The sequence below is a fragment of the Phoxinus phoxinus genome (genome assembly GCF_949152265.1).
Source record: "Phoxinus phoxinus genome assembly, chromosome: 18".
Lineage (NCBI taxonomy): Eukaryota > Metazoa > Chordata > Actinopteri > Cypriniformes > Leuciscidae > Phoxinus > Phoxinus phoxinus.
In genome coordinates this window covers 6,289,682-6,433,860 of record NC_136893.1, presented here as the reverse complement: position 1 = coordinate 6,433,860, position 144,179 = coordinate 6,289,682, and the positions used below count along the sequence as shown (strand labels likewise).

At 38.5% G+C, this 144,179-nt stretch overlaps 3 protein-coding genes and 3 long non-coding RNA genes across 13 annotated transcripts in view; 2 read left to right on the top strand and 4 right to left on the bottom strand.

The window, feature by feature from the left end:
• dnajc16 (DnaJ (Hsp40) homolog, subfamily C, member 16) overlaps positions 1 to 52,434 on the bottom strand; it is a 68,505-nt gene extending 16,071 nt beyond the window's left edge. The window contains exons 1-2 of the mRNA XM_079588036.1: positions 52,332 to 52,434; positions 26,884 to 27,006 (exon numbers count right to left, since the gene is read on the bottom strand). Coding sequence (XP_079444162.1) covers positions 26,884 to 27,006; positions 52,332 to 52,368 — 160 coding nt within the window. The 5' untranslated portion in view covers positions 52,369 to 52,434. The remainder of the gene's footprint in view (positions 1 to 26,883; positions 27,007 to 52,331) is intronic.
• LOC306986079 lies at positions 29,013 to 30,444 on the bottom strand. The gene is made up of 3 exons (XR_013794903.1): positions 30,338 to 30,444; positions 30,152 to 30,244; positions 29,013 to 29,099 (listed from the first exon to the last, which is right to left on the bottom strand). It is a non-coding gene; the product is annotated as an uncharacterized lncRNA (long non-coding RNA).
• Positions 39,183 to 41,522, bottom strand: LOC306986219. The gene is made up of 2 exons (XR_013794940.1): positions 40,098 to 41,522; positions 39,183 to 39,599 (listed from the first exon to the last, which is right to left on the bottom strand). It is a non-coding gene; the product is annotated as an uncharacterized lncRNA (long non-coding RNA).
• A 15,087-nt stretch (positions 52,435 to 67,521) lies between the features above and the next one.
• Positions 67,522 to 70,711, top strand: LOC306985613. The gene is made up of 4 exons (XR_013794834.1): positions 67,522 to 67,663; positions 68,550 to 68,908; positions 69,017 to 69,127; positions 69,517 to 70,711. It is a non-coding gene; the product is annotated as an uncharacterized lncRNA (long non-coding RNA).
• LOC306985605 (torsin-1A-like) lies at positions 68,015 to 72,019 on the bottom strand. 2 transcript variants are annotated; one of them, XM_079588042.1, is made up of 5 exons: positions 71,507 to 72,019; positions 70,649 to 70,914; positions 69,656 to 69,831; positions 69,425 to 69,558; positions 68,015 to 69,190 (listed from the first exon to the last, which is right to left on the bottom strand). In XM_079588042.1, exons 1-5 carry the CDS (start codon positions 71,655 to 71,657, stop codon positions 68,940 to 68,942), a joined length of 978 nt encoding a protein of 325 aa, XP_079444168.1. In that variant the 5' UTR covers positions 71,658 to 72,019; the 3' UTR covers positions 68,015 to 68,939. The 2 variants fall into 2 exon arrangements, with proteins under 2 accessions (XP_079444168.1, XP_079444169.1); XM_079588043.1 differs by lacking the exons at positions 70,649 to 70,914; positions 71,507 to 72,019 and adding an exon at positions 69,931 to 70,064 and having other exon boundaries at positions 68,903 to 69,190.
• A 2,058-nt stretch (positions 72,020 to 74,077) lies between these two features.
• On the top strand, positions 74,078 to 143,678 carry plekhg5b (pleckstrin homology domain containing, family G (with RhoGef domain) member 5b; the record flags this gene model as incomplete). Of its 7 annotated transcripts, XM_079589626.1 has the most annotated exons (22): positions 74,078 to 74,359; positions 75,386 to 75,559; positions 92,754 to 92,830; positions 117,571 to 117,712; positions 118,431 to 118,530; positions 119,665 to 119,734; positions 119,980 to 120,071; positions 120,334 to 120,470; positions 121,489 to 121,655; positions 133,829 to 134,041; positions 135,586 to 135,756; positions 136,013 to 136,108; positions 136,388 to 136,588; positions 136,697 to 136,807; positions 137,683 to 137,832; positions 137,922 to 138,059; positions 138,249 to 138,368; positions 138,522 to 138,654; positions 138,908 to 139,023; positions 139,144 to 139,289; positions 140,176 to 141,123; positions 142,256 to 143,678. In XM_079589626.1, the coding sequence occupies exons 2-22, from the start codon at positions 75,478 to 75,480 to the stop codon at positions 142,263 to 142,265; spliced, it is 3,420 nt and encodes a 1,139-aa protein (XP_079445752.1). In that variant the 5' UTR covers positions 74,078 to 74,359; positions 75,386 to 75,477. The 7 variants fall into 7 exon arrangements, with proteins under 7 accessions (XP_079445752.1, XP_079445753.1, XP_079445750.1 ...); XM_079589627.1 differs by lacking the exon at positions 142,256 to 143,678 and having other exon boundaries at positions 140,176 to 141,127; XM_079589624.1 differs by lacking the exons at positions 74,078 to 74,359; positions 75,386 to 75,559 and adding an exon at positions 82,270 to 83,054.
• Positions 143,679 to 144,179: the final 501 nt, after the last annotated feature.

Here is a 144,179-nt window from a genome sequence, read left to right as displayed (position 1 = left end):
ATCCTGTGATTTAAAAGAGCGTCCAATACAACAAACAGTAAAAGTACTGTTCCATGGCATTTGTTATTGGTCAACGGGTTGATATGGTCAGATTCAAATTTGTCTCTGGCAAAAGGCCCTTAAATTGATGTATTTAGAAACATGGTCAAGGGAGGACAAAAGAAGATCAAGTTCTTACACTGTTTCAAGAAACACTCAAATAAATTTCATCACAACAAAACAACAAATGCTGGTTTATAACCCCATTTCATGTAGAGTATCTGTAAAACATTTAGTGTAACCCAAACGCAGAGATTCAATTTAATCAATGTCCAAAAACATTGTTGTAGGTCAAATGGTCAAAATACAAATATGCAAGGTATATGCAACAATATTTAATGTAATATCAATAATAATATTCAATCAAAAATCATAAAGAAATACATATATAATAATCATTGTTTGTTCAGTAATCTTCCAATGCAAGCCACCTATTCCGAGTGGCTTTGGCATAATACAAGAATGGAGATCGTTCATTCCTTGTAACAGTGTGTGTGTGTGTTTAGTCATTCAACAGTTTGGTGTTTGTGTGTGTGGTTTTGTGTGTGTGTGTGTGTTTTTGTGTGTGTGTGTGTGTGTGTGTTTTTGTGTGTGTGTGTGGCTGGCTAAGTCACAGTCGATGACAGGGTTGAATTGTAATTTTTTTGTAATTGATTGAAGCTTTCACACTTCAGATCTAGTTTTTTTTATAATGTGTCTGTTATTAGAGGCATTGTTGAGAAATCATGGGCCCTATGATTTTCCAACCACACCAATAACAGTCAGTTAAACATTTTTGCATTTTAATAGCAGGTCTGCCTCTGCTTTAGAATTTGTATTATCAATTTGTGACTGTAGCCATGCATGTGTACGTTACAGTGTTTTCCCATGAGTTGGTAGTGTGTACTGTCATCATGGGATCAGCTTTGCCATCCTATGTGTGTGAAGCTGTCTGGATCTGTTAATGTGATGATGGACAATAGATCATTAGTGAAGTGTCACTTTTGGGCTCTGTGCCATCTTTATCTTCCAATGTGTAGTGTTCAGCGGTAAATGGAGGTGTGTGTTCAGTGTTCATGCCTAAGAGATGGGTGGAATCAAATATGACAATTGTGTTGTAAATTTAGATCTAGTTCTAACTGGGAGGCCATAGTTATGCAGTAGTGTGTTACTGTGATGTGTGAGTGGCCTCTTGAGTTGTCTTTTCACCCATCTCTCGACTCTCAGGTTATATTCTACAATCCCGCTGTCCTGCTTTGGTGCAGGTGGAGTCCGGCCCCTAAGGAATTTCAGTGTTAAAACCTGAGACAGAAACAAATGCAGAGAGAACCACAGTTAATTCAGATTTTTAATTCCTGTTTTCACATGAAACCGAGTTTCATTGACCGGGTCTAAATTGTTGCTGTTGTTTCAGGACAGTGTGTGACACCTAAAACTGCTCTTGCTCTTGCCTTCAGTCTGCTTGTGTCATGAGCATTAGAGATCCCAGTTCTGCTGGGGAAATCTTCTGGATTCATCTGAGTTTTTATCACTCATATTGTCATTTTAAGTTGCTCATTACAATCAGATCTGTGGGCAGAAATTTGTTCACCTGGATCGGTGTTGCCTGTTTTATGGTGTCATTCACACATTCGGTTAGTGCAGATATTTTTTTACCTGCAAGAAACTGTGGTATCGGTCTGCTGTTTAGCATTTCACACCCACCTCGTAAATGTACTTCTCTGATCAGATTCAGTTTTATTTGGCTGTTACCTGTGCCACACTTATTTGCAAACGTAAAAGCACATCCTCTGCCCTTTTGGCACTGGTTAACAGGCCAATAGAATCTAATTATAAGACTGATGTCACACTTTTCCAATTAATGCCCTGCTTGGCGATTATAACACAATGTATATTAGAATTCGAGTTATAATACAATTATGTTATATTTAAAAGAATATAAGGTAAATAATATTATTTCTGGTCTCTGAAGAGTCTCTGGAACAACTTCGTTGTCAAAGTATTAAGCTTAGTACAAAGCTTAGACCAGGAAACTGTGTCGCTTCGAGTTCCTTACCCAGTAGGTCTCCGGCACAAGTGGTCAGTCCTGAAGATCACAAGCTGAGGCAATGGCTACATATCTAGGATTTTGCCGTAATCCCTACACGCAACAATCAAAGATATATTCAGTAGCCCTCTCTCGGGTGCCCCTCAGGAACTTAACTTAACTGTTTTACTTCAGTAGGTTTTGGCCACCATTAAAGACGCCAGTAGATGAACTTTACTTCTCTTTAATGGCTTTGGATTGGCCAAGCCCGTGATCTTTCACTTGCACTTACATAAAGTAACATTAAATTAGAACAGAGGTCGTCGGAAGCGTCCAAGCTAGATTAATCGACCAGCCTCTAGCTGGTCCTAGTCGGACTCACTCATCCTCTCACCCAAGCAGCCAGCGAGCGTCTGATATCAGTGTTTTAGCCGTCGACATTTAGACTCGACATTGTGGTAACATACGAATCCGTTAATCTATTTGGGAAAAACAATCTCGGAGTCATTTAGAATTAATTCAAACGTAACAATTAGGGCTGTAACGATACACCAAACCCACGATTCGGTTCGTATCACGATTTTTGACCCACGATTCGGTTCGTATCACGATTTATTTTATTTATTTATTTTCAAAAAAAAAATCTCCATGTTTTCGGTGCTGATGCAGTGGTGACGCGTTTATGTTGTAAGGGTGGCGCTGCCAATATAGCACCTAAAAGCTGTCAAAGAACCGGTAAAAGTAATGATTATGAATATGTCAAATATAGCAAGTGGACATTTTAATTGTTTATTAATAAACTAGTGTTTTCTGTGTCAGCTGCAACGATGCTGACTCGCGATATTCACAGTAGTGAACGCGCCATTTGCGCCAGAGAAATGCACATTTCGGATTACATAGTTTTCTTTCGTTTTGAATTGTTCTGTTTAAAATTATGATTTCAAGCGTTCTGTAGATAATACATTTATTTCTCAGGTCTGTGAGGCAAGTAGGCTATGCTGTTGCTGAGTTTCGGTTCATTTATGAGACGAGCTCCAGCGCCGGCGGCTCCGTGTCGTGATATCTAGTCTGCTTTACTTATTATTTATTAAATCCAGGCAATTGGTTGATGAAACATTGATTAAAATTAAGATACAATTAATACAAAACGAAATTCACTTTAAAGAAAGGCTTGGTGCTTTCTGTTTGAGGTCTTTAAAGTTTTAAAGCAGTGCGAGAACTGTCACGTCCATAACATAGTTTTTTCCTCATAAATGCGAACACAAAAAAATTAATTAAATAAAATGAATATTTCATGTTCTGTGGAGAGCATAGTAGCTTTGAGAGCTACATTAGTAGCCTAAGCTACAGGACATAGTCTTTCAAAACATGACCTGCGTGAAAGAGAGAGAAAAATAATGCGTCATCGACATCGTAGGCCTACCCAGCACTTCTAAAAAATCACTTCCGAATTCGTCTCTGTCCCCATCACATTTCAAACCTAACTGACGCCCATGGTCTTGTCGACTACACGATTGCCATCCTTTATCTCCACCGGGTAGTCGAAATGTTGCCATACTGCTGACTTAAATGAGGAGGGAGGGTCCGCAATCTCTGGGTTAGTTGCCATGTTTCCTCGCGTTCTTCAACTAGCTCAACTTTTGCAGACAGGCTCCACATGATTGGAAAGGTAGTCACGGGGTGTGTCGCGATTCTCCCTTATCACACCGCGACACAGGATCGTGGATCTGAGTGTCGCGATTTCGGTTTCATATCGCGTATCGTTACAGCCCTAGTAACAATGCATAAATTTTGTTCAAGATTCAGAGTTACTGAACCCTAATGCGTGAGTTTTTCTTTCTTTTCACCGAGGATACAAACAAATTCAGCATAGACACATGTGTTTAATTCAGTTTAACACAGGACACATGGCCTAGAGAATATCTACAGCCTTTACCTAAGTGTTCCAAGTACACTTACAGTAAAGCAATCCTATGTTTAAAGAATAAACTTAAATTTAGCCTCTGTACACATTGTTGCACAAAAAGACTAAATTGTGTTTTATGAGCATATGTGTTAAGCACAATTTCAAATTTGAAAAATATATATATATATATATATATATATAAATAAATATAGCTGCAAGCAGCGATTACGGGCCCAAGCCGGTGGCACCGCCACCCTGGTGCCTTTAGTTACACTAAAGGCACCGGGCTGGCGCTGCCACCGGCTTGGGCCCTCCATCGCTGCTTGCAGCTATATTTATTTAGCTTTCTGCTCCCCTCCAAACACACACAGAAAAGGGGGGGCTGTCTGTGTGTGTGCCCTCCCTCCACACCCCCCCCCCCCCCCCCACACACACACACACACACAGAGAGAATGGCAGGGGGAACTCTGTCAGAGAGAGACAAAACCACATTCAAACCAAAATATCTGACTTCCTGTTGGTCGGAGCTAATGACTGTAAATGAGAAAGTTGTCCGGCTCGGGGAGATAAATATAAATACCGATTTTTGTTACTGTAGGTAAAACTAATACCCCATTTTTGACTAAAGGTGGCGCTACTGAGCCCCTTACCACGCCCGTTTCTGAAACTTTGCACAAGTGTACTAGGCAATAAATGTAAAGTGTCTGTCGAGTTTCATGCAATTTCAAGTATGCTAAGAGTCTCAAAAACTTTAAAAAAGAATATTAAAGTTTGATGCGTTGCCATGGCAACAGTATTTAAGATATCAATAATCCTTTCACAGGTCTACATCTGCTGTGTGTTTACATTATACACATAAAGTTTGAAGCAAATCGGGTAAAAATAAGAGGGTTATTTTAAAGCATTTTGAAAGTGACACACTTCCTGCTGCCAGTTGGTGGCGCTATAAATTTGACTCACAATAGTCACATCCATGTGATCGGCCTCTTACAGCGAACACACTGCTGAAGTTTCATCCAGATCAATTAATGTATGAGGATGTTATAACACACTTCCTGTTTCCAATATTCGCCATAAATTCGTTTCCTCGCCACGGCCAAACCGTTCGAGATATCAAAAATCCCCTGGCAATTTTTCATCCTCCATGTCTTGACTTCATGCACACCGAGTTTCGTGGTGATTGGTTGAATTTTCTAGGAGGAGTATTTTAAATTCCATTGCATGTGTTTTTTAAACTACGCCAAATAGCCGACTTCCTGTTGGGCTGGGGTAAAAAGTCAGAGCACGAAGGATATATGAACCGATGAGATCTATAAGTGTACCGAGTTTCATATTATTACACGCAAGCGTGTTTGATTTATGGACCAAGTTTTCGGACCGCGTTCCAGGGGGCGCTGTCGAGCCCCCCTGCCACGCCCGGGTACCAGAGCTTGCATCAGTGTGGGTTCTGCAAAAGTGCGCATCGAGGGCACATATCAACCACAAAGTATGCGTGAACACCCTTCTGAAACCTAAAATGAAAAATTAGACACCCTACAGTCTCATGGACTTAACGGACACATGAAATCAGCAGCCATTGTAAGTACACAACACCGAAAATTCCTATGAAGTGTGGTATATATATTCATTGAAATTACTGTACTTTAAAACACTTGTTTAAAAGAAAAAAACACATATACATAGTATAAAACACTAGATGGCACAATATACATATTTTTAATAGAGTCTTTCTGCCCCCCTCCCCACACACACAGACAGGGGGGGCTGTCTGTGTGTGTGCCCTCCCTCCCCTCCCCACACAGACACACACAATGGGGGGGGGGGGGGGGGGGGCTGTCTGTGTGTGTGCCCTCCCCTCTCCACACACACACACACACTCACTCACACAGAATGGCAGGGGGAACTCTGGCAGAGAGAGGCAGAGAGAGACAAAACCACATTCAAACCAAAATATCTGACTTCCTGTTGGTCGGAGCTAATGACTATAAATTAGAAAGTTGTCCGGCTCGATGTGCACAATATACATACCAAGTTTTGTTACTGTAGGTAAAACTAACCCCCCACTTTTGTCAAAAGCATCTTGAAAGTAACACACTTCTTGCTGCCAGTTGGTGGCGCTATAACTTTGACTCACATTAGTTACATCCATGTGATCGGCCTCTTACAAAAAACACACTACTGAAGTTTCATCAAGATCAGTTAATGTATGAAGACGTTATAACACATCGTGTTTCTCTTTTCTCGCCATAAATTTGTTTCCTCGCCACGGCCAAACCGTTCGAGATATCAAAAAGCCATCCGCAATTTAGCATCCTCAATGTCTTGATTTCATGCTGACCGAGTTTGGTGAAGATCAAATTAAATTTCTTGGAGGAGTATATCAAATTCCAGGGGCGTGCGTTTTCATACAACCCATAATAGCCGACTTCCTGTTGGGCTGGCGTAAAACTTAGAGCACGAAAGTTGTTCGGCCCGATGAGATCTATATGTGTACCGAGTTTCATACTAATTCATGCAATATTCAGTTTGATATATGGACCAAGTTTTCGGACCCCGTTAAAGGGGGCGCTGTTGAGCCCCCCTGCCACGCCCGGGTACCAGCTTCAGCCCGGCCCTGATGGCTGCAGGTTCTGACCTGTGTGCAAAGTTTCAAGAGTTTTCGAGCACGTTAAGGGCCCCAAAAGTGCCCGAGAAGTCCCACACAGCAGAGAAAGGGTTAAAATAAAGCCCCCCCTCCTCTCTCTCACACACACAGACACTGAGGGCCCTATTTTGACGATCTGAAACGCAAGTGTCAAAGTGCAAAGCGCAAGTAACTTTGTGGGCGGATCCCGGCGCTGTTGCTATTTTCCCAGCGCGATAAATGACTCTTGCGCCCGACGCAAATCTAAAAGGGGTTGGTCTGAAGTAGCTTCATTATTCATAGGTGTGGTTTGGGCGTAACGTGAAATAAACCAATAAGAGCGTCCTCTCACATTCCCTTTAAGAGCCGGCGCGCTTGTTTCGTGGCGGATCGCTATTAACGGCGGATTTGCCGGCGCACGCCAGGAGCAATTCACAGTCGAGGAAACCGACGTTCTCGTCAGGGCTGTAAAACACAGAGAAGTGACATTGGGGATGATGGGAGAAACCCACCCAAATTAGCTTCGGTTAAACAGGCGTATAATTTGGGTAGTAAATGTGTAGCCTAATCTAGAATTTTTTTTTTTTTTTTTTATCTAGATAGATCTTATTCACATCTTCACGGACACAACAATGATTTCCCTCGTGTGTTAATATTTTTCCTTGTAATAATGTATGATTTGCAAAAATGAAAACTGCTGCATCTTTTTATATTAGAGAATCAAAGTAGATGCGCGTTACTATTATGGCCAAGCACGCGCCCTTAAAATACCATATCACTAACGCGCAACGCGCCACTGTCTTTAGACTGTTTTTTTCCTGGTCAATGGCGCAATTGCTTTCTAAAACTGGAAAATAGCACCATGGAAGTTTTGCGCCGGAACACGCCTTCTCTTTGCGCTGAACCGCCCCCGCGAGCGCAAGTTCATTTCCTAATTTACCGACGTGCGTCTGTGGAGGGAAAAGTCCGCTGTGCGCGGGTGCAAAATAGGAATGATACATGCGTCGGTGTTCAAAGTCAATTGCGCTGGGTGCAAGATAGGGCCCTGAGAGAGACTGGCAAAATTCCCATCAAATCACATTCAAACAAAAATATCTGACTTCCTGTTGGTCGGAGCTAATGACTGTCAATTAGAAAGTTGTCCGGCTCGGGGAGATAAATATAGATACCGATTTTTGTTACTGTAGGTAAAACTAATACCCCATTTTTGACTAAAGGTGGCGCTACTGAGCCCCTTACCACGCCCGTTTCTGAAACTTTGCACAAGTGTACTAGGCAATAAATTTAAAGTGTCTGTAGAGTTTCATGCAATTTCAAGCATGTTAAGAGTCTCAAAAACTTTAAAAAATAATATTAAAGTTTGATGCGTTGCCATGGCAACAGTATTTAAGATATCAATCATCCTTTCACAGGTCTACATCTGTCGTGTGTTTACATTATACAGATGAAGTTTGAAGCAAATCGGGTAAAAATAAGAGGGTGATTTTAAAGCATTTTGAAAGTGACACACTTCCTGCTGCCAGTTGGTGGCGCTATAACTTTGACTCACAATAGTCACATCCATGTGATCGGCCTCTTACAGCGAACACACTGCTGAAGTTTCATCCAGATCAATTAATGTATGAGGATGTTATAACACACTTCCTGTTTCCAATATTCGCCATAAATTCGTTTCCTCGCCACGGCCAAACCGTTCGAGATATCAAAAATCCCCTGGCAATTTTTCATCCTCCATGTCTTGACTTCATGCACACCGAGTTTCGTGGTGATTGGTTGAATTTTCTAGGAGGAGTATTTTAAATTCCATTGCATGTGTTTTTTAAACTACGCCAAATAGCCGACTTCCTGTTTGGCTGGGGTAAAAAGTCAGAGCACGAAGGATATATGAACCGATGAGATCTATAAGTGTACCGAGTTTCATATTATTACACGCAAGCATGTTTGATTTATGGACCAAGTTTTCGGACCGCGTTCCAGGGGGCGCTGTCGAGCCCCCCTGCCACGCCCGGGTACCAGCTTCAGTCCGGCTCTAATGGCCGCGGGTTCTGACATTTGTGCAAAGTTTCAAGAGTTTTTGAGCACGTTAAGGCCCCCAAAAGTGCCCGAATAGTCGTAAGAAAAATAATAATAATAATTAAAGCTGCAAGCAGCGATGAAAGGGCCCTCGCACCCGTGTCACCGCCACCCGGTGGCTTTAGGAAGACAGAGCACGTTGGGCAATGTGCATTTAAGCAGGTAAAAATAGGAGGAGTATGTCAAAGTCAGTTACAAAAATATCCTTTATTATGTGAATAATATCATGCGTTATCACGCAGATAAGTGTTGCTAGCATGTTTTAGCATGTTTCTAGCATGTTTAGAGCTCAATGGCATATTAAATAAGTTGCTAGTAATTCATCACAGTGTAAAACGTGTCACTTCCTGTCAACAGTAGGTGGCGCTATTACTTTAACTTAAAATTGTCATGTAGATGTGTTCAGTGCAGGACTCTTATCAAACGTGTGAAGTTTGGGGCAGATTGGACATTGCCTTCTTCAGTTACACCAACTTCCTGTTTCATTGCATTAGCGTGCTTTAGCACTTAGCTAAGAATTGCTAGCATGTTTTAACATGTTTCTAACATGTATATAACTCAATGGCATATTTAATATGTTGCTAGTACTGCATCACACTGTTAAACATGTCACTTCCTGTTGCCAGTAGGTGGCGCTATTACTATAACTGAAAAGTGTCATGTAGATGTGTTCAGGGCAGAACTCTTATCAAACATGTGAAGTTTGGGGCAGATTGAACATCCAATGCCTGAGTTACAGCAAATTCCTATTTAATTGCAGTAATAGCATGCTTTAGCACTTAGCTAATGTTTGCTAGCATGTTTTAGCATGTTTCTAGTATGTTGTTAACGTGTTTAGCACTTGCTGGCAATTTTTTATATGTTATTAGGAGTCCAAAACAGTGTTAAACATGTCACTTCCTGTTCCCAGCAGGTGGCGCTATGACTGTAACTGAATTTGAGCATGGGCATGTGTTCAGGGCAGAACTCTTATCAAGCGTGTGAAGTTTGGGGCAGATTGGACATTGACTTCTTCAGTGACACCAACTTCCTGTTTCATTGCATTAGCGTGCTTTAGCACTTAGCTAAGAATTGCTAGCATGTTTTAACATGTTTCTAACATGTATATAACTCAATGGCATATTTAATATGTTGCTAGTAATGCATTGCAGTGTTAAACATGTCACTTCCTGTTGCCAGTAGGTGGCGCTATTCTATAACTGAAAAGTGTCATGTAGATGTGTTCAGGGCAGGACTCTTATCAAACGTGTGAAGTTTGGGGCAGATTGGACATTGCCTTCTTGAGTAACAACAACTTCCCGTTTCATTGCATTAGCGTGCTTTAGCACTTAGCTAAGAATTGCTAGCATGTTTTAACATGTTTCTAACATGTATATAACTCAATGGCATATTTAATATGTTGCTAGTAATGCATTGCAGTGTTAAACATGTCACTTCCTGTTGCCAATAGGTGGCGCTATTACTATAACTAAATATTCTCATGTAAATGTGTTCAGACCAGAACTCTTATCAAACGTGTGAAGTTTGGGGCAGATTGGGCATTCAATGCCTGAGTTACAGCAAATTCCTATTTAATTGCAATAATAGCATGCTTTAGCACTTAGCTAATGTTTGCTAGCATGTTTTAGCATGTTTCTAGTATGTTGTTAACATGTTTAGCACTTGCTGGCAATTTTGTATATGTTATTAGGAGTCCAAAACAGTGTTAAACATGTCACTTCCTGTTGCCAGCAGGTGGCGCTATGACTGTAACTGAATATTCTCATGTAAATGTGTTCAGGGCAGAACTCTTATCAAACGTGTGAAGTTTGGGGCAGATTGGGCATTCAATGCCTGAGTTACAGCAACTTCCTGTTTAATTGCAGTAATAGCATGCTTTAGCACTTAGCTAATGTTTGCTAGCATGTTTTAGCATGTTTCTAGTATGTTGTTAACAAGTTTAGCACTTGCTGGCAATCTTTTATAAATTATTAGGAGTCCAAAACAGTGTTAAACATGTCACTTCCTGTTGCCAGCAGGTGGCGCTATGACTGTAACTGAATTTGAGCATGGTCATGTGTTCAGGACAGAACGCTTATCAAACGTGTGAAGTTTGGGGCAGATTGGACATTGTTTGCCTGAGTTACAGCAACTTCCTGTTTCATGGCGAAACATCAAAATTTGTCAGGCCGCCGAGGACACGCCCTTCGACGAAAACTCAAGATCTTCGCAATTTAACGTCGCAAAAGCCTTAAGATTACACTCACCAAATTTGAAGATGATCAGATTAAAACTGTAGGAGGAGTTCGTTAAAGTACGAGGCCTGAAAATGGCAAAAACTGCACAAAAATCAGAGAGGAAGTTCAAAATGGCTGACTTCCTGTTGTGTTTAAGGCTATGCTCCAAGAGACTTTTTTGTAGGTATTGGGTCATTACATGTATGTACCGAATTTCGTACACGTACGTGAAACGTAGCAGGAGGCGCACTCCGTTGAACATTTATAGGTGGCGCTATCGAGCCATTTTGCCCCGCCCAATTCTGAAACGCATATCAGATGTCAATTTTCGCCGGTTCTGACGCGTGTGCAAATTTTCGTGAGTTTTCGTGCATGTTTAGGCCCTCAAAAATGCGATTAAATGCGGAGAATAATAATAATAATAATAATAATAATAATAATTAAAGCTGCAAGCAGCGATGAAAGGGCCCTCGCACCCGTGCCAACCGCCACCCGGTGGCTTTAGGAAGACAGAGCACGGTGGGCATTGTGCATTTAAGTAGGTAAATATAGGAGTATGGCAAAGTCAGTTACAAAAATGTCCTTTATTATGGGGATAATAGCATGCGTTATCACTCAGATAAGTGTTGCTAGCATGTTTTAGCATGTTTCTAGCATGTTTAGAACTCAATGGCATATTAAATATGTCGCTAGCAATGCATCAGTTTAAAACGTGTCACTTCCTGTTGACAGTAGGTGGCGCTATTACTTTAACTTAAAATTGTCATGTAGATGTGTTCAGGGCAGGACTCTTATCAAACGTGTGAAGTTTGGGGCAGATTGGACATTGCCTTCTTGAGTAAAAAAAACATCCTCTTTCATTGCATTAGCATGCTTTAGCACTTAGCTTAGAATTGCTAGCATGTTTTAACAGGTTTCTAACATGTTTAAAACTCAATGGCATATTTAATATGTTGTTAGTACTGCATCACAGTGTTAAACATGTCACTTCCTGTTGCCAGTAGGTGGCGCTATTACTATAACTGAAAAGTGTCATGTAGATGTGTTCAGGGCAGGACTCTTATCAAACGTGTGAAGTTTGGGGCAGATTGGACATTGCCTTCTTGAGTAACAACAACTTCCTCTTTCATTGCATTAGCATGCTTTAGCACTTAGCTAAGAATTGCTAGCATGTTTTAACATGTTTCTAACATGTTTATTGCTCAATGGCATATTTAATATGTTGCTAGTACTGCATCACAGTGTTAACCATGTCACTTCCTGTTGCCAGTAGGTGGCGCTATTACTATAACTGAAAAGTGTCATGTAGATGTGTTCAGGGCAGGACTCTTATCAAACGTGTGAAGTTTGGGGCCGATTGGACATTGCCTTCTTGAGTAACAACAACTTCCTGTTTCATTGCATTAGCATGCTTTAGCACTTAGCTAAGAATTGCTAGCATGTTTTAACATGTTTCTAACATGTTTATAACTCAATGGTTTATTTAATATGTTGCTAGTACAACATCACAGTGTTGAACATGTCACTTCCTGTTGCCAGTAGGTGGCGCTATTACTATAACTGAAAAGTGTCATGTAAATGTGTTCAGGGCAGGACTCTTATCAAACGTGTGAAGTTTGGGGCAGATTGGACATTGCCTTCTTGAGTAACAACAACTTCCTGTTTCATTGCATTAGCATGCTTTAGCACTTAGCTAAGAATTGCTAGCATGTTTTAACATGTTTCTAACATGTTTATAACTCAATGGTTTATTTAATATGTTGCTAGTACAACATCACAGTGTTGAACATGTCACTTCCTGTTGCCAGTAGGTGGCGCTATTACTATAACTGAAAAGTGTCATGTAAATGTGTTCAGGGCAGGACTCTTATCAAACGTGTGAAGTTTGGGGCAGATTGGACATTGCCTTCTTGAGTAACAACAACTTCCTGTTTCATTGCATTAGCATGCTTTAGCACTTAGCTAAGAATTGCTAGCATGTTTTAACAGGTTTCTAACATGTTTATAACTCAATGGTTTATTTAATATGTTGCTAGTACAGCATGACAGTGTTAAACATGTCACTTCCTGTTGCCAATAGGTGGCGCTATTACTATAACTGAATATTCTCATGTAAATGTGTTCAGGGCAGAACTCTTATCAAACGTGTGAAGTTTGGGGCAGATTGGGCATTCAATGCCTGAGTTACAGCAAATTCCTATTTAATTGCAGTAATAGCATGCTTTAGCACTTAGCTAATGTTTGCTAGCATGTTTTAGCATGTTTCTAGTATGTTGTTAACATGTTTAGCACTTGCTGGCAATTTTTTATATGTTATTAGGAGTCCAAAACAGTGTTAAACATGTCACTTCCTGTTGCCAGCAGGTGGCGCTATGACTGTAACTGAATTTGAGCATGGTCATGTGTTCAGGACAGAACTCTTATCAAACGTGTGAAGTTTGGGGCAGATTGGACATTGTTTGCCTGAGTTACAGCAACTTCCTGTTTCATGGCGAAACATCAAAATTTGTCAGGCCGCCGAGGACACGCCCTTCGACGAAAACTCTAGATCTTCGCAATTTAACGTCGCAAAGGCCTTAAGATTACACTCACCAAATTTGAAGATGATCAGATTAAAACTGTAGGAGGAGTTCGTTAAAGTACGAGGCCTGAAAATGGCAAAAACTGCACAAAAATCAGAGAGGAAGTTCAAAATGGCTGACTTCCTGTTGTGTTTAAGGCTATGCTCCAAGAGACTTTTTTGTAGGTATTGGGTCATTACATGTATGTACCGAATTTCGTACACGTACGTGAAACGTAGCGGGAGGCGCACTCCGTTGAACCTTTATAGGTGGCGCTATCGAGCCATTTTACCCCGCCCAATTCTGAAACGCATATCAGATGTCAATTTTCGCCAGTTCTGACGCGTGTGCAAATTTTCGTGAGTTTTCGTGCATGTTTAGGCCCTCAAAAATGCGATTAAATGCGGAGAAGAAGAAGAAGAATAATAATTAAAGCTGCAAGCAGCGATGAAAGGGCCCTCGCACCCGTGCCACCGCCACCCGGTGGATTTAGGAAGACAGAGCACGGTGGCCATTGTGCATTTAAGTAGGTAAATATAGGAGTATGTCAAAGTCAGTTACAAAAATGTCCTTTATTATGGGGATAATAGCATGCGTTATCACTCAGATAAGTGTTGCTAGCATGTTTTAGCATGTTTCTAGCATGTTTAGAACTCAATGGCATATTAAATATGTCGCTAGCAATGCATCACAGTTTAAAACGTGTCACTTCCTGTCAACAGTAGGTGGCGCTATTACTTTAACTTAAAATTGTCATGTAGATGTGTTCAGGGCAGGACTCTTATCAAATGTGTGAAGTTTGGGGCAGATTGGACATTGCCTTCAGTAACAACAACTTCCCTTTTCATTGCATTAGCATGCTTAGGCACTTAGCTAAGAATTGCTAGCAGGTTTTAACATGTTTCTAACATGTATATAACTCAATGGCATATTTAATATGTTGCTAGTAATGCATCGCAGTGTTAAACATGTCACTTCCTGTTGCCAGTAGGTGGCGCTATTACTATAACTGAAAAGTGTCATGTAGATGTGTTCAGGGCAGGACTCTTATCAAACGTGTGAAGTTTGGGGCAGATTGGACATTGCCTACTTGAGTAACAACAACTTCCTCTTTCATTGCATTAGCATGCTTTAGCACTTAGCTAAGAATTGCTAGCATGTTTTAACAGGTTTCTAACATGTTTATAACTCAATGGTTTATTTAATATGTTGCTAGTACAACATCACAGTGTTAAACATGTCACTTCCTGTTGCCAGTAGGTGGCGCTATTACTATAACTGAAAAGTGTCATGTAGATGTGTTCAGGGCAGAACTCTTATCAAACGTGTGAAATTGGGGCAAATTGAACATTCAATGCCTGAGTTAGAGCAAATTCCTATTTAATTGCAGTAATAGCATGCTTTAGCACTTAGCTAATGTTTGTTAGCATGTTTTAGCATGTTTCCCGTATGTTGTTAACATGTTTAGCACTTGCTGGCAATTTTTTATATGTTATTAGGAGTCCAAAATGGTGTTAAACATGTCATTTCCTGTTGCCAGTAGGTGGCGCTATTACTATAACTGAATATTCTCATGTAAATGTGTTAAACATGAGAATATTCAACCGTGTGAAGTTTGGGGCAGATTAAACATCCAATGCCTGAGTTACAGCAAATTCCTATTTAATTGCATTAATAGCATGATTTAGCACCTAGCTAATGTTTGCTAGCATGTTTTAGCATGTTTCTAGTATGTTGTTAACATGTTTAACACTTGCTGGCACTTTTTTGTATGTTATTAGGAGTCCAAAACAGTGTTAAACATGTCACTTCCTGTTGCCAGCAGGTGGCGCTATGACTGTAACTGAATTTGAGCATGGTCATGTGTTCAGGACAGAACGCTTATCAAACGTGTGAAGTTTGGGGCAGATTGGACATTCAATGCCTGAGTTACAGCAAATTCCTATTTAATTGCAGTAATAGCATGCTTTAGCACTTAGCTAATGTTTGCTAGCATGTTTTAGCATGTTTCTAGTATGTTGTTAACATGTTAAGCACTTGCTGGCAATTTTGTATATGTTATTAGGAGTCCAAAACAGTGTTAAACATGTCACTTCCTGTTGCCAGCAGGTGGCGCTATGACTGTAACTGAATTTGAGCATGGTCATGTGTTCAGGGCAGAACTCTTATCAAACGTGTGAAGTTTGGGGCAGATTGGACATTGTTTGCCTGAGTTACAGCAACTTCCTGTTTCATGGCGAAACATCAAAATTTGTCAGGCCGCCGAGGACACGCCCTTCGACGAAAACTCTAGATCTTCGCAATTTAACGTCGCAAAGGCCTTAAGATTACACTCACCAAATTTGAAGATGATCAGATTAAAACTGTAGGAGGAGTTCGTTAAAGTACGAGGCCTGAAAATGGCAAAAACTGCACAAAAATCAGAGAGGAAGTTCAAAATGGCTGACTTCCTGTTGTGTTTAAGGCTATGCTCCAAGAGACTTTTTTGTAGGTATTGGGTCATTACATGTATGTACCGAATTTCGTACACGTACGTGAAACGTAGCGGGAGGCGCACTCCGTTGAACCTTTATAGGTGGCGCTATCGAGCCATTTTACCCCGCCCAATTCTGAAACGCATATCAGATGTCAATTTTCGCCAGTTCTGACGCGTGTGCAAATTTTCGTGAGTTTTCGTGCATGTTTAGGCCCTCAAAAATGCGATCAAATGCGGAAAATAATAATAATAATAATAATAATAATAATAATAATAATAAACAGAGCAATTCCAATAGTGTCCTCGCACCATCGGTGCTCGGGCCCTAATAATAATAATAATAATAAACAGAGCAATTCCAAGAGGGTCCTCACACCATCGGTGCTCGGGCCCTAATAATAATAAACAGAGCAATTCCAAGAGGGTCCTCACACCATCGGTGCTCGGGCCCTAATAATAATAATCCGAAGGAAAACAATAGGGCCTTCGCCTTTTCAAGGCTTGGGCCCTAAATATAGCTGCAAGCAGCGATTACGGGCCCAAGCCGGTGGCACCGCCACCCTGGTGCCTTTAGTTACACTAAAGGCACCGGGCTGGTGCTGCCACCGGCTTGGGCCCTCCATCGCTGCTTGCAGCTATATTTATTTATATATATATATATATATATATATATATAAAAAGCCGCCACCCCGTTGCCTTTCGGTTTCCTGTGCACGACGGGCAATAACGTAACCCCGCTTTGACTGTCGAGAAGAAGTCTGCTTTAGAGCTTGCATCAGTGTGAGTCTTTCTGCTCCCCTCCAAACACACACAGAAAAGGGGGGGGCTGTCTGTGTGTGTGCCCTCCCTCCCTCCCCCCCCCCCCCCACACACACACACACAGAGAATGGCAGGGGGAACTCTGTCAGAGAGAGACAAAACCACATTCAAACCAAAATATCTGACTTCCTGTTGGTCGGAGCTAATGACTGTAAATTAGAAAGTTGTCCGGATCGATAAGCACAATATACAGACCGAGTTTTGTGACTGTAGGTAAAAATAACCCACCCACTTTAGTCAAAAGTATCTTGAAAGTAACACACTTCCTGCTGCCAGTTGGTGGCGCTATAACTTTGACTCACAATAGTCACATCAATGTGATCGCCCTCTTACAAAAAACACACTGCTGAAGTTTCATCAAGATCAATAAATGTATGAAGACGTTATAACACATTGTGTTTTTCTTTTCTCGCCATAACTTCGTTTCCTCGCCACGGCCAAACCGTTCGAGATATCAAAAATCCGTCCGCAATTTAGCGTCCTCAATGTCTTGACTTCATGCTGACCGAGTTTGGTGGCGATAGGATAATTTTTCTTGGAGGAGTATATCAAATTCCAGGGGCATGCATTTTCATACAGCCCATAATAGCCGACTTCCTGTTGGACTGGCGTAAAACTTAGAGCACGAAAGTTGTTCGGCCCGATTAAATCTATATGTGTACCGAGTTTCATATTATTACATGCAAACGTGTTTGATATATGGACCAAGTTTTTCGGACCACGTTCAAGGGGGCGCTGTTGAGCTCCCCTGCCACGCCCGGGTACCAGCTTCAGCCCAGCCCTGATGGCCGCAGGTTCTGACCTGTGTGCAAAGTTTCAAGAGTTTTCGAGCACGTTAAGGGCCCCAAAAGTGCCCGAGAAGTCCCACACAGCAGAGAAAGGGTTAAAATAAAGCCCCCCTCCTCTCTCACACACACAGACACTGAGAGAGACTGGCAAAATTCCCATCAAATCACATTCAAACCAAAATATCTGACTTCCTGTTGGTCGGAGCTAATGACTGTAAGTTAGAAAGTTGTCCGGCTCGGGGAGATAAATATAAATACCGATTTTTGTTACTGTAGGTAAAACTAATACCCCATTTTTGACTAAAGGTGGCGCTACTGAGCCCCTTACCACGCCCGTTTCTGAAACTTCACACATGCCTAGTACCTAATAAATCTGATATGCATGTTGATTTTCATGCAATTTGAAGCATGTTAAGAGCCTCAAATGCACCCAAAAAGAATATAAAAGTTTAAAGCGTTGCCATGGCAACAGTATTTAAGATATCAATAATTCTTTCACAGGTCTACATCTGCCGTGTGTTTACATTATACACATAAAGTTTGAAGCAAATCGGGTAAAAATAAGAGGGTGAATTCAAAGCATTTCGAAAGTGACACACTTCCTGCTGCCAGTTGGTGGCGCTATAACTTTGACTCACAATAGTCACATCCATGTGATGGGCCTCTTACAACGAACACACTGCTGAAGTTTCATCAAGATCAATTAATGTATGAGGATGTTATAACACACTTCCTGTTTCCAATATTCGCCATAAATTCGTTTCCTCGCCACGGCCAAACCGTTCGAGATATCAAAAATCCCCTCGCAATTTATCATCCTCCATGTCTTGACTTCATGCACACCGAGTTTCGTGGTGATTGGTTGAATCGTCTAGGAGGAGTATTTTAAATTCCATTGCATGTGTTTTTTAAACTGCGCCAAATAGCCGACTTCCTGTTGGGCTGGGGTAAAAAGTCAGAGCACGAAGGATATATGAACCGATGAGATCTATAAGTGTACCGAGTTTCATATTATTACACGCAAGCGTGTTTGATTTATGGACCAAGTTTTCGGACCGCGTTCCAGGGGGCGCTGTCGAGCCCCCCTGCCACGCCCGGGTACCAGCTTCAATCCGGCTCTAATGGCCGCGGGTTCTGACATTTGTGCAAAGTTTCAAGAGTTTTTGAGCACGTTAAGGCCCCCAAAAGTGCCCAAAAGGTAGTAATATAATAAATATAGCTGCAAGCAGCGATTACGGGCCCAATCCGGTGGCACCGCCACCCCTGTGCACAGAGGTGGCGGTGCCACCGGCTTGGGCCCTCCATCGCTGCTTGCAGCTATATTTATTTATATATATATATATATATATATATATATATATATATATATATATATATATAAACCGCCACCCCGGTGCCTTTAGGGTTCCTGTGCATGACGGGCAATAACGTAACTCCGCTTTGACTGTCGAGAAGAAGTCTGCTTTAGAGCTTGCATCAGTGTGGGTTCTGCAAAAGTGCACATCGAGGGCACATATCAACCACAAAGTATGCGTGAGCACCCTTCTGAAACCTAAAATGAAAAATTAGCACACACACACACACAGAATGGCAGGGGGAACTCTGTCAGAGAGAGACAAAACCACATTCAAACCAAAATATCTGACTTCCTGTTGGTCGGAGCTAATGACTGTTAATGAGAAAGTTGTCCGGCTCGATGTGCACAAAATACATACCGAGTTTTGTGACTGTAGGTAAAAATAACCCCCCCACTTTAGTCAAAAGCATCTTGAAAGTAACACACTTCCTGCTGCCAGTTGGTGGCGCTATAACTTTGACTCACATTAGTTACATCCATGTGATCGGCCTCTTACAAAAAACACACTACTGAAGTTTCATCAAGATCAGTTAATGTATGAAGACGTTATAACACATCGTGTTTCTCTTTTCTCGCCATAAATTTGTTTCCTCGCCACGGCCAAACCGTTCGAGATATCAAAAATCCGTCCCCAATTTAGCATCCTCAATGTCTTGACTTCATGCTGACCGAGTTTGGTGGCGATCGAAATAATTTTCTAGGAGGAGTATATAAAATTCCAGGGGGATTCGTTTTTAAACAACCCATAATAGCCGACTTCCTGTTGGACTGGCGTAAAACTTAGAGCACGAAAGTTGTTCGGCCCGATTAAATCTATATGTGTACCGAGTTTCATATTATTACATGCAAACGTGTTTGATATATGGACCAAGTTTTCGGACCACGTTCAAGGGGGCGCTGTTGAGCTCCCCTGCCACGCCCGGGTACCAGCTTCAGGCCGGCCCTGATGGCCGCAGGTTCTGACCTGTGTGCAAAGTTTCAAAAGTTTTCGAGCACGTTAAGGGCCCCAAAAGTGCCCGAGAAGTCCCACACAGCAGAGAAAGGGTTAAAATAAAGCCCCCCTCCTCTCTCACACACACAGACACAGAGAGACTGGCAAAATTCCCATCAAATCACATTCAAACCAAAATATCTGACTTCCTGTTGGTCGGAGCTAATGACTGTAAATTAGAAAGTTGTCCGGCTCGGGGAGATAAATATAGATACCGATTTTTGTTACTGTAAGTAAAACTAATACCCCATTTTTGACTAAAGGTGGCGCTACTGAGCCCCTTACCACGCCCCGTTTCTGAAACTTTGCACAAGTGTACTAGGCAATAAATGTAAAGTGTCTGTCGAGTTTCATGCAATTTCAAGTAAGCAAAGAGTCTCAAAAACTTTAAAAAAGAATATTAAAGTTTGATGCGTTGCCATGGCAACAGTATTTAAGATATCAATAATCCTTTCACAGGTCTACATCTGCCGTGTGTTTACATTATACAGATGAAGTTTGAAGCAAATCGGTAAAAACAAGAGGGTGATTTCAAAGCATTTTGAAAGTGACACACTTCCTGCTGCCAGTTGGTGGCGCTATAACTTTGACTCACAATAGTCACATCCATGTGATCGGCCTCTTACAACAAACACACTGCTGAAGTTTCATCAAGATCAGTTAATGTATGAGGATGTTATAACACACTTCCTGTTTCCAAAATTCGCCATAAATTTGTTTCCTCGCCACGGCCAAACCGTTCGAGATATCAAAAATCCCCTCGCAATTTAGCATCCTCCATGTCTTGACTTCATGCACAACGAGTTTCGTGGTCATCGGATGAATTCTCTGGGAGAAGTGTTTCAAATGCCAGAACATGCGTTTCCATACAGCCCATAATAGCCGACTTCCTGTTGGACTGGCGTAAAACTTAGAGCACGAAAGTTGTTCGGCCCGATGAGATCTATACGTGTACCGAGTTTCATATTATTACATGCAAGCGTGTTTGATATATGGACATGTTTTTGAATCCCATTCCAGGGGGCGCTGCCGAGCCCCCCTGCCACGCCCGGGTCCCAGCTTCAGCGTGGCCCTATTGGCCGCGGGTTCTGACATTTGTGCAAAGTTTCAAGAGTTTTTGAGCACGTTAAGGCCCCCAAAAGTGCCCAAAAGGTAGTAAAATAATAATAATAATAATAAAGAAGAAGAAGAAGAAGAATAATCCTTAGAAAAACAATAGGGCCTTCGCCTTTTCAAGGCTTGGGCCCTAATAATGAAGAATAATCCGGAGGAAAACAATAGGGCCTTCGCCTTTTCAAGGCTTGGGCCCTAATAATAATAGTTAAGAAGAATAATCCTTTGGAAAACAATAGGGCCTTCGCCTTTTCAAGGCTTGGGCCCTAATAATAAAGAAGAAGAAGAAGAAGAATCCTTAGAAAAACAATAGGGCCTTCGCCTTTTCAAGGCTTGGGCCCTAATTAACAGAATTATTGCATGCTTTAATCTCATCTGTGTTAAAGTTCAAGCTTTCAAATGTAATATAGAGTTTGTCAAGATTAGTTTAGATTTAGTATAGGATATAAATGTTTTCAATGTGACTTTGGGCCTACCGGTGGGCCGGCGACACAAAGGGTTAAGCATTTGGAAGCAGCATGGACGATATAGCATTTAGCTTAGCCTAGATCTGATTTTTTGCCTGTAAATCATATCATCCTGTTTTTCTAAACTTTCTTTGCTTTTCATAAACAATTCATCGACCTGCCTTTTTATTTATAAAATCACGCGTTTTTCGATCGTTTACAAACTTAGATTTTTATTTCTGTTGTTTGCTCATTCTCTTTGTGTTGCTGGTTTGTTTACAAGCCAATGCAAATGGCAAAAAACATGCGGCTGATTTTATAACTTTTAGGCTTTATTTTTTTGGTTCTTCGTCGAGTTATTCATTATTTGGAAGATGTTATTCCAATCTTAGGTTTCGTTTCTTGTTGCTTAGGCAAACAAGGAGATCTTTCAAATCTATACAAGTGTTTTCATTCTTCATCTGATGCGCTGCCGCTGCTACTCTAATCACGTCCTCACGCGTGTTTCTAGACAAAGAGCCTTCCGACCCGTAACAATGCAAACATTTTCTCAACACTTCTAAAAAGGTAGAAAAAGTTGACTTACCACAGCGGCGGAAGAAAGAGAAGATGTTCAAACCTCTGTGTTGATTTTAGATTCCATTTTGCTGGAAAGATATTTTTCGCGGCTCGTGTTGTGCTTTGCGATCAAGTCTCCGGGCCTCGCCACTGTAAGAGTTTGTTTCTGTATTTGGTTGTGTTGTGAACTTTTCCAGCGCGTTTCTGTATTTGGTTGTGTTGTGAGTATTTGGAGCACACGTGTGTTGTGAAACTGATGAAGATGTTTTCTTAATTTGCGAGTGTTTTTTTTCTATTTGCATGTGTTTTTTTCTATTTGCATGTGTTTTTTTCTATTTGCATGTGTTTTCTTCAGTTGCAGCTCGTTGTGCTCTCTTGGCCACCGTAGATTTCTCTCGAAAAACCAGAGTAGCAAACACAAAAAATACACATGGACATAACACGTTTTCTGTCACTTTTATCACATGACAAATTATATCTTATAATAACTTCTAAAATTTTATAAAAATAGTGAAATGATTTGATAATAACATAAAAAAACAAAACAAATATTGTTGTAATTCAGTCAGAAAGGGAATTATTATGAAGAAACAATGAAGGGTCATTTAATTTCTATCCCTCTCCCTTTATTTCATCAATGCTATTTTTTATTGGATTTTTTATTAGGGAGAACCGGGGCGAAAGTAACGCGGGACGAAAGTAACAAAGCTATTTTCTCAAAGCCCTGACTATTTTAGCATTTCAAGCACGTTCAGTACGCAACCCTTGACGGAGCTGCCGAATATCACGTGATTTCGTCATCGTTTCCCGCGGTTAGGTCCGGAAAGCTGTTTTCGAGTATAAGTAAATACTGAAGCGGTACTTTTTTTCTAATTACAAGTTGTGTTTTTCGTTTCATGTGTCACACAGTAATGATCAATGGTTATTTAGTGCTGTAACACATCCTGAAGTTTGCCTTGTCAGAGTTTTGTCAGTATAAAAATAAATTGGGTTTAAATGTCAGGAGTTCCTGTTGGTCGTCCCTCTACAGTGAAAACAAGTGTTTCTTTTGTCCCTCTGCTAATGTGGTGACTTTCTGTGTGTTGCAGCATTCATTAAAACACGTTTATGTCATATTATACCAACAGAATATGGCAGATGTTTATGAGAGGGCGTTCAAAGCTTAAAGGTAGGGTAGGTAGAATTTATATAAAAAACTTTTTACCAAATTTGTTTAAACTTTCTATATATATATCAATGCATAATAAAAAATGTAAGTACTCTGATAAAAAGAGTATAACAATCGAGTGACTCTAGACCGTTTAATCTGCATTAAACACAGCTCATTATTTCCATTCGGGACGAAACAAAGGATTGGCTTAGGCGACTGTCACTCTCCGTCGCCATGACTACCGCGGCTATTACTGGCTCTGCCCACGTGCGTGCAGTCGCGCACCCGTTTTTAGTTGGGAGTGAATGGAATTAATGAGCTGTGTTTAATGCAGATTAAACGGTCTAGAGTCACTCGATTTTTATACTCTTTTTATCAGAGTACTTACATTTTAATTATGTATTGGTATATAAAGACAGTTTAAACAAATTTGAATAAAAGTTTTTTTTAGAAAATTCTGACCTACCCTACATTTAAGTCACATTTAAATCAGCTGATTTCTCTGTCACCATTTTTTTTTCACTCAATCTGTTTCCATTTACCCTATAGTCACATTTTGGTTTTAGCCATACCTTATAGCTTTTCCACCTCAACCGATGATTGCAGGGTTTCCATCCAGATGTGTTTATGCACATTTTAAATGTATGCATAAAATCAGCTGGATGGAAACATGACTATTGTTATTTTGAGAATGTATATTATGCTAATTTAATTTTCATATTTTTCATGTTGAAAAAACATTTTATGAAATGGATTGACATTGCCAATACAAAAATATTCTAAACAATTCAAGTTTGTACTGTTGGGTTACTTTTGAAACATTTAACTGTTAATTTACATTTTCATTTTTTTTATTTTTGCAAAGATAAAGACCAAAATATGTTAACAAGGTCATACTCAAGTATATTTAGGCTAATATACTATTATGTTAAACAAGAGTAACACAAAAAATCTACCTTGTATATTGGTGTGTTACTTTTGACCCAACTGATGCTATAGTATCCAGCTGCAGACCCGCAGCACCACCAGTTTCAGAACCCCAGCGCCAGAACCGGAAGTAGGGGCGGAGCTTACGTTCTAACACCAGCGCCAGAACCGGAAGTGAGGTGCGGAGCTTACGTTCTAAACCGAGTAGCGCGTTTTGGAGCGTAATTTGCTTAGACACGAAACGGTATACTTTTATTACACACGAAACGTCATACTTAATACGTATGTTATAATGATACATTAAGGTACAGAAACATTGGGCTTCACCATATTTTTAATATCGTGGTCCGTTGTATGCATTTATATTTACTATGGTTCTTTTTTTATAATAATTTTTACAATGTATTTACCTACATATTGTAAATACAGTTGTTATGATAACACATTTATTTCTATTTGTATATAGGACAGTTAAGCTGTCATTTGTAACTATACAAGAATATAGAAACTATTTAGCTATTTTAGTAAAATGTTCTTATTAAAGTGGTACTACTTACAAGCAGGAGTATGTTGTTTGTGCACCACAAATTGACACTTACCAATCAGGTATTTCAAATAATTGTAAACTAGCATGAGAGAAAATGCCACAAACTATTGTAAAGTGACACATACCATTGTTAAAGTAATTATGAAAACTGTCACCAATCATTCAGAAGTGTGCTGGACCTTAACACTGCTTTTCACAATGCAGAGTAGTGTACATCTGTAGATCCTATATTATAATGTGGATACAGCAAGTCAAATATTTGAACAAAACATTCGGGAATCTCCAGAAGGAATATATATTAAATTAATTTGTAGTTATTGTAGACTAATCCTCAATGTTTAGTCAATGGTAGCTTATCAAATGTATACACCTTTTTCAGTAAGCAGAGACAGAAAAGAGACTCAACAAATATGTAAGTTAAAGTAATGAATATTTAGAATAAAAAAGGAAAAATTACATAAAAGCAGATCATCATTCATTCAGCGCTGTGTTGTGGTTGCGCTGTGTCGTGGTTGCGCTGTGTCACGTGACAAGCAGTGACGCGTCACCTTGGAAACCATAAAGTGACAGATTCGAAATAACGGTCGCCTTGAAAAACTCACGCTGGGGAGTCAATTAGAATATTTTAAACTTACGTGTGAAAGGGTTAACATTCTTCAAATTAGTGAAAATTCTGTCATCGTTTACATGCTTGTCTCATTGTAAATATCTCACTCTCACTTCCGGTTCTGGCGCTGGGGTTCTGGCGCTGGGGTTCTGAAACTGGTGGTGCTGCGGGTCTGCAGCTGGATATATCTCAACTGATGGGGTCGAAAGTAACATGAGCAGTCTTACGCCCGTTTCACACATACTCCGTATGCAGTGCGTGTGCGGTACTGGAGCAGCACGCGCTATAGTGCTTTCACATATGCTGCGTTTGCAGAGCGCTACTGATACGTAGTTTCTGTGTCACAAAATAAAAAATGGGTAGGCTAAGTAATTTTGATTTTAAAACCAGACTTTAACTTTGACATTGTTACAGACATTACAACAGTATGAAATTAATTTTAATCATTGTGATTCTTTGTTTTAGTTCGAGTTGTTGACAGAAGAAAAGCTATCACGCTATATCTGTTGCTAAGATATAATACACAAATATTTTAAATTAGAATACAAATGTATAAATACTGATTATAAATGCATATTTTAAGACTGAACAAAAAAATTAGAACCGGGAGAGGGCTAGCCCCCAGAAGACAAGGGACCTTTTTGGAAATTAACATTTGATATAATAATTATTGTTAGCACATGCCACTAGGCCTACATTAAAACGAGTATCCTCTGCTATAAATAAGGCTGGCTGTAGCACCAAAAAATTAAACATTTTGATTTAGCCTACAATTACATAGTCAAAATTAATTATAACTAGCCTACATAGCCTAACTATAACAAACTTACAATTACACCCTGTTTAACTTCTTTATATTCAAAAATAAAACTATATAATATGATTTAGGCCTACTTATGAATTCATATAGGCTACAACTACATATTCAGATGTTCATTTACATTTAATAAATTCGCATGACATGAAGGTTGAATGTGACGATAAACAAAATAAATAAAAAGGGCAACACAGTAGGCCTACATATTCATGTTTAAATTTAGTAAATGTAGAACACAATTAACTGTAATTATGAGTAGCTATGATCAAATTATTACAGTTTCTTGTCAATCTATGTTTATTTCAATGTGAACAATACGCTGCAGTGCGGTGCAGCACAGCAGAAAATAGACTCTGTGCGTAAACGATCGCTGCACTTATACGCACCGCAACTGGAACGGATTGCCGGACCGCATCCGTGTGCAGTGTGAAAGCTCTAACCTGTTAACATGGGTACGGAAAAAAATACGCACCGCAAACGCACTGCAAACGGAGTAGCCTATGTGTGAAACGGGCGTTAAGTTCAAAGTGAAATTATACTGAAGTCGTTAATTTTAACAAAATACCTCTTGGTGCTGATAGACCAAACTTGTGAGTGACTGACCACACCAAAAAATATATCTCTGTCTAAACCATCATCTTTTAAAAATTTGTTTGTCTGAAAAATGGTACTTTCGCCCCTGCTCTCCCCTAAATGTCAAAATAGAACTTTACCTCAAAAACAAAGTATAGGCCTACAACAACGTAACGTTTTTGTGGTTTTAGAGAATAAGTTATCCGACACATTCAACAAAGGAAACATTAAACGCAGTTTGAACCATATATCGTCAAAAAATACGATATCTTATTTTGCAGTTTTACTCACCTTTAGGGTCAAAAGGCAGCAAACCGTCCCGTTCAAAAAATTTGTTAACGACATAAGATGCAGCAGCCGCGAACACATCCAGAAAACCTGAAGATAATGTAATATTAGACACCAGCAATAAAACTAACAAGAGGCGTGCTTTCATTGTGAAAGCGAATCATCCAGATCTCTTTCAGTCTAGGTTTACAGTTTCTCTTTTAGAAAGTAACTGAGTATGGGGAGGCTGCAGACCTGGAGCCGGTAGATATAGGACCCAAACAGTTTTACGCCCCTGTTGTTCCTGATGCGTCCAGTAGGGGGAGGCTGTACAGCGACACGAATTGAGGTATGTTTTAATCTTTTTTTAAATTGATTTATTTATTTATTTTGTATTGCAAATGAAAGAATACAGACATTAACAGCGAGAAGAGGGGAAAAAACAACAACAAAAAACAAGGGGGGTATACGGACATCAAAAGAGATTGAATAAGGCTACACAAAACAATACAATATTACATTTTGTCAATACAAAATTAAAGGTTCTTTACAACAGACTCAAGGATATTATTTGTTTTAGAAACCTTTGAGTTTAAAGGTTTTGCCATAGGATGGTTCTGTCTTTATGCAGATGAAACTTGCCCAGAATTTACCAAAAAGTTCAGGACGATCTGGCTTAAATTTATCTTACCATGTATGTAGGACACTGTTTTGTAGCTGTATGACGACCAATAGAGAATAGTACAGCAGATATTAAATCGAGGATCCATATGATTACACGGTACTATATGTCTAATGGTCTAAATATGGTTAATATCGAAATGTAACTTTATATAAATTCACAAAAACATATTTCACTTAGTCTCCAAAAAACCTACTGTGGGTCATATCATTACTTGTCATAACACGTAGTTGATCCAACTATGTGTATTTTTCATTTTTCAATTCACAAAAACAAAAGTCTTCTGTAGGCTGAGTGAAGAGAGTGAACACCGACTGAATATCTGCATCTATTTTTCTATTTTAATCCGTGCAGATCTACACTGTAGTGTTTATACACTGTAAATTCGAATAAGTTCAGTTTACTTAAAAAAAAGTTTGGAAACCGATTGCCTTATTTTTGCAAAGCAAACTTAAAGGAAAAACTGAAGTTAAGTTAATTATCAGCTAAAAGTAAAGAAAGCAAACTCTTCCCAAGTAAACTAAGTAGTAAATATCAATTTAGTTTAATATCAATTCTAGTTAACATACTCTATAATATTTACTAATCTTACTTACGATTTAATAGTAAGATTACTTGAGTAATTCCATTTAACTAACAGTGTTATAATGCGTTCTGCAAACATCTTAAATACTATTATTCTCAACATGGTTTTAATCTGCCTTTTTAAGTTATGGAGACTCAAAAAAATATGTGCAATCAGTTTCCACATTTTCTTCAAGTAAAGTGAACGTATTTTTAGTAGTTCAACTAGCATGGAATGCACTTAACACAAGTGTGAAATTCTCAACTGTTTATTTTTTCAACAGTAAATTCTCAACTGTTTAATTTCTCAACAGTAAATTTAAGACCATCACAATACAAATATGCTTTAAAACATCAGTTTTCTTTTTAAACACTCTTTACCTCTTGGCTAGCAGCATTCTGATATCATGACATTTTCAAAACATGCACTGTATGCAAACAAAACAGCATAAAATAGGCCTTACAACCCTGAAATACAGACCTTTTCTGAATAGGCTTTTACAAAATTTAAATACAGACATTTTCTTCCTTGACACAGCATGTGGCTTTGGAAAGGTTTAAAAAACACAGTGGCCACTTGAAATTAGTGCAAATGAATATGCCAATATGCTAACTTAAACACGGCAGCAGACATCCAAGGCAGTAAGGAGTCAAGTTTAGCTTACAAGCTGATTTTTAAGGGTTTGGAGTTTGGGTTTGAGATTCTTCCCTACCAAGAATTTCTGTACCAAGACAGAAATACCCGTGGAATGAAATCAAATGTGTTCCTCATTGTCTTTGGGTAGTCTAAATTTAGAGCATATATCAAAGCAAAAAGAAGATGTACAGCATGTGGCAAATTTGGGACATCATCCACAACAATTGTTCCCTCCAGAACAATTGCCCTTAGTGCGTCCACGTTGAGGGTATTTGGACGTTTGGCAGGCATACTTTCAGGTAAAATTGTGAGCAGGCCAACATCTACTTCACTGAAGTCTGCATCTACATCCACATCCTAAGTAGAGAAGGACAAATTAGAATGGTTTCACAAGAGACATATAGTATCTAATGCAAAACTACAAAAACCCAGGATTCATATTTTTCCTAACATGAGCTATACTCTCATGGAATAATAAAAAAAAAGGCAATTTAAAGGGATGGTCTGGAGTAAAATCAACCTAGATTCACCCTTTGCACCATGACATAGAGCCAAACACACCCCAGAAGCCTTTTTCCCCTTGGTTGAACATTATTAAAATGATAGCTTATTTAGTGATATAGATTACTGTAATGCTCTATTAGCTGGTTGTCCTGCATCCTCAATAAACAAGCTACAGTTAGTCCAAAATGCAGCCGCTAGAGTTCTTACTAGATCAAGAAAATATGATCATATAACACCGATCTTATCATCACTACATTGGTTACCTATAAAGTTCCGTATTAATTATAAGGTATTGTTACTGACTTATAAAGCCCTAAACGGCTTAGCTCCAGTCTATTTAACGGATCTTCTATCGCCCTGTAATCCATTGCGATCTTTAAGATTGCTAAATTCTAACTAAATTTAAATTCTAAATTCTAGCTAAAGGCTTTTGGTTATACCTAGGATATCTAAGTCCGCAAAAGGAGGGAGAGCATTTTCACATTTAGCTCCAAAACTCTGGAATAGCCTTCCTAATACTGTTCTATTGATTAGCATTACCAAACATGGACGTTTTATTATTATTTTAATTTAATACTGTGAAGCTGCTTTGATACAATCTGTATTGTGAAAAGCGCTATACAAATATTCTTGACTTGACTTGATATCAGCCGTATGGCTTAGAGCCGGCGCTAATGGCTTTATGTATCTCGTAAATTACCCCACTAATAATGCCCAGAACCACACTTCTACAATAGTACTAATAGGTTCTGTACTCATAACGAGGCATTGTAAAGTTTGTAAGTACATCAGGAGTTTATTCAAATGTGTTTGGCTTGATGGTTTGTCATGGTGCAAATTACCTAGGTTATTCTAACTCCGGACCATCCCTTTAAGAAAGCAGAAACATCAATAACATTACTTACAAAGCACGTCCTGAAAAATTCCTCTGGGTCATCCCCCAAGAGGACTGGAAGTCCCTGAAGTACTGCAGTGCAAACAAATGTTACATCAGATGGCTATGAAAAAGTAGAGACAGGTAGACACGTTATCGGCCGAGGGTAACAATCATATGCAGATTATGATTCAAAGATAGCATCATAAAACAATACCTTTGAATTAACTTGTTGCAAAATTTCATCAAGTATTCTTCCCTGGTTTCCTCCTTTTTTCCGGAAAATTTCAAACAAGCGTGTAGAGTGTGTCCAACTAGTAGAACTAAGATCTCAGATTTTCCCCAGATATGCGATTGAATTCTGCTGAGATCTAAGCACAAACATAGAGTGGTTGTTAACATTCAAACACACAATTCATAAAAAGTGTGTTAAAAACAGTTTTTTGAAGAGGAAAAGAAAACAAACCTGGCTTTCCATGAAAAGTGCTGGCCACTTCTTCAAAATCTCACAGACAGGAGGTTCAGAGTGGATGATTTCTTTCCATCTCAAAGCAAATGTGCTGTCCATCTTCTTGCCAATCAGGCTCATGTTTGGGGGCCTCTTTTTCTTTTCTTCTACAAATTCTATTCTTGTGCATTCTTGACTTTCTTCATCTTCCCCATTCGGAAAGTTTGGCAAGAAATTTAATTCAAATCGCCTGGGTTGGACACATGCAAAGCAGTTGGTCAATGAGTTAAATGGAAACATCACATGCATTAGGCCTAGTTATTATTTGAAAACTAAGACTGTTAAAGTTTTCATGGTGACAGTGCATCATCCCTGTCAAATTGAAAAATGAAATGCAATTGGCGCTTTCACGTTTCATTTTCACTACAATCTCGAGGCAAGACTGCCAATATTAAAATGAAAAGGCAAACATGAAAAAGAAAATAGATTTTTTTACAAAGCTTTTTATTAACGCTAACAAAATAAGTGAGTTAATAAAAAGCTTTGTAAAAACTATTTGCAGTTTCTTTTTCACGTTGCCTTTTCATTTTAATATTGTCTGTCTTGCCTGAGATTGTAGAGAAAATAAAATGTGAAATCACCAATTGCATTTTATTTTTAAATTTGACAGAGATGATGCACATTCACTGTGAAAATTAAATAATTTTATTTCATTCTTAATTTTGGCACATATTTTGCATACAGTTTTCTGTAATGAAATGGTTCATCTGGTTTTAGTTTAAATTTTTATTATTTAATTGATTTATTTAATTTTGGCAGAAAATTAATTCCAAAGGTTAAGGCAGGGGTGGGCAATTAATTTTCCCAAGGGCCACATAAAAAAAAAATGTGCGGTTGTAGAGGGCCAGACCAATACACTTGACTCGGTTCTTCCCAATGTATTATTTATTTTTTATAATAAAAAAACAACAAAAAATAAAAAACAGGAAATGAATGAAATGTGGAGTACGCAATTATATCTCTGTTTAATGCACATTCACAAAAGCAGTTTTGAAAATGTGCATTGTTTCAAAACTAGCATCACATTAACTATTCAAAAAAGTAATAAATGCCCCCAGTGTTGGTATTTATGTAAAAAAAATTAGTTGCCTTGATTTTGAAAGCAGCAGTTCATAACTTTTGGCACTCTAGTGGTTAATAAACAGAACTGCATGCATCTTACGGAAGAACATTGCAGCCGGAACTAACTTACTTCTCTCATGTCTATGACGACGAGCCACCAGGCTACTCTGCAGCGTTTAACCCGACTGGCTTAAAATAGTCCGAATATAAACACTGATTATAGGTGCACTATAGTGATTCATGATTCAAGACAAAAACACGGTTTGGGAAATGTATTCATGATGTACCTGCTCAATATATAATTTCTGTAAAATACTCGCTAACAAACTCGATTGAACCTCACAATTTCCCTCTTATTTTGCTGCTTGCATATTGCCATAGTGATCATAATAAGCACGCATAAGGTTCTCGAATTAACCGGCTTGACTGGAGTTCGTCATTTGTCGTTAGGTTTTTATTATTAACGTGCCAATATTAGCGTATCAAGTTAAAAATATGTATTTTTAGATTTTAAATTAATATATTTTAAAATAACTGATCTAAAGATGTAACGTTAGCGGTCTTTTTCATCCATTTGTACTTTGTATTGCGCGCTCTCTAGAGTGAATGCAGCCGTGTCTCCATGTCCCAACAACAATAATCAGACACACCTGGATTAATCAGTTTGGCCAATCCTGGCAGACAGGAAACAAAGGACCCTGCTTAAGTTCAGGAAGTAGTGAAGCTGTGCATAGGGCCTATTCAAAATTGGCGCGTCCAGCTAACATTAGCAGCTACCATAGTAACTTACGTTATGCTGAGCGTCAACGAAATTCATACCATAACAAACACAACATTCAAACCGAGGTGACCCATTTGACACGATTTGTAGAATTGTCACTAAATTTTGATTTAACGTTATGTAACGTTAAACATTCGCGTCTGCATCAAGACCAATCATTAGTTCAAATTACTCGCTAACCCTGCCCATCACTACAACAAATTAACGAATTAATAGTAATTAATTTAATAGGCAACCAGGCAGCTGGATTGAAGATATAAAGCAGCAAATAAGGTGTTTGAAGGGAAATTGCTTCAACAGAGTGGTCAAACCGTGTTTGTGAAAGTTCTTAACATGGGCTAATATATTCAACAAAACAAGAATGCAACAAACAAAGTACAGACATTTGAAAGATTATTAAGACGAGCAAACAAACAAAAATCTGAAAATGAGGTTTAAATTAAAAGAGTTTACCTTGAACTTCACGAAGCTCCTCTCTGCAAAAGCTGCTGCATGTGCTTCTGTGCAGTGGGGGAGGGGAAATTGTGGATCAGTACGCATGCGCAACAGCCCGTCTTCGACATTTTGAGTAATTTTACTTAAATTACGCTAGTCATGGGAGCTATATTTTCGAATATTTCAGCAACAATATAAAATTTGTAGTAAACTCAACATTTTGGCTAAAATCAAGTAAACTTACTAGTATTTTTATAGTAAGGAATAATATTTGATTTTACAGTGTATTTAAATTAACAAAAAAACACAAAAATGTCAAGTCTATGGACGGGTTATTAATGTGTTAGCGTCGATTTAATGTTATTTCGCAGTATCGTACTACGGTGGCTGAGAGAGCTCAATGCGCTGCAACTGAAGAAAACACATGCAAATAGAAAAAAACACATGCAAATAGAAAAAAACACATGCAAATTAAGAAAACATCTTCATCAGTTTTACAACACACGTGTGCTCCAAATACTCACAACACAACCAAATACAGAAACGTGCTGCAAAAGTTCACAACACAAACAAATACAGAAACGCGCTGCAAAAGTTCACAACACAACCAAATACAGAAACGCGCTGCAAAAGTTCACAACACAAACAAATACAGAAAAGCGCTGCAAATAGAACAGAAAACAACGGAAATGTTTCCGGGGAACCCAATAAGTGATGGACCCGGCTGGTACGTGCTTGGCCCTGTCCCAAATGGCGCACTTCAGGTGGACTTTCGGTCTCGTGGACTTAAATTGCGCGTGCTCGCTGAGTCTACGAGTGCGTAGTCCGTCCCATTCATCATTTTAACGCTCTGAAGTGTGCTCAGCAGCGCCCCCTTTGTACCCTTGAAGCGGTCTTCCGCGAAGCCCGCATACACTCTAAAAAATGCTGGGTTGTTTCAACCCAATTTTGGGTAAAATATGGACAAACCCAAACGTTGGGTTAAAAATGTAATGTAAAAATTTAACCCAACGGCTGGGTTTGTCCATATTTTACCCAAAGTTGGGTTGAAACAACCCAGCATTTTTTAGAGTGTAGATGCAGGCTTCACGCACTATAACTACCCAGGAATCCTTGCGAAAGGCCAATCAGACAATGGGAGGAGCTTTCGCTCACGGACAATTGTTAACACAAAAACCAGTGGTTGATGTCTCAAACATAAATATAAATATATATTTATATTTAATATAAACATAAATAGCTTGCTGAATAATAGGCTACGATTGCATTATGATTCATTAAATAAATAGAACAAAATGTCAGGGCTTTACTGACTCATATGTAAATGTAGAAATACAATATTTAAACAACAACCGGACCGTCTTCCTATTTCCGGCTTGGCGATCGAGTCTGTCCCAAAAATACCTCTCAATGCGCCCTCGTGGACTCGCGCCAAGGGCCCTATAGGTCTGCACTACATGACGTCACCAAAGTGTGGACTTGACACGTTTATGACATACAACTTTGTATACAATATACAAAATGTATTTACAATATGTTCTATGTTATAAGAATACTAATCGGATAAGAACAATGAGCTGACGACTAAAATAAATAAATAAATAAATAAATAAAAGATAGAGAAAAAGAACATGAGGGAAAGATATTAATCTATACATCAGTTACATTGTAGCCTACACATTTTGTCATGTTACGTTAAAATAAGTTTCATAAGAAATGTTAGAATGCAGGGTCCAAATATGAGATACTCACACACAGATAACGCATATTTTAAAAACTGTGTTGTATAAAATCTATATTTATTTGCAACAGTTATGTTAACAGCAAAAAATAACTATATTTCTGGTAAGAACAGCTATTCAGCTGACGGACACCGCGTTGCGTTGTCATGGGAACACCCCAGGTGAAAATAATGAGGAAATTACGTTGTCTTTCGTTGCCCCCTTCATCAAGTCCGTTCCCAAGCGGCTACATAACGGCACACAAGTGCCCTGCTCCCTCCAAAAAATCCCCACTTCAAGAGCTCTGCCGTCTGCCCTTCTAAGGGCGTAGGGCATAGGGATGCTCACGAACAATAAGCACGTACCAGCCGGGTCCGTCACTTATTGGGTTCCCCGGAAACATTTCCGTTGTGTTCTGTTCTATTTGCAGTGCTTTTCGGTATTTGTTTGTGTTGTGAACTTTTGCTCGCGTTTCTGTATTTGGTTGTGTTGTGAGTATTTGGAGCACACGTGTGTTGTGAAACTGATGAAGATGTTCTTTTCTATTTGCACGTGTTCTTTTCTATTTGCATGTGTTCTTTTCTATTTGTGTTCTTTTCTATTTGCATGTGTTCTTTTCTATTTGTGTTCTTTTCTATTTCCATGTGTTCTTTTCTATTTGCATGTGTTCTTTTCTATTTGTGTTCTTTTCTATTTGCATGTGTTCTTTTCTATTTGTGTTCTTTTCTATTTCCATGTGTTCTTTTCTATTTGCATGTGTTTTTTCAGTTGCAGCGCGTTGAGCTCTCTCGGCCATCGTAGTGAACTGACGGATTAAAAGACCTATATTGCACGCCTTCAAACATTTATTTCATTTGAAACTTTTCATAGCCTTACATACACGCTGCAATGGCATACGCCTTACAAATCTAATTTACAGACTACGAGGAAGAAAACGCTCTATTCTTGTTTTTCCAGTTTTCAGTATGTTAACATCGACTCGCTGTAACAATGACCACTACAGAAATTCTCTACGTACTTAACTGAGTGATGATAATGATAGGCCATATGTAATTTTATGACCTCTTACGTTTAATTATTTAGCAGACTCTTTTATCCAAAGCGACTTACAAATGAGAAGAGCAATAAAAGCATTCAAACCAACAGCAGGGCAGCAATACAAGTGCTGTGACTCCCAGACCTTCAGGCTGAAGGTCACGTTAGTCAAGCTCGCATCAGCTGACTCTCAGCTGATCCACATCTACCTAGGAATACAACGCCTATCATCGTATAAGCTCATTCAGTATTATCAGCAGCATTCGCGTTTCTCAGGAGCGAATTACCCTCCCCAGCTCCTCCTCTCGCCAGTCAGGATTTGGCATTCTGATTCCCCTTGAATCAGAATAAATTCTCGAATTATGTTGTACTTTAAAATCTTGAATTAAATATATTTGCATACATTCATGTTGGTTCTGTTCTGTTTACCCCAAGGGGGGTTATTGCTGCTCTTATCTATGCTAGGCTGCATGGATGCGCAGGGAGTTCTCGGAAGCAACCATACCGCCAATCCAAACTGTATGCTAATTGTCAATCATATTTGACGATAGTGGTCCTGACAGAATTGCATTTTCTGTATATTCAGGCAAAACTAAAGAAATTGATTCTTGATGAAGTATATTCGTTTTCTCGCTCCATGTTCATATTTGACGAAATGGACAAGATGCATCCTCAGCTGATTGACACCTTAAAACCTTTTACTGGACTACAATGACCGTGTATATGGAGTGTCATTTCACAATGCAATCTTCATCTTTCTCAGGTAAAAAAATCATTGTTGGATTCAAGCTGAGAGCTAATTAAATACCTCTATTCTCCCAATTTTGAACCAACAAAAGGAAGATATTTTGAAAAATGTCAGTAACCAAACAGTTACTGGTCCCATTGACTTCCATAGTATTTTTTTTCTTACTATGGAAGTCAATGGAACCATTTAACTGTCTGGTTACTGATATTCTTCAAAATATCTTCCCTTGTGTTCAGCAGAAGAAAGAAATTCATACAGGTTTGAAACAACGTGAGGGTGAGTATATGATGACAGAATTTTCATTATCCCTTTAAGTCTAAGAGCAACTTATGCGAGTAATGCCACATACTGCTGATATTTACGCTACCCCATGACGCACTGCGCTACTTCTGACGTCATAAGTTGCATAAGTTGTGCTTTGGTAATTTTAGTAGTTAGTATTTTTGCACAAGTAGACTGCGTATGGGCATTTGAAAGTAAACCGCTCACAGTGCACGCAAACAGCTCCCTCAAGAACTGAGCGTGCGCGATCTTCGCCCAGACAATGAACACACAAGTCATGTGTTAGAGATCTCGGACATGGTTCGGCACACTGCTTGAAACGCTTCTAAGAGTGATTTGACAGTTGCTTCAGATACCAGTCATGTTTAGGCGTTCCCAGGTAGCATCTCAAGATGCAGTGCAAGTTCCCTTTCGATACGGAACTACAAATAACACAGAAATAAATGTAAAAAGTTGCATTTTTGTCTCAGTACAATGAAATCACTCCTAAAACAGCACACCAAAATAAACTGACATGACACATTTTCTGACACTTTTACCACATGACAAATTATATCTTATAATAACTTCAAAAATGGTGTAAAAATTGCATATAAAAATGTATAATAACATTCAGAATAAAAACATTTTGTAATTCAGACAGGGATTTTTTTTATGAAGAAACAACACTGGAGTCTCATTTAATTTCTATCACTCTCCCTTTCTTGCATTAATGCTGTTTTTATTGGTAAACGCTTACTTTGAATGAAAATGTAGCTATAAAGTGATAAAAACTATTTGACAACGCTATGTGGCACCATGTTGAATGTAATGACATGGTAATATCAACAACGTCATAACCACAGTTAATGAATAAAGAGTTACGTTTAAACCCGACAAAGGTTTAAGGCCTACAAAGTAGGCTTAGCCTATATAGGAAAAAAACTGTAGCTACCACAACCCTTTCATGAAAAACAAATTAGAACGTAGAACTGCTTGTTGGGAATGGAAGTTATTCAACACATCCAAACAAAGGAAACATTTAATGCGGTTTCACTCATATATCAAATAATATGATATCTATTATTTTGTTTTAGCCTACTCACCTTTAGGTTCAAAAGCCAGCAAGCCGTCCGGTTTAAAAAATGTGTAAACGACATAAGATGCAGCAGCCGCGATCACATCCAGAAAACCTGAAGATAATGTAATATTAAGGCCTGTTCACATCGGGCCGACGTTTAACGCCTCGTGACTAAACAAAGGGCGCCAATGTGAGTGTGCACACCGACGCGTAAAACGCCACGCGTAAAAGCGTCATTTTAAAAAAACCGCCTCGGGTTAGTTTTTTTGGTTTGACGCACCGCGTCAAAAACTATCCGACCAATGAGATTGGCGCTTTTGCTCACGTGTCTGGAGCTTCTGAAGTTACAGTAAAACACAACTTGGGGGCGCTCAAACACAAAACGGTCTTGCCGAGCGTAACGCGAAGAAGATATACGCCAAGTATAGCGTCTACACTGCCGGGAAGAAATAAGACAAGGAAGATGCAAGACAAGATGAATGTAGAGCTGTTGGTCTCGTTGGTGTCGGAACATAAAGAACTATATGACAAACGTGCCAGCGACTACACGGGGTATTTCTGTTTTACATTAAGCGCCATCTAATGTCAGGGAATGAATTTGCATGTTCACTCGGCTCATCGTCAGCGAAAATCGCTTGGGTGTGTAAGGTTGGAAATAATCCAAGATTATTTCAATGCAACAAAGACAATTGCTTTTCTCTCAGACATTCCCAGCACAGCAGTGCTAAGAGGGATATAGGCCTGTAGGCCAGGGATTTGGGACAATGGGGGAAATTGTGATGGTCTGATTGGTCAGTTTGAATATCTCACACCTAGGTGTTAGGTCACACGGTCGGGGAAGTGACAAAACAGGATGTAACTGTTGTTCTGCCTCTTTTCTTTGGATGCCGAGCTGGGTGGAGGGGGTCTCTCTCTCTCTCTCTCTCTCTCTCTCTCCCCCCCCCCCTCTCTCTCTCTCTCTCTCCCCCTCTCTCTCTCTCTCTCTCTTTCTATTTCTCTCTCTCAGGTAACATTTTACATTATGCTGGGTACAAATGGTTTAAATTCTCATTACATCAAGTTGTAACTATTTAAGTGTAAACATAACCTTATTGCACATTGAACTTTTATTTAATTCATGGAGTCAGATTAAAACGAGATAATTGCATATGAGAACCTGTGTCTTATTTGACCAAAATTCATTTAAAACGCTGGAAAGACTAGAACACGCGCATTCCTTTACCGGCTGTTTGGAGACCGGAAGTTGGGCCAAATAGCCGGGGTTTTTACAGTGGCGACCCGAGACGTGATTCTCAGATGGAGCGGTATGATTTTTCTTAGTATAACTAAATCCAGAGAGCACAGACTACGCCACCCTGGGAATTGCACCCAAGGAAATATAAAAAGGACCCAGGTTCGGTGGTGCAGAGAAAATACAGAGTCGCTTCATCCAATAAATTAATGATTTTATTTAAAAGGAAAAATATCCCACTAGCACCATTTGTTTGTAATATAAATAGCTGGCAAGTTTATTATAACAATACACAATATATCAAATGTTAAAAGAACATTCCTCCAGACATTGCTGATTTTCAAGCACTGAATAACATTAAACCAAACAAAAACAAAAATGTATGTACCGTCCCCACAAAATAAAACAAACAAGAAAAATAATTATTACAAAAAGAATATAACGGCAAGGCTAAAGCTTACGTTAGGGGTGGCAAGCTAGCTGTAAACAATTGTGCTCTCAACCATTTAAGTGTGCACGGCAAACTACATATGAAGAGGTGCTCAAACCCTGGTGCTCCAACCTCACAGCAAATGTGTTCACCCAGGTGACTAGCCTCCCCCTCGGCGCACTCAGCCTTGACTCGAAACAAAACAAAAAGAGACAAAAAAAGAAAGATTAGTAGGGAAGATACACATACAAAATAATCACAACAATCACATCAGACACAATTATGATGATTGACCAGATCAGGTGGTGCACAGGTGATAAATAATCTGTCCAACCTCATTGGCAGTGAGGACCCCAGAATACTCAATGGATGACCGTTAGATAGACACTAATATAACATCACACGGCACTACGGCCCAAATCACGCTGATCAGTCCAACTCAATTACAGAAATAGCAATAACCCAAACCATAAAATTAAATCAAAAACACAGCGACTATTAAAGTCTTGAAAACCTAACAAAATAATTATTCACGAAGGACAAAAGAATAATCTAGTCATAGAAAAACAGCAGCACGACCTGAATTAAATCACGTGGTACGCGGAAAACTGCAAAACAAAACATAACAATCAGACAAGGATCTACTCCAATCATCAATACAAAACATTACTAAATCATACGTACCACACGAGAAATCACACACACATCACGGATCACACATCACGATGTCAGGATGCACTCGCGAATGTTCCACTAAAACACACAATAACCCCCATTAATCTTGACTAACCCCATACAACCCACATCACAACAGATCGTGATCGCCGTCATACCTCAAAGCTGTCTATGAGTGCTCGACGCAACTCCCAGGGTACGCAGACGAAACTGTTACAGCGATCCTTCAAAGATAAAAACAGTCTAAACACTTTAAAACTACACAAAACCGTGCATAATCTCCGTCGCTTACCTGAACTATAGTGAAACCGGAAGAGGGGTGGGTGTGACCAAGCCTACATTCTAGGGCTTCCCGTCTAAACATTTAAATACGCTGGCCCTGATTACCTCATCCACCCATTCCCATATAAGGGCAATGACGAAAAGAAACAGGAAAGGGGAAATCCCCTACTGCTACATTCCACCCCCCCCTTCTTTTATCGGCGCCCCGACGATAAGAACTCAAATATGAACATTAGAGACAGACTACGACGCAATGCCACCAGGCTAATGCCAGGGCCTAAACAAAGCCGGAACAGCCTGAGACACAACCCTAGAAGAGCAAACAGTCCCACCAGCGACCCCCTGTGCAGTCTGCGGAAGATGGTACAAATTGGAGTGTTGCCCGGCAGTCGAACGAGCCGTCCGTCGTAAAGATGGTCGAGTCTCCTCCGACAATGTTGGACCTAGATGATCAATCAGGGCAGTCGGAGGGGTCAACGGCCTTGCCTCCTGGGCATCTGGAGTAACCAGAGGCGACCTGGCAACCTCTTGTACTGTTGAAGGAGTACGGGAATATCTCGTAGGGTCAGCAGACTCAGCACTTGAACTGGGACCAACCGAACTGGTAGGTACTACAAGCCACAAATCATCATTAAACTCTTCTTCGGGTGGCCCAACTGTCACTGATGGTCGATCCTGGGGGATGTCCTGGGGCTCTGGCTGCAATTGAGCTTTCAGCATCGTCCGATGTACATGTCGTACCTTCCCCAGATCGTTCACAGGTGCAATGGAGTACACCACTCCCTTCTCTTTGGGTGCCTTCAATACCTGATAAACAACAGAGCTCCAAAGGTCTTGAATTTTGTTACGTCCCCTTACACCCACGTTACGCAGGTAAACTCGCTGACCCTCAGACAGTGGCATTTCCTTCACCCTCTTATCATGATAGTCCTTGCGGCGTGCAGCAGCAGTTGCTAGTCTCCCTCTAGCACCCTCAAAGGCGACCTGCAGTCGGGCCTCATGTTCTCGAACCCAGTCATGTACCGTACCAGCCTCTGACTCCCGCACTCTGCCCAACAAGAAGTCTACTGGTAGTTGGGGATCTTGACCAAACATCAAAAAGTGTGGGGACTCACCAGTCGACTGATGTGGGGTGGTGTTGTAACAGAAGACTAACTGCGGAAAGGCAGGAGGCCCAGTCTCTCTTTCTTGAGGCAGGTAGGGTGCGCAGCAAATTATGCATTGTCCTGTTGAAACGCTCGCATTGACCGTTGCCAGCAGGATGGTAAGGTGTGGTACGTGATCGGGTAATCCCATAAAGACAGCAAAGCTGTTGAATCAGGTTGCCCTCGAAACTACGACCCTGATCGGAGTGGAGACGACTAGGCACCCCAAACTTGCAGAACCACTCCGTCACGAGAACCTGGGCCACAGTAGAGGCCCTCTGGTCCCGGGTAGGTATAGCCACTGTAAACTTACTAAAAATGTCTGTCACAACAAGCACATTTTCCAGGCCATTATGTGAAGGCTCCAAGACGGTAAAGTCCATGGCCAAAATCTCGTTGGGCCGTGAAGCCAAAAGATGTCCCATGAAACTAGGAGTAGCCGGATTCGTATGCTTAGCCACTTGACACCTTTCACATTCTTGGCACCAGCGCTTCACTTCCACAGCCATTCCCGGCCAAAAGCAGCGTCGACGGACCAACTCCATAGTCCGTTCTACCCCCTGATGCCCATGGTCATGGTGTAACTGGGTGAGTACATCTTGCTTCAACACTGCTGGTAGAACTACTTGAAATACCTCCTCACCCCCATTAGGCCGAAGAGTGCGACGGTATAATACCCCATCAGTCTCCACCAGTCGATCCCAGTGCCGTAGTAACGCCAATGACTGGGTGGATAGTGCTTGACGCATCACCAAACTAGGGTACATCTTCTGCTTGCGAAGAGTCCAAATAGCTTGAATATCTGGGTCTGACCACTGTAGAGAACATATATCAGAGGCAGAATGATGGGGTAAAGCAAAGATGGCTGTTTGGATTACCTGGGATGGTAGTACAACTTCGGTCTGCTGCAGAGATTCTGGAACGAAGGTGGTGGTATTCTCTGGTACATACTGCCGGGATAAAGCATCAGCGTTCCTATTTACTCTGCCAGACCGGTATCGAATTTCATAATCGAAACATGACAGTTGGGCCACCCATCGCTGCTCTGTTGCTCCCAACTTAGCGGAGGCCAGATGACTCAAAGGATTGTTGTCGGTGTAAATGATGCACTTTTGTCCCAAGAGGTACTCACGAAACTTCTCCGTAACTGCCCACTTCAAGGCCAGGAACTCTAATTTCATTGAACTGTAATTAAGCATATTACGTTCAGGGGGGCGAAGACCACGACTTGCATAGGCTATAGGCCGGACTTTACCGTCCTGTTCCTGTGATAGAACTGCCCCCAAGCCACTATGGCTAGCATCAACTTCCAGGATGAAAGGTAATGCGAAATTGGCATAAGCCAATACTGGAGTGGAGGTGAGTTTAGCTTTCAGTCCTTCAAAGCTCTGCTCACAGGCCTCTGTCCAGGCCGCAGCGAAATCCCGTCCGCTCCTTTTCCGAGCCTTTGTTCCAACCAACTCTGCTACTAACTTATGTAGGGGTGCGGCCATTTTCGCAAAGCCCTCCACGAAGCGACGGTAGTAGCTGGTGAAGCCAAGAAACGAACGCAGCTCCGCCACCTGGGTGGGACGTCGCCACTGGGCTACCGCCTCGATTTTCCCAGGATCCGTGGAGACGCCAGCGCTGGAGATCACATGTCCCAAATAGCCAACCTCCTGCTTAAAGAAGGTACATTTCTCCAGCTTGGCTTTGAGTCCTTCCTGTCCCAGTCGGCTTAACACTCCCTCTAATCGCTCCAGATGCTGTGAAATGGAAGAAGAGAAGACCACAACATCATCCAGGTAAAGTAACAGAGATTGACAGTGCTGTTCCCCAAACAAACGTTGCATGAGGCGCTGGAATGTGCTTGGGGCGTTGCAAAGTCCGAAAGGCATACGGTTAAACTCGAATAATCCAAAAGGAGTACAAAAGGCTGTCTTAGCTTTGTCCTTCTCGGCAACAGGAACTTGATTATAGCCGCTGACTAAATCGAGAGTAGAGAACCAATTGGCCCCGGAAAGAGCGTCCAACGATTCTTCAATGCGTGGTAACGGAAAAGCATCTTTACGAGTCTTTTGATTTAATTGGCGGTAGTCCACGCAGAGGCGAAGGCTACCATCTTTTTTCCGCACCAGAACAATGGGGGACGCGTAGGGACTGCAGCTCTCCCGAATGATCTGTGCCTCAAGAAGTTGATTGATATGGGCTTTGACAACCTCATACTCAGATGGGGGCAACCGCCTATAGCGTTGCCGGACAGGGACATCATCTAACAGGGGGATTTCATGGGATATAAGGCTGGTACAGCCCAAATCCCCCTCATGAGCTGAGAACACAGCCTGGTACTCAACCAGCAATGTCCTAACCTGTTGGGCCTCCTCCCTACTAAGGTCGGATAAATCAAGGGCATCTATTTGGCTCCGAACTGAGCTGGGAGATGAACCAGCTACTTCAATAGCCCTCAACTCAGCTACGCCCTTAGGCAAACTGACCACATCCACCCCACGCAAATAACCTAACTGGGTACGAGCGTAAAGCAAGACATCAGTAGTGCCAACATTTACAACAGGAACGTAAACTGTACCCCCAAACACCTGGACTAACGAAGGAGATGCCAACAGTCCACCAGGTAGGCCAGAGTCGAGAGGCTCAAATAAGGAGGTACTACCAGATAAGTGATCTGAACATGTTGCCCTGACAAACTTGGTCACACCCCCTGGAATACGCTGAACCCTCCCCTGACTTAGCTTAACAACATTCTTCACATCAGGGGGGGGCTCAACACCTGCCTGATAACACTGTTGCAAGGCTTGGAACACATGACCAGGTGCCTGAGACACGGTTGGTAACTCAAATAAAGCAGGCCCATGTTGAAAAAACAAAAGTTCGTAGCATTTGCTAATTGCATTCATCCCAAGGACCCCTGGGACACTAGCACCACCAGGAGGGTCCTTTACTACAAGCACGCCGCAACCAGGTATAATCCTACCACACAAGAAAACATCCAATTCTAGATAGCCCAAATAAGGAATAGCCAACCCATTAGCAGCCTTAAGCTGAAGCCAACGGCAGGCCTGTAAACTCCCTGTCTTAAAGTGTTGCAAAAAGAAACTCTCGGTAACTGTGGACACCATAGAACCGGTGTCCAATAAACAGGACACCTTATGTCCACCCATAAGAATGTCTATATGGGGGCAAGAGGACATTAAATTGGCTGCGGTGCTTACGCTACTTACAACACAAGAGCCTATAAGGGCCCCACCCGAGCTGTGGCTCAACGGTTCGGTGGGCATTAGTTTTCCGACCCCTGTTGGGAGGGCAATGGTCCAGTACTAGTGGGGGAAGGTAAAGCTACAGAGTGAGACCGGGAGCGAAAAGGAACCCTTGCACCGTCACAATCCCTTGCAAAGTGCCCCGGGCGCTGACATCTCCTACAAATTACAGGGCCATCACGGAGCGGTCTAACATGCCTCTGGTTGTTCTGAAGTAGAGCGATACTTTGGGTTAACTGATTAAGCTGATCTTGTTGTTGTTTCAGAATAGCTTTAAGATCCCCCAGTTCTGCTCCTAATGCACCATTACCCAACATGGTAGAGGAACCTCCCTGAACCCCATACTGAAGGCCATAGACCGATGGAACAGAGTGACTACGACCCCTATGCCCCCCAGGCATGCCCTCCCGCTCCCACCTAATAGCTTCCCCTCTGACATCCAACAGGGTAACTGCGGGCTGGCGACGCACTAGTTGCTTTAACTCTCGGCGGAGTGAACAGTCGGAAACATACTCAATAAATTGGTCTCGTAATAGCACCTCAAAGTTCAACATGCCCGCTGGTGCAACACGTTTTACCAGGTCCAGAAGACGCATCAGAGCCAAAGAAAACTCATGAAGACTCTCCCCCTCTTGCTGCTTCCTGGAAAAGAAAGCCTCCTGCAATGCAACATATGATTGACAACAGCCATACAGTTCTTGCAAGATCTTAATAATGATTTCCGGGTCTCCCCGCTCTGCATCTGAACGATATTTAATTTCATCCCTGGCCTCACCTTCCAAGTGATCAACCAAAAAGAAAGCTTGATCAACAGGAGCCAAATGACGGGCTCGCATACATGCACGTGCCTCCTCGACCCACTCATCAATATTCATGCCAGAGTTGCCTCGGAACATAGGGCACTTTCTATCCCGTGGGATAAGAACAAGTCTCTCAGTAGCAGTTCTAATACCTTCCGCAGCCACACTGGTAGATGGCCTTGCTGCAGTATTGTCACAGAGAGCCGGAATAGAGTCCGTTGACACAGTTGCCGCCGGCTCCTGGCGCAGACGTTCATTTTCGGCTCTCAGTTGTAGCACAATGTCTCTAAGTTGTATCAGTTCATCCTCCATGACTGAAAAATAGGACAAAAACAAAAGGAAAAAAACAAAGCACAGCTACACAGAAAAACTCAGGGAAGACGTTCGTTCAGAAGGGACCTCAATTAGTCCAGGGCTTGGGCATCACCTCAGAGTCAGAGTCGGCTGCTGTTTTTCAATACTCAAAAAAAAAGAAAACAAGAAAATAACTTCAAACAAAATGATCAATATGAGAGTACAGAATCCACGTCTCTGCTTTTACAATGCAACCACCCTGCCGACTACGCCAGTTTGTGACGAGAGCGGTATGATTTTTCTTAGTATAACTAAATCCAGAGAGCACAGACTACGCCACCCTGGGAATTGCACCCAAGGAAATATAAAAAGGACCCAGGTTCGGTGGTGCAGAGAAAATACAGAGTCGCTTCATCCAATAAATTAATGATTTTATTTAAAAGGAAAAATATCCCACTAGCACCATTTGTTTGTAATATAAATAGCTGGCAAGTTTATTATAACAATACACAATATATCAAATGTTAAAAGAACATTCCTCCAGACATTGCTGATTTTCAAGCACTGAATAACATTAAACCAAACAAAAACAAAAATGTATGTACCGTCCCCACAAAATAAAACAAACAAGAAAAATAATTATTACAAAAAGAATATAACGGCAAGGCTAAAGCTTACGTTAGGGGTGGCAAGCTAGCTGTAAACAATTGTGCTCTCAACCATTTAAGTGTGCACGGCAAACTACATATGAAGAGGTGCTCAAACCCTGGTGCTCCAACCTCACAGCAAATGTGTTCACCCAGGTGACTAGCCTCCCCCTCGGCGCACTCAGCCTTGACTCGAAACAAAACAAAAAGAGACAAAAAAAGAAAGATTAGTAGGGAAGATACACATACAAAATAATCACAACAATCACATCAGACACAATTATGATGATTGACCAGATCAGGTGGTGCACAGGTGATAAATAATCTGTCCAACCTCATTGGCAGTGAGGACCCCAGAATACTCAATGGATGACCGTTAGATAGACACTAATATAACATCACACGGCACTACGGCCCAAATCACGCTGATCAGTCCAACTCAATTACAGAAATAGCAATAACCCAAACCATAAAATTAAATCAAAAACACAGCGACTATTAAAGTCTTGAAAACCTAACAAAATAATTATTCACGAAGGACAAAAGAATAATCTAGTCATAGAAAAACAGCAGCACGACCTGAATTAAATCACGTGGTACGCGGAAAACTGCAAAACAAAACATAACAATCAGACAAGGATCTACTCCAATCATCAATACAAAACATTACTAAATCATACGTACCACACGAGAAATCACACACACATCACGGATCACACATCACGATGTCAGGATGCACTCGCGAATGTTCCACTAAAACACACAATAACCCCCATTAATCTTGACTAACCCCATACAACCCACATCACAACAGATCGTGATCGCCGTCATACCTCAAAGCTGTCTATGAGTGCTCGACGCAACTCCCAGGGTACGCAGACGAAACTGTTACAGCGATCCTTCAAAGATAAAAACAGTCTAAACACTTTAAAACTACACAAAACCGTGCATAATCTCCGTCGCTTACCTGAACTATAGTGAAACCGGAAGAGGGGTGGGTGTGACCAAGCCTACATTCTAGGGCTTCCCGTCTAAACATTTAAATACGCTGGCCCTGATTACCTCATCCACCCATTCCCATATAAGGGCAATGACGAAAAGAAACAGGAAAGGGGAAATCCCCTACTGCTACACGAGCAAAGTCCTTTCCAGAAAAAATGGAATCTAAAATCCACACAGAGGTTTGAACATCTTCTCTTTCTTCCGCCGCTGTGGTAAGTTCAACTTTTTCTACCCTTTAGAAGTGTTGAGAAAATGTTTGCATTGTTACGGGTCGGAAGGCTCTTTGTCTAGAAACACGCGTGAGGACGTGATTAGAGTAGCAGCGGCAGCGCATCAGATGAAGAATGAAAACACTTGTATAGATTTGAAAGATCTCCTTGTTTGCCTAAGCAACAAGAAACGAAACCTAAGATTGGAATAACATCTTCAAAATAATTGATAACTCGATGAAGAGCTGAAAATGTAAAGCCTAAAAGTTTTAAAATCAGCCGCATGTTTTCCGGCCAGTGTTGTATCTGGGCTTTGTTTTAAACACTAGCAACAAGTGATGAGAATGAGCAAACAACAGAAATAGAAATCTAATTTTGTAAACAATCGGAAAACACGTGATTTTATAAATAAAAAGGCAGATCGATGCATTGTTTATGGAAAGAAAATTTTGGGAAAACAGGATGATATGATGTACAGGCTAAAACTCAAATATTAAGGCTAATACTAAATGCTATTGGCATGCTGTTTTCAAAACGCTCAAGGCTACGCTAAATGCTAAAGCCATGCAATCAAGGATAATGCTAAATGCTATTGTCCGTGTTGCTTTCAAAACGCTCAAGGCTACGCTAAATGCTTAAGTCATGCTGCATTAAGACTAATACTGATATCAGATTCAAGTGTACTTGAATGAGGGGAGCGAGTTATTTCCGTCCAGAATCAGCAAATGCTTTTTGATCAACCTGGATTCGGGTGCGTTCCATAACCTCTGTTCTCAATTAAATGTTCCTTTAGATACGTGTACTTGGTTATACCACGGGCTTGATTAAACCAAAGCCATATTAAGAAAAGTACGTTGATCGACTAACGTCTTTTTATGGTGATCATGACCTCTACTAAAGTGAAACAATTTGATTAAGTTCCTGAGGTGGCATTCAAGGGGGTTATGTAAGTGTCTGTTATTTTGTACGTGTGAATACGGCAAATCTCCGATATTTAGCAGACTGGCGAGATTGTGTCGTGCATCCTTAGGAGAAGGACTGCAAATCGATATAGTTTCCTTATCTATAAACGAAAGAATATAAAGTAAGAGTAAATAGAAGAATCAAACGTTAAAATGGCCATTTAAAAAGACTAAATGAGAAGAAAAGGTATTTGAAACCTAGCAAAGAGAAAAGAGAAACAGCCAATGTACATCTTATCAGTCCTGAGCCAGAAGCATTTTCATATTCAAATGTATTGACATGACAACAAGTAGAGATTGGACCATGCATTAAGTTGTTCCAGACTTTTCAGAGACTGAAAACAATAGTATTTGACTTGTATTGTTAAAGAATATAATTATATTATAACTGGAATTATAATAAACATTATATTACACTCGCCGAGCAGGACAATAATTGGAGAAGGGTGACTTTCGTCCCTAAAATTGAATTTCTGAAACAGAATTTTCATTTGTGTGCTACCCAGTGCCAAAAAAGGGGCGGGTACACGGCTAGAATTGTGTGGCACAGGTAATTGCAAACAAAACTGTGCAACAACTAAAATCTAATTTATCAGAGAAGTATGAAAAGCAAAGAAAGTTTGGAAAACAGGATAATATTATTTACAGACTAGAAATCAATCTCACATTGAAAACATTAATATTCTATACTAAACCTAAACTAATCTTGACAAACTCTCTATTACATTTGAAAGCTTGAACTTTAACACAGATGAGATTAAAAAGCATGCAATAATTCTGTTAATTTTCAAATTTGAAATTGTGCGTAACACATTATGCTCAAAATGAATTTGAAAATCAAAAACAGCGAACGCGCATCTTATTTATCCTGAAACAACAAAACACTCATATTCAAAGTTCCAGAGAACGTCGCGCATTAGGGTTCAGTAACTCTGAATCTTGAACAAAATTTATGAATTGTTACGTTTTAATTAATTCTGAATGACTCCGAGATTGTTTTTCCCAAATAGATTATTGGATTCGTGTGTTACCACAATGTCAAGTCAGAGATTAGCGACGGCTAAAACACTGATATCAGACGCTCGCTGGCTGCTTGGGTGAGAGGATGAGTGAGTCCGTCTAGGACCAGCTAGAGGCTGGTCGATTAATCTAGCTTGGACGCTTCCGACAACCTCTGTTCTTATTTAATAGTACTTTATGTAAGTGCAAGTGAAAGATCACGAGCTTGGCCAATCCAAAGCCATTAAAGAGAAGTAAAGTTCATCTACTGGCGTCTTTAATGGTGGCCAAAACCTACTGAAGTAAAACAGTTAAGTTAAGTTCCTGAGGGGCACCCGAGAGAGGGCTACTGAATGTATCTTTGATTGTTGTTTGTGGGGATTACGGCAAAATCCTAGATATGTAGCCATTGCCTCAGCTGATGATCTTCAGGACTGACCACTTGTGCCGGAGACCTACTGGGTAAGGAACTCGAAGCGACAGTTTCCTGGTCTAAGCGGATAAAATATTATTAAAGAGTCAAAAGAGAATAATTAAACATTAAAATGGTAATTTTGCCTTTCACGTAGTCCTCAAAGAGACTAAAAATGAAAGAATAGGCATTTGAAAAAACAAATACTTTGACAACAAAGTTGTTCCAGAGACCAGAAATAATATTATTTACCTTATATTATTTTAAATATAACATAATTGTATTATAACTCGAATTCTAATATACATTGTGTTATAATCGCCAAGCAGGGCATTAATTGGAAAAGACAACCCAAGAGGCCACTCACACATCACAGTAACACACTACTGCATAACTATGGCCTCCCAGTTAGAACTGGATCTAAATTTACAACACAATTGTCATATTTGATTCCACCCATCTCTTAGGCATGAACACTGAACACACACCTCCATTTACCGCTGAACACTACACATAGGAAGATAAAGATGGCACAGAGCCCAAAAGTGACACTTCACTAATGATCTATTGTCCATCATCACACTGAACAGATCCAGACAGCTTCACACACATAGGATGGCAAAGCTGATCCCATGATGACAGTACACACTACCAACTCATGGGAAAACACTGTAACGTACACATGCATGGCTACAGTCACAAATTGATAATACAAATTCTAAAGCAAAGACAGACTTGCTATTAAAATTCAAAATGTTTAACTGATTGTTATTGGTGTGGTTGGAAAATCATAGGGCCCATGATTTCTCAACAAAGCCTCTAATAACAGACACATCATAAAAAACAAACTAGATCTGAAGTGTGAAAGCTTCAATCAATTACAAAAAAAATTACAATTCAACCCATGTCATCGACTGTGACTTAGCCAGCAAAACACACACACACACACACACACACACACCCCAAAACACACACACACACACCCCCCAAAACACACACACACCCCAAAACACACACACACACACACACCAAAACACACACACACACAAACACCAAACTGTTATATGACACAAACACACACACACACTGTTACAAGGAATGAACGATCTCCATTCTTGTATTATGCCGAAGTCACTTCTTAAATCTGCATAGGTGGCTTACATTGGAAGATTACTGAACAAACAATGATTATTATATATGTATTTCTTCATGATTTTTGATTGAATATTATTATTGATATTACATGAATTATTGTTGCATATTTATATTTTGACCATTTGACCTACAACAATGTTTTGGACATTGATTAAATTGAATCTCTGCGTTTGGGTTACACTAAATGTTTTACAGAAACTCTACATGAAATGGGGTTAAAAACCAGCATTTGTTGTTTTGTTGTGATGAAATTTATTTGAGTGTTTCCTGAAACAGTGTAAGAACTTGATCTTCTTTTGTCCTCCCTTGACCATGTTTCTAAATACATCAATTTAAGGGCCTTTTGCCAGAGACAAATTTGAATCTGACCATATTAGCCCGTTGACCAATAACAAATGCCATGTGTCTACTTTTGCTGTTTGTTGTATTGGATGCTCTTTTAAATCACAAGATCACTGCTACTGACGTTCATGTCCTGTGTCCTGGTTCAGAAAGAGACAGCTGCCAGATTGCTGTCCCACTCGTTTGCTGCCAGATTCAGTGCCTGTTCTTGTGAAGTGTGTGACGGATGAATTGCACATCTATGAACAGTGAAAGACCATTTGATGGAGCCTCCTCATGCAGGGCTGGATGGTGAAGAAAGACTGAACACTGACAAACTGTTATTGCTACAAAGCCTGGAAAAAATGTCTGAAGATGCAACTGCACACAACAGAAAGTTCTCTCTCTCCCCCCCCCCCCCCCCTCTCTCTCTCTCTCTCTCTTTCTATTTCTCTCTCTCAGGTAACATTTTACATTATGCTGGGTACAAATGGTTTAAATTCTCATTACATCATGTTGTAACTATTTAACTGTAAACATAACCTTATTGCACATTGAACTTTTATTTGGGAGTCAGATTAAAACGAGATAATTGCATATGAGAACCTGTGTCTTATTTAACCAAAATTCATTTAAGTTGGGCCAAATAGCCGGCGCTTTTACAGGTGTGAACACAAAAAACGCGTTGAAAAACGCTGACGAATAATGCGCGCCGATATTCGTCCCGGTGTGTACGGCCCTTTAGACACCAGCAATAAAACTAACAAGAGGCGCGCTTTCATTGTGAAAGCGAATCATCCAGATCTCTTTCAGTCTAGGTTTACAGTTTCGTTTTTAGAAAGTAACTCGGAGGGAGAACTACGGTGGCCGAGAGAGGTCAACGCACTGCAACTGAAGAAAACACATGCAAATAGAAAAACACCTGCAAATTAAGAAAACATCTTCATCAGTTTCACAACACATGTGTGCTCCAAATACTCACAACACAACCAAATACAGAAACACGCTGCAAAAGTTCACAACACAAACAAATACAGAAACGCGCTGCAAAAGTTCACAACACAAACAAATACAGAAAAGCGCTGCAAATAGAACAGAACACAACGGAAATGTTTCCGGGGAACCCAATAAGTGATGGACCCGGCTGGTACGTGCTTGGCCCTGTCCCAAATGGCGCACTTCAGGTGGACTTTCGGTCTCGTGGACTTAAATTGCGCGTGCTCGCTGAGTCTACGAGTGCGTAGTCCGTCCCATTCATCATTTTAACGCTCTAAAGTGTGCTCAGCAGCGCCCCCTTTGTACCCTTGAAGCGGTCTTCCGCGAAGCCCGCATATGCAGGCTTCACGCACTTTAACTACCCAGGAATCCTTGCGAAAGGCCAATCAGACAATGGGAGGAGCTTTCGCTCACGGACAATTGTTAACATGGCTGAGAAGAAAATATTTAAGTGTAAATATCATTATGGTTTGTGTAGGTGCAGAAACTGTTTGTCTTTTATTATGTATTTTGCGTGCACGTTACCAGGTGGTTTGGTCACGTGGGTATAGGTGGATATTTACCTGGTAGTATTTCCTGTTAGTTGTGACTGTGTAGAGAGGGGGTGAGTAGCGAGGAGTGCTCACTTTCTGTTGACCGTTTGTATGTTTGTATGTTTGTAATAATCAATTGTTTTTGCCGTGGACTGTTACATCATGCCAATAAAGGTTCACGGATTATGAAACATGGATGGAAACGCGTCACGGACCTTTCTCGCTGCTTAGTCTCTCCGCGGCTATAGGTTGCCGCGACATTAAGTCAACAGAAAAGCTTACCGCTGGTGGACTATGGACGCAAATTGGACACGGTTGTATCTGCACACCGCATGTTGTCGCGGACGCGTACCGTGAAGTGGATCGACGGAGCCGATTGACGCACATACAAACGGCAGAGGAGGTATGTCATCGGTTTAAATGGATTGTGGCCGTATCGCTGTTGTTTGAAACATGCTGTCGTTACGCTGGATTGGCATTGGATTGAACTCTGTTAGTGGTTTGTGTTGCTCCTGCATATTATGGGCTCGTGCGTGCTGCCTTGTTACGTTCATTCATTGTTTGGCTCTGTGAGCGCGCTGTTTGAAACTGCGCTCACATTGTCCGTTGCGTTTGAGAATGAACTCTGGGGATATAGTGCACGCTGCTGATAGCAGCAAACGAGAGCATAAGCCCACGGCAAAAGCCCTGATGGCTAAAATTGAAGCCTTGCAAAGGGATCGCAAGAGCAAAGTGAATAAAGTGAAGAATGTGATTGTGTCAATGAAAGAGCTGATGAAATGTGACGACAATGCGTCTCAAGTGTGTTCAACACTGGAATCAATACAGTTGCTTATGGATGATGCATCTGTGCTACATAAAAGCGTATTGCCTCTATTACCTCTTAAGGAACAAAATATACAAAATGAATGGTTTGATGCAATTTCGAAATATTATAATGGCTTTGTGGATGATGTTCAACAATGGATTAATGAAACAGGGAAATTAAATTCCCGCACCGCTCTTCCTGATACCTGCGAGCCTAGGGTTGAAGAAGTAGATGCAACATCTCAAGCGGTTCGTGCATCCGATATTTCACCCTCTGTTGAAGTGGTGTCCACAACATCCAATACTCAGCTCCCTAATGCAAATCTACAAGCTGGAATGGATTCTGCTAACCTTGAAAACGAAATTCAACCGACGGACAGTGTTTCAAATATAAGCAGTAAACGATCATCTGGAGTGGCATCTCATGGATCTCGATCAAGCCGATCTTCCATTTCTTCCACTCGTCTTAAAGCTAAGGCAGAACTGGCTGCTTTATTAGCTTCTCAACAAATGCTGCAAAGAAAACATGATTTAGAGGAACAGGAGGAACAGCTTAGGAGAAGGAGGGAAAAACTGGAGCTGGAAACTAAACTAGCAGAGTCAATGGCAAGAGTAAAGGTGTATCAAGACGTGCATTCTGAATCTCATTCATCTGTCGAGAGAATCGTGTTTGAACCTTTTCATCCTGAGGCGGAACCATGTGTTCCTTCATCTAGTGTGCCAACGGCATCAGAGTCCATGCCGGTAACGCGTACGTCACATGTTGATAACACACAAAGAATTTCAACTTATTCTCTATCTCAGCCGGTACAACAACAATCAACAAGATCTAAAACGAAACCTTCACAATCTACATTGCCTAACATGTCATCATTGGATAATCAGAATATTGGATATGCTCATGGTTCAAGATCAAGTTTTCAAGCCGATGTGAGCCACGCAAGCATGCTTCAGCTCATGGCTAAGCAAAATGAAATCGCTACTTTATTGGTTAAACAGCATAATTTGTCTTCACTTCCTCCTAGAGAAATACAGTACTTTGATGGAGATCTTTGGCAATGAGGTAAAAATAGCTTCATCTTATATGGAAAAAGCTCTCTCATGGAAAGCTGTAAAATCTGAAGATGCTAAGTCCCTACGAGAGTATGGTCTTTTCCTAAGGAGTTGTTGTAACGCTATGCAAGACATTCACTATATGAATGAGCTGAATCTCACCACTAACATGCAAGTTATCCTCTCAAAACTTCCTTATAAACTCAAAGACCGATGGAGAGTCGTTGCATATGAGTTAAAGGAGCGACGCCACAATCAAACCACCTTTCCTGATATTGTGGGCTTCATTGAGAGACAAGTAAAAATCCTATCTGATCCTGTGTTTGGTAATATTCAGGATGCATTACCTGCTGGAGATAGGAAAATGAACACCAGAGCAATCCAGCCAAAACCCAGAAGCAGTTTTGCAACCACTATCTCTGCTATGCCTGAAATAAAAGAACACCGTAAGATATCAACCAACAGAATATGTCTCTTCTGTAGTGGTGAACACACACTGGATGCTTGTAATACACTTACCAGAAAGTGTCACAGAGAAAAGATGAACTTTTTGATGACGAGAGGAATTTGCTTTGGCTGCTTGCATACCGGACACCTCAGCAGGGACTGCAAACGGAGAAGTATCTGTAACATATGTAGTCTGAAACACCCTAGTCTTCTTCACATTTATCCTCACGAGAAGGTAGACACTTTGGACAAGAAGAAAGCCGAATCCAAGTCAGCAGTAGCCAGTGCGATGGTCTCTCTCCAAACCAGTGGTCTTACTGGGGCTGGTAATGATAACTGTGCGTTACCTATCGTTCCAGTGTATGTTAAATCAAAAAAGGGAAACAGTGTGGTGATGACTTATGCTTTTCTTGATTCTGGGAGTTCTGCTTCTTTCTGTACGGAAAGTTTGATGAATAAGCTCAACCTCCCTGGGAAGAGAGTTAATATTCTTCTCAGAACAATGAGTCAAGATAAATCAGTTGGTAGTTACGTTCTAAAGGATTTGGAGGTATCTGGGTTGAGTCAAGAATATTACTGTGCATTGCCTGAAGTGTATACACAGACGACCATGCCTGTGACCACAGCAAACATCGCCTCACAGAAAGATCTTGAACGTTGGCCTTATCTGAGTCATATCTGCCTACCTATGATTAATGCGGGCATTGAGCTTTTGATTGGAGCTAATGTTCCAGAAGCACTGGAGCCTTGGGAGATAATTCGTAGTCAAAATAACGGCCCATATGCTGTAAGGACCACGTTCGGATGGACTGTTAACGGACCACTTAAAGGAGTTCGCATGAATGAAAATGATGCTGTCGACCAACTCCCTGTGACTGCGAATAGGATTGCAGTAATGAAATTGGAAGAGTTGTGGAAGCAGCAATTTAAGGCAGATTTCCCAGAGACTGCTCACGAAGAAATGGTAGGAACGTCGAAAGAAGACCAGCAGTTTATGAACTTTGTGTCTCATTCGGCAAGACTGATTAATGGTCATTACTATATCGGTCTACCATTCAGAAATGCTCAAGTGGTCATGCCTATGAACAGGAGGATTGCAGAACAACGTGCATTAACTCTTCAAAAAAGGTTTAAAGTGAATTCTTCCTTTCATGCAGATTACACCACCTTTATGGAGGACGTCATCCATAAGGGTTATGCAGAAAGAGTACCTGTGGCCGAACTGGAGAGACGTGACGGACGTCTGTGGCATGGGCGTAGGTTTAGGGGGGGACGCTAGGTACTAGTCCCAATCAATATTTTTAAATGACAAAATTGTCCCCACCAATATTTGTGAGAGAATAACGAGGCGGCCGCCTCCGTCAATTTAGGTGCTGCCTTCTGCACTCGACAAAACTCGGATAGACAGTCACATGCTAGATACACTTTTTCCACCGTGACGGTTCTGTTGGGTTCCTGTGTCCATTCTGTCCTGTGTCCATCAAACATATTACATGCGCTTCTTGAGGCACACGCGCACGCGATCTCTTGCTCTCTCTTCCTCTCTGCCGTGCACGCGCTACGCGGTTTGGAGCACAGTATCTGTCTCGCGGGCGCGCTCGCGATTCCGGGAGATTTTAACTAATTCGCGGGCATCAGTGAGCCGTTATCAATATGCGGGAGACTCCCGTGATGTCTGTGTTTCCATACTGAAATAATATCGGCATTATTATTGATTTTCATTAGGCAATTTTTCAGCGCGTGGTGGGAGCGTTGGCGCTGAGCATAGCCTACATTTAATACAATTAGGGGGAAATGCCCTTTATAAAGGTAAAAAATATATATATTCTGATAAGATTGTTTTCCAACATGACGTAATGAAACATTGACAATTTAAGTTTGAAGGGAGTAACGCCTCGGTTTAGGCTATTAAAGAAATGTAATTTTGCCAAAAGAAGAACTTTTAGGCTATTTTAAATAAATGTTATTTTTAAATCACCCTACTACAGTGTGACATTTTACCATATTATCATGCTTAACACTGATAATTTTAATAATTGTAATGTGATGATCAGATATCTAAATCAGAGAATATCATAGGTTTGGGCGGGTGGATTATTTATTTTTAACAGCGGATTCTGGTGACTCAAAGTGCACCCGATTAATGAATTCATCTTTAAAATGTACAAAATTTTCTTACGGGTGGGCATGCCCCCGGACCCCTCTAGAGATACCGAGGTCCACCCACAAAAGTACTGTGGAAAACAGAGTAGGCTATATGTTGGTATATGAAAAATACAAGTTGAATTATCTTTTTAATAAAATTCATCATCAGAATTGTACCAACTCCGCCTAGTTTTGAGCCAGGAAAAAAACCCTGTTGCATCTATTTGCATCGATTCCCATGGCCAGTACGACAATACAAGGAACGCCGTCATTTGATTGGCTGAAAAAATAAGGGGGTGGTGTGGGGGTGGGATGTCCCCACCAAAGCTGAGACCAAACCTACGCCCTTGGTCTGTGGTATTTACCCCATCATGGCGTATATCATGTCAAGAAACACAAGATCAGGGTTGTGTTTGATTGTGCAGCTTCTTATCAGGGTACATCGCTAAATAGCAAGCTTCTGCAAGGCCCAGACTTAACCAGCTCACTAGTGAGTGTACTTGTACGATTTAGACTGGAATCTGTTGCCCTGATGGCCGACATCGAATCCATGTTCCATCAAATCAGAGTTCACTCAGAAGACTGTGATCTCTTGAGATTCCTGTGGTGGCCAGAAGGTAATGTAAACAGCAGTCTGGAGGAATACAGAATGGTGGTTCATTTATTTGGAGCCACATCATCACCAAGTTGCTCGAGTTTTGCACTGAGGAAATGTGCAGTGGATCAAAATGAGCTATTTGACCCCAAGACAATGGATGTTGTCTTCAATAATTTCTATGTGGATGACTGCCTTATTTCTGTACCTTCCGAATCAGATGCTGTGCAGCTGTACAAGGATCTTACTAGTATGTGTGCTAAAGGAGGATTTCGTTTAACGAAATGGACTAGCAACAGCCGTGCTGTTTTGGGTGCTGTACCTGAGATTGACAGAGAGAAAAAGGTAAAGGATTTGGACTTGGATCGTGACACTTTGCCATTGGAAAGAGCACTAGGAGTGCAATGGTGTGCTGAATCAGATGCCTTTCAATTCAAAGTGGTAGTAAAGGATAGACCTCTTACAAGGAGAGGAATTCTCTCAGTGGTTAGTTCCATCTACGACCCTCTGGGGTTTTTGTCACCTGTGATTCTGTCTGCAAAGAGGATACTGCAAGATCTGTGCAGAGAGGGTATAGGGTGGGACAATGTAATTCCTTCGGTGTATGTTCAACGTTGGATGAACTGGCTGGATGATCTGCATCGCTTGGAGTGTTTTGAGGTCAGAAGATGTTTGAAGCCCGAGGGGTTCGGAGAAGTAACTTCTGCTCAAATGCATCACTTCTCAGATGCAAGCGAGCAAGGATATGGTGTGGTATCCTATCTGCTGCTCCATAATGACCAACAACTGGCACATTCTACCCTCCTGGCGAGCAAGGCAAGGGTTACACCATTAAGATCCATTACAATCCCTCGCCTGGAACTTACAGCTGCCACGCTTGCAAGCCGTATCGACAAGATCTGGACGAAAGAACTCAAGATGCCCTTCCAGAATTCAGTTTTTTTGGACTGATAGCACTTCAGTACTCAAATACCTTCGAAATAGGACCTCAAGGTTTAAGTGCTTTGTGGCTAATAGAGTGTGGACAGTGACAGTGGAGGTATGTGAATAGGTCAAGCAATCCAGCAGATCTGGTATCTAGAGGAGTGAAGGTGGACTTATTCTTGAAGAACGAGACGTGGATTTCTGGTCCCACATTTCTTGTTCGGTCACAAGAAGAGTGGCCGATGGACCCCACCTATAAGGACGTAATATTATCTCACGATCCTGAGATTAAAAAGAGTGTTCTGATAAACACAATAAAAGTAAACGAAAATTCTGACTCCATATCGCGTTTCTTTGACTACTTTTCCTCTTGGATTCGACTAAAGAAAGCCGTAGCATGGATCCTTCGTTTGAAACGAATCTTGATGGACCGTAGTAAGGAAAGGAAACGACTGCAGGCTGCTTTTGTCTGCCCTGATACAGATCCATATCAACAAGAGATGACTATTAATCAGGAAATGCAGAAATTTGAACCTACTGTGCATAAGGATTTACTTTCGTTGGGAGAATTGGAAAAGGCCGAAATGGAAATTATCCGACTTTCTCAAAGAAAGAGATTTCCGGAGGAACTAAAGAGTCTACGAAAGTGTGGAGTAGTCAAGCGAAATAGTCCTCTTTATAGTCTAAATCCAATTCTTCAGTCTGATATTATCAGGGTTGGTGGACGCCTTGATAACGCATTGATCCCTGAAGACTCCAAACACCCAATTATATTGGCCAAAGACATACACATTTCTGACCTAATCCTGCGACATATTCATGAAGAAGTGGGGCATGGTGGACGGAACTTCATGTTGGCGACTCTTCGACAGCGATTTTGGATCCCTGGAGCTAGCGTAGCCATAAGAACATGTCTGTCAAAATGTGTAGTGTGTAGAAGGTTCAACGCAATTGCAGGTCATCAACAGGTGGCTGATTTGCCTCACGATCGAGTCTCACCCGACAAACCACCCTTTACCCATGTCGGACTGGATTGTTTCGGCCCTTTTGAGGTAAAGCGAGGAAGAACCACTCTAAAGCGCTATGGAGTCATTTTCACCTGCCTGGCCATTAGAGCTGTTCACATTGAAATGGTCTCATCGCTGGACACCGACTCATTCATTCATGCACTTAGACGTTTTATCGCTCGACGAGGACAAGTGGCTGAAATACGTTCAGATAATGGAACAAACTTTGTCGGGGCTGAGCGTGTACTACATGAGGCGATGCAAAATTGGAACCACAATCAGATAAACGATGTTCTTCTACAAAAGAAGATAAAATGGACTTTCAATCCTCCTGCCGGTTCACACCACGGAGGGATCTGGGAAAGGCTCATCAGATCAATAAAGAAAATATTGAATTCCATTCTTCGAGGGCAAAGTTTGGATGAAGAAGGTCTTCATACTTTCTTGTGTGAAGTAGAGTCCATACTTAACAACCGACCCATAACCAGATCATCTTTGGATCCTGATGACTTGGAAGCTTTAACACCTAATCATCTTCTCCTTCTAAAAACAAAGCTTGCATTACCACCGGGATTATTTGAGAAGGAAGATTTGTATTCCCGTCGAAGATGGCGTCAAATTCAGTACTTGGCTGACCAATTTTGGAAAAGATGGATTGGCGAATATCTACCTCTACTACAAGAACGGCAAAAGTGGATGGTAAAGACACGAAACCATCAGTTGGGAGATGTTGTATTGATAGTGGACGAAAACGCACCTAGAAGTTCTTGGCTCATGGGCAAGATTATTCACACAATAAAGGACAAAAAAGGATTCATACGGCAAGTTAAGATCAAGACTATGAGTACCTGCTTGACCAGGCCGATCACAAAAATCTGTCGTCTTCTTGAAGCTGAGGAATTTAAAGACTAGCTATGACTGACACTTGAGAGCTCTCAACTGACCCTTTTGACTCAACTTTGACTTAGACTTGATCGAACTACTGACGACTGACTTTACTGACCTAGACTGGACTTGAACATTAACTTTACTCAGCTACAAGAATTAACTAAATGAACACTTGAGTGATCTGGACATTCACACACATACATATTTTTATATTTTCTTAAGCCTTTTGTAAAAAAAAAAGAAAGAAAAAAAAAGGAGAAAAAAAATCATGTATAACAATTGATTATGTAATGTATGTTTATTGTTCGTATTTTTATTGTCTGTGATTATTACTGGTTTATTGCATAATAATCAGGGGCTGGAATGTAGGTGCAGAAACTGTTTGTCTTTTATTATGTATTTTGCGTGCACGTTACCAGGTGGTTTGGTCACGTGGGTATAGGTGGATATTTACCTGGTAGTATTTCCTGTTAGTTGTGACTGTGTAGAGAGGGGGTGAGTAGCGAGGAGTGCTCACTTTCTGTTGACCGTTTGTAATAATCAATTGTTTCTGCCGTGGACTGTTACATCATGTCAATAAAGGTTCACGGATTATGAAACATGGATGGAAACGCGTCACGGACCTTTCTCGCTGCTTAGTCTCTCCGCGGCTATAGGTTGCCGCGACAGTTTGTATGACCTAGGTGACCATTTTACCAGTTGTTACCTACAAACATTATGGTCATCAACCAGTGGTTGATGTCTCAAACATAAATATAAATATCTATTTATATTTAATATAAACATAAATAGCTTGCTGAATAATAGGCTACGATCGTATTATGATTCATTAAATAAATAGAACAAAATGTCAGGGCTTTACTGACTCATATGTAAATGTAGAAATACAATATTTAAACAACAACCGGACAGTCTTCCTATTTCCGGCTTGGCGATCGAGTCTGTCCCAAAAATACCTCTCAATGCGCCCTCGTGGACTCGCGCCAAGGGCCCTATAGGTCTGCACTACATGACGTCACCAAAGTGTGGACTTGACACGTTTATGACATACAACTTTGTATACAATATACAAAATGTATTTACAATATGTTCTATGTTATAAGAATACTAATCGGATAAGAACAATGAGCTGACGACTAAAATAAATAAATAAATAAATAAATAAAAGATAGAGAAAAAGAACATGAGGGAAAGATATTAATCTATACATCAGTTACATTGTAGCCTACACATTTTGTCATGTTACGTTAAAATAAGTTTCATAAGAAATGTTAGAATGCAGGGTCCAAATATGAGATACTCACACACAGATAACGCATATTTTAAAAACTGTGTTGTATAAAATCTATATTTATTTGCAACAGTTATGTTAAAGGTATTGCGGAGGATCTTTCCTACTTTTAGAAAAGACCCGCCCTCTCCAATTTCTATTTGCTCCCGATCGAGAGGGAACGCCTACTAGCAGTGATTTTAAATGGATTTCTCCAAATAGCATGACAAACTTTACCTGTCTAGTAGTGATGTTACGGATGACACTGAAGCTTCGATGTGCGTATCGCGTATGCGACGCAATTTCTAGTGAAGCCCCGTATCGGGGTGTGTATTGGTTTCCCAGAGTCACGTGATCGATGACAAATGAAGCCTCACTTTCTGTCCAATCACGTGCGCGTTTCGCTTTGGGTTTCAGAAGGCTCGAACCCGTTGTTGGCTCAGTCTGGTTCATTGGTTTGTGAGGAGAGTGCTGCACTTTGAAAGTTAATCAATACATTACATTTAAATAACCAAAACTATTTATTATTTTTTTGTAGTTGTTGTGTCTTTTTGTTTTTGTAAAATCTTTGCACTTTTGGTGTTTTCTTTTAGGTAATTTGGTGATGGTATTTGGGGTTAGGGTGGGCTTAGGGGAGGGTGTTGGTGTTTGGTGAAGGGTTTGTATTTAGAGCAATGGCAACAGCCAAAAAGAAGGAAGACTTCCCCTATCTGGGAATATTTTGAGTTTATAGCTTCTAATGTATTTATGCATTTCTAAAAAGGAATAATAACAAATAAATATATATTTATTTATTTATTTATTATTATTTTATTTTTTATTATTGTATTTTATAATTGTTGACCGTTGATGTGTCTTATATTCAGTCAATGTACATGTACAGTCACTCCCAATCAATTTTTTTTCTCCTCACACTTCTGAGGTGGAAACCTTTGGCTTCTGTTGGACAGTGTGTAGACCAGCACAAAGCTCAAATGCCACTTTTGATGCGATCGTAGAAGTGGATAAATACCTTACAGAGACAAACATACAAAGAGCTGAAGATCCACTTGAATACTGGAGAATGCAGAAACATGTCTACCACCATCTATATACATTGGCATTTCAGAATAATTAAAAACTTCATCACCTTTCAGTCATACAGTTACATAAGCACTATCACTGCCAAGTGTCATAGGTACATTTAATAACAGATGATCCTATCACACAATGTCCATTCAGTGTGTGTGTGTGTGTGTGTGTGGAGAGAGAGAGAGAGAGAGAGAGAGAGAGAGAGAGAGAGAGAGAGAGAGAGAGAGAGAGAGAATGGCCTACATTAGATCTTATTGAATCAATCATAAGCTCATTTTATATTTTATTGTCACACTTAAGTTGGTAAAATAATTTATTTAATGGACAAATCAAACACAAACGTGTAAGGCTTTTATTTGTACACATAAGATTGAAATCATGGAGCGTGTTGTGGTTGCTTCATCTGACAGAGCTTCTTACAAAGGCTTCTGGCTGCTTTATTTTAAATAAACACCAGATGGCGCTGTTCTCGACACTCTCGGAGCTTTGAATCTTTTCCCGGAACAGTCAGGGGAAAGCCTCATTGCTTCATGAGGCTTCATTTACCCATCCCTACTGTCTAGTAGAATCTTCGCGACTGCGGCATCAGTGGGAAGCCCAACATGTGCTTTTAGCGCACGCCAGCGTGTGAACGGCCTTACGTAAACATATCACCAGAATGATTGACACTTAGGTGGACCAATAGTATACACTACCCACCCGGAAGAAGATAATCCTCCGCTATACCTTTAACAGCAAAAAAAAACTATATTTCTGGTAAGAACAGCTATTCAGCTGACGGACACCGCGTTGCGTTGTCATGGGAACACCCCAGGTGAAAATAATGAGGAAATTACGTTGTCTTTCGTTGCCCCCTTCATCAAGTCCGTTCCCAAGCGGCTACATAACGGCACACAAGTGCCCTGCTCCCTCCAAAAAATCCCCACTTCAAGAGCTCTGCCGTCTGCCCTTCTAAGGGCGTAGGGCATAGGGATGCTCACGAACAATAAGCACGTACCAGCCGGGTCCGTCACTTATTGGGTTCCCCGGAAACATTTCCGTTGTGTTCTGTTCTATTTGCAGTGCTTTTCTGTATTTGTTTGTGTTGTGAACTTTTGCTCGCGTTTCTGTATTTGGTTGTGTTGTGAGTATTTGGAGCACACGTGTGTTGTGAAACTGATGAAGATGTTCTTTTCTATTTGCACGTGTTCTTTTCTATTTGCACGTGTTCTTTTCTATTTGCACGTGTTCTTTTCTATTTGCACGTGTTCTTTTCTATTTGCATGTGTTCTTTTCTATTTGTGTTCTTTTCTATTTGCATGTGTTCTTTTCTATTTCCATGTGTTCTTTTCTATTTGCATGTGTTCTTTTCTATTTCCATGTGTTTTTTTCAGTTGCAGCGCGTTGAGCTCTCTCGGCCATCGTAGTGAACTGACGGATTAAAAGACCTATATTGCACGCCTTCAAACATTTAATTCATTTGAAACTTTTCATAGCCTTACATACACGCTGCAATGGCATACGCTTTACAAATCTAATTTACAGACTACAAGGAAGAAAACGCTCTATTCTTGTTTTTCCAGTTTTCAGTATGTTAACATCGACTCGCTGTAACAATGACCACTACAGAAATTCTCTACGTACTTAACTGAGTGATGATAATGATAGGCCATATGTAATTTTATGACCTCTTACGTTTAATTATTTAGCAGACTCTTTTATCCAAAGCGACTTACAAATGAGAAGAGCAATAAAAGCATTCAAACCAACAGCAGGGCAGCAATACAAGTGCTGTGACTCCCAGACCTTCAGGCTGAAGGTCACGTTAGTCAAGCTCGCATCAGCTGACTCTCAGCTGATCCACATCTACCTAGGAATACAACGCCTATCATCGTATAAGCTCATTCAGTATTATCAGCAGCATTCGCGTTTCTCAGGAGCGAATTACCCTCCCCAGCTCCTCCTCTCGCCAGTCAGGATTTGGCATTCTGATTCCCCTTGAATCAGAATAAATTCTCGAATTATGTTGTACTTTAAAATCTTGAATTAAATATATTTGCATACATTCATGTTGGTTCTGTTCTGTTTACCCCAAGGGGGGTTATTGCTGCTCTTATCTATGCTAGGCTGCATGGATGCGCAGGGAGTTCTCGGAAGCAACCATACCGCCAATCCAAACTGTATGCTAATTGTCAATCATATTTGACGATAGTGGTCCTGACAGAATTGCATTTTCTGTATATTCAGGCAAAACTAAAGAAATTGATTCTTGATGAAGTATATTCGTTTTCTCGCTCCATGTTCATATTTGACGAAATGGACAAGATGCATTCTCAGCTGATTGACACCAAACCTTTTACTAGACTACAATGACCGTGTATATGGAGTGTCATTTCACAATGCAATCTTCATCTTTCTCAGGTAGAAAAATCATTGTTGGATTCAAGCTGAGAGCTAATTAAATACCTCTATTCTCCCAATTTTGAACCAACAAATGAAAGATATTTTGAAAAATGTCAGTAACCAAACAGTTACTGGTCCCATTGACTTCCATAGTATTTTTTTCTTCTTACTATGGAAGTCAATGGAACCAGTTAAACCTGTTAGCCTTCAGCGCCACTTTTGAAAAATCCCCAGAAATTTCATACTCAAACTAATACAGACACAGTTCATGAACCCTTTGTCCTAAAAGCACAAGCATGATCTCATTTGAAAGCTGACACCTGGCACTTTATTGGAAATGTAGAATTAATTATTGTCACAATGAACATTTTTTTTATGAATAGCTTCAAAGTTGTGTAAGTTATTAGAAATTTATTTTTATGAAACATCTTCATGAAAATTAAATTGAAGTTGGCCCGTCAGCAATCTAGAATTGCACTCCAGCTAAAGCCACATGTCTGACCATGTTATATTTAAAATTTGAAGATGATAAGTCTAAAACTCTGTATTTAGTTAAATGTTTTTCAAGATCCTGTCATATGACTTTATTTTTGATTAGACTCTAAAATGCAAACTTGTGTTTATTGTCATCTAACAGTTATAAGCATCTATTCAGTCTATTGTATCTATTGTTTTGTGGTGCAAACGAGCCCCATTCAGTGTCAGTGTCTCTTGCTCACATTTACACCTCTCCAGCCTGCTTATGGCCCTAAATATGCTTTTCTTTTGTTTGCATTATAATGGCTAACGAATGGCTATTCACGCTGTTTCAACCCCTAATTTCTTTCATAGTTCTCACCTTTCACATTTATAACTGTATCAAATGCCTTTCTTAAATAAAGAAACATTTCAGTAAGCATTCCTATTTAGAAAAAAATCATAAAAATAACAGTTATATGGCAGGTGCACCTAGAGAGCTAGCTAGCATGTTAGCTTAGCACACCATCAATACACGACAATTTATGAGATTAAAACCATGTTTGTGCTCCAAACTTACTTTATAGCGCAAGTCGAGTGTTTTAAATAACCTTATGTGAGCTTATTTGGCTTCAATAAAAAAAAATCAGACAGAAAATATATGATTTGATATTATTCTGCACTATTGTAAAGTCTATATCGATTAGCATTACATTATAAATATAATCTATTATTATAAAAATACCTGACATGGCTCGAAGAACACAGGTAAATCAAATATCATTGCAATCATGTTTATTGTCTTCAAAACATCTTTATCTGCATGTTACAGCGATCTCTGATAGCTCTGTTTATGTCAGTGACGTCCTGGAAGGTCACAGGTTATGACTTCTTCGTGAGCTTCCATATTTGGAAAAAACTGTGCAAATGGCGCCCTCAGCCTGCTGTATGGATTGAAAACACAGTACATCAGAGTATCCAGCGCTCTTTATGTATACATCGACGCATTTGGATATAAATTCAATAAATATTATTCCTGTCTATAGAAATATGATGTAAACCTATGAGAATATATCAATATTTCTCCAAATCTGCACATTTTTGAGCCAAAAGCCCTGAGGAACGTTGTTTTGTCACGCGTTCTTATTACAACAGCACCGGAGTTTTTTTATGAATGGACGCGGCTGATGCTCATAATTCATATTAAAGGTATCGACTAATTTTTTCATTACATAAATCCTGACACAAATTAAGACATAACTGTCACTATAAGTTTCTCAGAATACAATAGTGGTCAAATACTGAAACGTGAGACTTATATATTTTTAATGATGTATAGTTTGTCAAGGTAATAACATTAAATCTGATAGTAACTTTGAACTATGTAAAAAAAAAACGCTTCAGAGCGTCCTGGTGAAGGCTAACAGGTTTTAACTGTTTGGTTACTGATATTCTTCGAAATATCTTTCCTTGTGTTCAGCAGAAGAAAGAAATTCATACAGGTTTGAACAACGTGAGGGTGAGTATGACAGAATTTTCATTATCCCTTTAAGTCTGAGAGCAACTTATGCGAGTAATGCGACATACTGCTGATATTTACGTCCTTGTCTACTCGAGGAGTGGTTCCTCAACAGTTTTTTCCCCAGTCTTACAGTTCTATAGCGGTGAATGAGAGACAACATTAAATATATTTTTAGTGTTCCCATTTGCTCAAATAGTAAAAGAAAAACTCCACAGTAGAGTTTTCACAACTTTCAAAAGAGGAAACAAATAGAGAGAGATTGATAACGGCAGTCAGAAGAAAGAAAGATGTCAACTTTACCGTCACTCCCACAGCCGCTGATAACTGCAGAAATGTAAGCTGTTCATTACATTAAATATAACTGTATTGAGTTATTTAATCATAACATACACTTGAGTTTACATTGTGAAGCTTGCGTGTGTTTGATTCAATTCTTCGTGAGTTTATGTAGGCTACGAGGCTGGCAAATGCAATCGAATCAAATCGTCAAAATCATACGAGCTTCAATACAGACTCTATACACATCTTACTTTTGATTTGAGAGAGAATTTTAGGAGGAGATAATATCATACATGCTCTGTCATCAAATATGTATCACATGATGACCAGCAGATGGAGCTACAGGCTAATATTTGTATTGTGATGAATTATGACGAAAATTCTTATCTGTCTGTTTTTAATTATTATTTAGCCTAATGTTTGGTCCTGCGTGTGATATGATCTAGTCTTCCTCTGTAGGCTTATTTTAAAACGTAACAATTCTGACAAGTCATGCAATTAAAAACTGTAAAAGAAAAAAGAAAAAGAGAAAAACTTTGTAGGCCTACAACATAATCTTTGCTTTCGCATCCGTAAAGGTCTGCCTCTCTCTGGACTCTTGCAGGTTCCGGGGCCCACCGTCAGAGCTGGTATGATTGCCCAGATCACTTGAATAAGCCCGCTCTTTGAGACACGACTGCATACGGGTGGTGAAGCGGATGGACAGTTGGATGAAACGTTCAAGGTCGATGGCATCAACGTATGCAGCAAGATGCAACCGCACTCGAGGATTCAATCCCTACCGATAGGTGGCGAGGAGCGAGCGCTCATTCCAGGCGCTGGCGGGATGAACTTGTTCTAAAAGGTTTCTAAACTTGAGAGATGATAAAGTTGCTCACCCACTGATGAATCTCCAACAGTTTTGCCGAAAACTTCACGAAAGTGTGTGACGAAATCATTCAGGGACTAGGTTACAGTAAAAAGGTGAACAACAAGTGCTGCTAAAGTCTTTTATCTATTCATCAGTATAGAGAAACAGTTTCTGTCTGACAGACTTGCAGCCTTTAACTGAAAAGATTTTCTCTTTTTCAGGAAAGAAGGGCATTTCTCTGGCCACTTTATCTGCCAGATCAAAGTCTTCAGTCATGTTCAGATGGACCATCTCAGCCATGACGCACTGACGCACATGCTTCAGCTCCAGAGGTAGGAAAGGAATATAGTGATCAACCAGATGATGATCTATGAGACTGGAGTGCTGAAATCCACCTGTAAAATAAGACAAATTTCATATATGTAATGCAAGAATGTAACAATATATGTGCAGGTTTAAGGGAAATTAAATGTAATAATTAAAAAAATATAATGAATAATGCTTTGTTTATTTACCATTTCCATATAAAACGTATCAAAAACATTTATTTAAATATACTTTAAAATATACTTTTGCCATTAAAAAAAATTTGATATTGGAAAATATATTTATATTCTTTCAATACACACTGTTCTTATTATTTAAGATGTTTTGAGAGATTTTAGTCTCCAGTTCATTGCTGTTCATCCTGATCTCTTCCCGGTTTTTGCCTTCTCTCCAGAAATCCAGCGCCATGTCGACAATCACACTCCCACCGGCGTTACTATAAACACAGTTTCTCATTAGTTGGGTCGATCTTTTGGGAGAATAGAGGTATTCAATAACCACTCAGCTTGAATTAAAACAATTAAATGTTTTACCTGAGAAAGATGAAGATTGCATTATGAAATGATACTCCGTCTACACGGGCATTGTAGTCCAGAAAAGGTTTTAAGGTGTCAATCAGCTGAGGATGCATCTTGTCCATTTCATCAAATATGAACATGGAGCGAGGAAACGAAGATACTTCATCAAGAATCAATTTCTTTAGTTTTTCCTGAATATACAGAACATGCAAATGCTTTTAAGAACATGCATTTTTTAAATCATTTTTCAAGAATAAGATTTACTATGCTTGTAGTATAGTAACACTTACTGTAGTACAGTAGCTATGGTTTGGGTGAAACTGTTGTTGGTTCATATAATTAAAGGATCAGTAAAAGGAGTTCACTCTCCTCAATGAATTTGGCCACGCTCATAATGACAAAATGTGAAATGGCTGGTCAGAACTAAATATCCTAAAAGTAAAATATTTGTCTTTTGTTTGTTTTAGATTCAAAACTGCTTAAAGGAATAGTTCACCCGGCCATAAGATGTATTTTGTTCTGTAAAACATTAGATTTATGCTTAAAACAAGGTAAAGCCATTTGGGATAAGACAAATAAACCTCAAGATATAATTTCTAATGTATCTTCCTAGAAGTTAAGACAAAAATCCTGATTAATATAATAATGTTTTGCAGTGGAAGTTATGTTATTGAGCTTTAATGACATGATGTGCAAGCAGCTTCAGCTTCAATACAGCTTGATCTAACCATGCACCCATGTTTGGATCAAATGTGGACAAATCCAATCGTTGGTTGAAATTTTATTACATTTGAAACCCAATAGTTGTTTGTCCATATTTGACCCAAATATGAGTTCAATTTTTTTAGAGTGTGGTTATGCGCGACTCCACAGGGAATTATTGTGGTCTTGCTCACCAAATTGACTGGCTCTGGCACAGAAATCTATTGAAAAAACACTTGCAACAGCTAGGCTACCATATTCGCTAACTATGGATTATGTAACATGAAATATGTATTATTTACTTACACTGTAGATGTGTGAATGTTCTCTGTGTGGGAAATGGAGCTCAGATATAAACATGTGAACATGCTTGCTGTCTTCTCCTTTTTTGTAAATGTTTCCTGCGATGATTTTAGCAACATGATTTTTTCCAGTTCCTGAAGTCCCATGGAAAGACAGAACCAGTGGTTTGTTTGGGTTTCTGTCAGTCATAAATGACGATACAGCTTTGAATACAACATCAGACACGATGTGCTGCCCATAGAGAGATTTATTTAAATCTCCCTTCAAACCTGAAAGATGAAGATATGTGGTCAAAAATATTGTTAGTAGTTTGCAATGATAATGTAGGCTATACTAAAAATGTATACTGTAACTTAGAATTTATAGGCCGCCTACTATAACTATAAATAACTGAGCAAGCACAAAACATTTTAACAAGGTTGCCTTTTGTACCAAAAACAACCACACCTTCAATATTTTGCAAATTTCTCATAAATGAGAATAATGTTATTGTAACATTTAGAATAATAAATGCTGAATTTCATAAAGTGAATTCTTAAGAAATATACAAACACAACAGTCTCAAATAGACTAATTTCCATATCTCTCCCTTTTGTTCAAAAAGCACTGAAACATCATTTAAATTGACGACGTAGAAAAAAAAAACTTATCACATGTTTACGCGAGATAAAAATGTAGCACTACTCTTCCAAGACCCCCCAAAAACTTTACACATTGCTGGAAAGTTATTTAAGTTTGCAAAATTAAGTTTGTGACATTCGAAATCACCGTATATTTTGGAAATATAAACAACAAAACATCTGAAGCGTAAACTTGACTTCAATAGGCCTACATCCGATACATTATTCTCCGGTTACTCACGTTTAGTGTCAAAAGGCAGCAAACCGTCCCATTTCAAAAAGACGTTAAGCAGATAAGAGCCGACAGCCGCAAACACATCCAGGAAACCTGACGCTAATGTTATATTAGACAACAAAAATAAAACGATTAAAAGATTTTGCGCTAACAACATTGTGAAAGCTAATCACTCAGGTTTTCCAGTCTTGGTTTCATTTCAAAAGAACTCGGAGAGGGGAACTGACGAATTAAGAAGAGTGAAACTAGGCTAACGTTACTCCTTCAGCAAACATCCGGCTTCCCCGCTGTTAAAGCGGGTACATAGGCTATTTCAAAGCAGCTTTACACAAAATGATTACAAGTTAGAGTGCTTTGTTATCAGGGGTGACTGTAATGAATTTCAGAAATGTACTTTTAGCTAACAATGTAGGCTATTACAGTTTTTTTTTTTAATTGGTATCTAGCATCAGTCATAGCCTATAGGCTACTGAAGCCACATGTTCAAAACTCTTCACACATTCCTTGAAACAGAAGTCTGAATAATTTTTCATCGCTTTCACACAAAATGCATTCAATGACCACATTTTTCAAAATCCATGAACACTTTTGTCATTCATGTGCAATTGCATTAGGCCTATATCATTGATGGATGTTGTAACTAATGTTGACATACATTTTCTGGAAAGCTGTTTTGTCAACATATCACAAACGATAGGCTATGTTGTGAAAAGCGCTGTTAATTGAATTGAATTCATATATCATCTGCAAAACACACTCTATTTGCAGCACATTTTTCGAATGCTACACACTGCTTTTACTGATAAAAGCACATTCAAATCAGAACGATTGCAAATCCTGTGCATTTCTGTAGGAATTATATTGAAATATAAAATCTTAGCAGATTATTTACAAAGAAATTACAGTTTTTTTTATTGCTAACAATCACTGTTCATTACTCAAGCCACATTTTCAAAACTCTTTAGTCTGCAAATGCAGATGTATCAGATCTGCATTGCCAACATGAATATTAGCCAAGCAGTTAATCTCACTTCCAAAACTCACTCTGACCAACAAAACACTTCATATATGTCTCAAAACAACTTGTTTCACCATAACACTGACAACAATTCTCATTCAGAAAACATACTTGTCATTCATAACACACTGACCTAAAAAAATATACTAGGGAGCATTTCATAAATGACCAACTTTGATCTTTGAAGTTTGAATGATTTTCATTTAATTATAGGATGACATATTTTCATTTTACAGCACAAAGAATGAATGAGAAATGCAGCATTTGTTTTTCTATATCTTTACATATAATTTACTTGCAAAAAAAAAAAACGAAAAAAAAAACATATTCCTAAAGCAATAATTACGAAAACAAACAAACAAACTAACAAACAAACAAACAAACAAACAAAAATCAGAACATGTCTATAATCCAGTGTGTGTGTGTAGCTGTGTCAGGAGGCCTTTCTGTGTGCAGTTTGTGCTCCAGTTTACCTCACAATCAAAGACATACAGGTGAATTAGAGAATGGAAGTTTGCCCGTAGGTGTGTGTGTGTGTGTGTGTGTGTGTGTGTGTGTGTGTGTGTGTGTGTGTGTGTGTGTGTGTGTGTGTGTGTGTGTGTGTGTGTGTGTGTGTGTGTGTGTGTGACATGTTGAAAGTGTTTCCCATTCGACTGTATGTATTATTTCCTTAATGTTCATGTTGTTACAAATAATAAGACACTGAGTATGTGGCATATTTAATGTAAAAAAATTAAAAATCATTAATAAATACAAAGCCTTGAACAAGTGAAACTTGTGCTTCTCTGTATGAAAATATGATATTTAAAAAAACAAATATGATATTTTAAAAAAAAACATGTATAAACATTAGGTTTAAAACGTATTTAAACGGCTCATAATAAAAAAATAAAACCATGCAAACAACAAATAATAATCTTAAAACAAAAATCACTGGACTTAATGACTACAGACTGTGGTCATGAAGTCGTTTGAGCTGGCCTACCTGAAGGAAGGACATCACTGGACCCCCTGCAGTTTCATACAGAGCAAACAGGTCTGTGGATGATGCGGTCAACATGGGACTGCATTATATGCTGCATAATTATAACAAATAAGGCTATATTTAAATAAAGGCTTGAAATATCGCACTTTGCATGTAATGATTCTATAATATATTAATTTGACCCTTTAAGTTGAATTACTGAAATAAATGAACTTTTGCACGATAGGCTATTCAAATTTTTCGAGTTTCACCACTTGGCAAATAAAGCTCATTCTGATTCTGATGATGCCCAGCAGGTGGAGCCAAATATTCACAATTCAGACAAGAGTGCCGCTGGGGGTAATAATACACTGACTGAACCTCGAATTCAACATCCACAAAAAGTCATAATTTTGTAAACAATATGTCAAAATAGTATATTCAGGTTTACATAGGGACATCAAATATTTCAGTAAGAAACTAAAAAGTGAGTTAAAAACGAATAAGAGCCAGGAAGACAAATACATTGAGGTAAAATGAACTATCTCTCTTTGGCGCCTCTAGCGGCTGGATCCAGGCACTGCCGGGATCTCTCGGCTAAAGGTGATTGAATGAATGGGAAACGCTTCCATGGCTGAACCAGACTCAGAGTAGAGGGAACAGCCCCAGACAAAGCAGCGAGAAACTTTCACGCTGATAATCACCAGTCCTGTCTCGCCAAGCATGGATTTCCTCAAGACAGAGCTGGTGAGGTAGACTCGGCACATTTCTGCGGGGATGAAAGCGACATTGGCGTGAATTTGAAGTCCTGCTGCCGCTGAATGGACGAGCTTATTTTCTCACTGAGACTCGATCATGAAGCTTTACGATGCAACAGGTTAGTGAGGAGCGAGTTTCGATAATGATCAATAATCCACTGAATCATATACGATCACTCTCCGATCACTCTACGATCATCTTATTGGTGAATTGGTCATGTTGTAGTCCATGTATTAATCGCTGAGATGCATAAGTAAACAGCATGCACGCTTACCGAGCCATTGAAATTACAATGCAACATAATACTGGAGATCAAAGGAGATGCAGCCATATCTCTGGCCTGTTATGCAAACCTGGGTCTACTCTGCATTCATTATTATGTGCATGCAGTGCAAATATATTGTGGACCAGTGACAAAGATTATGATAAAGAAAAACTACTTTTTAAAATCTAGAAATTGAATTTACTTTGGTTTCATACATTTTATAACTTTTTATACAATTTTATAAAAAAAAAGTTTGATTTAATGGCTCTGAAATGTCAAGTGTTGTAACATTCTTGTTAAAAGTACTTAAATACTTGTTATTGTACCTTTTAAATATGTGATTGACAACTTAATATTTATTTATATATATATATATATAAGTATTTCAGCCTTTTTTATTTACAATTACTGGACAGTTACACCATGTTGACATTTTACATTTTAAACCAGACAAAAAAATATATATCAGCATTAATTAATTAATTCACAAAATCTGTTTTTCATATATTTAATGTCTTTCTGCATAATTTTATACCGGTATCAAAAAAAGAACAAAATTGGCATTATATATATTATTTTTGTGTGTATTACTTTTCTGAGCACTAGATGCAACAGCATGAACTGAAAACTGTAGCTAACTTCCTTACAATGTTTTCATTAACAACATTCATTCATTGTATTGTATATATCTTCAGGTTAACCTAGTTTGATTAAAGAGATAAATACTGCCAGGGGTGTAGATCTCATTCCAACTTCACTTCACAAATCTGGTCGTAATGTTGACGATTAGATGCTTACCCAAACTTGGGTGATGTGTGCCATCTGGGATCTATGCCCCTGGCAGTAAAAGTTGTGTTCATTCTCCAATCATCGTGGCAGGAGTCTTGTGTGACCGCTGGTGACCCCCCCACCAGCTGTTCCAGTGTGGATTTCTACCTCAGCACAAAGGACGTAGAGTAAAGGCACACATCATGGTACCCAACAAGTGGATTATGCATCCAGGTCTTCACAAATCGCCTCCCAGAAGTTGGCTTGGCATCCGACTACGTCTCAGTAAGTTTGTGTTCTCCTCTGACTTTTATAAAATGTAAACACAAACTGTTTTTGAAATTTCAAGAAAAATGTTAGCTCTTAATGACTTGACAGATGAATGACTTCGATTGGTCTGTCTTGGCGCTCTTGCATATTCATGTTTCGGCATAACTTTTTAAGTTGAACAAATGTATGATGTTGATGCTTCAAATACCATAAACAAGTCAGCCAATAGTCATGGTTTGATATTAAAGGAATTACATATTATATATGCGACCAATGTAGCATATGCACTGTCTGATCATAGTTTAGTAAGTATTGTTTGGGGTTTGTGTGCCGAAATGTTAAGCAATAACACTTGGTCCTGTGTGTGTTTGTAATGTATTCGTCCGGTGGAATTACACCTTCTTTATAAAATTGGAAAATTACGATATTTTTATGCATTTTATGATATTTTTTTTGCATTTCTGATAGAAAGGTGCATTGTGGCTTACTGGTTTTGGCCAAAATATTTAAGATATTCTGGTCCCCAGATATGGCTCAGGTCACTCCTTCAATGTTGCCTAAATCTGTAGGGCTTTTTTTAACCATGTTATCATCCGCCAAAATAAGAAGTCAGATTCCTAACCCTAAAAATGATAGCTAAAGTAATAGTATTGCTTGACTTTACCAGCACCATAAATGCATAAGCACGCATAGCGAAAAGTCCAATAGAATAAATAAAAAAAACATTAATTTAGAGATGTTTTGTTGCTTTTATTTGGACTTTATTTGAGTTTTTGGATGATTTGGCCATTCTATACTACTACTTTCAACAAACTGACATGCATAGAGGTTTTTTGCTGTTTCCAAACATTTTCCTGCTTGATTATATTGACCTCTGCAATCTCGAAAAGATTAGCCTTCCAGTCTGAATGGTTATTTATAGAAACCCAAACTAAAGTGTGGTGTACGCCAGAGGCTTCTTAGCTCAGCGGGGGCTGCAAGTTACCCTCAGCGTACCAGACCACTCAAGCCTCCCTGAAATACATGGGTTTAATCTCCAAGCATCTGGTGTTTAAGGCTTGTCTGAGAAGGAGCTTCTGGCTCACTCAGGTTTGATTAGTCATTTTATCTTAACACAGTTCTACCTGGTGTGTTTTTCCTCCCTCATTTTGGATGCATGATGTCAACTGACTGCCCTTTAAGGCTCTTAGCTTGATATGCTTCCTGAAAATGTTCATTGCATCACAGTATAAGACTGTGTTTTAAGTTGGTTACTCTTGCATCCAATAATTCTTTGCCCCAAACACTGGCAAATCCTTCTACTTAGACTAATCTTATTAGCTGAATTGTCAAGTGGTATTTATTTACCAGTTTGTGCTTCTCTGAGCTACATTTGGTTTGTCCAGTGGTAGTCAGGTTTTCTAAAAGTTACTAAATGCATGAGGTCATCACTAAATTATAGCTTAATTCATGTTTGTGTTGTCTGTTTGACTCTTCTTTGCCATTTGCATGTTAATTAAGGGGCCGCTTACACGTCATCTTTTTCAACTAAAACCGTAAAACTTTTTAATGCGTTTTGTCCGTTCATTTACACTACAACGGCGTTTTGGGGGTCTGAAAACGCAAACTTTTGAAAACGGCTTTTAAAGTGCAAGTTTTGGAAAATGATATTGGTAACGTTTCCGTGTAAACTACAAAAACGAGATTTTGTGAAACCGGTAATGTCATCCGCATGCATATTACGTGTTCAGTCTATAAGCGCATAGTGTTTCTTTACAAAGTCACATCGCCAACTACTGGCCTGGCATGAATAATACAGCGTTTTTAGTCGTTTTCGTAGATCTGTGTGAACGGGGATTGTTTTGACAACGTTGCCGTCTGTATGTGAAAAATGCGATTTTTTTGTCTTGGTAAGGAACCACCTAGCAACCAGCCAGAACTCCATAGCGACTGCATAGCATTGCCATTGCACTTTGAGTTTTGTATGGGCGAAATGTACAAATATAGTTATTCATGCTACAAAAAAGCATTTAAAATGTATTAAAAAAGGACATTTTACACAAAAACGGACAATTTTCTTGTCAATGAATTGACTGATTCATTCACAAGCGCTTAGTTTGAATCAAAAGTCACGTTGCATTGTATATTATTAAAGTGATCAGAAGTAAATGCGTAATGAATTATCGCTGGTAACTTAACTCACATTGATGCAATAGCCTTTACTTAAGAGACTGTATTGTTAGCATGACTCCAAAAGTCAGATGCAACCCCCTACATACACACAAAAACACACCGCAGGGTTATTGCTATCAGCTTTTCAAGTCCTGAGATGATGTAATGCTCATGAACAGGCTCTCGCAGCTGTTTGCCGTTCCCTCCACCGTTCAACAACGCTCTTAGCCCTACAGCTTTCCCATCATCCCTCACTCTGTCACGCTTTCAACTTGCTTTTATCACACACTAGAAAGGCTTAAGACTGTGCTATTAGCATATTGTTCTTCCTCCAGGTCCTGCCCTTGGTTTAAGTGCTTGTTCAGCTATTAGACCCGTTGAATGAATGAGATTAGCTGTAATTTAGCCGTGAACTTACAGTTGGAGTCGTTTGGTTTGTTTGACTGTTGGAGCCTGGAGGTGAAATTTGTGTTCCTTCATTTAGGTCCCAGCTGAGATGAGTAATGAAAATGTTCACTAGTATCCTATATACATACTTCACTGCAAGACTTTTGGCTGAAATAATAAATATAGGATTTTTTTGTCATAATAAGGAATGCTTTTAGACTAATATTGTATTGCACTGGTATTCCACAAAAAGCTTCCGTTACATTTATAAAGTTATTCAGTCAAGAGCAGTGAGTGATTTTTTCTTTGTCTTTTGTTTAACATTAAAGGGGTGGTATCATGCCCTTTTCACAAGATGTAAAATAAGTCTCTGATGTCCCCCGAGTGTGTATGTGAATTTTTAGCTCAAAATACCCCACATATATTTTTATATAACATGTTACAGTTGTCACTTTTTGAGGGTGAGCAAAAACGCACTGTTTTTGTGTCTGTTCCTTTACATGCAAATGAGCTGCTGCTCAGGGGGCGGAGCTTCAAGAGCTTGTGTCCTTTTACCTCACACACACATGCACTGAAAATTTCAAAAACTTTTAGCCTTTTATGTTCAAACGAGTCAGACAAAGATTGAGAGACTCAAGAAGAAGTGACAACATGTAGACAACATTTCTGAATGGTTAGTTGGTGAATTTATGTAGCTTGTTGTGTGTAGTTATCTTCTAGTCATTGATTTGCATATTCTGTCTTAATAATCTATAAATCATGTTCCGGGGGAGGGGTTTATGTAAATTTTAGGGTTAGCGATGACACTAACCCGGGAGTAATGTCTGTAGTCCCTACCAGCCGTTTGTTAGTCCTTAAAAAACGATTTCTTTAAATCCCTTTGCTTTGAACTTTGAGCGTTGTATCTTTACAGATGTTGTTTATGCTCAAACAGCAACATTACACACTAACAAAAGTAAAAAAAGTGAAATCATAATCAACACCCCTTTAATGACACAGATAGCAACAGGCTTAAGACCGAACTCGCAGCTCGCACAGAGAAAGCGCATGGGTATTGACTGATTTGGACGTTAAGTCTAGGCTTTCAAGGAGGGGTGAAAGCATACCGCTTTAAAGTAAAGGAATGGCATGCGCACAATGATCATTTTATTTTGATTATCCAGTTTTCATAATTGTTGGACTTGGAAGCCAAAACCATGGCATTCGTGGCTTTAACACATAAAGCTAATTTCGTACTTTTCAGTTCGATTTTATTACAGTCAGTGATACCGCTTGTGATTTATTTGATTTTTTGGTTAAATATTTTAGAGAATATTGAATTAAAGTATTAACATAGGTATTTCGCTGGTCTTAAGATCGACATGAAACAGAAGTCGCGACAGTCATCCCTATTGTGACGTATATCTGAGTGAAACTCGAACAAGAAAAAATGTAGGGCGGGGCTTGATTTTTGTCCATGGGAATTGATTGGATGGTTGTGGATTTCTATTGGTGGATCTCATGTGGGTTGTTGTCCCGCCCACGCACCAGTAAACATGCCATCAGAGAAGAGAAGAGATGTTGCTGCAAGGTATTTTGATAAAAAAAAATCAAAGAGGGCATATAAATAAATAAAAAAGATGTTATTGTGCACGGATAAATTATTTATTATAAATACTGCAATATTCCATTAAAAAAAAACAAGAATTGTCGATTTTAGTGTAATGAGAATTGCCTCATAAACAAATAATCTTTGATTTTGAATTTCTATGGTGTCATCTCGTAATAATTATGATAATTTGGACAACACATGAATGCAGCAAAACTCTTTAAAATGAGTCAGAGAGCGGTATGGTTTTTTTATGTTTAGATTTCTAGTCATTACATGTTTCTAGATTGTGACTAAGCAATTGACTGTGTAGTGTGTAGCTCTAATGTAACTTCTTTAGCTCTTGGTTTCTTGGCTTTATGCTCTGTTCATTATAGGAATAGCCCGCTTGTGTCACCCCTCTCATCCGTGTGCCGATTACGGTAGATTAAAAGGGCCCTTTAACAAGAGTTCATGCCATCACTTTGTCCCACGCTGACTTACTACTGAACATCTTCCCCCACCCAGCTTAAGTCCATTTAGGCGGATCTCAGCCTTGTGTTAATGACCACGTCTCTGCCAAGGATGAGCTCTGTAATATCTGCTTGTGTACTGAGTGTACAGACGGTATAGCTTTTCATTACATCCTAAATACCCCTGTGCTGTTACAGTAACAATTTAGGGATTTTGAGTGAAAGGCATATCAGTCATTTTCATGGCTGTGTCCACCCAGTGAGAGGTAAAGTCTGGGTGTTTTAATGTGTAGTAACCGCACATTACCTGCAGACAAATTGTCGTCGACGATTGTCAATAGCTGGGTTTCCATCCATGTATTTTTATGTGAATTTTATTTTAGATATTGCTTTTTTTTAAAGCAATATGGTTGCTACTAGGTGATTGTTTACTAGCCCAAGTAAAAAAAATCCCATCCTCTATGATATTCTGGTTTCTATACACAGGTTTCTTGTATACAAACAATACCGGATGCGCGCGCATCCAAGAGGCAAGACCGCTATATTTTATGCCGAGTTCTGTAAAAGAACATTGTAATTAACGTAGATTTCGCATTGTTTGTAAATTCTTGTTGACTCAATAATAAACTGCAATTTCAGAGTTGAATCTGTTTGCTTGTGTTTCATTTGCATATTAATATAACATTATGTAAAACGTTAGTTAGTTGACTAGTATGGAATTGTCCAACTAAGTTTGCGGATCATAAAAACATGACATACCCTATGCATTTAGGTTAGTTTACAGCACTACAGCTCCGCGTTATCTCTGCTTCTGCTAGATATAGCCGTAAAGACTGTTGCTTTCTGCCTCTTAGATGCGCGCGCATCTATGTGATGACGTTGCACAGAAACCCGTGTATGGCTCAGTCTGATTTATTTTCACCTGTTTTTTTTCTAAAGTCTGGTCAATTAGAAAAGGACGAGCACACCTTCTTAAAAAGTCACATGATTTTGAGGTCTCATTCATGTCTGTGGCATATATATATGGGATGATTATGCGCTGTTTAATATGTAGTGTTTGGGGATTGAACAAGGTCAGACAGTGAATTGTCTTCAGTTAACATCTTCAGTTTGTTGTTGTGTTGCAAATTTTGAAATATTATTATAGCATTTCTAGTATTTAAGGGTTAAGTATAGCATATGATAAGGCCGTTCAATCTAAATATAGGTTAAACTCTGTTTTCCACTACTTTTGCAACCAGAGTATCAAACTGTTCTCCACCTGTCAACACCATTGAGGCTTGGAAAACTCACTCCTGATACACACACACTCATTCTGCCTTTCGGTCACATGTCTGTATGTTTCAAACTCTATTACGTAAGCACACTTTATATGCTAACACAAAATATTTATGCCCTCTGTTTGAGTTTAAAAATGACGCTGAAGTTGCAGAGGGAAAATCTCAGATTCATTGTCTGAAGTCTGCTTGTTGCGTCTCGTTCTCCAGCTGCCTGAGCGGCCTGTTCATATAAAAAAGCTGCAAGTTCAAAGCCAGGTTCTGGATTACTACCATATGTCTGCAAAGCCAGACTCCAAGAGTAAGTCTGCCCCAGCCGTACCCTCTAATTTCTTATCCCAAAATTGGACATTTGAATGGCTGTGCAACATCGTCCCTCCCCCTATGACTCTTGCACGGTGCGTTCTCACAGTAATTCTTCTCTGCAGGATAACTGAAGCCATCTTATTACAACAAGACGTTTCCAACGTGTTCCTTTGACGCTTAGGAAATGCCACGTTTGAAATGATGTCATGTTGACATGCGTCCACCACTGCGGAGCGGATATCTTATCAGGAGACACTGCTGGCCGGTGTCCATCCACGGAAACAGCTGACATTGTTGTAGTCACACGGCATTCATAACGCATAAATCTCCGAAAAGGAGGACCGGGGCTGTAATCAATGCAGAAATGTCTGGCTTTTATTGTTTGTGCAAATCATAGACAAAGTTCACTGTCTGTGTAGGAGGGGTTTGCAAGGGATCTTTGTTTCTCAAATACTGGAAGGTATTGGCCTAGTCTGTCAATCCCAGCATGCACTTCGCCCCAGTATGAATACAACATTTGTCTGGTAGTGTGGGTTGAACACCCTCTGACAACCAGGCCTCTTTGCCCAAACTGCTTGCACAGACTTTGACACCAATGTGCCTGTTCCTCGCAGACTTGGTCATACTGATTGTAGAGAGAAGAAACTGAGGAACATCTGACATGAAGTTGAAGAAGAAGCACCGTCAACTTCTCAAAAGAGATGCGACATTTTCGTCAAGACATCGAGCAAATTAGAAAGACTTTAATTTGATTGTTCTTGCCAAGAGTTGTAAGGGAATTTTAGGTGTTCCCGTCTTGGCGTACTGCAAGATTTAAGATTTAAGAAGCGAGGAACCCGTCATACATTCTCAATTGAGATTTATTGTCACGAGTTACATTGGGGTGCTGTGAAATGGGTGCCAGGATATCCTCGGGTTTGGAATGTAGGTCCGGTTTTGGCATGCCTAGTTGCACACTTTTATGGGTTCGTGAAACGGGATTAAAGAAAGGTTTAATTGTTCGGGAAGATGAGGTAACTGCAGGTGGCTGCTTTATGGCGAATTGTTTTAGATTGACTATATCCAGTTAAGGGCACATCAGAGGTGGACGTCAAGATGACTCGTTAGATGTCGAGTGTTTATTTATTGTACGAGTTGGTTTTGTTTCCTTTTAAAGTAGCCTTTAGAAGATCAGTTAGCGGGGTGCTTAGTTTCGCAGTTAACGTTTACAGCCTCGTCCTTCACAATGTTCCTTTACTGGAGGAAACGGGGAGCATATGAGCTCGAGACACTACCATCTTTTTTGACACAGCGGGGGGTGGAACGGTACTCTTGGTCGTCCCCACTGGATGTCATCCATGATGTTAATGGTAAGGCTGGATCATTTCCCAGAATACCTTAACTCTTTAGTCACTAACCATGAGACGTCATTGTAGTACACTTCAATCTGAGATGGTACTTGCTTAAACTTCAAAATTTTTATGTTGTTGTTGCATCCAGTTCATGTATGTATGCGTCAGATACACTATGGCATTGGCCACTGCATTGTTTCCTGTTGTTTGTAGCGCTACATTAAGCTGTTTTTCATCATAAGACCTCTCCACACTTCTTGTTAACTTTGTATGCTTGCTGCCTTCGATTTGTGTGTTTTGAAGTTTTTGAAAAACGTGTTATGGTCAATCATTACTGCCACCTCCATATTCTACTCTTGCCCTTATCCCTATGCTAATAATAAAAGTATGTGATGAAACTGGACACACTGTTTTTCATTAGTCTATCATTCAGTCCACGTCAGTGCTTTATTTGTTTTTCTCACAACTTATGCAATCCAAATTTCTCCCGGAACATTTGGGACACTCATCTGGAGATGGAAAGCTTCAACACTGAGTCTCTTCTTTGATCTCTTCCATTCATAAGACGTGTAATTAAGGCTGATCCATTACCGAGAGCCGTTCTCTGGCCACTGCGGCCTACAGAAGAGGAGCGTACTGCATTTCTAAGTGCATACTTGTCCTCTCGAATGCCGTAATTAGTCTGGGGGATTATAATGGTGGGTCATGGCTCACTTTGGTGTTTGAGGTAGTAGCGGTGATGGGAAAATGTCAGAAACTCATAGTGGATTATGCAGTCATTTTATAAGGCACTTTGCTGTAAGATTAGCTCTACTGGTGCCCTTAAAATGGCCTTATTACTGTATGTCCTCGAGATTCAAGTGTGTGGCCTCTTAAGTCCTCTCTGCATGTTGTATAAGAAGCAGTGCTGGAGGCATGGACGTCAGAGACTTGCTGTCAGTTTTCTGTCAATGGCATGCATGAAAATCACTGAAATGTGCTTATTGTATTTTTAGTTTTTCAAGCAGACAATTTTTTAAACTTCGTACAGAAAATTGTAATGTTTCTAATTCGATTTGACTGGACATTGTCTAATTAAAATAAATAAAAAAATATTTTTTTACATCTGGTTTTCAGCTAAAAGGTCAAATCTTGTTCAAATTTTTTTACAGAATACAAACTTACTTTGATATGGAAGCTGATTTCTGCCTCAAAGAATTTTAAATTCTATTTCTCGTAATTGTGACGTTCTCATAATCTGAGAAAAATATTTTATAATTATTATTTTAAATTTGTGACTTTATGTTTCACAATGTGACATTTGCAACTATATCATTCATAATTGTGTCTTATTTCACACAATATGACAAGAGTGATAAAGAAAATCTCTCACAATGTGACTCTTATTTTAAACTCTTTTTTTTTTTTTTTTTTGACTGCATTATTATTTATTTTTATTCTATAAATGTGCTTTCGCATTAATATCTGATAACCAAAGTTATTAAAGCATGTTGTCAAAATTCTAAATTGGTTTAGGTTGCAAATGCAGTTTTGCTGTTTAGTAACATCTCATCTAATGCATTGGGAAAGGAAGCATCTCTCTCTCATGTTCCTTTTAGAGATGCACCGATTACAATTTTCTAGGCCGATTCCGATTTTTCATTGAGTTTGACCTGCCGGTACCGATTTAATTTTTTCTAACCATTTTACAGCACAAACATTTAAAAAAATAATAAAACATCATACATTTACCCAAACTGAATAATAAAAACCAGTTTAAATGGATACATTGTCTATAAATATTTTTGAGTCTTCATTTTCTTTTCTGACATAGCCTACTCCAGTTCTTGTTAAAACACACTAGACAATGCAAATGCTGTGCATTTTGGGCACTTTTTGTGAAATCTCATTTATTTTGTCCATCAAAAGTGTGCTTTCACTTTAATTGAGTGTGTGCAGCGCAGCAAAAATAGACTCAGCACCGAAACCCCCGCTTCACTGCTGCTCACGCGACGCTCCTGCTTGACGCTCACGCGCTGTGTGAACGCACTCATTGATTAACATGCACGGTGAAAAAAATATGCGTTACTCATGCTTGCCGTGTGAAATGACCGTAATTCACAAGGTTTCCTACATGTGCGTTCCGTGTGCATGTGTGATGCTGATGTTGTGCGATGTTAATCATGCGGCGCCCGAGTGCATTTGACCGGCTGGCCGCCGGTCATGGTGGATCACGTGAAAATCAGCCAATTCCGGTCACCAGCCAATCAATCGGTGCATCTCTAGTTCCTTTCCTTTTAGGGTGTGCTGCTCACTTGGCAGTTTTGGTTTGATTCAAATGAACCCTGGTGTGATTGCTCTGTTAGTGCGGTTCATTTGAATAAGTGTGAACTCTGCCACCCGAACCCTGGTGTGCACCAAATAAGTGAACCAACACAGCTGAAAAGATGGGTCTCGGTCAGCTTCCAAACAAACTCGGGTGTGATCCAAAAATGCTAATTAATATGAACGCAAGACGAACCAAAGACATAAACAAACAAAAAACGGGACATGATGTCACAAGATGTGACCCTGAAAAGGACAGAATGCTCAAGCATACCTGTTTTTTCTCGTCACAGTTCGATACAGGCATCAGAACCAGCGTCTCCTCGCAGCAGATCTTCGTTTGTGTGTGATGGAGGAATTCCTGCCGCTGTTTTGAGCCCTTACACATTTTATAAGCTCTTCACAAGTTCTCAGATCCATCATACACCATCATATGTAGGCTACGCACATACAGCGAGCGCATTTAGCCCAGCATACAGCATTGTTTTGAATGTGCAATAAATTCCATCATGAAATATAGCTACATCATAAAAGCCGACCAATTAGGTTGTGAACACATCCCTATGCATTTGGGTTCTGGATATTTAGCATTCAATGTTAAAATGCCAATGTGAACGCAAAGTGGACCAGGACTATAGAAAATATGCTTTTTGTCCTTTGTTGTGCATTTGTAAGCAGTTTGTATTGGGTACATATGCAATTCTATTAGCCATAAGTCAGTTTAATGTGTAATGGGATCCTGTTCATCATATAGTTTTAAACCCTTTTATTTTCCCATGAGGTGATGCAGCAGTCTCTGACAGTCAAGCGAAACACCTCGTACCTTGGCAGGCTGCTGCCGTCCACCATCTGTCTTCTAGTAGACGCCTCGCGTTACATAACTCTCTCCAGCGTCTCCGGCTGACGGGGAGGTTTAGTCTTCAGAGCGAAGCATGAGAACGAGGCAAGACATCAGACAGCAGTTCCAGTAGTGTGCCAGTCGCCTCAGTGGTACAGGACAGAGGGATAAATTCACCACTGATCTAAGGCATTCCTCAAATTCCTTGTAAAAGCCCGTACAAAAGCGATACGTAAACATACTCTTAGAAATCTCGTAGAAACCTCCTCTCTGCCTATACATGGTTAACATGGTACAGTTGAGGTCGAGGGTCCTTACTGTGTGGTCTTCTTTGAGGAAGATTATGATAAGGCTGCAGGCTTGTGGGATCGTCGGTTGGGAACTGTACGCCTTTGTTTTATGGATCACTGATTTGTATGATTATTAGAGGTGCTTGCTAAGTCAAGCATTACTATTTCTAATGCTCGTACTTTGGGTTGGGGGCCTAGTATGTAGGGCTGTAAACGATTAATCGCATCCAAAATAAAAGTTTGTGTTTACGTAATATATGTGTGTGTACTGTGTATAATTATTTTGTATATATAAATACACACACATGCATGTATATATTTAAGAAAAAATTGTTATTTATATATAATATAAATTATATAAAAATATATATGCAGTATATAAATGCACATTTTTCTCAAATATATACATGCATGTGTGTGTATATATACAAAATAATTATACACAGTACACACACATATATTATGTAAACACAAACTTTTATTTTGGATGCGATTAATCGCGATTAATCATTTTACAGCCCTACTAGTATTTCACGGTCCAAAGTATTTGGCTTGTCCTGAATGTTTTTTTCTACGAACATTAATTGTTTTTTAATGGCCTACATTTTTATCCATTTATTTATTTAGGTTATTATTCATTTATTTTATGTATTTTATGTAACTAAGATTGTCAAGTCTTTTTTTTGTGTGCAATATTTTTATATTTTTATATTATATTTTTTAATATTAATAATAATACTGATTATATGAATACATTATTATTATGAGTAATAATGTATATTATTATTATATAAACTCAAATACTATTGTAACATTGTTGTTGTTTTTTAAGTATTATTTCTAATAATGAGTTGTTTCGTTTTCTATTATTTGTATTTTATTAAATATTTTGTATTACTCTATTTATTTTATTTATATATATTATAGTTGTTATTAATTTTATATTTTACATACTTAAAGGTAGGCTAGGCAATTTTTGTTGTTTTATACTGGTTAAAACATTCTTTCCATCCTGATAGCAATCAATAATAGAAGTGGTCTAAATATTAAAACTTGTATATCTTTTGTGAAAGTCTCAGGACCAAAATGTTTTCTTCCAATCATTGCATTTGGTCCGATACGATTTCTGTCCCGCCTGTCAACATATGTATTTCCATACCTCCGCGCACCTGCTCGCGCAGACATGCTTATGCTGCGTTCACCATCATGTCGTAAAAATGTGCAGTCTCAAGCGCATCATGTTTCTATGACAACACAATGTCTTTACCAGTTGACGATTGGCTCTTTTACTTAAAAGGCGGGACTTATTCCGCCAAGCCGCGCTTTACACTTTCTCCCATTTTTATAATCATATGAATGAACCGTCTTGTTTAATCTTAAAGTTTTGGTGGTCAGACTCGGCGCAGAGGGCACAGAGATGATAGCAAATAAATAAAAAAGCAATCGTTATTATAGTTCAAAACAAGTAATTATGCGAGTTAACTCGAGTCGGAATGCAAATCTGCAAAGTCACATTTGTCATCCGTCACCGTGACATCAAGTGGACTTTTGAAGCTGAAATAATTAGCTGAGTGGATAAAGCTTTGAATAACGAGAGGAATAACATGGATAGAACTTTCTTGTCGGAGGATTGTAATGCATCATTCTCAGTCAGGAACAATTGAAAGGAGACGACGGCTACTAAAATGTTCTTTTTCGCAACTGGTTTATTGACTTGTTAATTGAAATTTAGTGTGGAATATGTGACGATCGGGTCCAGTCGGGTCTGTGTTTTATTATAATGTTATGTGCTCTTTGAGACATGAGGTAATTTAACGCCGTCTCTCGTGGCGCTTTGCAGACTCCGCTCTGGTTATGTGTTTTGAAGGAGGCGTGGCTTTGGAGACGCTCTGAAGGGAGGGTGGGATCTAATGTTTTCAAAGCTAGTTTGCTTTGCTATAGAAGGTGCAGGTGCAGGTATGACGTCACTTTGTTGGCCAATCGGCAGTTCGCATCACACTGGTTCCCTCGACAAAAATAGGATTTTCCCATAGGCTTTTGGAATATCACAAAAAACAAGCTTTATGATCAACAAAAGTGTGATACTTACACATTTTTTCCACAATATTTTTCTCAGTGAACACAACTTTTATGAAATTTGTGGACCTAACTAAACCAAAGTTGCACAACTTCAACGTCACGATCACTAAGCTTCCAACAACTATTTCAGTTTTTATCAAAAAACATTTTACCAGAACATTTTAGCATGCAACTAGTTTCAGCTTTTATCCTTTTTGTTATTTTTATTTAATTTTATTTATTTTAAATTGTGACTATATTGTAGTAAAAGATTTAAAAAACAGTTTTTACCTCTTCTGAAGTTGGAAACCCAAAAGGTAAACAACTCATTTTATTCACTTTGGCTTTAGAAAATTGGCCACAGTGAGTTTTTTTTCTTTTTTTCTCTGTATTTAGAGCATGACTGCATACGTTGCCGTACGCACATGCTGTCTCACTGTGTGTGTTGAGGTTGACAATACATGTGCTGCTAGCTTGCTTTTATTATTTGTTTGATTTGGGCCTAATCAGCTGTGCTGAGGTCAGACATTCCTGTCCATGTTAAACAGAGAGGAGAGAAAGGGAGAGAGTGTGTGTGTGTGTGTGTGAAGGAAAGGAACAGGAGGAAGTTAAAGAGATAATTAAAGAGATGAATACTGCTGAATCAGACTCTTACCACCTACAGTATTATAGCGTCCTGCGCTAAGCTAAACACGCAGGCCCTACTGTCTTTATTCATTATAAATGTCAAAAAATCACAAGATTATCAAATCTCTTGTGTAATATTTCAGTTTAATCTTATTGTTAACATTTCAGTTTTCTTTTTCTTGTTCTTTTATATTTTTGTATTATTTAATTTGACTTTTAATGTATTGTTTATTTTTTTATATTAATTGTATTTTATCTTCTTTTTTTTTTGCAGAGTAAACTAACAAAGTAGGCTACTATGCTTTTTTTCCACCTGTTTTAACATTGGCAGACGGTTTTTCACCCAAGTGTATGGAAACCATAAATATGAGGAATAGTGATGCTTCCCTGAAACTCTATAAACTGGTGAGCCAGCGCAGGCAGCTGGTGCTGTGGTCAGACACTGTTGTCTCGTAGTTTTAGGTTTCTGACTCATGACACTCTTGATTCAGTCTAAAGCAGTGGTTCCCAAACTGAGGCATTTCATATCCTTCTGTGTACCTCCTCTCTTCCACTTAGAATGCAGTCACACCTTTTCCATGATGGGACAGTATTTGCAGCCTTAAATTGATTTTCAGATACATTTTCTTTTACATATACAGTATATGAAGGCAAAGTTGTTCTAACCCTAAATGTATGCGCGTCATGTTTTATGTCAAATTATTATCCCATTCATTGAATTAAGCAATAAATTAAGCTAAATAAATAATTTCAATCAAATGAAATTAATATCAACAAAAGCCATTTTTGCTCTGTAGTGACACAAGCTGCATCTAGATGCATTTACAGTTTAATCCTGCTCAGAGGTGGCATTAATGTAATTACAATGGCATATAATAATGTTATGAGATGTAAAAAACAAAAAGTCAATAGAGAATTATGAAATGATGGTAAAAACCAAGAGAATACTTTTAAATATTAAACTGAAACCGCCAGTAGGCGGTTTCAATGAGTGAGTCAGTCTTAATGAGTGAGTCATCGAGTCATTGATTCATTCATTCAGTAATGAAGCAAGTGGCTGTATTTTGGATGAAGAAAAATTGGATGACTACTACTAAATTCTGAAAAAACAGAGATTCTAATTATTGGACAAAAAACTTCCTCCCGTAATAACCTAGAGTACTGTCTAACACTTGATGGCTGCTCTGTCAAGTCTTCGTCGTTGGTTAGGAACCTGGGTGTGCTCTTTGATACCAATCTTTCATTTGAAAGTCACGTTTCTAGTATCTGTAAAACCACATTTTTTCATCTTAAAAATATATCTAAATTACGCCATATGCTCTCATTGACAAATGCGGAACAGTTAGTTCATGCATTCATGACATCAAGGCTAGATTATTGTAATGCTCTACTGGGTGGTTGCCCTGCACGCTTAATAAACAAACTACAGCTGGTCCAAAACGCAGCAGCTCGAGTTCTTACCAGAACCAGGAAGTATGATGACCATATTAGCTCGGTTCTGTCAACACTGCATTGGCTCCCTATTACCGGTAAACATCGTATACATTTTTAATAGGGCTGTCAAAAGATTAATCACGATTAATCGCATCCAAAATAAAAGTTTGTGTTTACATAATATATGTGTGTGTACTGTGTATAATTATTTATATAAAAACACACACAATCATGTATATATTTAAGAAAAATTGGTTATATTTATATATAACATATTTATATATAATATAAATAATATAAATGTATATACAGTATATAAATGCAAATATTTCTTAAATATATACATGAATATGTGTGTATTTATTTATACATAATAATTATACACAGTACACACACATATATTATGCTAACACAGACTTTTATTTTGGATGTGATTAATCGTGATTAATCTTTTGACAGCCCTAATTTTTAAATATTGCTGATTACTTACAAAGCACTAAATGGTTTAGCTCCGCAGTACTTGAGCGAGCTCTTAACGCATTATAGTCCTTCACGTCTATTGCGATCTCAAAATTCCGGCCAGTTGATAATATCTAGAATATCAAAATTGACTGCTGGCGGTAGATCCTTTTCCTATTTAGCACCAAAACTTTGGAACAGTCTTCCTACCATTGTCCGGGAAGCAGACACACTCTGTCAGTTCAAAGCTAGATTAAAGACACATCTCTTTGGCCTAGCATACACATAACACATTATAGACTTCTATAATTCAATGTTAGGCTGCATAGATTAGGTCAGCCGGAACTGGAAACACTTCCCATAAATCTAAATTTGTTCTGCATGGTAGTGTGCTTAAAAAAAACTATTTTACAAAGGGACATAGTTGAAAAAAGTCAGTAATGTAGTGCGATTTGCTAAGGCGGCATACTCTGCACGCAATCTACCATATGCACGCTGCTTGTGTGGATGAAGTCAGTTTTTAACCACAAAATATGAGGCAATTTGACTGGATGTCATGTATTTGACCTTTTACCGCACTACTATTTTCTTATTTTTACACTAGAAGTGACATTTTGCCTGTTAGAAATACATGCTCGATTTTAATGTTTTTGTTGTTCTTGTTGGTTTTAAGGCGGGGTAGAATTAAATGAACTGCAAAACCAACCATTTTGTTTGCGAACCCCATCGTTACGCGTTCCTCAGTTTGGGAAACATTGGTCTAGGATCCGATACTGGGGCATATCACTGGCATATTACTTACACATTTAAAGCAAAAGATCTCCAGATGGAAAAGATGTTCATAATTTTTCCTGAGAATATTGAATCTGTAAGCGGAGAGGAGAATGGAAAGTTTTTGTTGGGTCGACTTCTATAGAGGAGTGCTCGTGGCTGTTAATGTTAACTGTCCTGAAACTCCCATCTACATACAGACACACAGATCTTAAAGCATATGAGATGATTAGTACTCATAAAATGAATGTTTATAGTGTGGTCAGTTTTAGTTCTGCACTGTGCTAATAAGAAACGCCTGTTTATCCAGTCAAGAATGAAGCGAAAGTGATATTACATCTTGTTTGTTTTCTCTTCTTTTTTTACTTTTTGTTATTGTTGTCTTCTTCCTTGTCCTGTTTATATCCTGTTAAAGTTCCTCTGTCTGTCCGACTCGTCATGTTTTGTTTTACTTTTTTGTTTAGGTTAGTTTTTTTTCTTTCTGTGTGTGTTGTTTTGCTTTTTTTAAAGAACACAACAACACCCTAGCAACCACTCATAACACCTAAACAACCTTTATAGCATCAATCCGTTTAGCAACACTGGCAATATGGTGGTGACACTTGCCACTTGCACATTATTTTTCTTCTTTTTAATCTTTCTTTAAAATTTTGAACAAACTTGAAATGATCTGACTTATGATTTTCAATTTCAGGACAGTTAAACAAACAAAAGAACACCACAACACCCTAGAAACCACCCATAAGACCTTAGCAACCTTATAGCATCAGTCCAAAATAACTCCGTAAACACTGAGTGTGAATACATTAGCGCAACACCCTGGCAATGTGGTGGCGACACTTGCGCTGTCGTTTTTTTTCTTCAGAAAATGTACACGTTTATCGGCGGTTCTCTAAGGTGTTTTAATGTGTATCTGTGTGTGATTCACTGTTGCAGACGAGAAGCCGGCCCAGGAAGAGGAGTGTGTGGTGTGCCAGCATCCAGACTGCACCGAGCGGCGTCACGCCTCAAAGGTAAGACACCCGTCCCGAAGAACGCTGCGAGATCTCGCTTTCTCCTGGTTTAGAGGATCAGAGAGAGGCCTGCTGGGATATGAGGTCGCCTCTCTGGCCACCAGACTGTGAAATGAATTCCCTCTCATAAGCTGATGCTCTCTGACACAGGAGAGCGAGCAGAGGAGAGCAGGGAACACAAGTCAACTCTCAGGAATTCTTTGATAACTTTCCGTGTGCTTTGGGAATCATAGTCGGGAATGAGGGAGACGACTGTTATTGTGTTGAGGGGAACGTTATGCAGCCGGTTTTGGGTGTAAAGGGTGACATGAAACTACTTGTATTGTTTTGAACGTGTGTGTATTTGTTAGAAACTCTCAGTGATTTGATTAAAGCTTTCATCTACTGTAGTTAAGAGATTATGGTACTCTCAGCTCCATTTAGCAGATGTTTTGATAGACAGACAGGCATCATTTCTCAAAGTTTTTGGCTGGTACTGTAAGCGTTTTTTTAAATATATATATATATTTTTTTTATTATAAATGCCTCACTAAGGCTGCATTTATTTGATAAAAAATACAGTAAAAACTGTAATATTGTGAAATTTTCAGTCTTCAGTGTCACATGATCCTTCAGAAATTATTCTAATACGTGGATTTGCTGCTCAAGAAACATTGAATATTATTATCAATGTTGAAAACAATTGCACCTTTTTGATTTTTTTTTCAGGATTCTTTGATGAATAGGAAGTTCAATGGAAAATGCATTGCTAAAATAAAATATGAATTCCTTGAAAAAAAATCTTTAAGATATAAAATGCATTTAAAATACTTTTTAAAAGGTTATTTACAGAAATATAATATTTTAATATTGATTTAAACTTAATTTAGCTTTAATTAAATTAACTTTCATTTAAATATAGTTATATTTTATTCAACATTGATGCATTAAATTCATTATTATTTCATAATGACATTGATTTTTTTTAATGTATGTTTTATAATTTTTTTAATATGTACACACATACATATATGTGTATATATATTATAATATATATCTATCCTCTGTCTATCTCTCTATCTATCCGTTCGTCTGTCTGTCTGTCTTTCATCTCTATATTATTAAAATTTTATTAAAAATAAAATGGTCATGAAAAAATAAATTACGATGCGAAAACTAGCGTTAGAAGTGAACTGTATGGAAAAATATTCTGCAGACGTGTACGTTTAACCCCTTAATGGTCAGCACTTATCCTTCAGTTTCTGTCAAAGCAGATGAGCTGTTTATTCCCTTCTTACTGTGATTTATTTTATTACTGTTTAGCACTTCTTACTAGAGTGTTGAGCTCATTTTATTTTGAGAGAAGACTGAAATCAAACCAGAGAGCTGTTACCTGTTGGATCTTGCCAAGTCTCACCTAGCCTAATCATTCTTTCAAAGCGGTTGTAAATCACTCTCCATTCACGCAAAAGCCTGAAGTCCTCCTGTAATGTGATGTGTGTGTGTGTGTGCCGTTCTCCAGCGTGTTTGTGTGTGTAAGCGAGCACACGAGGGCTCTGGGTTTATGATTATGTGACCAGGGCCGCTGTAGGGGGTCGGCCTGTAGGAAAACCTCCATGGCGATTGTGCTCGCCTGGCGCCGGCGCCCCGAGGTCACGGGCTCTGCTTATGTAAGGAGATTACAGAGAAACGTGCATGAGGGAGGAATGTTTCTAGTCTCATTGTCACCTTCACCTCCCTCTGTGCCTCCATTGTTTTTATTACTGGTCATCTCCTCGTGACATGCTATGTCTTCATTTAGACAGCTTGTCTTGTAACATGATTGTTTATGGCTTGTTGTTACTCCTCGTTTTGGGATGATTTATATTGTTCAAAAGCTTGGGATCAGTAAAATGGTTTTAAATAATCAAAACTATTTTTTCCTCTTCATATTTTAAAATGTAATTTATTCCTGTGATGCAAAGCTGGATTTTCAGCATCATTACTCCAGTCTTCAGAGTCACATGATCCTTCAGAAATGGAAATGGACTGCATTTATGCAGAATATATGCATATATAAAGAAATCATGATATGATTGTGCTCAACTGAGTTGTGCTGATACATTTTCTTCTGGTATCTTTGAATAGAATAATAACTGTATTTTTGGTTAATTTAATATGTCCTTGTTGAATCTTTTGAAAAAATCTTTCTGAAACGTGTGTGTGTGTGTGTGTGTGTGTGTGTGTGTGTGTGTGTGTGTGTGTGTGTGTGTGTGTGTGTGTGTGTGTGTGTGTGTGTGTGTGTGTGTGTGTGTGTGTGTGTGTGTGTGTGTGTGTGTGTGTGTGTGTGTGTGTGTGTGTGTGTGTGTGTGTGTGTGTGTGTGTGTGTGTGTGTGTGTGTGTGTGTGTGTGTGTGTGTGTGTGTGTGTGTGTGTGTGTGTGTGTGTGTGTGTGTGTGTGTGTGTGTGTGTGTGTGTGTGTGTGTGTGTGTGTGTGTGTGTGTGTGTGTGTGTGTGTGTGTGTGTGTGTGTGTGTGTGTGTGTGTGTGTGTGTGTGTGTGTGTGTGTGTGTGTGTGTGTGTGTGTGTGTGTGTGTGTGTGTGTGTGTGTGTGTGTGTGTGTGTGTGTGTGTGTGTGTGTGTGTGTGTGTGTGTGTGTGTGTGATCTTAATTATTTACTTATCTGATATATTATTTAATTATATTTCGAAGCTAAAATTACAATACATCTATAACAAGCCGGAAATATTTAACATTCAGAATGTCATATTGTAGTGATTTTTATTTTTAAGTTTGTAATAGTTTTTGCTCTATATGTACTGTATTTCTTGCATTTTGATGCAAAAGTGAACTATAGCTGAGTCACTTAGAAATAATGTACATTGTTTTCTGCATTAGTAAATAATTTTTAGACCTGAATAACTTTGCTTTGACAGTCTTTTTTCCTGCATTGTAGAAAGTATTTTGATATGCAAACATTAATAATTACAAAAAACAGTAAACGTTTCATTTTCTCATTTGCATCTTTCAATCACAGGCAGCTGTGCATCATTGGCCCTTTCTACATTTTAGATCAACAGGGTGACACAGCTTACCCACTCCACTGGCACATCTTACCCTTCTATCCACTACCTTTGTTTATAAACATAGTATTTTGAAAGTCAGTAACTCCCCCTGACCACTAGGAGGAGGCAAAGAGACACGGGTTTGTGTGCGTGTGTGTTTGCGTTTAGGACTTGATGACAAACGCACCACTGATGTCAGATGTCTGAATCACTGTCTGTGTCATTCTCTGCAGTGTATCTAGTCACGTCTCTTGCACAACTGTCGCTAATGATGCTCTTCAGACTGGCTTAAGGAGGATTGTATTTATTTAAAGTGTGTTGGAAGAATAATGCTGACAAGAAGACAAAAGATATATGCATGTCTTGAATACTCAATTAGAAAGTGCTTGCTTTCGACAGTTTTTTAAAATGCTGTCGTGTGGCGTTTGTGTAACCTAGTAGAATCTAGTCGTTTTAACCAAGTAATTATGGAAAGCTTTAAAAATGAGCTTGTCGGAGATGTTGGCTGACGGTACTGTACATGTTCTGACGTGTTGCACGGCACAAACTCACTGATCCCGTGTTGTTTTTAGTATTTATTAATTAGCTTTTATTTTTATATTTTCAGTTTCAATTTGAGTTTAAGTAATGTTAAGTAAAGTTAACTAATGTTATTAGTTTTCAAAATATATATTATATTTAATTTGTTTTAAATCATTTTAGTACTTCAACTAATTTATTATTTCAGATAGTAGAAAAGACGTTTTTCAGCTTAAAGTTACTGAAAATGTTTTTTTTTTATATAGTTTATTATTTTGTTGTTTTGCAACAGTAGTCAACATTTGAAGTGGATCAAAACCTTTCATCAAAGTTATACACAAATTTTGAACAAAATACGTTCTCGTCTTAAGACAACTTAGATGAAAAATAATACAAATTAAAGCTATAGGCCTACAGTAGTCAACATTTGAAGTGGATAAAAAAAGTTCATCAAATATATAGGATTTTATTTCAGCTTTACTTCAATTCTCAAACTACAAATTTCTTAGTTTTTTTGTTTCAGTTTTAGTCATTTTAGTTTTAGTCATTTCAGTTATAGTTAACAGTAACGCTTTTCTGATCCTATCCCCCTGTTTTTTCTTCAAAAAGATAAATAAATGGCTAACGGGACTCTGGAGTCTGTGGGTTGGTCTTTTTCCGGTTGTATCTTCTGGTGTCTGATTCTGTTTCCATGTAGAGATGGGCCAGTCTGAGCGTGCTTCCATCACTCAGCGCCAATTACCTCCATTCACGACCCAACAGGACTAGACAAGGTGTGGATCGCCAGGGAAATCCACCCCTCCAAAGACAAACAGCTGAGAGCTCTGCGGGTTGGTTTGTGTGTGTGTGTGTGTGTGTGTGTGTGTGTGTGAGATGCAGTGATCGATCAGATAACTGCCCTCACTTTCTCTATAACACCTCATCCTTTTCTAAATAAATATCTGTCTAGCCACCCACTCAAACGCCACTTTGTAAATTTCCATTCAGGGAAAGGTCCTCGCTACCCCATTTCCAGATAACTTCAGTTTTTCCTTCTGTTTCCTCATTCCGCTGTAAATCTTTCCCAAGGCGTGTTGGTGAGTGATGGAACACATGCCGTGTCGTTCGGCCCTCTTTTCTCATTTGTGTCTGTTCTGAAACGGCCCATAAATATTTCGCTTTTCATTACCCTAATGATTCATGGGTAACTCTGGGCAGTGGCAGAGGTTGATGATCGCTCTAATAGCTTTTTTTTATATATATCTTGTATATCTGGATGGCTCCTTTAAGAACCGAATGCGCTGTAAGACAGTGCTATGGCCCACACAGGTTGTTTGGCCAATAATTGACTTAGGGTATTATCCTCTTGTCTTTTGACTAGAGATCGGTCAGGATGGACAACAACTGACTAATTAATTGAAGTCAACTGATGAGTCTAGGGGTGGGTGATATAAGCAAAATATTATGAATATTATGAACACGATATGAATAATTTTATTTCACGATAACGATATACAGGTGAAACTCGAACATTTTTGAATATCGTGCAAAAGTTAATTTATTTCAGTAATTCAACTTAAAAGGTGAAACTAATATATTAAATAGACATGCAAAGTGAGATATTTCAAGCCTTTATTTTTTATAAATCATTTTTATGATTATGGCTTACAGCTATGAAAACCTTTTCACAATATTCAAATTTTGAATTGGGGTTTTCATAAGCTGTAAGCCATAATCCTCAAAATTATAACACATAAAGGCTTGAAATATCTCACTTTGCATGTAATGAGTCTATATAATATATTAATTTCACCTTTTAAGTTGAATTACTGAAATAAATGAACTTTTGCACGATATTCAAATTTTTCGAGTTTCACCTGTATATCAGATTATAGTATTTTTTTGCTTTAAATAAAGTTTTTATGATATAGAAATTGAATCAAAATGTCAAAATCACAAACTGATACTAGCCTAACTAACATATGTAAAAAAAAAAAAAAAAAAAAAAACATGTTTGCAAAAAGCTCAAGCTCACTGAAAACAAGTAAACAGTCAGTGATAGAAACAAATAAAAATGATTACAAGCAATAGGATATAAAACTACAATAGAAAAAAGATACAAATGAAATGGATCTACCTGAAAAACGTTAAAAACGAGAAATAAAAAACTACTATAGAACAAAGCCGGTTTATTAGGCTGCTGTCACTTTAAGAGCGAATGCACTGATTTATTTTACTATTAGACATGCACTTTCTTTCTCATCCAGTTATGTTCATGTAAGAGATAAACGACTGTATTTATGAGGGACATTGACAGGCATTTTCTTTGACAAGTTTTTTTTTTTTTTTACAAATAAGTGCTTGTATTTGGCTGTTCAAGCCCAGTAAGGTACTAAAAAGAACTAGGCACATTTTTGCTTATAAACAAAATTGTAAGTAGCGTATTTCAAGGTTTAACCGTTTTTTTGTGTGTGTGTGGCAGAGTATTCTTTTGCACTCAGGATCCAGCGCGTGTTTGCTTTCGTCCATGTCTGAATTAAGATGTGTGCCCCAGTCGTAGTTGAGTTTTCCCCACAGATTGTAATGCCATTAAATAACCACCGAAAGCATAAATTCAGCTTCAGTGGACAAGGTAATGGCTCATAAGATGAAATGAGCGAGCGAAGACCCAGATGAGCGGTTTCCTCTGTGCAGGAATGGAAGGATTACTTCACTATTGCGTGATGGTCATTGACCGCTCACCGTTGGAGCGTCTGCTGGCATTGAGGATGTGGACTGGGCACGAAAATCTGCTGGTCAGAGTTGTTGGATAATGGCTTTTCAGTGCCGAACACAGGGGGTGCCTTTCGAGTGGTGCACGAGACCATCTGACACCAGACTTCATCAATCACACAAACCACACATGAGCATTTTCATTCATCAGTTAAGGCATCAGCCGTTTTGATTTCGTAAATGAAGCCACGTGAATAAATGGCAAAATACTCTGATTGATGTTTGGCAATTATAATAGTTCCAGCTAACAACAACACAGGTGTTTTCTGGGAGCGTTTGCACACTTTCTTGTGAAACAAGCTTGCATAATGTTGGTTTCTTAGAAATGGACAATTAAACCCTGCTTGCTGGACACAGTTATTAGTGTAATGCAAGATTACTAGTTGTTTAGTTGCTTTAGGTCTAAAATGAACACACTCTCTGAGTACGTTTGTGAATGAACATTTCACTTTATATTTATCAAAGAATCCTGAAAAAATATATATTACAGTTTCCACAAAATATCAACTGCTTTCAATGTTGATAATAATACGAAATGTTTCCTGAGGTGAAAATCATCCTATTGTCATGATTTCTGAAGGATCATGTGACACTGAAGACTGGCGTAATGATGCTGAAAATTCAGCTTTGCATTACAGGAATAAATTACTTTTTTAAATAAATATATGTTATAAATAATTATTTTAAATTGAAATAATATCTCACAATACTTTTACTGTATTTTGGTGGCCATTCTTTCAAAAATACAATTATTTTAAAGTGGCTCCTTTCAAAAATATTGAAAAATCTTCGCAACCCTGAACTTTTGAACTTTTTTGAGCTATCAAGAAATTTGGTTTGTCAGGCTTGAAATTGTTGTACCTTTAGATAAGATATTCGGACTATCGTAATGATCCAACAGTCACAACACATAGGCAGGACTGCCCTGTGTACTTGCGTTACGACAATAAGTTCTATATTGTGTCAGATGTGTGGAAGCACTTATGCCGGATCTTCCCGATTGCTTTGCCCGGAGCACCTGATCCCCTCAGGTAATTGTATTACTGCTGTCTGCCTCTTTAAATATAGACTTTTTTAATTACGGTAGACCGCAGGGGGTTCTGGAGGATGGGACACTATTCCCCAAACACACACACACACACACACACACACACACACACACACACACACACACACACACACACACACACACACACACACACACACACACACACTGTCTCTTATGTAGGAAGCTAATTGTAGAGGATTTAGGTGAAGCTCAGCGTGGTTTACTTTGAATGCCAGAGGAACATTGAGTTTTGTTTAGGGAGCTCTTGAACCTCAGATCCGTTCTAGTCGACCAGGAGAGTGTGTGTTTGGTGGAGGTGGGCTCGATATGACTCAGGTGGACTTGTACGTCGAGCGTATTTTACGCCCTACGTTTCTAATCCTGCTAATACAATGCTGATGCAATAAAGCAGAAGTAAAACAAACCTCCCTTTCAGAGCGTTTTGTCGAGGGTGTGGTGTTACTGTGGTAAATCTCTGTAAACTAACGTTGTGCAGTCATCTGTTTTGGGGTTCATTAGGATTTGCTCCTTATATGTTTGACTGTCAGGATTTATGTGACATGATCAGCTCCAGAAACATTGTTTGTTTGAGCGTCCCAACCAGCTCAACACAACAACGTCTGCTCCACCAATGACTAGTTTGGAGCGAGATCTGTTTGGTCAGATGAAGCAATGTTAAAGGCTTGAAGTATTTAAACATTAAACATGATTTAAATCAGTTGGTATGTACGCCCCTTTAACTAATCTTTAACTAAAACATTAACTTATGATCTGTTTAACATTATATGTATAGGATACATGCTGATCAGAGGTCTTGTGTAAGCCTAAAGGGCTTTATTTTGTGATAACTGGCTGTACATTTGTCCCACTTGATACACCGCTACTTACCAAATAAAATAAAGAAATTTCCGGTGTCTGTCAGGAGTTAGTAAGAAGCAATAAAGAATATGAGACAGGAGCAGCAAACTTCATCCATCTTGTTTGCTCTTTCATTTCCGTTCTCACACACATTACATCATTACACAACACTTCAAAATAGCAGTCACAATATTATTCACAAAATGGACTTAATGCTTGACTGGAATTATATCACATGAGAAGAAAGGGAGCACAGCTATATAGCAAATAACATTCTCATCACTAATATGACCACAGAATGCCGCGATTGACCGATCAGAATCAATTATTTCCGAGATGCCCTTAATACTGCGTAATGTTTTTAATGACCGTAATTATGACATTAGTGGAGCGGCTAAGTGCTTATGTTTGGCAGAATCGTTCAGTTTATGATACAAGTGTGAAAATTGACATGGGTCACTTGACAAGAAAATTGTCCGAGCCACTTGAAATTTCAAGATGGCGGCCATTTTTCAAGATGGCCAACACCTTAGTGGAGCAGTTAAGTGATATAGTGGGTTATTTGGTGATACAAGCATGAAAATTGGCATGACCAGTCTCTGATGGTCACTAGACAATAAGCCACCCACAGCTACTTGAAATTTCAAGATGGCGGCCATTTTTCACCTTAGTGGTTTTACATGTCAACAGTATACACAAATACATTTTCAGGCTTCATACTTTCCTGTTTTAGCACTTTACCCAAATATTGATCATCTCTCCTCAAAGAATCAATTAAATTCACAGATAAGCTTCACCTGAAGATCAGAATCAGAGTTGGCTTTATTTATAAAATTTGGTATGGTTTGCATGAGCTCTAAATACTTTCATTCATGCATGCAAACATTAAATGAGAATAGTGAGAGAAAAAAAATGAAATGAGAACAAAAATAAAAAACTAAATTCTTGACCCACAGTTTATGTGCGGGGATGGAGGCGTAGTAAACACACTGGGTCCCGCTCTACATGCTGTACTGTCAACAAGATTTAATCTGATGTCTTCCTCCCCACACATTCTTGTAAAGAGACTCTGGCAGTTAAATAGTCCCACAAACACAGCCCGGGGGTCTAAACAGCTTCAGCGTTGCAGGAAATGCCACACGGATATTCTCCAGGGATAGAGACGTTCACCTTGTATAACACACCACACACACCAGCTTACGGAGTTATTAGATTGAAAGCACCCCGGTCCAGCAAAGCCTGCCAGACTGCAGGGGAAGGCTCAGTTTGCTCTGGAGTGAGAGTAGAGGACAGCGGTTTGGCGTACAGAAGTGTGGAGCAACATGCACACATGCAAACACGCGTGCGACTCTGACAGACTGCCGGTGAGTGCATCATATAGTATGCCAGACATTCCTTTGAATTATTTGTAAAGATGTTCCTTTATTAATGTTTGGTCATTAATTTTTTTTGGTTATGACATGCATGTGTGATGCATGTGTTGATATCGGTGGTGCATGAGCGCACAGAAATTTGGGCAGAAAATTGTGTGGATTGTTTGAATGAAGAGGAGTAGTGGGAAGAGTTTAAACATGATAAAGTAAGTGGGGTTAGCGTGCCGGTCCGGACTGGGGTATAGGACGAATATGTTCAGGTCCCCTTTGAAGTTCCATGAAGTACCATGTGAACATTTAAGATTTTTTTTGAATTGTGAACATTGTATTTAACAAATTTTTCCTTCAATTCTCATAACCATAATTTAAATACAATTTCTAATTTCTATAATGCAAAAAAAGTATATTACTTAATTTGTGAAGTATTAATACACAATGTTAGTGTTTGTTGAACGGCTTATAATTTGTGATTTGCATAAATAATTGTATTAGAGTATTTAATAATGACAAAACTACAATTTTACTAAATTGAGAATGGCAAAAAAAATATGGTAACATCTGGGTACATTATGGTTATGAAACTTTGGGAGAAAATCTCCTTAATTGTCATGAAAGAGTCAATGCAAAGAAAAATCTATATGCTGTTTTTTAATTAATTGTCTCTTATATTATAAGAAATACTTAAGAAATAAATATTATATTTTCACATATTTATATATATATTTCATATATATATTTATATGTATATTGCACATTTAGAATAAATCATTCACATTGATATTTATATATTTAATGTGTGTGGGTATGTGTAATTTTATATTTTAGTCTTTTTATATATTTTTTTATTTTATTTAGCATTTTAAAAAGGGTGTTGGGTAAAGATATGATGTTCAAGAGATTTGTAGTTCATATACATTGATTTGTATATTGTCATTTATTCACATATGAAAGTTTTTAACTTTGAACTTTTTAACTTTTCTTGCTTTGTGTTTTTTTTTTCTTTATTAGTTTTTTTCCCGCCTGAAATATGATCTGGACTTATTTTGTGAGATATAGTGCTTTCCTCGCTAAGAGAGAAATCAACTTTGAATGTACAGTAGCTTTCCCTTTCCTTTCACTTCCTTCTAGACTCTCTCTCTTTCTCTTTCTCTCTCTTTTTCTCTTTCTCTCTCTTTCTCTGGCTCTCCCCCTCCCTCTTTCCTGTATGTCTCTTTCTCCTCCTATTCCTCCCCTAAAGCTATGGATAGCAGTGTTGCGTCACAGAGTGGAGCATGAGACGGCTCTCAGCGCACTTGACAGAGTTTGAGTAGATAGCGCGCAGCTGCTGGTGAGTTTTCTTCTGTCTTCGTTACATATGTCTCTGGTTAGACAGCAGATGGGTAGACATTATGCTTCCTATGCGGTTTTCTTTCTTAAATGTCTATTTATGTAATTTAGGTTATTATTAATGTAATTTTTTTTATCTTTTATCTTTAATTTCAAAGCATGTTTAAGCAAGTCTTGCACACATAAGGAATTTTCCAGTCGTTGTCTCTAATTGGGTTTAAGCAGGGCAATATTTACGAGATTTCACTCTTGCAGCGATTTGTGAAATTGGAGTGTACGTTTTCATTTTATTTTTATAACAAGCCAAAGTGAGAAATACTGTTAGCTAAAGTCCTTCACGGTAAATTTTTGTCTTATCTTGACATCAATTCTGATATCAGTCTAAAAAAAATCGCATTGTAAATAAGATTCTTGCTCACTTTTGTGATAATGGTGGCTGTATTCCAGGTGTGGGTGTGGGTGTGTACATGCTCATTTGGTTTTGCTGATGCTACATGTTGAAACACACACTGAGTGGAATGTTTCTTGCGAAAAAGTTAAGTTAGTCAGTTTCCACTGCTCCTTTATCATGGATTGTCCTTCCGGTCATACTTGCACTCTTAAAAATATAGGTTCTTTAATGGAATTGATGGTTCCATGAAGAACCTGTACCATCCATGGGTTCTTTCCATTGAAGGTTCGTTATAGTGGGGTAATAGGTTCTTTTAGATTGTTCAAATGTACTTCACAGTAAGAAAAAATGGTTCTTTTAAGAAATGATCACTGAAGCTTCTTTGGGGGTACCACAAAAGTAAGTGTAAGCACAGTGTTTAAGAGTGTAGCACAGTTTAGAATGGGAACCAACATTTTTTTATTTAAAAAATGTAAATAATGAATATCTGCCTTGAACTTTTAGCTCGATTTAGGGCACTGTAATGTGTGGAAAACTACTGGTGGAAAGCAATTTGGAGAGGAGAGAACCAAAATAAGTCTCTTTTGTGCTAATAGCCTTTATTTAATGGACCCGAGATCTTGTGAGCTTGTCCCAGAGTTGGCAAACTCTATTGGCCTGGAGTGAACTTTGCTCTTCGAGGGAAGTGATTGTGCAGAGGCTTGTACGTGAACCACAGGTTTAGTTTGAAAAGGCTTTCTCACTATTAGTCACTCAAGGAAGTTTTAGTCCTTGGTGACCAAATAGGCCTTTCATGTTCTCTGTATGTAAGCATGGAAATCCCACACCACTCCACAGACATTTGTCATCAGCTTCTGTGAATGGGCTGGTCAGCCAGACTGTTTGTGGCTGGTCGTGTTTGACTCATTTTTAAAATCAAAAGTTCTCTCTTAACATTGGTTAATGCACTTTAAACTAACATGAGCATTTTTATTAACTAACATTTACATTGGTGGCATTAAGTAGCTTTATTAAAGCGCCACTATTATGCTTTTCAGATATTTCCTTTCATGTAGTGTGTAATATAGATATTTGTAAATGTAAAAGGTCTTCATAGTTTCAAAGATCAGAGTGCATGATGAATTGAGTTATTGTCTCCCAAAGAAATAACCGATTTGAACTGAAACGAGTCGTCAGTAATTAGTCTTACTTCCTGCATGAACCTTTCTGTAACAAATTTGCATAATCCCAGCCTATGGATTTCATTGGCTGCCCAGAACTAACGTCTACTACTCAAACGCAGTAGTTGTAGCTGAGACTGGAAGAGTTTGGTTTGTGTTGTCAACTTGCCGAGAAGACAATGTTTTCTGAGCTGCGAAAGCAAATCCACTTTTCCGCACTTCCAAAGGATGAGGACTCGCACTAGCATTGATACAGTAAAACCATCACTACTGTTCATCGTCACTGTGTAACAAGTGCTGAGGAAGATCCAGAGCTGAAATTCAGATATGGTGATGTGCGTTTCCTTTGACACATAAGCGGTAGACCAATCACAACAGACTGGGCCATCTGAGTCTGACCAATCAGAGCAGAGCAGGCTCTTGGAGAGGAGTTTAGAGAGACCCAATCCTTGCAATTACGCAACTGAAGCAACAGCCAAATAATCTTTAGAGAGACACTGAGAAAATTGGTGATGGTGCGATGTAAATTATAAAGAAAATGAAAGTGTTTTTGGCCTTGGATGCATGTAAACTATTGTAGGACACCTCCAAAACAAAGCTAGGAGCCGTTGAAATGGCATAATAGAGGCACTTTAACAAGTTTTTTTTATTAAAATAAAATAAAATTCTGTAGTCATTTATTCACCTTTGTCTTTCCAAACCTGTGTGACTTTCTTTTGAGGAAATAATACATTTTGATGAATATCCTAGATGGTTTATGTTCGTAAAATGAATGCTTATTTTGAACCGGGCTAGTATAACTTCAAAAAGGCCATCAAATTATAAAAATAGTCTATAATATGACAGCTTTCCGCTTGCTAAATGTCATAATCCTCCAGTAGCATTTCAATCTTGTGTCCTAAATAGGGTAAATTTAGACCGCGGTCACTGTATTCCGACATGCATCTGGGCCGCTGGTGTGGTAATGCGTTCTTTCCTCTTAATTGTTCCGGATGTCCACTGACCCAAAGCTGTGACCCATCAGTCACTACCCTCTGTCAGCATACTTCAGTGACTTCTCATATTTCCCTGATTTAGAGCAGTTTTATCTCTTTTAGAGACGTAACTCTTGTGCCTGTGTTCGGAATATTGCTGCTCGCTGAATACTGCACAGTATGTACTGTATCTGAAACAAATTACGTTATGATAAATGCTTCAAACTTTAGTATACTCATCACTTTGCATGTTTAATTAATTCAGCAGGGTATTATGTGTCCATCTATCAAAGTAGGACATTTTTAATTTTTGCAAGTTTAAACAAATGATCCTTCATAAATCATTCTAATATACTGATTTGCTGCTAAAAAAAAAAAAACATTTGTTATTTTTTCAGGATTTTTTGATGAATAGAAAGTTAAAAAGAACAGCAAATCTTACTGACCCAACATTTTTGCATTGTATAATATGCACTTTTACCATTTGTGGTAGGATTGTCCATGTATATAGATAATGTGGACACTGTGCACAGCATATATTATTGCAGAAGAGCGTACAGTTAGTATACTTTTCCAAACATAGCCATAGAAACAGGGCTGCTTGATGCTGGATTCTCTGTCAATGTGTTTTAGCTTCTTCTGGTGCCTTTGGATCATTTTCACTTGCGTTGAAATTCTGGAAAGTTTGCCTGTAGCCATTTGTATTTTGGTTTGGAGGAATAAGAGATTATGTAAGAAGGTTTGGAGTGGATGAAATTATTCCTTTTATACGATAAAAACAACAAGCTAAAAACCATGTGGACTCACAGTTTGTTCAAAAGAATTGCAATAATGTGGCTTTCTGTTTTTAGCCCTAGTTTAAGAGAACTCAAGGAAAAACCAAGCGTGGTGAACCAAGCTAATATAACACCGCCTTGGTTTGCGTAAATGCCTTTTTATTTTTTAATCTATCTTCTTTTAATGTGCACTTTATGAGCCAGACGCTTGTTTTGGAGTCGACTGCTGTGGCAGAGGAGTCTGGTACTGAAACCAACGCAAACTGCAAGAATCTCTGATTTCACTTCCTTCATTGGGTGTTTTTTTCTATGCGCACAGAAGCAGAGAAGTCAAAAGATGTTTGGCTGTTGCTTCAGTTGCGTAATTGCTCTTTCACGTAATTACTAAACCACACCATGTGTCTGGGTGTAGTTTGCAAACTAAAGAACTTATAACATAAGGTAGGTTATGCTGTGCCATTATCCATGCTTATATTTTATATGGATTTGATTCCCATGGTTCATATGATTTTTATTTATTTGTCTTTTTGTTACTTTAATTTTATTCTTTTAAATCAAAATAATGTCCTTGTGACACAGGTTTTCGTGTTTGTTTTTATGGATAAAATTTGGCTATTCTTCAAGTTTGCAAGCACACACCCAGCTCTCAGTTTTTTGATCACATCCTCATTAGAAATGATATAAATGGAAAATAACAGCTGGAGCAAAACTCTTACTCACTCTAAATGGTTAGATTAGTGTAGTTAACTAACTTGACAGATAACTGTATTTGGGTTGAACTCGAGGGATATGAATCAGCGCTTAATGAGTCTCAATGTATGTTTTGATCTGTTATGTTTAAGCGACAGCGTGTCAATGTTTATAGACGTCATAAGCGTCAGACGGGACATTCACGGATGCGCGAGTTTGAATCGAGACATTTTAGGCTGTTTGGTGATTCAGTTTTCTCACACTAGTCACACCATGATGCGGTCAGGGTTGGGCTGATTTTAAGCCTGTTTTTAATCATCAGACTTTGTGTGTTTAAGAATCGTTCTGTTTAGTTAGTGTTTTCATTAAAAGTGAAAAACATGACTGAGGGTGTGTTCACACTTGTAGTTCGGTTTGTTTGGTCCTGGTCCTCTTAGCGTTCACATTGGGATTTTAACAGCGAACCTAAAGGCATAGGGATATGTTGACAACCTGATTGGATTGCTTTAACATCCCATAATGCTGTATGCTGTTAACTATAGTAACTCTGCCACAAACAAACGGAGTATTTTTATTTAATGCTACTAACCGGGTATCTTTTTCAAAAGCTCTGATTATGTCAACCTGGTTCAGATTCAACCCAATTTTGTGGTTTTTAAACACAAAATGCATTGGAGGTCAGTAAACGTGTCCATAGGTGTGGTGTCTGAGGTTGAAATTATGGCAGCACATGTGAGATGTTTCATAATCTATTGCACTGCAAGGATGATTCAGTGATTTAGTTCGAATCTGAAGCTGTTGTCAGTAAGTTTCAGGTCTCGTTTGGCCTTTTAACTCAAATTCATGCCTCCCTCGTGAGCACCACAGCTCGATGATGGTCTCAGCCATGAATCCAGTTTCACATCTCATATAGTCAAGGTGAGAAAAGGGAGAACTGTGGAAAGCGTGTTGAAGAGCGTGTTATTTTTGGTGTGACTTTCACAAACTCATTAATTACGCTTATGCATTATCAGCTGATTTCTGGTAGTATATGCGCAATCATATGATTGTGTGAAGTGCTTGCATGCCTATGCAATGTATGTGTAGCTTTTTTTTTTTATTCCCCTTTGAGTTTTATTTGTTGCTCAATGTTGTCATGTCCCTCTGTTTGAGCTTCAGCATATCCTGTTATCCAGTTTAGAGTTCCTAGTTGAACAAGCTATTTATTTTTTAGAAAATTAGGAGTTTACTTTTAATAAATACTGTATATGCATTTAAAATGTTTAAATATGCATTTAAAATGTCTTCAACTTTTAGGACAACAGAACAAATATATTGATGAATTGTTGCAATGCTCAAATTGTCCAATTAAATGCATTAGAATGTCCCTCCCTCTTTAATCTACGAGGCTGTAGCAAGTCATTTGTATGTGTGATATGATATAACTAAGGACTTAAAAAAAGACCGTATTATTAATTAAATAAACGAGTCCTACCTATGTCCTACCTAAACATCCTGTTTCAACAGGAAATATGTCAAGGCAGGAGTAATATATATATTTACAATATATTATATTTATTTACAATAAAAGCAGTCTTTATTTGGTAAAAAAAACATTGTGGACCTGCAGAGAAAACAAAAACTGTTGGTACAGTATAATTATGACAACTGGGATTTAGCATTATTTTCATCATGCTATGTCGATACTAGACAGAATATAAAAAATGATGTATAATAAAAGTAGTTTGTGACGTTTTCGACTGTGAATTGTTGCTCGCGCATAATTTCATTCGCCCTTCCAAATGGCGAGGGCAAATTTCGTGTGCTGCTTTCCATGAAAGGAGAGATTAAACGCTGACATGATTATCTGTGTGCGAAAGAGGGATGAAAATGTACATTATATAAGACCGAGCGAGCTGTGCAGTTAAAGGGAACAGGTGCTCAGTTTTGTGGCAGACGGTTTAATCCTGCACTAAAGGACACTGCACTTGACATTTGACCTGAAACTCTTCACACTGTCTGCACAGCACATATAGCCACATATAGACCAGCAAACCTGTTCTCCATGGGTCCCCTTCACTCCAGGTCAACTTTGCAGATTGATGCTGATGAAATATTTAAAAAACCTGATTTTTCATTAATGAAAAGCTTTTGCAAATCGAGGCTTAATTGCTTGAAAGATTATTGATGGAGAAATTAGGGCATGAAATTATTAAAGCCCGCATTTCGTCATAATCCTCAGATGAATGAGCACTGATAAATGGGGATGGATGGTCATAACGAGGAGCGAAACATTTCCAGTGACAAGTAATTAGATTTTTTTTGTCGTTTTAGCCTTGCTATTTTGAGCTTCTTGTTAAAGGAACACTTTGTAACTAGCGATTTAAAGAAAAATGCATGCATTTTGCAGGAGAACATTGTTTTGGTTGTGCTTATACTCTGCGTGACTGTGTGGATGAATATATGAATATGACCCTTCACAATAGATAATGCTTTACAAAAGAATGATTAAAGACATCACGCAGCATGCTGTCATATGGAAGTATTACGCTTTTATTTATAGTGTGATCTGCCGTCGAAGCAAGCGAATTTATGCTCAGAAAAGCAAAGACAAGGATATGAAAAAAGAGAGAATAGTTTTGAAACATTAATGATACGAGCCCTCGTGCTTTGCTTGTATATAAAACTGTCACTGTAAGACTTATTAGTTCTGACACTTCACTGTCCTTCCACTGACACATTTTGCGATGGTCTTGATAACTTCAGGTATGTAACATGTAAAAATATTCATGAGGGCAGAATTGCGATGAATGTTGATCTATAGAGTGACGTACAAGTCAGATTTTTTTTTTTTTGACACGTTTACCTGCAGTCTGGACGACCTCTCCGGTCACTTTTGCAACATTTCAAAGCCCTCAGTTTTCGCCATCTCCATAAAGCCAAGCTAATGTTGATTCTGGTTTTATTACGAGCTTTATCGTGTTCTCTTTTTGCCAGCAGACTTTTTTTCTGTTCGATGTTTGTTTTAAATGGGTGATTCTCCGGAGGTTGGAGATTTAGCTGCTCCATGTCAACCTTTCTCACTCGTTGTGACAATAACATATGTCACTCACACACCATACACACGTCAAAGGAGCCGGAGCAAATTTACTCTATTCATGGAGATGACGAAACACGCAGGGGCGAGTGACGTATGTACGCAATTCCCCACAAAGGTCTATTCATCCTGACAGGTCTAAAATGTAAACACTTAAAATAAGCTTACCATAGTGCATCAGGGTAAGACAAAACACGTTTTGGAAGAAGGATTGATGATGCATTGACTGTTGATTGTTTATTTTGAACAAAAAAAAATTACATAGTGTACCTTTAACTAAGTACATTTTTGTTTTTGTTGTGAGTGTGCACGTGTAATAGCTAAGAATGGTGCCACATGTCCCTAAATTCGATAAGCCCCTCTGGACACTTGTGTGTGTTCACAGCTGTCTGTTTCTCTCTGCTGTTCACTTACATTCACCTCCACACTCCAAACACATCGCCCCTTCCTGAGGCCCATGGGTAATCCAGCACAACTTCAAAATCAGACAGCCTACACACACACACACACACACACACACACACACACACACACACACACACACACACACACACACACACACACACACACACACACACACACACACACACACACACACACTCAGCTGTCCTTGGCTTTGATCCCTGGCTGAGGGTCCCTTAATTGCCCAACTGTTTGGTCAGCACATTGCATGCTTGAAGTCGCTCGATTAAGCGGTTTCAGAAAGACTCAATTGTGCGTGTTTGTAAAGCAAATCTCAAAATCATAATGTACATTAGATTGTTTGTGATGCCTAAATTCGCTTATAACATTTCAAATGGGCTCTTAAGTGATTATTTTAATTTTAGTATATTTTTTTATTTAGACAAAATGGTGTCTATAGTATTATAGGTGTGCTCCATATGTGAGGTTGTTTCAAACTATCAACAACATGATTCTGCCTACTAAGATAACCACATTTTAGCTAAATTCCCAGAATTCACTTCAACTCATTAAAAAAAAAAAAAAAAAAAAAAAAGTCCAATGGTGGACAGAGAAGTATCCAATGTTTTACAGAACAGCATTGTGCGTTTCACAGGGTCATATTCTTAGCTTAGCAATGTTCTAATAAAAAAAACAAATTTATTGGAATCAGTGTTATTTTTACTGTTATTTATATATGCTACTAATATGTTATTAATATTTTGAATTGGCTTTTATTTTTATATAAATTAATCTTATTTACATTTTGAGTAATTTTGTTATGTGTTTGTGTCATTTTTGTTAGTTTAGTTTAATTTTTGGCTTTAGTCATTTTAGTACTTTATTTTAGTTCTAATAAACTTATTTATTTTAATTAGTTGGAAAAACAAGATGTTTAAGTTTATCATCTAATATTTATATTTTTATTTTCGTTCAGCTTTATTTAAATTTCCAAACATTACAGATTTTTTTATAATTTATATATATATATATATATATATATATATAGTTAGCAATAACACTGAAGTCAACTCAAGTCATGAGTTTTAAGTGGATTTCCTAAGGACTGCTAATTGTGTGATGTGACTGAGTGACCATTTCGAGAGAAATGTCGAGAGAAACCCCACGTCAAATCAGTAGTATGCTGTTCTAGAAGGAAGCTGCCTAAGAAGATGAGCGCTTTCTTGGCGCAAAGTCTCATCTTTCACCTCAACTTTCTCCAGAACTTCTTTATCACCTCTCTCCTCATCACTAAACGAGTGTGAATGCGTGATCGCGCATCTCATGCCACTGCCCCGGGGTCAGGTTCACACTCTCAGCCAATCCATAAACGGCGATGAGTCCTGTTCTCCTTCAGACAAATGTGTTGTAACTCGTCAGAGAACATTAGTCCTCGCCGGTGATTCAGCTCGGCTCTCCAAACTCCCGACAGCACAGAAAAAGCTGTCAGTTGTCATAGCAGCGGCTCATGGCAAACACACAGTTACGTGAGTATACAGGCTGTTCTGTTGACCGCTGTGCAGGAAGTTTTACTGTAAAGAGGAATGACCTGTCGTCTTTTCTCTCATAATCAGTCATAATCCCCACTATAAAAAAAAATCTAATGTGCTTTAGTTTTTGTGTGCGTGTTAGATCACTGTTGATCACTTTCTACATGCATTTGTATTAGTGCTGTCAAATCGAGTAATCTTGATGAATCGTATCGAACAAAACAGTTTGTTTTCAAAATGTGTATATATATTATTACATTTAGATATATCATATACATGTGTGTGTTTGTTCTGTGTATATACACACATCAAATACACATGTGTGTGTATAAGTACATATACACTGTACACAGACATATATATGATATATAAATGTAATAATAAATATACACATATATTATGTAAACCAATTTAATCAATTTGACCGCATTAAAGTAACACTAGGTTACTTTTCTTTTTTTTTGCTCTCGGGGTCCCCCTACAGTTGGGAAACAGTATTGTCCTCTACTACTGTCGTAAACTCTGTCATACATGCACGTGCATTTGTTGACAACCATGATAGCCCTGAACACTGTAGGAGGAGTTCACATGCAGGTGTTCTGCTTGTCGCGTGTGAAATGTCTTCATCCAGGTACAGTGGCATATATTTTAGCATGTCATATGAATATAATTTCATGGGTTTTATTTTTTTTCAAACGACAAATGATCGCGATGCTCACGTTTACAAGCCAGCGTCATTATAGTAGCCTAGTCTATTGGTTACCGTTTTACTGAATCTAACGTTATATGATACTTCAATGCAATGTTTGAGTGGTAGATATAATAACCATATCTCGTCAATATTATAATATCAAGCTACCATAGATGAATCTGCAAATTTTACAAATCGATTTGCATTATAGCTTGAGGCAAGACAAATAAACAAATATCACAGACATGTTAGGTATCCTAAAATATTATTTTGTACATCTTATATATTTACTTGCAAGAATCTATCCCCTACCAAACACGCCCTTTTTAGACATTTGAACTTTCATTTGATATTTGAAAGTCCGCATCGGTCGAGCATAGGGTTGCCACCTTTGATTTGTGAAAAACCGGGACACAGATTATTATTATTTTTTGGGGTCTGAGTCTGAGTTGTAGGTTGTAAATAGTATTTTCTTTGACACTGGTGGCTCATCCGACTTTGTTGTGTTATCCTCATAGACAGTGGTTATCCTCCTCGTCCGTCTCTCTCCCCATTTCACACAATAGATGTAAATAGACAGTTTTTAAAAAGCTAGCTAGCAACTAAACTCACACTGTATCATCTTGGATGTGTGTTGATGCGCGCGCGCGACCGACAGCACAGGCAGTTGATAGGCGATAAGTTGAGCTTCCAATCAAATAAAAGTAAACGCCTGGCATTGGCCAATCCACTGTTTTACCCGTTTTTACCATGGTTTTACCCGTTTACGGACACAGGATTGGATGTACTGTACACAACTATGAAGAAAACACAGTAACAGTAGACGGAAACGGTTTAATTTGAAAACAGGAAATTCTACTTTAGAAGTACATTTTCACAAAAAAACGGGACAATTCGTGTCCCGGGAAATAATATACATTTTCCGGGACTGTCGCTCAAAAAAGAGAACAATCCCTGGAGAACCGGGACGGGTGGCATCGGGCACCCCTCCTCCTCCTTCAGCTCACGCCAGCGAGGAAACGCTGGCCCAATGTTGATCCTCGTTCTGCCTTTAATGCGATCACTTTCTCGTTCCCTCTTTTTGCTTTCCTCCGACAAAACCTTTGCTTTCTTGCTTTTCTGTCTGCTTCGGCTATGACTATAACATTTGGCAAACAAACGCGCAAGTTTGGCTCGCACGTCCGATTTTAAGGAAGTGGGGGTGGTGGTGGAAGTGACGTATATGCCGTAAAGCAGTCGAATTTTGTAGTTCTCTTTGTTCGCCGGTTACTACCCGAAACCCGAAGTTTAAAAGTACGATTAAAAACGCTACAGACCCCGTCAGGCTATGGCAGACGTGTCATTCAACCTATTGTAAGTCGATGTACCATCACAAGAGACTTGGAAATATATTATTAAGGTTGAAAAGTTACCTAGTGCTGCTTTAACTTGCATATTATGTTTATTCTGCTATATCATTCTAATTTTATTGTGTAAAATTTTCATGAAGTACATGTTCAGAATTGTTTTATTTTCCATAGAGAATGCAATGCTTTTCCCCCCAATATGTGCCCATTCATCTTCCACGTTTATGAATATCTATAAAGCTCTGACTCAGAAAGCCTAAATTATACTTATAACCTTTCAAGGTTTACTCCATTTAGTAGCGTACGGTAACCAAACAGTTGATGGGCCCTATTGACTTCCATAGTATGGAGAGAAAAAAATACTATGGAAGTTAATCTGGGGGCCCATTTAACTTTTTGGTTGCCGGCAATCTTCAAAATATCTTCTTTTGTGTTCAGCAGAAGAAAGAAATTCGTATGTTTGGAACAACTTGAGGGTGAGGAAATGATGACCGAAGTTTCATTTTTGGGTGAACTATCCCTTTTGTTTGTTCTGCACTACAGTGATTCGTGTGGTCACATTGAATCCATATTTGACCATTCATTCCTTTAAAGCTGCTTCAACTTGGCAGAAACTCCCAACAAGCCTTTGAATCTGAAAAAAACATGAAAGTACACCTAACCTAATTGTCCTTATTGTGGTTGACCATGTCATGCCTATTACAGACAACAAGGCCCATTTAAAAGCAAGCTCCATTTAAAAACTTTATGGTGCCGAGGCTGCCTTTCTTCCTCGGGGTAGAAACCTTTTGAGGTGACGTCCAGTCTGAGAAAGAGATGAGCCAAATCTAATCTCCACCGCCCCATCAGAAGGGTTTGTGAGAGCGCATAGCAGATGATTAGCTCCTCAGATTAGAGGGGCTTTGGACATCTGAAGACTGATTTGGTTGTTGGGGAAGACCAGGACTACCCTAAAACTGCCCTGCCCCCATGAGCGCTTAACCTGACTAGACAGCAAGGGAGTGGATTAATTGGACATCTTGTTGGTTCTTTGGGGGGAAGGGGATGACTTGGGACCCTTGTGACGGTACTTAAGTGTTCTTCTTTTCTGCCATGGACTGCCGTCCACGGACGCCCACGGATGGGGCGGCCTGCACGCATCCCATAATGTGGAAGGTAAGAGGAGGGGACGGTCGACTGATCGCTATTTTTCAATATGAGTCATTTCGGAGGGATTTGGATTAAGCTCGAGTAGGTGTGACAGTCGATGCTTTTATATAAAACAGCAAGCTGCGTACATAACGGTGGATATGAACCTGAAACTTGTTGTGGTTCTCGATTGAATCAGTTTTTGAGATCTGCTACGGAAGAATGGATCTTTTCTCAAGGACTTTATCTCTTCAGAGCGGTCTGTGCAACTTTAGCTTAAATTAGATGATTCACATGACTCTGTTTCTGCTATGTGTTGTCAAAAACAAGGCCACCGTTGGCTTTATCACAAATGGTACACTTTGTTTATGCACATCTTTCTTATCTTTATGCACATCTTATCTTGTGCACAGCACATCTTTCTTATCTTTACGCACATCTCATCTTTCATAAATTGGATAAATCTCAACAGCGTTATACTAACCAAACAGTTCTTGTGACATATCATACCTGGGACGTCCCCTAAACAACCGTACCATTCATCTGATATTATCGCTATATATGGGCAATCGTTCAAATGTTTGGGGTCTTCTTTGGAAGAAATCAATACAAAAGCAAGTATGCTTTAATCATACATGACAGTAAAGACATTTACAGTATAATGTTATAATATTTCGATTTTAAATAAATGCTGTTCTTTCAAACTAGTCTATCAAAGCATCCTGAAAAAGTTTATCAGGGTTTCCACGGCAACATTAAGCAGCACAGCTATTTTCAACATAAGTTTTTTTCTTGAGCAGTAAATCTGAAGGATCATGTGACACTGACGTCTGGGGGAATGATGCTGAAAATGTAGTTTTGCCATCATAGGAATAAATTACATTTAGCAGTATATTAAGAATGTTATTTTAAATTATACGAATATTTCACAATATTTTTTTTACAACGTTTTTTTTTACTGCATTTTATACACACCCTTAGTGAGCATAAGAGTCAAAAACAGTAAAAATCACATCATACTACCACATAGTACTTGTCTAAAAAAAGATATATATATCACAAAATTATATTACAAACAAAAAAGTACCGTGCTATTACAATGGTTTTTGCACATGTACGATGCTACTCTTGAACCATGTAAATACTATAGTAATGAATTCTGTTGCCATGTACAGTATATTCATGGTATTACATTGTGAGCCACCCACTGTACCTTGGTATTTTGACAGTAAATTATTCTAAACCATTTACCTCTGTTTTTGGATTGGTTTGGGGTGTGAATAAGGCTCTTTAGCCGTGTGTGTGTGTAGTGTACACGTGTAAAAAAATATTTTCATGATTTGTTATCATAACTTTTTATCTTTTGTCAAATCAACTTCGATAACTCATGTGTGAAGATAACATACTATTTTGAGTTTCTGTTTATTAAACCATTCTTTTTCATTGTATTAACCCAAAAATTTTAAGGCAATAAGGAAACTTGCTTTTTTAAGTTAAACCAACATTTTTTTTTTACAGTGTACAGTTGTGTTTGAGACTATATGTGATGATGTGAACTATCAGAAGAGAAAGTTCAACACCTAGACAGTGACTTCAGCTTGCAGAAAGCAACGATATGAAGTGTTTTTGTGGTGTGGTGAAGTGAAAGTGACTGATGGATGATTTCTCTCTGTTCCTGTAGGTGTGTCATCACCCAGACTGTCAGGAACTGAACGGCAAAAGCCCTCTGCACCTGTGCGAGTCATGTGATTCTCGCTGTCACCTGGATGAGTCTGATAGCATGCACTTTGACAGGCATCCCCGCTTTGACATACAGACACAAGGTAAATGGTGCAACAGGCACAAACACACTCATGTTTCTCTCTGACAAACAGGTTTTTGCTCCGTACAAAAAACACCTGGACTGAGTGCCAGGTTCATTTGTACAACCAATAACTACCATTCAAATGCAACCATTGTCACAGATCAACAGATGCTGGTTTTAAATCAAACAAGTTAACTGAAATTGATTTGATCACGTATTTTTTAAAATATTTATTTCTTATTGGAAAAAAATATATATTAAAAGAAATTAACTTAAATATTTTTACTTCAATTCTTTATATTTTTATTTTATTTTAATCTTTTTGATCTTGAACAACTTTTGATCAAATTACTTTTTTTTATATATCTGCACCATTATTTAGTGAACATAATTGTTTTATTATTAAGCAGTTATTTTAGTTTTATTATAGTTTTATACATTTATTATTAATTTGCTTTTATTTTTATTTTTCAAGTTAATTTTAGTTTCAATTTTAGCCATTTTGTTCTGTGCTTTTGTTATTTTTATATATATTTTTTTATATTGCTATTTGGTTTTAATTTATTTTTTATTTCAGCATTTCAGTCATTTGTTAGTTTTAGTTTTTAAGTATTTCCATTTAATAATTTTAGCTTTATTTCAATCAACAGAAATGTTTGAATAGTTTTATTTTCAGTTAACGATAATAGCCCTGTCTATAAAGAGTGAAGGTTGTGAGATCAGATCTGTGTCGTCAGGTTCTATCCTGGCGCGGAATGTGTCGACGCGTTCCTGTCCACCTCGCACGAGCCCCCCATCAGACCTAGAGGAAGACGAGGAAGGAAGCACTGAACGAGGGTCAGTCGGTGATCCACAACCGTCACACAACATTCAAATATCCATATGGAATCTTGCACACCAAAACCTGCACAACATAGTGATGCGAAATGCAAAGTTTTTTTTGAGCACAAAACCATTAAAATCAAGCTTAAGGGCATGAAACCTGAACAAAGGTGAAATACACACGGTTAATCTGAAATGGAGATGTAATACTAGGGCTACATGATGAATCGAAATAAAACCTAAATCTTTATATGGCTTAATGTGATTGTCTTATTGTAAAGGCTGTGATTTAATTAAATATATGCACTTGGAGTTTCGGAGTGAATCACGGAGCGGAGTTCTTTTACACGCGAGCAACTCGTGATCCGATGTTTTCAGTGTCTCTGAACGGCTCGGTTCACAGTAAACTTCACACAAACTCCATCTCTGTAAGCGCTCTCAGTTTGGGTCGCTTGTATTGTAACCGATGCTAACCATCTTCCCAAATTTGAGAAGTGGCAATAAACCAAATGTCTTCAACAAAAGAGATGCTTTAAGGGCTCCCTGCAGTTTTCCGCCAAAATAAAAGCACTATTTACAATATTTACCACCATATACAATTACAATTATTATTATTCTTGTATTACTTACAAATGTATAATATTTCTGTATATTTATATTATTTTTCATAAATACTTTTTAAAATTTACAGTGAAATATTAAGGTATTCATATTTATATGTATTCATATTTATTTGTTTAATTGTTTAATGATGATGATAATAACAATAATAAATGTATTATTATTATTAATAATATTATTATAGTCATATTGACATCACAAAATCTTGGGCGAAATTGGGCCAGATTTATTTTATATAATACGTTTATTTTTTTTATGATAGTAATAATAACAATATCATTTTAATAGTCACACTTGTATATAATCACATTTATTGGCCAAATTGTGCAATTCTACAAACATGCACAGCAAACCTGGAGCGTTTTATAATTTATTTATTTATTATTTTACTACAATTGCAATTTTAATCTGAAAAAATTCGCAGTAAATCCCCCCAAATCATTCAGCCCTAAAAACATAAAAGTGATAATGTCACACACAGATGGCTTGACCCTCTGTCCTCATGTGCCTGTGGTGTTTTTCTGACAGAGAACGCAAGACTGGAGGTATGAAGCTGAAAGGAAGAGAAGGAAAGAAGCCCCGGCGACGCCACACCGATGTAAGCGCTGTCCACTTTTTCCTATTGCTCAATGGTAATCTGAAAACAAGCACAGACTTGAATGTGGACTTTCCTATCTGACATGGTGTACAGGAAATGACACGTCTGGGATCATCAGCAGCCCCCAGGATGTGGTTCCTTGATCGATATCTTGTGATGATAACATTTAGAGTTTGGTGTAAATGACTGGAAGTGGTCTGTCTGCCGCCCACCTTTGACCAGTGTTGGTCTGTCGCCCCCTATAGGACCCCAGGAAGGAGTGCTTCAGCCTCAAGTTTGACCTCAACATAGACATAGACACGGAGATCGTCCCCGCCGTCAAAAAGAAGACGTTACAGTGAGTCAGGGAACAGATCTGTGTACCCTGGGATTTGAACCCACAACCTTGGTGTTGCCACTGCCAGGACCAAAATTAGCTAGTAAAGTTTGTTTTTGTGTGTGTTTTTTTCTGTGAATGAGTAGTTAATGTGTCCATTGCAATTTATTTGACAAACTACCATTCAAAATTGCCATTCAAATGTCTAAATCTGTGATTGGCTGATTTGAAATGTTGATAACTCTGTTTTTGAAACTTATGCACTCATTTTATTTTTCTTTAGAGAGGTGCTCGGACCAATTTTTGAGCGCAAGGGCATTGAATTATCCCGGGTCAATCTATTCCTGGACCAGTCCAACACTCCACTCTCTCTCCAATTTGAGGCATATCGTTTTGGAGGACATTACCTTAAAGTAAAAGGTATGTTTTCTGATGTGTTTTGAAGCGTGGCAGTGCCCACTTTCTCATCAGCATCATTTCCAGCACATCATTGTAACAAGTTTTCATCGCTTCAATCTTGCTGTCAACATTTCCACGCTTCGGCAGCGGCAACCCTTTCTTCCTGCATGTTCACCTCAGTATACTTCAAAACATACCTCGGTATTGCACAACACGACAAACATTGTGTCCACAGAACCAGACAGTTTCCCGCAAAATGAGGTGTGACCAATTAAACTCCATTAGAGCTGTTCTACTTCTAAAGAACTCATGTGACTCTTTTCATGACTGTACAACCATGTGCTACATCTCCATCCCCCCGTCTTTAATCTGATAAGGCCAACGCACGCATCCCACCTACCGCTCTTGCGTAATACTGAGCCTGTGACGTGAGTGTGAAGTTAAGGGTTAGTTTTTAAATGATTGGGACATTAACCGCTAGTCTGAGGAGTGGAGAAATGTTCTAAAGATCTTCTTTTTGAAGACCTTCTGTTACTTTGAATCATACTAACAAAGGATTTGAACATATTCAGTTGTACTGAGTTTGGAATTAAACACAATTTCTTACTAACAATAATCCACATAGTATTGTAAGTATTTTTTTAATTTAATCATTAAATCTGTTCTAGTAACATGGCCTAATATGCATATGGATGCCAAAAGGGCCATATTTGATACTTTTACTTCTGATACAATTTTCATTTCATTATCATCTAGTCTTTTTAATGTTTTACATTGTTTATTTTTTATTTTAATTGAATGATTTAACATTAATTGTTTAGTTTTTAAATAGCAACAACAACATAATAATAATGATAATAAAAATAAATTAAAAAAATCAATTAATTTAACCCCTTATGTTGATTTCATATTTAAAATAGTGTTTTTAAAAAAAAAATGTGCCACTGCATGTTTTACCATGGTTACTGGCATATTATATTTTATTTATTTATTTATTTATTATTGTTAATTAATTATATTATGTTGTGTTTTTGTGCAGCTCGACCCGGCGATGAACTGAAGGTGGAGCAGAGCGTGAAGGACCTGCGCTCTCTCAGTCTCCCCAACATGAAGCCGACAGTAGGGGGCAGCGTCTACATCCTCACACCGGGCAGTGAGAGGGCAGAGCACGGGTCCCTGCCGCGGCGTGAGAGCGTGGACATACTGGTCAGTAGTGACGGTTTAAAAAGAAATCTGTTTTAGAAACATGGCCTAATGTGCTTATAGATGCTAAAGGGGCCACGTTTTTGCAGCATTTTATTTTTAAGTCCTTAGTGTTAGTCAAGGTTGTTATCATTGTTGTCGTCATTTTATTTTATTTTATTTTTCTGTCATAAATTTAGTTTAGAAACATGGCCTAAATTGCTTGTTGTTTTTTTGCAGAATTTTATTTCTCAACCCAAGTCCTTATAGTGTTAGTCAGGGTTGTTAGTCGTAACTTTGATTTGCAAGACCATTGTCCCTATATATATTTATTTTATTTTATTTATTTTTTAACATATATTTGTTTTAGAAACATGGCCTAATGTGCTTGTTTTTTTTGTTTTTTTACATTATTGCAGCATACTTTTTTTTTTTTGCACCAAGTCCTTATAAAGGTTTTAGTCATAATTTAGTTTTACAAGACCATTTGTAGGGGATTTCATTTTTTTTATTTTACATTGAATTTTTTTTATTTCATTTAATTTTTACAAGATAATTTTCCATCCCCTCCAAAGTAAATTTTGACACTTCTACTGTACATGTAAATGATCACTGTTATGCATGTGTATTTGCTGTCCTCGTTGACCTTATATTGATGTGTTCCTCTCTTTCGTGATATCTAAACACCTCAGTCTCACCTGACCTTCCTTTTAAACATAACACATTATTACCTCATGCAGGAAGTTTAGGTATTGCATCCTCTGCCACACGCGGGTCACTCTGAGCTTCTGATGTTGGCAGTTGTGTGCTTTTTAGCTCTTCTCTAGAAATGACTGGTTACTCTTTCAACATCATGGGATTGGATTTCCCGGTTGCGCTGTGATGCTCAGTAAAGACGGACTCGTGGAAAGACAAGCCTGAACTCACTCCTGTGTGCGTGTGCAAACATGGATTTATAGGCGTCGGAGATGAGTGCAGACCGTAGGATTGTGGGTAAAGTCCTGTCGATGTCCCTCATAGGTTTCTATTGTGATTTGACGTTGAATCGTCAGGCTTAGCAATAAAATCTTAAGAGCAGAGCATTCAGTTCTAGGCTGTCATCCCATCAGGCTTTGCTTCGCTGTGTATGGATGGAGGTTACGTAACCGCATAAAACAAGCCTACACGAGTTGGGAGAATATTGCACAGGTATGATGACGCATTAGATTCAGGTTTGTTTTAACAGTTACTTGGAAAGACGGTCTTTAGGAAAACCACAGAGAATCTCACTAATTGTTTGATTTACAGTTTTTTGTTTATAATAAAAGGTTAGTTTGAAGGAAGATTATGGTTGGTCTTTGAATGGAGAAGAAAACCGCATACCTTAGCTGACATTTAAATCAATCAAAGTTTAAATTCACTTTAATGTTATATTATCTCAGCACACATTGACATTAAGGCATGCATCAGTACTGCTATTGCTCATACTTGAGTTTAGATATTTAAACAAACCCTGTTTGTGTTACAGACAGACAGGTGAGATACGTCAAATCACGTGGTTTGGTTGAGCTTAAGATTTTTCACCAGTTTTAATAAAAAGAAGGGCTGTTGTTTCTGTTTCTACTTCCACAGTCAGCCTCTGGTGTCATTCAGGTCTTGTGGTTTGCATTGACACATTTGTAAGAGAGCAGCCAGCCAGAGTTTACATCATGGTATCAACTGACACATTTTTGGGTTCCACCACCCTCTTGTTTTCCAGCGGGTCATTCCTTATCACTTTGTGACGCAATTCCTATTGTAGTTGGTCATTATATGCAAATAGTGCATCTCAAACTTTCCCTGATAGTTTGAAAATATAGTTTGAAAGATATCCTGATAGTTTGAAAAGTAGTGTGTGTGTGTGTGTGTGTGTGTGTGTGTGTGTGTGTGTGTGTGTGTGTGTGTGTGTGTGTGTGTGTGTGTGTGTGTGTGTGTGTGTGTGTGTGTGTGTGTGTGTGTGTGTGTGTGTAGAAGAAAAAAAATATATAGGCTATATATATATGTATATATGTGTGTGTGTGTGTGTATATGTAGAAGAAAAAAAATATAGGCTATATATATATATTTATTATTATTATTATTTTTCTACAAAGCTAGAAAGTTGATGTAATTATGAAGAATTTATATTTACCATCCAAAAAGATTTGTTTCATGTTTTTGAAAGAAGTCTCTTATGCTCACCAAGGCTGCATTTATTTGATCAAAAATACAGTAAAAACAGCAATATTGTAAAATATTATAACAATTTAAAATAACTGTTTTTATGTTTATACCTGTAATGACAAAGCAGAATTTTTATCATGTTACTTTATAAAAACAAGTGACTTTAATGTCACATTTTGTAATATTTGCTTGGTGTTATTTTTTGTAATATCGATTATTTCCTCATCCAGTTTTTTGACACTGCCTCCTCGGAGGAAACACCCCTGATAAATATGCTTCGGACCGTATGCTTTGATTGTTCTGACAGTAGCAGTGATCTGTTGTTAAGTCTTAAGTCTTCCGACCTTCTCGGTTTCCCGCTGATGGAATTCTCAATTCATCTGCCAACTATTCCGTTGGAATTTTTATGAGAGTTGCTGGGTTTTGTCTGCGAGCGCGTTTGACCTGTATGTGGTAACTCGCCCACTGTGTCTTGCCCCCTCACCAAAGTCTGACCTTTAGAAAGAAACGCATCACCCCTGGGATTACTGGTGCGGCGGTGACACCAGGACTCCTCTTTGAGGTTTGATTGGCCAGATCCGCCCCTGTGGGGGAGTGACCTTTGAAGCGTGAGCGTTTGATGTAGCATCATGACTTTTACACTCCCAGGAGCTGAAAGACAAGTGTCTCACAGGAACAGGTTTTCAGGTGAAAGTTGTGTTTTTGCTCAGGGCTTCTTTTGCCAGCAACTCACCTAAATATGATGGTCCTAGTGGTGTTTGTTACAAAAACAGTGTCGTTACTATGGTTACCGTTGATGTTCGGTTTTAAATGCATGCTGGGATTCTGTCGCTTTAAGCATGTCCTGTGGCGTAAGATTCATCTCTCACATCAAAGTCGTCGACTTCAGGACTCCCCTCTTCGCTTTTAACCTGCGGCTCTGTTGCTTTAGTAAAAAAAGATTACCGTAGATTGATAATGCGAGCTGGCGTTTGTGGCACACACCGTTCACCCACACAGGTGTGCAGTAGAGCTATCTTGCCTGAGGACACATGTCTAATGACCTGAGAGGTGTATTACACAACCATACAGGCCATTAGGTCAGAAGTCCCTGTGGCCCCCAGGGGCCTCCATGGTACAGCGACACAGAGAAATGTGTCATTATGATGGATTTAGTGGCTCTTGGTCATGTTGTGAATGTGCAACACCTCCAGCTTCTGACTATGTCATTGCATTAGATAACAAAACAAGTGGCATCTGCACTCAAATGCTTACGGATATTTTTTCAGAACTAACATCACTTTTCTGAGCCATTTTTGGTTAGAGTAGTAGTTATAGTAGTTCCAGTAAAGTAAAGATGTAGTTCGTTATTATGGACATTATTTGCAAAGTTTAACAATCACAAATTTTTTTTTTTTATTTAACTGCTAACAAAGGATATTTTTGTGAAATATTTAGCTTAAAAAATTAGATTGGTCTTTCTTGAAAATAAATGCTGCTTGGTAAGCTGTTTTTTATTGTCTAATACAATGACATTCATAGTTTAAAAAAAAGTGCATTAAGAAATGTGTGTATTTATATTAGGGTTGTCAAATCAATTAATCGCATCTAACAAAAGTTTGTATTTGCATAATATATGTGTGTGTAAATATTATTATATTTATATATGTCTATGTCTATATGTGGGTACTGTGTATACACACACACACACACACACGCACACACACGCACACACACACATATATATAAATACATATATTATATAAACTTTTGTTAGATGTGATCAATCGATTTTACAGCACTAATATATATATATAATTTACTACTACTACAACCAGTGTTTTTTTTAGTATAGTTGAAGTACTATTATATTTGTATTAATATTTTGAATTAGTTAGTTTGATTTGATATTTTCTGTTTTAATTTTAATGTTTTTGCAATTTTGTTTTTTTTGTAATTTGTTAGGTTTTTTTAAATGTCTATATATTTTTTATTAATTGTTTAGTTCTTTTAATACATCAAGTTAAACTATGAATGAGAAATGTTGCCTCAGTAACTATCTGAAATAAAAGTGTTATGTATTAATTTATTAAGCTGTGTCTCCAATGAGAAGGTAAATGGCTTAACATTGCAATATTTCCATTAGCTTGCAATAGAATCAGTAGTTACAGAAGTCTGTGAATACTTTGAGAAACATTGATTTCAAAGACTTGCAGAGGTGTGTCTTGAAAAATGGCATCAAAAGCTGAGAAGCGTTAAATAAGGAAACGACGCGTTTGATCAAATGTAACTCAGTCAACGGACTATCAAAGGTCTGGATAAACTGCCCAGCGTCTGTCGGCTGCAGGAAATGAGCTTTTCCTGTTCCTATTTGAACTCTCTGATAAGAGACTGGTTCAAAAGTGTATTAATATCACAGCAGAGAGGTTAGTGTCGGAGCAGACAGATCTAATCTGCATCGGTTTCCCTCCATAAATGAAAGGATCAAGTTGTTAAATGTTTTTTTTAGGTGCATAATAACTCTTGCATGCTTTGGGCAAAAATTGCACGTATGACAAATCTGTTTCACAAATTCTTTCATTAAGCAAGTGACCAATGCTAACCATAGTAATCAATTTATTTACCTGGGTTCTCAATAAAGAAACAAAGCTCTTGACACAACAGACCCCCACATGTGATTGATGCTCTTGTGAAGTTAACACAATTACCATGCAATTAGTTTCTGATCATTGACACTCAGTGTTCCAAGACAGTAGAACAAAACATGACTTTAGCAAAAAAATGGGTCTTATCTCTACGGGAAACTAGTGGAGAGAATCTTTGTTAGAACATTGTTTGGAAAGCCATTTCACCATTTCATGGTGTCTCACATAAATCACTTTAATTAGTAGTATCTGTAATGTAGCATTAAGCATTTACTGAACTCTAAATGCTGTTTAATAGTCAATTAAATGTCTGTCATCACTGCTTTATATATATATATAACAAACAAAAAAATTTGTATAAAGAAAACAAAGCCATTTTATCACAATTAAGCCCAAAATGCTCTTTATAATGTGTCTTCACATTTCCTTTTTGCTTGTTTTTAAATAAGTATAAAGGTTGTTTGATCAGCAAACATGTAAAAGCATTACCGTGTAAACCATATACATTTTTTTTTGCACTTTTCTTTCATTATAGTGAAAATTAGATTTTTTTGCATTGCAGTAATGAGGGAAAATCTTTAATGTCATGAAATTGTCAGTGCACAGCTTCATTTTTAGCTAAATGTATTTGATATACGTTCTATTTTTGATTTTGGGGTGAAATGTGAGCTATACTCTTTGTATACAATTTTAGGACAATTTCTAGACAAACTCTGGACAAGTTGCTTTTATTTTTATTTTTAACTACACTGATTGCTATCTAAATATTATTTTCTTCTTCTGATGCGATACAGTAATGAGAAAATGCTTAATTGTCATCAAAATGCTAAATTAAATGCAAACATTTTCCATCAAGACAAATATAATTTCTTGTTTATTTCTTTTGTTTTTGGAGTGAAATATGACCTAGCTTGATTTGCACTTCCCTACGGTAAGGAAAGAAGGCCTGCCGGTGTCTGCTGTGGGAGGGATCAGCTTCTAGCGTGTGAATGTTGTTTGCTGTGAGGTGGAGAATGACTTTGGAGGAGATGGGAGGAGTAGATCGAGTAGATTTGAAGCTTTTGCTTCATGACTTCATCACTGTCAGCACGTGTGGAGTCTTCTAGCTTGTTTTCTGCCTCTTCTCTGGATGTTGACTGCTGAAGTTTAGAGTAGGACTAGTGCTTGCCTGAGGTCAGATAGGGGGTCCAGGTTGGATCATGGTACGTTTGGTACCTATTTTTCCCTATCACATGTTTTTTTTAGAAGTCATCATAAAGTAGGTAAGCTTTAACACTTAAAATTCATCCCTGAAAACCATTTTGAAATTGGACATTGACATTGCGTTACTATGGAAACGGTACTTTAAAACCTTCAAGCAGGCTCCTCCCCAAGGGGGCGATGTCATGTTTCAAATGTGACAATGCAATCATCTATTTTATAAAATCTTGACAAAACATGCATCATTGGAAAGGTCTGACACTAAAGGTTATATTTAGTGATATTGAGACAGAAGTGCATTAATTTGTGATGGGAGAGTGCATCAAACATTTCTATGGCGTATGGGTCTCACCCAGTGGCTATTTTTGGTATTGCGTCCCTAAACAAAATCTCACATTTTTGTGATATCAACTTCGAATTTGGAACACAACTTGGTTAGATGTAGCTTTGATTTTTTTTTTTTTTTATATATATATATATATATTTTAGAACCAAAAGTTTTGTCAAATATATATATATTTTGTATTAAAGTTCATTACATTTAGCTTCTTTAACTTTCTTACACTTTCTTTTTTTGAAGTGCTTTTATTTCAGCCATAATCTGCTGTGTCCTTAAATAGAGACCAACCCTAGACACTCATGAATTACAACCATTTAAGTTTGGATAGTGCATTTTTACATCTATGCTCAAAAAGGGAGGTGACGTTAACAGGTTTTAGACATGATGCACGTTGTTATTTGGAGTGTTTATGTTTCAGTGAATGGTTCGTCAGTGATTAAACTCCTGTATTGCCATTGCGAGACACTGTATTTCTCATTGAGCAAATGTTTGTATTGTGTGGGCAGGAGCTTCTATGTGTAATGGAAGCTGAATGTGCACATAATGGAAAGCCGTTAGCATCATTCCGATACCTGACGACACAAGTTTGGGCCCGTGTGCTACAGACGCTGTTATCTTGTCAGGCGATAAGGCCGTATCGTGGTTTTGATCACTGATTAATCGACTGTCCTTTAGCTTCAATGGCTCTTTGTTATGCCTTTGCTTTGACTAATTGAAGTGAGGGACACTGTGAGTGTTGTTGACCCTGAGACTAGTCCTATGTTGATGACACTCAAGGTAAAGTTAGTAAATTAAATGTGACCTGCTCAGAATGGTGTTTATGTGAGCGCTGGTCACTTAAGCTGTTCTTCCACCTTTGTTTGTTTCATCATTATTCAAAGCTTGATCAAAAGCTGTTCTTATCTTCACACTGGTTTGTTGTGTTCTTGAGATAAACTGTTGTTGTATGGAGAAGTTTTGGGTTAAAAGGCAGCTACAAGCATCGGTTCCCAGTGGTCAGTCTGTTGTTGTCAGGAATCCGGGTCAGATACAGGAAGACGTGACCGTTTATGAGTTTGTTGTGGTAAGCAGTAAAAAATGTTAACGAGGATTGATTTGAGTGCTGGTAATGTAACCAGTCGGGAAATGTCAACTTAAACGCCTCAGCTGACATGACGTGGGACTTATTCAAGTTTATTTATACAGCACTAAGAGGGTAAAAACCTGTGCATCCACTGAGCGAAATGTATTTGTTTGTTTGCTGACACTTGTTTGTTTGTCTACTGACACAAATAAATTAGAATTTTTTTAATTAGATTTGTAGAATTGATGTATGGCATTTACAAGTGGTATTTACAAATAACAAAGTAGTTGACATTTAAAGACATCCACAAAGGAAAATGTATTTTATTTTGTTGTATGGTAGTTTATTTTAATTGTTTTATTTATCTTTTTTATTTATTTGCATCCACTGTCAATAATAATATACACTTATTTATTTATTGTAAAGGTTTTAATTTAACTTAATACAAATGATATATGCAATTTTACAGTGGTAATTGACATTATATATATATATATATATATATGCTTAAATTTTGAAGATTTCTTTGAAGTCTACAGGATTTTAAGATTTAAATCAAAATGTATCCCATTTACGTGAATGCACTTTCCTGATCTTCAATTCATAAAATAAATTTTTTCTCTTTAAATATCACGTCACACTACTAAAGTGAATTGATTGGAGACACAGTTTATGTTGACATTAAGGAATTAACTTGTTTTCTGTTTTCATTATGTATATTATTATGTATAATTTTAGCATACATCAGGTCTTTAAGCAGGCACGTCCTCTGAGTTATTAATGTGCCAAGCATGCAGGTTCAGGACTGGTATTCATTTTTTTAAACTGGTGTAATGAGGAGTATCATCCACCCAGGCATTTTCTTAAAGATCATGAACCTGTTTATTTAATGTAAAAGTAATGCTCAGATGTCATTAGGTTGGCCATGATGCATTTAGATTCATAATAACAATACAGAAATACAGACTTGTTGCAGCACGCACTAAAGTCTGGGATTCCCCTCGGTTTTCAATTTCTGAGGTCATTTCCCTGTAATGGGAAGGAAAAAATAGATGCTGGGAAATCACTCAAGGGACAGGAATGCTATGCTACTGTCACTTTCAATTGATTATAAATCCCAAGGATCATCAGAACATCTTTTTAATGATAGTAGACTAATTCATTAAATGGTTGAACTGCAGCAACAGTTTTGTTATGTAAAACCTGTTTGTAGCTCATTGGTAAAGTCTCAACTACATTTTCTTGATTGTGTAATTACTTGTTCTGTGTGCAAGGACTGAAGTAAATGTATTTTTAGACTTTTTAAATCAAACGCATGTTGCCAAACATACGGTTGGCGTTTTTAAGGCACCAGGATGTGTTCCTGGGACCCTTCTTCTCCCCTCCCTCTTTACATGTGACCCTCTGTCTTTAAGCAGCCACACCTCTCTTTCCTGCCCCACACAATGGGACAGGATCCTCCTAGTTGCTATGACGTTTGGGCTGCCCTATTCAGTAATGCAGGCAGACAGGCTCAGTCGGAAAAGCTTTGCCTCCCATTGCAGGCTGAGGAGCTCTGGTACACTAGAAAGGACCTAGTACGGAGCCTTGATGCACCTCATATGTTTAGAAGGAAATTAAGGGGCGCTGAATTAAAATTAGTGATCTATCATTTAGCACTTCATTTTGGCTCAAGAACTCAAACGCATCCAGGAGTTGCAGGTTCTGGGATACTTTTGTATCTGTTGGCTTTTTTGTGAGTTTGAAGAGAGGAGGCTTTGAGTGATCATAGCAGCTGGCTCTAGCATGGGTCAGGCTCCGTGAACCCGGCTGAGAGATTACCATGGTCTACCTCTCATTTGACATGCCGCTTGCTTCCATGGTGAGTAGATCAGACACTCTGGGAACCCTGTTCCGCTTCATAAATTCGTTGGTCATTCAGTCCCTCCACAGAGAGTGAGAATCACCAGGCACAGCTGATCCTAAAATGGGTGTAATAGCATGAGTTTGAACAAATTGCATTTCTTAGCTTTTGGATCAATTATGTGGCGTTTATTGCTTATGTTATATGTTCTCTCCGTTTGTTTATAGAGTACTTTCTTTATTGGTTGTAAGTTTTTCATTCTAAAAACCCATTCTTAATTCATAAAAATGTGTATAAATGCTTTTTTTGTTTTATTGCAGTAACTTTTAATGTAGTGTGAGCCATAACCAGCGTTCAGGCGTCCGTTGTTCATCCTCCCCAAAGTAGAGACATTTCCTGACATCTGCGTCCTCATCCTTTCACCCCAGAATCCTCAGAAATCCCCTCATCAAAGCTCATCGTCTGCCTGTCTCTTTGTATCGGTTCTAAATTTAGCAAGGGGGGCATAGTGGCCAATCCGTCATTCTTTTGCAGGGATGTTCTTGATTGCCTTACCAACAGTACAGTTCACAGAGAAGAATTTGAAGGAATCTTAATCGACTTATAAATAGCCCATGCAAATGCTGTGGCAGGTCTTATACTACATGGCTTGGTAACGAATTTAGTTGTTTGTGAAGCTCAGCAATCGTTCGATTAGGTCAATTCAAAGAAATTTGTGTCATATTTAGTATATATACATCTTGTACATCATGTAAACGTGTTATTGTGATTGCCATAATAACCCGATAAAGCCTATATTGAGGTTGCAAGTATTTATTGGAATTCTGAGTGACTTAAATGCCTTATTTGAAATATTCACATATACCTGTGCATGTCTAAATGAGAGTAAATCTTGGTGCTACATGATGCATACAGGTGTTAGAGTCAAGCAAAACAATAAAAGCATTTTTGGTGAGAGGAACATATACGATTTCATTTTCAATTGACCGTTCGCAAAGACGCGCCCCCCCTTAGTTGCTGTTGCTATGTCCGACAAGCTACGCCGCTCTCACGCCACACCATGTTCTTTTACGCAGTGAAAAACACATCACGGAGCAGAGAGGACACTGACAACGCACTGACAGGACAGACCAGGTTACTTTTCGGTTACTTTTAATATTAAACACATTAAACAAAGTCTCACCTTTCAAATTTGGTCTTTAAAAAAAAAAGAAATTTAAACAATAAATACCGTTTTGTGGCTCTTTAATGTGTGGTGACAGATCGCTGTAGAGCATCAGTTAAAGCTGCTCGTGAACCGATCATCTCTTCCTTCTAGTATACTTATAGCATCAAATAAACATGAATGAACATAAGAAGGAATGTTGTTTTAACCGTGGAAAGGTGTCAGTACACTCAGTTTATCAAGTTCAAATCCTCCCATGTTAATCTACTAACTCGTCTGACTGCTTTGTCGGACAAAATGGCGGATGGCGAAGTATGATTGGTCAGATCACCTGTCAATCAAACTCCCTGCTTAGCGTCAATTGTAATAATATTTCAGAATATGACTGTATTGTAACTGTATTTTTGATCACTTAAATACAGCCTTGGTGAGCATAAGAGACTTCTTTCAAAAATGATAAAAACATCTTACAGACTTACAGAATGTTAGTGTGTATATAGTTACCGTATATAAAACACCTGCACACTGCACAGGTGTCTTAAGTGTTCAGTGCATCAGAATCAGCTTCGCTTGTGTTTTTTAGGGAATTCCATTGTTTTGTCTTCAGACCTTTCCTGTTATTTGTGCATTCCCCAAATATGTCGTAGTCCTCTCTGGAATTTGCAAGAGTTGTTAGTGGGTAACGGCACTCAGGGCTGTGGAATTCCCTCCGTCTTGGAGAAGGGTCAACAAGCCTGTCTGCCTCCCGCTCAGAGAGATTACTACTTCCTTAGACACTAAACAGCTGTTTGTTTGTTTGTTTACCACGCTGAAGCTCGTAAGATGAAGTGTGTCTAAATAGAAAGAGGCTGCAGTGCTCTATTATAACAATTGCTTATAAAATAATGGCAGGGTTGCTGACCTCCTCGATTTTTGTTTTGTATGATGTAATGAGGAAATTGTAACATTCAGCAGGATTGTTTATTATTTATTTATGAATCATAATGCATTATTGTTTCTGTTAATGTCATCGCTTTGCAGGATCCCTACGTTTTCCATGTGTCCAACTAGGGTTGAGTAATGTATAAAATTATAAAACGGTAATATCAAATAAAATGGTAAATTTGACTGATTTAGCTCATCATAGTCAACTAATTCTAGTTAACAATCTATTTTTCTGAATTTTTGTACCCCCCCCCCCCCCCACACACACACACAATAAATATGTTCCATTGCAATTTACAATTGACGTTTCCTTTATTTATATATATATGCTATAATTCATTTTTATATAAATATATTTACATATTTAAGATGTAATTTAAGCTGTAAATAGTTTGAAAAAATTTATAGTAAAAATATTTTTTTTCAAGAATATATAAAAATAATATTTAATTAAAATATATTTGATATTTATTCAAATGTAATTGAACCTGAAAAACGTTTAGCAGTTTGCGAATATGTAAACAGATTAGAAATTGTATGATGTGAAATATACTATTTCTATATCAGGTTTGGATCAATATGTGTGCCCACCCTTATTTCCAACTTTGTTTTTGTTTTGTGGTAGTTTGATATCTTCAGGTGAATGCTGGTACATTTATTTTATTTTCCTCCACCCCACCTGCCTTACTCAATCGGTTTCTAAATCTCTCTCACACACCCTCATGGACTGTTACTGATAACGGTCTCTCGTATCTCTCGCTCTGTTGTCCTTGACATACTTGTTGATATCCTTCTCACAAACCTTTATCTTTCTGCGTGTGTGAACTGTCAACTCACCTGAATCTTCCTCTTCACAGGGTCAGGCCCGTCGGCGGAAGAACATAACGGAGTTTCTGGGCGATTCCAACATCCCAGGCTCGGACACCCTGGCCATACACGGCGGGGCTTTACCAAGCGCGGCTCCTGGAGGTTCACTGACCGGTGTGGCCGGTGTGGCCGCTGGTCCTGACAACTGGAAGAACCGCGCCACCAGCCGGATCAGCGTGTTCTTCGGTGCCGGAGCTGGAAAGGTAAACACTCCCACCTTATCTCTCCCATCAGGAAGTCTAAGGAAAGCAGGTGGTGTGATTTTCCCATAAAAAAAGATCTTGTGTAAAGATTAAATTTAGCAGCAAATCTGCATTTTAGAATGATTTCTGAACTTAAGACTAGCGTAAAATTGAACTTTTCATGGGAATAAATAATTTAAAATGAAGTAAGGAAATCAAAACTCAAACAAGAGGCTGATGAAGTATTACTCAATGAAATCCACTTCCTATGTGTATAGTTTTATGGTTTGACTATTTCCCCTTGCATTTTAATACATGAGAAAAACAATACAACAGACAAAATCCCAAAACCCATGAGCCTCAAAAGAACCCCCCCTCTGAAAAGTTTCGTCCTGCATTTAAACCAGACGCTTGACTAAGCTGTCACTCACCTGTCACTTTCACACTTCCATCCTTTTCACAATCAGCCATGAAACCCCCAAACAAGACAGACAGGGGCTGTTCTTGTGTCCCACTGGGACTCTTTTTCACAAAAGAAGGGTTAACCAGTCATCTCCAGTGGCCACTACAGGCCTATAGTCCATCTGTGTCTGGCCTCTATTGTTTGGAAGCACTCAATGCTAAATACTCGTTGTCATAAGTACACCGGCCCTCCTGTTACAGGACAATAGCCCCAGTGGCACACGGGCCATGAGAGTGTCACTGACATGAATGGATGGGCTTTAATTGTGAGGTTAAAGAGAAGGTGGCGTGCAGTGAAGGGGGGTGTCTGTCAGGTGTCATAAACCCTGTCGGGGGTGTTTTGTTTGAATAGACAGGCAGCGCCTCAGTTGTCTGCTGGTTGGTTGGTGGTCTGCTGTGCTGAATTGTGTTGGGATTTTGCTAAATCACAAACTTTGTTAATGTTAGGGCCTCTTTATAGTTTTTAAAATTAAAAGGATTCTATTATTAACATAAAGCTAACTATTATGGAAAATTATTATGGTTTTTGGGATATTTACCATGGAACTATCTAGATACTATGGAATCCATCCATTGTTCCATCCATCCATCCATCCTTTCATCCATCCTTCCATCCATCCATCCATCCATCTATCCATCTGTCTATCTGTCTATCGTTCAATCTATCTATCTGTCTATCTATCTGTCTGTCTGTAATGTATCATCCATCCATCCATCCATCCATCCATCTGTCTATCGTTCAATCTATCTATCTGTCTGTCTGTAATGTATCATCCATCCATCCATACATATCCATCTATCTTTCTATCGTTCATTCTATATATCTGTCTATCGTTCATTCTATCTATCTGTCTATCGTTCATTCTATCTGTCTATCGTTCATTCTATCTGTCTATCTATCTATATATCTATCTATCTGTCTGTCTGTCTGTATGTCATCCATCCATCCATCCATCCATCCATCCATCCATCCATCCATCCATCCATCCATCCATCCATCCATCCATCCATCCACCCATCCACCCACCCATCCATCCATCCATCCATCCATCCATGAAATTTAGAGATTTAAATTTTCTCGATTTCCCTTGTGTGTCTCTTAGGATGTGGACCGTGTGGAGCTGCTTCAAACTAAGTTGCAGGCGTACTCACAGTTCGGTCTGCCCAAGGTTCCTTCTCAGCTCGCCTTCCACCAGGATTCCTGGGAGGAGGAAGAGGAGGAGCCAAACCTGACTCTGGAGGAAAGCTGGAGGCAACTGCTGGATGACCCTGAGGTACTGACACACTGCATCTTCTATCATGGAACATAATCCCATGGGACGTCCCCATCTCTTGATCATTGGAGCCAACACATGTAAACATAACCAATTACGATTATTAGTTGCAGTAACCTCAAGTTTTCCCATAAATCAACTGAATTGTGCATCTCAGAACTGCTGATATAGGACATGTATCTGATTTCTACCATTTCACATATTGAGCATTGCACATTTATTAGTGCAATCTGACTTTTGTTCTGCTTGTTTTCAGAGTTTAAGTAGACGCCAGTTTCAACAGCAAGAGGCGATATGGGAACTGATGCAAACCGAGGCTACGTACATTAAGAAACTCAGGGTCATTACTGATGTAAGTCGCCAGTTTTCTTGATTTGTTTTTTTCTTTTTCTTTTTTTTCAGTAAGGACTTTTGAAGTTAAAGTTGCACTTTATTGTATTTGTAAATAAATGTTTCTTGTCTTATTGTGAGACTTTGCAATTCAATAAATCCCAATGAAGGAATTCAAGTCCTGTCTTACATTATTGCCCACTAAAATTGTGTTTAATCAGAAACATGTTATTATGGAACCTAAATGCATTGCAAATGCCATGTGATGTTGTTTTTAAAGTGTCTTCTGTTGTCTGTGCAGCTGTTCCTGTGCGGCCTGCTAAATCTACAGGACAACAGTCTCCTGTGTGAAGTAGAGCCCGCACGGCTATTCAGCAACGTCCACGACATTGTACATCTGCACTCGACACTGTGGGTTCAAGTCATGTTTCCGGCGCTGGAGAAAGCGAGAAACACACGGAGCTTGATCGACCCCACGGACCTGCAGCAGGGCTTCAGCACGGTGAGTTTTTATACAAAATAATCTTTACTTCTATATGTAATAGAGGCTGGTTGTAAAGCTATTTATCTTCTGGTCAAGTAATTAAAAGTGTCTTGTTTGTGTGGATAGTTTGCGTCCAGGTTCCAGCCATATATCCGGTACTGCATGGAGGAGGAGAGTTGTATGGAATACATGCGCTCAATGCTGAGAGACAACGAAATTTTCAAGATCTACATTACGGTGAGGAGTGTGTTGAGTGTGTGTGTGTGTTGAGTGTGTGTGTGTGTTGAGTGTGTGTGTGTGTTGAGTGTGTGTGTGTGTTGAGTGAGTGAGTGAGTGAGTGAGTGAGTGAGTGAGTGAGTGAGTGAGTGAGTGAGTGAGTGAGTGAGTGAGTGAGTGAGTGAGTGAGTGAGTGAGTGAGTGAGTGAGTGAGTGTGTGAGTGAGTGAGTGTGTGAGTGAGTGAGTGTGTGAGTGTGTGAGTGAGTGTGTGAGTGTGTGAGTGTGTGAGTGAGTGAGTGAGTGAGTGAGTGAGTGAGTGAGTGAGTGAGAGTGAGTGAGTGAGTGAAAAATCAACTATATATTAATATAAAACAAACTATATCCATCCATCCATGATATATTCAATTTCTGTAGCACTTTTTACGAAATAGATGTTTGAAGTAGGTTCATAGAAAATGGTAATTATATTATATCATAATTTAAATGTAATTTATACTTTTTGCTTATTTTTATTTTTTAATTAAATGTATTTTTTCTTATAGCATTGGTAATCCATCGACCTTGATATTAAATTTAATTTGTATAACTCTTTTTTACCATGTAGATTTTTCCAAATCAGGTTTACAGAATTTTTTTTATTTATTATTATTAAAAGAAAATAATTCATATATATATATTATCAACTATATATATTGACTATATAGAATGGTAGTTATTCATCTTAAATATACAAGATCTACATCATGAAGAGGAGTTTGCGACCAAATTGCACAGTCAGTAGTACAACTGAAGAAAATAAAATGTTTTTTTTTTTTTACATTTTGTAAAAACTTTTTTTTTTTCTTGCATATGATCTAAATTTAGCTTGTAATCATTGAATTTCCTCTCTTCACAGTGGGCAGAAACGAATAAACAGTGTAACCGTCTGAAGCTGATGGACATGCTAGCCAAACCACACCAGAGACTCACCAAATACCCTCTGCTCCTGAAGACCATCCTGAAAAAAACTGAAGACCAAATCTCCAGAGACGCGCTCAACAGCATGGTTCGACCCTTTTGAACATTCACCGAAAACATGTATATATCTTGATGTTTATCTGTTGTATTCATCTGGATGCTTGTGAATGTCTTCAGGTGGTGTGTGTGGAGAGCTTCATCAACAGTGTGGACTCTCAGATGCGACAGCGTCAGGAGCAGCAGAAACTGGCCGCCATTTCGGCTCGAGTGGAGTCATACGAGGCCGTGGAGGGAGCCAGCGAGGAGGTGGAGAAGGTAATAAATAAATAAATAAAGATAAATCATTCCAGTGTGATATTTCGGACCTCATAGAAATTATTATTTTGGTGTAATATCTTGTTGGTCATGGCTTTCATGTCGGAAATTTGGTTTTGGTTTGAGCAGGCTGTGATTTATGTGGAAAACTGTTTATTTACGTATTGTTTAACCCGTCCGTGTCCACAGGCTCTAAAGGAGTTCAGCCGAATTGACCTGATGGCACCGATGATTGACACGGCACCAGAAGAGACCAGGCAACTGCACCTGGAGGGGGCGCTCCGCATGAAAGAGGGCAAAGACAGCAGGGTTAGTTCAGATTAAACCATTAACATGAATCATTAACACGGTCACATGTGTTTGAACAATTTGGGGAATATCTGCAATGTAGTTGGTTTTTAAAACAATGAAGTGAAATACTCCTTGTGTTCATGTTTTACATGGATCTCTTTTCTTGTATAGATGGAGGTTTACTGCTTCCTTTTCACTGATCTGCTGCTGATCACCAAACCAGCGAAGCGTTTAGAGAAGGTGAAAGTGATCCGACAGCCTCTCCTCCTGCATAATGTGGTGTGCCGAGAGCTCAAAGACCCAGGTGAGCAGACTGAGCCCAGTTTAATAGCGACCTACATTTACATTTAATATGACAAATGAGCAGAAACATGCAGCAGAGGATCTCAAGAGAGCATATTGTGAACCATAGTCATCTTTTAATATGTCCTAACTAGAGGCAATGAGATAAATCACTCTCAATCTCTCCCATGTTAGTTTTTATCCCAACCAAAAATCATCCTTAACAGCATCACATCAAATAAAGTGTTAAGGTTTTTATTTGTTTATTTTCCCAGGCTCATTTGTCCTCATCTACCTCAATGAGTTCAAGAGCGCTGTGGCCGCCTACTCTTTCCAGGCCAACAGCGCCGCCCAGGGGCGAAGCTGGACTGATGCGATTTGCAATATCCAGGTAAAGTCAGCAGTAATGATCTCTGTTTGACATTTCTGATATTCTAAACCATCTGAAGAACATCTCTCAGTCCTTGCTAGATTAGTTTGCTGATTTAGCGATTTTGTGCATGCATTTTAGAATCAACTGCAGCGGCTGCGGTCAGAAGAAGCTCGCAGACAGAAGGCTTGTCTGAAGAAAAAGCTAGAGGATCAGGGGGAAGACGAGGACAGCTGTAACTCCACCACCAGTTCACCTCACCTTAGACACAAAGATCAGAGCAATAGGTATTTGATTTGATTGATTTATATTTCATTGTTTTATTTTTTATTATCATTTTTTTGTTTTTATTTTAATAAATGCATTATTTCTATTTTAATATCATTAATTTAAGAATTCATATTTTAATACATAATTGGCTGGTTTCACAGTCAAGGCTTAAGACTAGTCTCAGACTAAAATGCATGTTTGAGTTGTTTTAACTGAAAGTAAGTTGCACTGATATATTAAAATATGTCAGTTACATTGTTTTGTCTCAAGATGCACACCAGTCATGTTTTTTTTTCTAAGGCACGGTTTATAAAAGCTATTTAAATGTCCTAATTGAACTAAGGCCTAATCCTGGCTTAATCTAAGACATGTCTGTGAAACCGGGCCCTTATTTGATTACATTTAATGATTTAAAATGTAAGTAATATATAAATGTTAATACGTTTTTTTAAATGTTTTATATATTTATTTTATTACATTCTAATTTAATTAAATGTATTCATATTATAATACATATTTAATATTTTAAATTACATATATCATTTATATATAAATAATTAATTATTTTATTTTAATTAAATTAATCATTTTTAACAGCATTGTCCATATTTAAACACATAATATTTAATATTTCATTACATTTTAATTTTTCATATTTTAAATTATATATTTATATACGTTTATAATATATTATTTATTTTTATATATTAAATAAAAAATATTTTTAATTTAATTTATATATATACATATAATATATATATATATATATATATATATAATTATTTTTATATATATTGTATTATTATTATATATATATATAATTTTTTATTTATTTTTTAACAACATTGGCTGGCAATTTGTTTTACGATAAACTAACTTACATTTATTGGTTTTCTGTTTCAGCCAATCAGATGGCTCCACAGAAACCTTGTCAGTGATGGATATGGATGAGTCTGGATCATCTTTGGATCCCTCTACTCTTCAGTCTGATCTAGCTGGGCATTCAGACCCTGATGCTGGTCTGTCCTCCCTCTCAGCGCAGGCCCAACACCAGCAGGCCACAGACTTCGAGCCCCATCTGGACAGTCAGGAGGGCTCAGACCTGGACCCACAGTGCCGCTCCATGTCCATGGACAGCGCCTACGGGACGCTCTCGCCAGAGTCCATGGTGGAATCACAGAGTCGAGTGGCCCCGGTGGAGGAAGACGACTCCGAGGTGGACAAGGCGGAGACCACGGGTGACGAAGAAGAGGAAGATGAGGAGAAAGAAAATGTGGATGAGGAAGACGATGAGGAAGATAAAAGCTCATTTGGATCTCAGAACTCAGTGGCGCTGTCTCTAAAGCCCAGGCGCCGACCCCACGTCCAGTGTCGCCTGCCGTTTTTGGAGAGAATTGCTGTCAAATCCCGTTCAGAGGATAACCTGCTGTCCACAGTTCACCATTGTAACCCGGGCATTGTCAGGGCAGCCACAGATTGCACAGGAAGTCGGCACACATGGGAGCAGAGGGTTAAATATATAGAAGCGCCGCTCAGCAGGAGCTTGACGGAGCTCAACCCCGCTGAACCGGACGAGTGTCTCCCGACCGATGAAGAGACGGAGGAAAGCCACATGCTCACGTGCAGTTTGCCCTCAGGCATGCTTTTGGACACATTGAGACGGGCCAGAATTGCACATGAGGCTGGTAGCAACCAGATTCCCTGCAGTGTGTCAGACGGGGAGCTGTCGCCCCCTAGTGGCACGGAGAGAACGGGCCACAGTGAGAGACCCCAGCAGCACAAAAAACTCACACTGGCCCAACTCTACAGGATACGCACCACACTGGTGCTCAACTCAACGCTCACAGCCTCGTAAGTGGAGCCTCTATTGGATATTGTTTTTTGGTTTCAGTCTTGAGCTTTGGGCGATTTTTAACATATAATGTGCAGAAATTAAAAAAACATCTAATGCTGAACATTTTATTTTTAAATTAAGCTATTTATCAAAATTTGGTGTGTGTGTCTGTATTTATAATGTTATTATGTTTTTTTAATTTGCATCTATTTTAGTAAATAAATGAGGGTCTACTTTTTAAAATTTAATTACATAAAATTTTATCATAACATTGGCAATCAATCAACCTCAATATTCAGTTTGTTCAATTTGTGTGTCTGTCTTTACTGTATATATTGTTCCAAAGCACTCATATGCATGTATAGATTTAAAAAAAAAATTGTTATTTACATATAAAATATTTATATATAATATAAATTATGTGTACATATATATATATATACAGTATATGTTAAATTTTTCTTAAATATAAACATGCATATGTGTGTATTTATATACAAAATAATTATAGACAGTACGCATACACATATTAGTACGGACACACATTATGTAAACACAAACTTTTGTTTTGGATGCGATTAATCGTTGCCCAACACTAAATATAATATATTTAGTGCTGTCAAATCGATTAATTGTGATTTATCATATCTAACATAAAAGATTGTATATATATATATATATAATATAATATATTCACACATATATGTATTTACATTTATGTTAGATGTGATTAATCACGATTAATCAATTTGACAGCACTAAATATATACTACATTAGATGGCAGTTATTTATCTTGTATAGTAATTTTATATTGGTTTTATATTGGTTAACTATCCATGAAAAGAAAGATATAAAGAATAAGAAAGAATGAAAAATATATAATTGATAGATGTATTTATATTTGGGTGTCCGGATGCTTTATTTATTTATTGGTAAGTTAAATGTGTGTAGTGGTTATTTAGACATTTGAAAAGATTTACCCACCAATTTCGTTCTAATTTAAGAAAAAGTGAATCTCTAGCTTTTTACCAACATGATACTTTTCCTGCCCTCAGAGGGAATGTTGGTGTTGGTCTAACATTGGAACATTTTGTGTTATGAAAAAAATAATAATGTTTTGACACTTGTCGTCTTCTTTCTCCCCTTAGAGAAGTGTAGCATCTTCTGGCACAGATGTTTTCGGGACGACATTGTGAGACTGAATTCGGGACCCAAATGCACTCTTACCCAATGAGCTCTCCTCTCCGCCCCCCTCTTCCAGTCGGATGGACTCCTCATCGTGAAGCTTTCCTGTCATTTCTCTGCGGGAGGGGAGGAGCGCAGACTCATTAACTCGTTGCACTTTTTAAAACACAACTACAACTAACTTCAAAAGAGGTCAGCAGGGCCGTACAGTTTTCAGAACGAGAACTCCAAGACCAAATGATCAAAGGAAAACGCGTGGCCGTGGGGCGTTTGAGCTTACGACGGGTCGTGTGGTTGCTTAGAGATAGTAGAAATGAGATCATGAGAATAAAACGCCACATCTTGGATTCCCTCACCGCCCCGTTTTCTTTCTAAGAATGTTTCTGTAAAAAGGACCCTTTCTAAGAATATTTCGACAAAGAGGACGCAGGTGATTCACGTTAACTGCACTACTGGATGTGACTGTGTGTGTGTGTGTGTGTGTGAGTGAGTTTGTGAATGAGAAAGTGTGTGAATCCACATGTGGATGTGTGTATGACTGAATGAGTTCTAGATCTTGACCTAAACCAAATCACTGTTTGACTTTAGATAACTTGAGTAGCCACTAAGGCACGTTACACATTACTTTAGGACCAGTGTTATGTTCATTTGACAGGATGGAGTGAATATCTCTGTCATGCAACTTGCTTATATGATTAAATCTTTAGGTTGGCGCGGCTTATTTAAGTTATACATGTGCACCTTGAACACCTTACTGTATATTGTGTTGTGTGGGTCAAGTTAATGCATAAATAATATCTAAAATGCTTCAGCAGATGTTTAATTAAAGGTAAACGGACTGAAAAAAAAAACTGTATTTTTGGTTTATAATGTCTAAGGATTCAGAGAGCATCGCCTGACCCTAGATGAGCACTTATTACTGATCATCTAACACTGAATAGGGTGTTTGGTTTTCAAATGTTAACATATGTATTGAGGATTTATTGTTTTCTAAGCTTATGATCTCACTGCTGTTACCCGAAAGGTTAAACTGAAACTGCCCGGTGCTTTACTAAAACCCAGTCCTTCTGAACTCCCTTTCTGTAAGAAACAAACAAAAAACACCCTGCCCAAAGTAAATATGGTGTAATATATGTTTACTTATTAGGCTTTTTGTGTTTGTCATATTTATTGAGCTTGCTTTGTTTTATATATAAAATGTGGTCTATAATAGTATACTTTCACTTCACGGTTGTACTTTTTGTTTTGTTTTGTCGTCTTAATTTGTTCATTGTCATTTGTTGAATTAATTTTGAAATCTGCTAAGAACCAAAATAATGTTGTTTTCCCATGTTGAGGGAGTGTTCCTTAAATGTCTTTCAAAATAAAAGACATGATCTTTCAGTATTTGCGGAGTTTGATGTGAATTATTAGTGACCTCTCATTATACACTGATTTTACTTAATATTTTAATATAAAACATTAAAAGTGCAGTAAGTTCTAAAAGTATTAGAAATGAAATAAAATAAAATGAGGAATGCTTTTGAGGTTGTAACAAATATGGAGTCACATGAGATGAGATATTAGGCTAGAAACATTTTCATTCATGTTGGTTGCCTTGTTGACATCATCTAGCTTAAGTGGCAGAAGAACATCAAATATTTAAAGTCGGCATGAAAGGGAAAGGGAAGTTGCATTAGTCTTTTAAATCTGAGTAAAACTGCTTCTCGAACAAGAAAAAATGTATGGTGGGATTTAATTTTGTCCATGGGGAATTGATTTGGATGGTTGTGATTTGCTATTGATGGATCGTCGTGTGAGTGACAGGTTGCCCCGCCCTCGCAACAGTAAACACGTCATCAGAGAAGAGATGACGCTGCAAGAGGGAGGGTAAGAAGAAAAGAAAAG

Coding starts and splice junctions, on each gene's coding strand:
- LOC306985605 (XM_079588042.1), bottom strand. CDS start 71,657: ATGTTGTTAGCGCAAAATCTTTTAATCGTTTTATTTTTGTTGTCTAAT. Junction 69,832..70,648: donor AACATTCACACATCTACAGT/GTAAGTAAATAA, acceptor CTGTATATTCAG/GAAAAACTAAAGAAATTGAT. Junction 69,191..69,424: donor CATCTTAAATAATAAGAACA/GTGTGTATTGAA, acceptor CTTATTTTACAG/GTGGATTTCAGCACTCCAGT.